This window comes from Ambystoma mexicanum, chromosome 4q (assembly GCF_040938575.1).
Source record: "Ambystoma mexicanum isolate Mex_15411 chromosome 4q, UKY_AmexF1_1, whole genome shotgun sequence".
In the NCBI taxonomy this organism is placed as follows: domain Eukaryota; kingdom Metazoa; phylum Chordata; class Amphibia; order Caudata; family Ambystomatidae; genus Ambystoma; species Ambystoma mexicanum.
In genome coordinates, this window is record NC_090928.1 from 935159608 (window position 1) to 935303786 (window position 144179).

Sequence of the window (144179 nt, forward strand, 5' to 3'; positions counted from 1 at the left end):
TGACACCATATACATCGCCCACTCGAGCCGTGCGCCTTGCTGCGGTTGGTTCACGTGTGAGCCCTGTGTATCTGGTGAGCGATACGCGCTTTAGAGTTAACATGTTTGTCTATCTGGTGAGTGTGTATGGCGCGCTCTGCTTCACTAGATATATGTTGGACTACACTGAACTGAAGCCTCTTGTCACTGGGAATTATAAACACAAGAATCTAGTTCTTACTAGGGTCATTCACATAGATGACTACATGAGGGCTTTATGCTGGAGGAGGTTATTTCATCTCTCCAGCGCTATGCATGCTTTTTGACTCTCTAAGGGTCCCCGACTATTCAATTTCATCACTCCTGCGCCATTTATGTTGGTATTTGGTTTATAATCCTGCTTGATTTAGGCTTGTAAGGGGCACCGGCGATACTTACTTTTGACATTCACTCTAATTAGATTATTTCACCTCTTTCAGGGTTTTACCCGACCGCAATCTTTTGAAGCCCAGTCTCTTGGGAGTATTGCCGCTAGACTGGGTGAGTAGGTTTGGCTACCCCTCTATTATTTTTATTGACAAATTTGCATATACCTCTGTTCAATCACCAGTACTATGTAGATGTACTCCGGTACTCATTATCTCTTATGATTATTACTAGGTCCTCGGTATGGCCCCCACTTCTTCTTGGTTGAGGTTTGTTCCTTTGATTACTAACTGAATATTTGAGAGTTATTCAAGTCTGCCCACATCTCTATAAAAATATTCATTCTTATTACCCTGTAGGGCCTCCACTAAGGAATCGTTTTGATTAGGAACACTGAAGCTCTAACCCTGAAGATGGATCAATGATCCGAAACGCGTTGGTTGTCTTAACATCCAGAAAAGCTTTTTTGGATATATGAATTATTATAAAAGACTGATTATGTGAATTTCTGTAAATACTCAAGTCTGTTGATACTATGTCTTGTAATTAAGTATTGCTTGTATGCTTTATATCCCACCATATATAACATGTAAAAATATTCTTGATGATATAAATTTCGAAGAATGACTTTGGGAATTCTTTACAATTGATAATTAAACACCAGTAGGTGTACACGTTTTATGGAATATGTATTGAAGTCTGTGAAGTTATCTGTTCTTTCTATTGATCAGTATAGTGATTTATTTGATGAAATTAAGATTTAATGGCCTCCACTCCGGTGAGGCTACATGTGCAAACCATAATTTGGGCACCGGTACCCTAAGAAGTGCATTTGGGCTCACTGTGTAGCAATACATAGTTCTGGTTTTATGCTGTTTTCTTGTCCCAAGTGGCCTTGTGACTTTAGCCCACCTGCACCTGAAGCAATCACCATAGAATACTGAGTTTTCTAGAGATGAATGTTTAATGAAATAATAAGCTCTGAACGAGTCATTAGGAAGATCTGTGCACCCCCATTTCCCATTTGTTTTTGCTTTCTTGGGCCCAACATGCCCAGTAATTTATTGTAAACTAAAAACAAAGTCTGCAAGTTAAGTGTTTGCAGACACATAACATTAATAATAGACATAGCAAAAATATGTCCTTTCACGGTGGAGCACTGATCTAATATTAGCATGGAATGAGATGAGGCTGAAATAAAGAGAAGAGATTGAAAGAGATGGAGAGCAGAGAGAGTAAGGCAGCGATAGAGAGGAGGGTCCCCATATGAGGGAGACACAGAATTGGAGGACCGGGCTAGAAAGACAAACCAGGAGAGAGTGAATGACAGGATCAAGAGAACAGAAAATAGAAAGTGCATGAAAGAGAGAGGAAGTGCAGTTTGCATAGGTAAGGTAAGAAGATGAGATGGCGAGTGGAAGAAGAAGTTAGAACAGTGACAGGGCACATGAGACAGGAAGAGTGAACCTAAAGAGTAGTAATGGAAGTGCAGAGAAGAGAAAAAGAATACAGGGGAATGGGAGTGGAGAAAGGTGGGGTGAGGGAGACAAAGCACAGGTGACAGAGAATCAAGGGGAACAGTAAGACAAGGATTCAATGACAATTAATCCAATTAAAAAAGATGATCATGTAGGTGTGTCTGCAGCTGGCTGAACTGTGGTGATTTATTTATTTATTTGTAATTCTTCAACAACCACATGCCCGTAAGCCTCAGAGCGCAAACCAAACAGATACATCAGAGGGAGCCGGTCAGGCATGAGAGAGAGAAAAGACACTAATCAGCAGAGTTAAAGAGAAGTGTTTTGATGGCCTTTTTGAAGGCCGGGAGTGAGGATGAAAGTTTACAAGCCTGAGGAAGAATATTCCATTCCTGGGGTGCACAGACCTCATAGCAAGTGCCTCCGAACTTTTTTAGGCGAAAGCGAGGTTGAAATAGAGAGCATGAATTATTAGAGCGCAAGGCTCTGATGGGTTGAGTATGAGAAATTCTTTGTTCCAAGTAGAGAGGAGCAGCAGCATTCTGCCCTTTGCAGGTCAGAGAGAGCAGCTTGTGTCTAGTTCTCTGACTGGGATCCAGTGTAGCTTTTTTCTAAAAGTAGATACATGGTCATTCTTGGCTAAACCATATATAGCCCCAAAAGCCCCATTTTGTGCTGTTTGCAGGCAGGCGAGATTAGATTGCGAGGTGCCGATAAGCAAGCTGTTACAATAATCAAGCCTCGAGTTGATTAGGGCATTAGCCAAGAGGGATGTATTTTTGATGCAGAGATTCCATACCTAGGAACCACACTTTTGAGGTTGTCAGTCTGTGGCTGTCTCCACCCTCTTGGCAATTAATCTGTGGCAGGAGGATCCCAGAGGCCCGTGTTCTGTACACTCCCTGGGCATAGGCATATCACTCATTCAGATTCTTCAAGGACACATTCTCACCCTTCAAACACACCAGATTCTTACTGAATTGAATGGAAACAGCATTACAAAAAATCTGATTTAGCCTCTTTGGAGACGCAACAGGTTTACGTTTATGCAAGATGGCCACTACAGAAGTTGAATGCTCGCTCCACCTCATGTGACCTGGGACAGAGGGTCTATGGGAATGCCATATGCTCTGCTCCTTGTCCCTCCCTCCTGACACGCAGCCCCATATCCAGGGGTCAGGGGGGACTGACATCTTTTGGCCTGGGAAGCAAGTACCATTTTCTGGCCAGAGCCTGCAATGCAGTGGCCCCAATGTCCAGAATAAATAGCCTCAATATCAACCTCTCTTCGGCCACACATTCTCAAGTATATATAGTAGAAATTGTTGGCATTCCTTTCTGTGTATGCAACATATCTTTCAGCAATGTTTATGGTCTCACAGAGACCCAGGCCCTTGGTAACCTCCATTACATACCAGAAATTGTAAAATGATTTGTTGAGGATAATACAATTCGGTGAAATTTGAGCCTAGCTTTCCTCGTGTCCCAGTTTGCAATTTGACAGCAGGCTACATCTGTGCTGAGCCACCCCACCCAATGTTTATTGTTAGAGCAATGTGAAGAGGTGGGGAAGATAGAGAATTCATTGGTAGAGCATACTGAGGGATTCTGGCTTCACTGTAAGAGCCAAACAGGAGCTGACATGGTAAAAAGACCCATACCTGGTTTACCGCCTACCCACAACCCAAAACATATACCTGCCACTCTGTATTTTCCTTACAGGTCAAAATCTGGTGTCCTTCCTTTGAACCACATACTCAATGCACCTTCACCCTCCACTTCCTTGCAATTAACTTTAAAACAACCTCTGTTCCCCTTTTGCGCAATCTGTTTGCTCAGTCACTTATGCCTTGCTACTCACCCCCTTCCATTGCCCTGGCTCACATGTAGATGGTAGATCATCTTGATTTGCCATTCAGCCTTTACCAAACATGACAAGATGCTGTGGTTTGGGTCTTTCTGGTAATTGTAGCTATGGGGTCTGCACTTAGAAAACACAGAGTGAAAGATGCTGAGTCGACATGGCTTTGAATGTGCTCCCAAGTTGCATTTTACTGTAAAGTTTTGCTGCACTGCATATTACAACTGCAACAGGTGTCATCCTGGGATCTGGTGATGGAGAGGGAGTAAAGGTGGCCTGTTATATGGATTTGTGTTTTCAACAAGTGCAGGTGCTTCCCTTCAAAACAATTAAAGGTTTTACAAAGGAACATGGTAAGAGGGGAAAAGGAGGGCATCTCTGAAGTCTACATTCTCACCACCTTTCCCATCGAATGCCGAAAAAGGAACACAATTTACACTTTCGTGCATACAAAATGTTCAGTAGTGGTGTCAAACACTACTGTAGATAAACCATTTCCATCTTCACAGTAGAGGTGGAAATGGCTGTAAAAATGCTGAAAAGGACACCTTTCATGTTACCACCGACGAAGATGGCATTTCTGAAATAACTTCAGAGGCATTCCAGAAATGCCACCCACGTAGTTGCAAACTCTGAATTGGCCGGATCCGAAATACCAATGGCGGAGTTAGCAAATTTTCCCAGCGGTATTTCATAAAACAATCTGCCCGACTCTGAATGCCCTGCTTAGTTTGTTCGGGGTGCTATTAAATTCTTTTTGTAATGAACTCACAAGTGATCAAGAAATTCACCAGAACAGAGGTACACCAGTCTTACAGTCTCTAATGATATGGGCGCTGACTTCGTTGGCAAGTAGGATTCAGGCTGAGGATTGCAACAGACCAAAGGTTTATGGGCCATAGCGGAAGCCAACATGGCTTTGAATGTGCTCCCAAGTTGCATTTTACTGTAAAGTTTTGCTGCACTGCATATTACAACTGCAACAGGTGTCATCCTGGGATCTGGTGATGGAGAGGGAGTAAAGGTGGCCTGTTATATGGATTTGTGTTTTCAACAAGTGCAGGTGCTTCCCTTCAAAACAATTAAAGGTTTTACAAAGGAACATGGTAAGAGGGGAAAAGGAGGGCATCTCTGAAGTCTACATTCTCACCACCTTTCCCATCGAATGCCGAAAAAGGAACACAATTTACACTTTCGTGCATACAAAATGTTCAGTAGTGGTGTCAAACACTACTGTAGATAAACCATTTCCATCTTCACAGTAGAGGTGGAAATGGCTGTAAAAATGCTGAAAAGGACACCTTTCATTTTACCACCGACGAAGATGGCATTTCTGAAATAACTTCAGAGGCATTCCAGAAATGCCACCCACGTAGTTGCAAACTCTGAATTGGCCGGATCCGAAATACCAATGGCGGAGTTAGCAAATTTTCCCAGCGGTATTTCATAAAACAATCTGCCCGACTCTGAATGCCCTGCTTAGTTTGTTCGGGGTGCTATTAAATTCTTTTTGTAATGAACTCACAAGTGATCAAGAAATTCACCAGAACAGAGGTACACCAGTCTTACAGTCTCTAATGATATGGGCGCTGACTTCGTTGGCAAGTAGGATTCAGGCTGAGGATTGCAACAGACCAAAGGTTTATGGGCCATAGCGGAAGCCAACATTACCACCTGGAGTCATCGAGTCTGTCATGTAAATATGGACTTTGCCACTGGGCAGCATGAAAATGCGCCTGTGGCATAGGCTCCATTCTCGCTCCATGTGGAGGCCCACATGTGAAGGCCACCCAGACGAACCTGCAACATTTCCGAAATCAAGACGACTGATTCACTCCATATACAGAGAAGCCAGACAGGCTTTTCACCACTCTGCCTATTTGAGGAAGGATGGAAATTGTCTTTATTTAATCCTTTTTTTGCATTTTACAGCTCTGGCCCAGAGAGCAATATCCCAGCCTGTCTGGGGGGCCAATTTCCCCCTTGTCCCCCTTCCCAGTCTGCCCCTGCCAGGGGTAAATAGTGCCCAAAATTTTAACTCTCTGGGGTGGGTTGGCATAACAAATGTGAAGGCTAGTGTTCTAGCGACAACTGCATAACAAATATGGCCGCGCATGTGATAGAAACAGCAAAGTTAGTTCACGCCTACTTGGATCAGATATATTGTTCAGACATCAAAGGCGCACTTAACAGAAAAGAGATGAAAGGCATTTGAAAAGAGGACCCAGGAACTAAATCAAAAGCTCTGACAACAATGCAGAAATGCACCCACGCCTGAGAGCATTCAAACACTATAAAGCACGCACTACAGCAGATTCCGGTGCACTCAGCTGTGACATCCCAGTCTGTTGGCACCAGTGGCCAGAAATCACATAGCCTGAGCTACGATAAGCAGCCAAAGCCTTCTGCCTCTTGGCCACAAAGGTCCCAACCATCTGTAAGCACAGGGACAAAGCACGGAACAATTAGCTTCGAGTTGTAAGAATGAGCCAGACACGAATTCATTTTAGCCACATTATTTATATTTTTTACAAAAATAATTTTACAAAAACAAAAGTAACAAAAGAAAATCTGAATGTACAAACGACTGTACAAAACATCATGACAATGGTCACATTTAGCATTATTGGTTAATTGCTTTCATTGAAAGCAAGCACTCTAGACACACCATGCCTATAAATAGTCACTCACTTCCATTTTGTCACTAGTGAAGGCCGCTGTTCCTCCGCCGTCAGTGATTGTTAAAGCAGCATTGAGGATCAACTATCTGATTGCAAACATGAACAATAAAAGCGCCAAATGTCTCGCCACTGCAAGGAAACTTGTAGACTGTCTTGTTTCGAGTTAGTAGAGATGAATATTTTTAGCAGACCAGAGGCGAAGACAAACGCATTCTCCCAGAAAATGATTAATAAATTAAATTCGGCTTTGCCTAGTTAGAACACGCAATGACATTTTAAATACGACTCAGTTATGCTACATTCATAAGCATAACCAACGGATATCCGTGTAGGATACATATACCTTTATAAATATAAATGACCGGGTGTATGTTGCTTTACATAACAGCGGATACACGCTTTGGTTGTCCTCCATTTTACATCTGATTTTTGGCGTACAATTTGCAAGATTTTCGGTTGCTCAAATAAATATGCTACATGAATGGGGAAATTTGCTTCATCGACATGTTTGTGTGTATGTGTGATGGTTTCACGCTACACAAAAGCCACACACACACAGCTTTCCAACCAAAAATCCGATCAAAACAGTGCATCATTTGTTTTCTTAAAACAAAATATCCCATTTTCAGATTGTGGCGGTATTGCACACTCCTCCTGGTAGTTTAGGTACTTGTTAAGAGAACAGTTAACACTCTAGAGCGCAAAACGAATAATAGTGCAATTATCTTTCAATCCACAACTGCACCGTGCAGTTGATCTCAGTTTTATGCACAGCCTTGTCCTGCTGTTGCCCGGTACAGCCCGTGCACCCGTCAGCTTGTAACCTTCACGTATGTTGTCGTCTCAGGATTGGGCACAAGATGGCCGGAACCCGTCTTGAAGTAAACAAGATGTCGACCTAGAAAAATAGCAGAGAAATATGATGAAACGGCAGCCTTCACCATTGTTCACCATCGAAAGAAAAGAAACATAAGGTGCTCAATCTTTTTCTGTTTGTTCCTTTGCAAAGGAGTACTGCACAATTGAATTGCTTACTGGAGTGTGATAAAAACATGTCTAATCGTGCCATCGTGAGCCGGTGGGTGAATGTGGTCAGAACCTCTTGTAGTGCAAAACAAAACGTACACTAATGTACATGAAATGGTATCACTTTCATTAAAAACAAGTTTACTGATCTCATTTTCAACTAAATGAGGTCATTTTGATATCGATCGCAAATTACATTTAATTTGGTCTAGTTTTCATGTGTTGGGTTTTGATTTTATAGTAATATGTTCGGTATGAAAAAATAATGCAATGTTATATACCACAGCGATGTATCAGTAGCCCACACAGATCTGGTAGCTTTCCTAAATCCTTTCTTGTGTGCCATAGTGGGTGTGTGTGTGTGGTTTTGTCTAGTCTTATTTGGTCATGGCACATGTGTGCCCTGTGTCACAGATCTTTTCCTAATGAAACACATGAGAATCTAGAACACCAATAGCAAGGCCTCGCCTTGTGGTCTGCGTGAGAAAGAACAAAAGATGGCCAATAGCAAGGCCTCGCCTTGCGGTCTGCGTGAGAAAGAACAAAAGATGGCCAATAGCTAGGCCTCGCCTTGTGGTCTGCGTGAGAAAGAACAAAAGATGGCCAATAGCAAGGCCTCACCTTGTGGTCTGCTTGAGAAAGAACAAAAGATGGCCAATAGCAAGGCCTCGCCTTGTGGTCTTTGTGAGAAAGAAAAAAAGATGGCCAATAGCAAGGCCTCGCCTTGTGGTCTTCGTGAAATAACAAAAGATGGCCAATAGCAAGGCCTCACCTTGTGGTCTGAGTGAGAAAGAACAAAAGATGGCCAATAGCAAGGCCTCGCCTTGTGGTCTGCGTGAGAAAGAACAAAAGACGGCCAATAGCAAGGCCTCGCCTTGTGGTCTGTGTGAGAAAGAAAAAAAGATGGCCAATAGCAAGGCCTCGCCTTGTGGTCTACGTGAAATAACAAAAGATGGCCAATAGCAAGGCCTCACCTTGTGGTCTGTGTGAGAAAGAACAAAAGATGGCCAATAGCAAGGCCTCACCTTGTGGTCTGCTTGAGAAAGAACAAAAGACGGCCAATAGCAAGGCCTCGCCTTGTGGTCTGTGTGAGAAAGAAAAAAAGATGGCCAATAGCAAGGCCTCACCTTGTGGTCTGTGTGAGAAAGAACAAAAGATGGCCAATAGCTAGGCCTCGCCTTGTGGTCTGCGTGAGAAAGAACAAAAGATGGCCAATAGCAAGGCCTCACCTTGTGGTCTGCTTGAGAAAGAGCAAAAGACGGCCAATAGCAAGGCCTCGCCTTGTGGTCTGTGTGAGAAAGAAAAAAAGATGGCCAATAGCAAGGCCTCGCCTTGTGGTCTACGTGAAATAACAAAAGATGGCCAATAGCAAGGCCTCACCTTGTGGTCTGTGTGAGAAAGAACAAAAGATGGCCAATAGCAAGGCCTCGCCTTGTGGTCTGCGTGAGAAAGAACAAAAGATGGCCAATAGCAAGGCCTCGCCTTGTGGTCTGTGTGAGAAAGAAAAAAAGATGGCCAATAGCAAGGCCTCGCCTTGTGGTCTGCGTGAGAAAGAACAAAAGACGGCCAATAGCAAGGCCTCGCCTTGTGGTCTGTGTGAGAAAGAAAAAAAGATGGCCAATAGCAAGGCCTCGCCTTGTGGTCTACGTGAAATAACAAAAGATGGCCAATAGCAAGGCCTCACCTTGTGGTCTGTGTGAGAAAGAACAAAAGATGGCCAATAGCAAGGCCTCACCTTGTGGTCTGCTTGAGAAAGAACAAAAGACGGCCAATAGCAAGGCCTCGCCTTGTGGTCTGTGTGAGAAAGAAAAAAAGATGGCCAATAGCAAGGCCTCACCTTGTGGTCTGCGTGAGAAAGAACAAAAGATGGCCAATAGCAAGGCCTCGCCTTGCGGTCTGCGTGAGAAAGAACAAAAGATGGCCAATAGCTAGGCCTCGCCTTGTGGTCTGCGTGAGAAAGAACAAAAGATGGCCAATAGCAAGGCCTCACCTTGTGGTCTGCTTGAGAAAGAACAAAAGATGGCCAATAGCAAGGCCTCGCCTTGTGGTCTTTGTGAGAAAGAAAAAAAGATGGCCAATAGCAAGGCCTCGCCTTGTGGTCTTCGTGAAATAACAAAAGATGGCCAATAGCAAGGCCTCACCTTGTGGTCTGAGTGAGAAAGAACAAAAGATGGCCAATAGCAAGGCCTCGCCTTGTGGTCTGCGTGAGAAAGAACAAAAGACGGCCAATAGCAAGGCCTCGCCTTGTGGTCTGTGTGAGAAAGAAAAAAAGATGGCCAATAGCAAGGCCTCGCCTTGTGGTCTACGTGAAATAACAAAAGATGGCCAATAGCAAGGCCTCACCTTGTGGTCTGTGTGAGAAAGAACAAAAGATGGCCAATAGCAAGGCCTCACCTTGTGGTCTGCTTGAGAAAGAACAAAAGACGGCCAATAGCAAGGCCTCGCCTTGTGGTCTGTGTGAGAAAGAAAAAAAGATGGCCAATAGCAAGGCCTCACCTTGTGGTCTGTGTGAGAAAGAACAAAAGATGGCCAATAGCTAGGCCTCGCCTTGTGGTCTGCGTGAGAAAGAACAAAAGATGGCCAATAGCAAGGCCTCACCTTGTGGTCTGCTTGAGAAAGAGCAAAAGACGGCCAATAGCAAGGCCTCGCCTTGTGGTCTGTGTGAGAAAGAAAAAAAGATGGCCAATAGCAAGGCCTCGCCTTGTGGTCTACGTGAAATAACAAAAGATGGCCAATAGCAAGGCCTCACCTTGTGGTCTGTGTGAGAAAGAACAAAAGATGGCCAATAGCAAGGCCTCGCCTTGTGGTCTGCGTGAGAAAGAACAAAAGATGGCCAATAGCAAGGCCTCGCCTTGTGGTCTGTGTGAGAAAGAAAAAAAGATGGCCAATAGCAAGGCCTCGCCTTGTGGTCTGCGTGAGAAAGAACAAAAGACGGCCAATAGCAAGGCCTCGCCTTGTGGTCTGTGTGAGAAAGAAAAAAAGATGGCCAATAGCAAGGCCTCGCCTTGTGGTCTACGTGAAATAACAAAAGATGGCCAATAGCAAGGCCTCACCTTGTGGTCTGTGTGAGAAAGAACAAAAGATGGCCAATAGCAAGGCCTCACCTTGTGGTCTGCTTGAGAAAGAACAAAAGACGGCCAATAGCAAGGCCTCGCCTTGTGGTCTGTGTGAGAAAGAAAAAAAGATGGCCAATAGCAAGGCCTCACCTTGTGGTCTGTGTGAGAAAGAACAAAAGATGGCCAATAGCTAGGCCTCGCCTTGTGGTCTGCGTGAGAAAGAACAAAAGATGGCCAATAGCAAGGCCTCACCTTGTGGTCTGCTTGAGAAAGAGCAAAAGACGGCCAATAGCAAGGCCTCGCCTTGTGGTCTGTGTGAGAAAGAAAAAGAGATGGCCAATAGCAAGGCCTCGCCTTGTGGTCTACGTGAAATAACAAAAGATGGCCAATAGCAAGGCCTCACCTTGTGGTCTGTGTGAGAAAGAACAAAAGATGGCCAATAGCAAGGCCTCACCTTGTGGTCTGCGTGAGAAAGAACAAAAGATGGCCAATAGCAAGGCCTAACCTTGTGGTCTGTGTGAGAAAGAAAAAAAGATGGCCAATAGCAAGGCCTCGCCTTGTGGTCTGCGTGAAAGAACAAAGGAGGGCCAATAGCAAGGCCTCGCCTTGTGGTCTGAGTGAAAGAACAAAAGATGGCCAATAGCAAGGCCTCGCCTTGTGGTCTGAGTGAAAGAACAAAAGATGGCCAATAGCAAGGCCTCGCCTTGTGGTCTGAGTGAAAGAACAAAAGGTGGCCAATAGCAAGGCCTCGCCTTGTGGTCTGCGTGAAAGAACAAAAGATGGCCAATAGCAAGGCCTCTCCTCATGGTCTGAGTGGAAGAACAAAAGATGGCCAATAGCAAGGCCTCACCTTGTGGTCTGAGTGAAAGAAGAAAAGGTGGCCAATAGCAAGGCCTCGCCTTGTGGTCTGCGTGAAAGAACAAAAGGTGGCCAATAGCAAGGCCTCACCTTGTGGTCTGCATGAGAAAGAACAAAAGATGGGCAATAGCAAAGCCTCGCCTTGGGGTTTGCATGATAGAACGAAAGATGGCCAATAGCAAGGCCTCACCTTTTGGTTTGCATGAGAAAAAACAAAAGATGGCGAATAGCAAGGCTTCGCCGTGTGGTCTGCGTGAAAGAACAAAAGGTAACCAATAGCAAGGCCTCACCTTGTGGTCTGCGTGAAAGAACAAAAGAGGGCCAATAGCAAGGCTTCGCCTTGTGCTCTGTGTGAAAGAACAAAAGGTGGCCAATAGCAAGGCCTCGCCGTGTGGTCTGCATGAAAGAACAAAAGGTGGCCAATAGCAAGGCCTCGCCGTGTGATCTGCGTGAAAGAAAAAAAGATGGCCAATAGCAAGGCCTCGCCTTGTGGTCTACGTGAAATAACAAAAGATGGCCAATAGCAAGGCCTCACCTTGTGGTCTGTGTGAGAAAGAACAAAAGATGGCCAATAGCAAGGCCTCGCCTTGTGGTCTGCGTGAGAAAGAACAAAAGATGGCCAATAGCAAGGCCTAACCTTGTGGTCTGCTTGAGAAAGAACAAAAGATGGCCAATAGCAAGGCCTTGCCTTGTGGTCTGTGTGAGAAAGAAAAAAAGATGGCCAATAGCAAGGCCTCGCCTTGTGGTCTGCGCGAAATAACAAAAGATGGCCAATAGCAAGGCCTCACCTTGTGGTCTGCGTGAAAGAACAAAAGATGGCCAATGCAAGGCCTCGCCTTGTGGTCTGAGTGAAAGAACAAAAGATGGCCAATAGCAAGGCCTCGCCTTGTGGTCTGAGTGAAAGAACAAAAGATGGCCAATAGCAAGGCCTCGCCTTGTGGTCTGAGTGAAAGAACAAAAGGTGGCCAATAGCAAGGCCTCGCCTTGTGGTCTGCGTGAAAGAACAAAAGATGGCCAATAGCAAGGCCTCACCTCGTGGTATGAGTGGAAGAACAAAAGATGGCCAATAGCAAGGCCTCGCATTGTGGTCTGAGTGAAAGAACAAAAGGTGGCCAATAGCAAGGCCTCGCCTTGTGGTCTGCGTGAAAGAACAAAAGGTGGCCAATAGCAAGGCCTCACCTTGTGGTCTGCATGAGAAAGAACAAAAGATGGGCAATAGCAAAGCCTCGCCTTGGGGTTTGCATGATAGAACGAAAGATGGCCAATAGCAAGGCCTCACCTTTTGGTTTGCATGAGAAAAAACAAAAGATGGCGAATAGCAAGGCTTCGCCGTGTGGTCTGCGTTAAAGAACAAAAGGTAACCAATAGCAAGGCCTCACCTTGTGGTCTGCGTGAAAGAACAAAAGAGGGCCAATAGCAAGGCTTCGCCTTGTGCTCTGTGTGAAAGAACAAAAGGTGGCCAATAGCAAGGCCTCGCCGTGTGGTCTGCATGAAAGAACAAAAGGTTGCCAATAGCAAGGCCTCGCCGTGTGATCTGCGTGAAAGAACAAAAGGTGGCCAATAGCAAGGCCCCAACTTGTGGTCTGCGTGAAAGACAAAAGATGGTTCTTTATGCAGCTCGCTGTTTAAGATGTCAGTGCAAATTTCCTACACGCGGTTTTCATGTCTGCACACTGCCCGAATAGTTGCAACATGCATGATTACTTAAGGAAGAGCCGGAAGTGCCCTCTGCCCTGCCTGCAGGTGAGCATCTAGGTGGTCTGTGCATGGGCCATAGAGGTGTTTGTGTACAGAATGGAGAACGTGTGTGCATATAGTGGCAGGATATTTGGCCGGGGCTGTAGTATATACGTGGTTGTAGAGGTGTAGTGTTTTGTTGCTTGAAGTCTGTTGGGGGTGGTGTAAAATGCCCTGTGTGAGTGGCTTACTTGCTCTGCATGTGGAGTGTTTGAGCGCAGAAGGTGAAAGGTTAGTGGGTAAGATTAGAGAGCGCCAAAACACATCAGAGAGTGGAAATAGGTTATAAATCCATTCGCAATAGCGTGCCATGACTGGCTACATAGCGGGATCTTCCTACACACCACCCTTTGTAGTGTGGGCTACCGATGAGATTTAAAGTGGCAGAATTTTCGTACTTTTGGAAGTTGTGAGTACCATTTTTTTATGGAGTAAACAGGTAATTCTTACTCCCAATAGGGGAATTTTCAGGCGAATAAAAAAATACATTTTAATTCTAAAACATATCTTTTTGTAATCTACATTTTTTAAAAGTTGCATTTTCCTTTTCTGGGGCACTGCTCTGTTGGTTCCACTGATCGGACATGTTTGTGGGGCTGTGTAGAGCATTTGTTCTCCTTATTCTTTTTTTGTTGGGAGTATTTTGTTTGTTGTCAGGGTGGACCAGTGCTAGTAGGCCTCGTGTCTCTAGGGTTGTTGTACTACTGCAGCTAATGTCATGCTTGCTCATTTCCCACAAGCTAGATAGACTACCATAGCAATACATGTGGAGGATTCCATAGCAGTTCACAGTTATTCTGCATATGAGCAAAGAGTCGGCATGCAATAAGTGAGCCACTGCTGCACCTGCAATCAAATAAGAGGATGTTGCGGGACTATGAGGTCTAGGCAGGAACAACACGTTTAGCTCCAATCAGAATTGATTCAAGTGCATGCCATCCTCCCATTTCTGGGCAACAACTAGCATTCAACATATGGTACACATGGGTCGGATGCATAGAATGTATAGCAGGCTGCGGTATAGTTAAAAGAGCTTGGTGAAGAATGCTTCCAGTTCCCCGATATGGACCATGGACCAGGACATGGACAGTGACCCACTTGATATGATACCAGAAATAGACCGGGGATAGCCACTAAGGACAGAGATAACTAACACGCAGAAAGGGCCTAGTGCCATAACTTGCGATCAATAGGCCTATTTACATTGCACATGGGCGTGTGCCAATTTCTGGACGGATAGGTTGGGGTCTCTTGGTGAGGGACACTGAGGGCTGATGGGTGGAGCTTAAGTCTGTTTTTGAAGAGTTCCACTAATGGATTGGCGTCAATGACCGGGGAAGGGCATTCCATTGTCCCGGGGTGAGTAAAGCGGCAGGAATGAAGCGGGAGGGTGTACATGAGCCACGGGGGGGGGATAGAAAGGTTGAGGAGAGAGGTGGAACGGAGAGTTCGAGATGGAGAGTACGGAAAAGGGAAGACAGCAAGTCAGTGGGGGTAAGAGCATAACATGATGTGCATATTAAGAATAGGAAATTTGCAGGTACAGCAATCCGATGTGGTGTCGGTGTGCAGATGGGGGGCTGGGGGGTCTTTTAGGAATGTATAAGTCACGATAGTATGTTTCAGCGTGCACCAATCTGTTTTTGCATGTCATAAATCTCTCAATGTTCAATGATAAACTGGAGCAGAACAAAAAGGTCACATCGGATGGCGTGTCGGGCACTGCGAAGTACCAGCTGGGCTGCACCATGCTAAAACCTCTGCTTTAATTAATAGCATAATGCATTCTGGCCCAACACTAAAGATATTCCAGATTTGCAATGAATCAGTGCAAGTTAAGGGGCTGCAAGGCACGTCCGGTGGGATTGCAATTAATCCATCAATCCATCCACACGGCAGGGTTCATTTGAAACAATCTTTCAATGCAGTGTCATGTGTTGCTGTTTGCGGAGTCTGAACACTGCCGTCTGATCCCGGCCACTGGAGTACATAGACCCGCTAACAGCTGAGTGGGATCTCTTAGTAGTCACCAGGGCACACGTCGTAACTGATAGCAGGAAAGCACTGAACACATGTCAGCCTTTCTGTAGCAATTTAACCTCACCACCCTTAATGCCCCAGTACTGAAAGATGTGTTCCCCACACCAGACACTTGTGTGCCGGCCGGCTGAACAACATGCTCCAAAAACACTGTCAGCTGAAAAGCATCATAATCAGCATTACATTATGTGTTAAACATATAGAAATTGTTTAAGTTCACAGACTAATTATGTAGTTAGATATTTTACAATGCTATTCCTTTCACCACAAAACAGATACACTGACGTGGTCTTCATACATTCAGATACGATGTGATGTGGCATTTATGATGCGCCTGTACACAAGTGTTTCTAGGTTACAGTTCCTAACATGTATACACATTCTTCAAGGCAGTATTCCTGTCATCAAGTGGATGCCCAGTGCACGACCAACCACCATGTATTTATCTCATGAATGTCTTCACTGCAGACATGTTGTGCTTACTTGGCTTGGATTTCCTCTTCCGCCTGAGCAGGGCCCACCCACGGTCGGTGGAGGTTAATCTAGACCTGTGGCTTCCTGTTAGTGTGGGGAGGATGTTGTTGCAGCTGGGCCAGTCTGGGAGAGGTGGACTGGTTAAGCATTGCGTAATGACAGTATTCTTCCATTTCAACCTCTGTTACGAGGCTTCCTCCTCGCCTTTCTCCCACTGAGATTAGCCTTGGGTCTGGGGCTCCCAGATTGGGGTTTGCTGGTCAGGCTCTGCCCTTATCTGACACCAGCTGGATGTGTTTTCGGTCATGTTCCCTGGTACCCAGTCTGCTGCACCCATTTACGTCTGTCCTCTGATTCCGTTGTTCTGGGATAGTCTTATCCTTTTTTCCCTCCCTGGTGGTTAACTTGGAGTGCGAGTATTTGTGTAGAGTGGTGAATCTGATCTAGTTATGTAGACTTCCTTGCACCTGGATTGTCCTCCTCACACCACACTTAACAAATGGCCTGGGGGTAGTTGGGTGTCCTTGTTCTCTCGCTCTGGTGGCGTGAGGGCATTTCACATGGACCAAATCTTGTCCTGTTAGGACTAGTTGTAGTTCCCGTGGCAGCAATCCATATGGTGCATGGGGGTTTGAGGCCTAATGGGCTTCCGTGGCTGGAGTACATCACATGGTTCCACTCATGGGATGCATTGGGAAATGGGCCTGCTTCCCATATGAGCACTTTGTCTGCCCTCAAAGGTCAGGAATTGCAGTCACAGGTTCGAAGCTTGGTGCAGGAATTTTTAGCGATTCCTATGGGTGGTGTCTTCATGAGCTTTGGGGTGCACTACAGCCATTCGAGACTTGGGGTGTGTGACAAGGCCAATAACATGTCCTTGGAGGGCGGGGCCTACCAGGGAGGATTACAGAGCCAGTCCTACCCCTGAGGTTGATGGTGGCACTGGAGAGGGCCCCAATCATCCACTTGTGTGCCAGTTTGGATCGTTACAGAACCATGTCTCCAGCCTTGCCTCTGAAAACATTTACTCGCCAGTTTTCTCTACCCCAAATATGAGGAGCGTCCTCAATTCTGGGGGGCGTTTCCGTGATTGTAGTTTGCCCGGTATCTATACCCTTTTAGCAACCTAGCGTGGGGGAGCAAACAGGTGGCTAGGAACGTGGGCTTTAACCGTCAGTAAAAGATGACAGCCGGCTCCCCCCACCACCATCTTTCCCCCACCCTCCGTCCCCGCCGCACCTTCCGCTCTGCTCCCAACAGCCGCCATGGAAAAGGAAGAGGAGCCCCACATGGAGCCCAGCCTTCCCTTTCCATGGCAGCCATCTTTGTAAAGTATTTTCCTTCCTTCAACGGGACACGCACGGCGTCCTGTTGAACGAAGGAAAATCCTTTTTTTTTGTATCCCGGGTTACTGCTTTGGCAACCCGGGTGCTAATAGCCTTAATCCCCCAAGGGCTGGAATGGGAGTTAATGCCCCAGAGCCCTCGTTATCATGCCAAGTGAATAACTTGGGCTGCCGTGCTCTTACCCCCTGTTCAAGCCCTTGGAATGGGAGATTAACGCCACAATATGTAGTGGGTTATGCAACCTGCAAATAAGCAGAACTATTAAGGGTTTTAGTTGCATCCCTGGCTTTTTGCGCACAGATAGTTATGCTGCATTGGGTGGGTAGGAAGCAGGAGGGAGTCAGGGGAAGAGTGACTTGTTTTGGGAAGATTAGGGATTCCTGCGCTCAGCCTGGTACTCACTTTTGGTAGTTATTCTTCAGGGATGAATTCAACACCTGGGTTGGATTGGAGGATGTGGGAATCACTGTATGTCATTAGATCTTGCTTTGGACAAAGCACAGAAGCTCGCTCCAAGCATTCAAATGATAGGACCAGGATACAAGAGGAAGAGGGATTCTTTTAGGTTCGGGGTGCATGACTCGGATACAGTCGTATATACTGCATGCAGAGGGATATGTTAGGGGCACAAGATTGAATGGGATTTCAACATACACTGAGTCATTTCCGGTTCCATCATTGGAAAGTGGAATGTTATGCCTGGATAACTGACTGTGGGGCAGAGTTTAGCAAGGTGCTGAGGGGCAGGGTTGTTCAATGGGTTGATGTGAGTCTCAAAAGCTGAGTTTGCAGGGTATGCCTAATTCCTGCTTCCACCTAGTGGTGCAAAAGGATCACAAAGTGGCACGTTGGCAGTCATAACCAAGACACAGATATTTGTCAATATGTTTTGTATGAACCTGTTAGGAGCCACATGGTTGACATACAGCCTTCCAAGTAAAGTCACAACCAAGAAGTAGATCACACTGTAGACTTGGTTTAGGATCTTACTGGCGCTGAACATATAAACAATAAACATGCATGTTTCATGGCAACACAACTGCTCTATTTTCTTATTTTATTTGCATTTTTAACTTGCAGGTATCCATGTTTTGCCAGGAACAGCAACTTTTTTGTTTGTGTGTCATATTGACTTTGCAGTGTTGATCTGCATTTATTGTAGGCCACAGGTGTGACTGAAATACTTTGGGTGGAGAGTTTGCTTCATATTTTGTGACCTGTATGGCTCTACTTTTTGAATGCAAGTACCGCTGCATGTGTCGCTTAACACAATGATCAGTAATCAGGACCCGCCTTGATAAGTCACAGACACACAGAATGATAAACAGAAGGATCATTCATGAGTGATGGATTGGTAGCAAAAGATAAATTGTGTGTCTTTGGTGAAAAGGTAGTTTGAGAAGCCTAAGGAAGAGATTATTTTAACAAGAGAATACGTGTAGAGTATGAAGACTAGTGGAGCAGGAACAGAGCCCTAGGCAACTCTTTCTGGGAATGATGTGCTAGTGAAAGTGGTGGAGGCAGTGTTCAAAGAGTTAGAAAAGTACCCGTCTTACAGGTAGGCAGAGATCCAGTCAAAGGGAGAGTCATGGATGCCAATGTTAGAGGCGAGTCGGACAGAGGTGTCAGTGGCCTGGAAGAGATTAAGGAGAATTGAGGTGGCTTGGAAGGATGAGCAGTAGTTAGAAAGCTGGAGTCGTGGGCAGAATGTCATTTCCCTGGCAAACCAATGGAGAAACCCAGATTGCAGAGGTTTGCAGAGTCCACTGGTATCTAGGTAAGTAGCAATCTGCTTAAACACTCCATGCTCTAGTATTTCGGAATAGTGTTGCCAACGAGACAAGCAAATAGATGGCACAGTTTTTGTGATCAGCAGAAGTTTGTATTTGGCATGTGTAGGACAGACACATACTGTCCTACACATACACATTGCAAGCAGCGAAAAGACCCAGAAGCAAGAGAATGGTTAAAGTGAGGGGAGAGGTAGAAGCAGGTTGGGGGTGCTAGTTCCTTGATTACCTCTGAGGCACCAGGTCCACTTGAGCACAAGATGGGTTGGCCACAAGGAGAAAGTGTGCGCGATTGGTTGGAGTAACAGGAGGCAAAGATAGTAGAGACGAAAGGGTAGAGGTAAACGGTGATGGGGAGAAGGTGCGAGAAGCGATAGTAGGGCAGTCCTAGTGTGTCCTATTTTGGAGAGCTAAGATTAGCAATAGGGGAAACGTGATTGGCTGAGAGAGAACAAGATGTTGCAGGGGCCGTAGGGCTGAGCATGGCCTGGAGGAAGAGGAGTGTTTGGTGGCATGTAGTGAGAGAGGATATAAAGGTGGAACCGCGTTGGGACTTTGCTGAGTGCCACAAAATCGAGAAGTAAGAATGGACTCCATGTCAGAGGCAGTGCGACTGGAGAGCTGAACTGGAAACAGCGCCTCCAGTGGATGCCCATGCTCATCCCCAGCTGGCGGTTGAGGGATGCAATTGTATTTTTAAAACTAAGTGCTATGTGTTAATGGCTGAAAGACATAATTATTGATGCAAAGGCTCTGCTTATTAAAATGTTTGTATGGTACGCTGTGGAAATTATGGACCTCATTGTGAGATCTGCAGTGGTGGTAAAATAAGACAGTACTACCATTACAACCGATTTTATCCCTCTGCCTGAAAACTCCTAGGCGCGAAAAACTTTCCTACTAATGAGTGGTGGTTCTACCTCTACTGCAAATAGTGAAATGGTGCTGGTGATATTACCATCTGCGATAATACTACCATTCCCTAAAGAAGTCTTCTGGAGAGTAACACACACCTATAACTAGGCAGAGATTCACCATTACCACATGCGGCAATGCTGATTGGATTCAGATTGCCGGTATTAGCCCTGCTAATAAAGCCAAACTCGTAATCAGGCGCTAGGACAGGCATCCTAAGAGTTTAGACCTGCCCTGCTCTTTTGATAATTGAGACTTAGAACTGGAGTAGATACGTTCATCTCTGCTTGAGTGCCACGCTAATTTTAACAGATGGCAATTTCGTTTACTGCATATGCCGCCCACCTTTAACAGCACGTGTGATGTAACCGGGATGCTTGCATTGAAGTGCAGATGGAACCCGGCGAAATCCCAGCACGGGATGATGTATTTTCAGATTTAGTAATCCAAAGTAGGATTAGTAGTACCCAGGAGGACTAAAATCAAACTTTCTATGTTCTTATCCCCAAGGTCGCAGTTGAGAGAATGAGCTTATGTGTTTAATATTGTAGCCGATCTGCAGAGAGACATGAACAAGCTGCCGGGCTTGAGCGGAAATGCCCAAGGAAGCAATGTTCAAAGTAAGGAAAGTGAGGACATGAAAATTAACACAAGACCTCAAAAGGAACATCAAAAAGGAGAAATGAGCAGCAAACACCTTGGCGAAATGATCTATATGCCGTAAACAAAACAGAGTGAATGCCTTTATTAGACCATTTTGGCGAATAATCCATCCCTTTTACCTGCCCGCCTTCAGCAAATTTGGCTTTTCAGCAATTTTGCCCCTAAATCCAATTTTCTGCCTCTGAGCCATTCTAAAATCCATTGAATCTCTTTGATGTAGAATGATTCATCAGAAAAGAACATCTCTTTTATTCTGTTCCACGTCCGTGCTGGCAGGCAGCTGCTTGCCAGTGCCTGCTGCTCATTAGGTTCAAAGCGGGCACTCAGAAATTTACACACACCAGCAGTTTCAATGTTTAAGGAGCATATTGCTGTTCTCGTAAAAAAAACTAAAAAAACTCTTGGTACAGCATCACTTCTGCAGTAATTACCTGTCCACGTTGTCTGGTTGGTCCACACAAAGGCGTTGCATTGGGAATGATTCTCGCAGACATCTATGGCTTCGGCGACATCAAACACTGAGAGCAGACAGCCTTTATGATGGTAAGATGGCCAGCACCTGTAATCCTCGTCAGGAATAGAAACTTCAGGCACCCGTCTGAACTCTGAAATAGATGACAGTGATACCTTAGAATCAATGACACTCATTGAAATAGATGACAGGCTTCTGAGATCCCATGGGCTCATGGAAATAGATGACAGGCTTCTAAGATCCTATGGCGCTCATTGAAATAGATGACAGGCTTCTGAGATCCCATGGCACTCATTGAAATAGATGGCAGACTTCCTGGATCTAGTGACATTCATTGAAATAGATAACAGACTTCTTAGATCATACACTACCCAATCAAATGAAGACAGAGACATCAACGATTCAATGGCAGTCAATGTGTTATTAGACCATAAACACATCACAGAAACCATCCTTTGCTAAATGTTGGAAATGTACTGGTAAGGGAACAGTGCACAATATTTGAGAAAAATAACTGTTTTGTTTAATTCCTGTTTTCCCATAATCCGTTTGTCGAAATGCATAGCTATGCAATTGTTGTACCGTGTGTTTCAATTAAATATCAATGTTTGGCAGACAAATTGCATTAAACTGTTTTTGTAAATGTGCCACTTATGGAGAGCTGCAGAGCTCATGAATTTGGGGGTGATGATGGTGGCATGTCGTGTACTGCAGTGGCAAGGGGACGGCACTATCTTGAAGGATGGCCCCTCAGAAGGAATGCCGGGTGCCAACAGGACTTCCCGCATCAGTGAAGGACAAACAGGTTATGAGGTGGTCAGGATGGCTGATGGAGGTGGGGAAACATATTTAAAGGTGTATTCATGATTTTTGAAGCCCAGGCCAGAGACCTTAAAGAACATCATCCATGTTCGGATATTCCTTGTGCTGGAAGAGCTTGTGTTGCCTAGCTGAATGATACCACTGTTGACTTTCCTTCATGGCAATGATGCAGTCCTCCAAAAGTGGAGGAGCAGAGAAGTGATGTTGGGCACTAATCCTGCATCATTTCCCACAGCTGCTTCATATTTTCTCAATGTATTGTTTTCAGTCATTTGGTTCTGCTGCCCTAACATGCGTGCATTAAATGTCGTAAAATCTATGTATTCACGGAATTGATTACCCTCCAACAGGCAAGGAAACGCTATTGTTTTAGGTCTTCGTGGAAGTTCAGAGCCTGCAATTTCACACCCCTGAGAAAGCACCAAGGGTAAAGAGCTTGGAACACTTTGGTGCATCTTGATGCAACACTGCCCTGGCACTCTCCACCCTCCCTGTTTCCAGGAGAAGGGTACTGGAGAGAGCCTGCACACAACAGGATCTGCTCATGACATCAAATGACCCCAGCTTTAAGAGCAACATCTCAAAGACAATCTATGACAAGGTTTGAGATCAATTGTTTGAACAACATAAATAAATAACAGAACCCACAATAGCCTCACACATTGTTTGATTTCAATTGTTTGAACAGCATAAATAAATAAGTAACAGAACCCACAATAGCCTCAGATATTCACATGGAACCAATGTCGGACTACGACAAAAATAGTTCCGGAACAAAAAATAGATATCCCATTTATTTCGTGAGTCTTCAGGAAAAAACTCGTTCAGTGGCATCTGGATGGACATTTTGGGGTCATATTTTGTGGAAATTGTGCCTGTTAAAGCACATTAGTTTAGTAACTTCTCTTAATTATTCTTCATTTTTTAACTTTCAGCTGCAGAGGGGACAAGACCATTAATGATCTCACATTGGCCCAGAAAACTGTCCGTCAACAGCCTGATGGGCCGTCCCGTGGGACATTGTCTCATTGCCCTGCGCGTCAGTCCGAGCCTGCAAGGAAGACATAAATGTTTTGATCTAAGTGTGGGTAAATCGCGAAAATATGTACGGTCTGCAGGAGAAGCAAGGATTTGGGCAGAGGTGATGGGCTTGCTGGCCCCCATCTAATATCCCTATTATCTAATCATAGATCTAATCGTGAAACTCGTCCGTGTGGTAGCAGCAACATAGAGGGCCTGCTTTACAAAAGCGTTTTCCAATCGCGCAATCCCATTGGGGAGATGCTTTGTAAATCAGGCCCGGAGAGTGTGTGCAATGCCAGAGAGCCATTGCTGGGTTGCACGAAGCACGTTACAGCTAAATATCCACACTATAGCATGCGTCCGCTACTGCAATCTGGTGGGCAGGCTTTGATGCGGGCTCTGTGCCTCCTCGCTGCCCGGGTGGAATGTGGCATTAAATCGGCGGCCGCTAATGAAGTAACATGGTGTCCCCGTTCTGAGGAGCGAGCAGGGCAGGGCTGTCAGTGGGCGACGTGATCAAGCGTTGCCGGCCCTCCCCCCTAATCTGCAGAGCAAGCCGCGCTGCTTCTGGCTCCTTCGGAACATGAATGAAAAACAGCTTTTTAATTAGGGAAGTCTCGTTTTTCCTCCAGTTGGATTAACACAAAAGGGGAGTTGCGTGCCGGGCCTCTGGGACATGAATACATGAAGCATGTCAGTTTCATTCTCTCACAGCTCGTCTGCGCGGCACTGCGGGATTGCTCGACCCCCGCACTCCCACCCCCCTCCCCCAAGCACCTTCACTTCTGTTCCGCCTCGATTTCTCATTCTCCGGTTTTCACTACGCTACTCTCTTGCTCTGTCTCCCCCTGCCACCCCCAGCCTCACTGCTTCGCCCTCGTCTTGCACTCTGACCCACTGTATCTGTGTCTGGCACTCTCTGACGTCTTTCTGTCTCTATTTCTGTCTCAGTCATTTCTCTTGATCTCACTGACTCCCTCTGAATCTCCCACGCTCACTTTCACTCTCAGTCTTGCTCCATCCCAGCATCTCTGTCTCTGTGTATGTGGCTCCGTTTTTCTTGGTCTCAACTCCATACCCTTGTCTGTCTTTCCTTCTCTCGCTGTTGGTCTTGCTTTTTGTTTCTCCCTCTTTCTCGTTGCATCTCTCATTGTATGTATAGTCTTTCACTCAGGCTTATACTCGCTCTCTTTCACTCTGCGTCTCTCCTTTTTTCTCGCTTTCTGTCTTCTGTCTGTCTCTAGCTCTCCGTCTTGTTGTCACTTTGGTTCACCCTGTCTCCTTTTATCTCTATCGCACTCTGTCTTGTCTCTCCCAGTTTCTCTGTTTCGGTCTCGCTCTTTCTTGTTTATCTTTCTCTCTCTGTGTCTTTGTCTCAATCTTTCTTGCTCTCCCTCTCTGTCTCCTCAGCCCCGTCTTTGGGCTCCTTCGGTTCTGTGTTCACACACCTCCATCAGCAAATGTAAGTGAACACTTCTGAATGGAATGTGTGAGCTGCCAGACAGAGACTGGGGTGACTGCCTGAACAAACGATGACTCCACTCAGTCATATTCTGGTCAACCACTCGACGTGAACCATTCAGTCGAAATCGCGCGTTAATCACGGTACCAAGATGGCGCCCATTTGGAAAGATGCCTGCAACCTGGCTGACAGGATATCCGGTAATAATGTCCCCATACATAATGTCGCCGGGAAAAGCCATTGGTGACATTATATATGGTGACATTAGGTATGGGGACCGGTTGCTGGGATATCCCTGCTCCCCTTGTTAAAAAAACCAAAAACAGGGGTTGCGGGCGGTTCCCCCGCATGTTCAATGTAGTAATGTCTCCGCAAAAAACAGCTGACAGGCCATTTAGTGTGGAAGTTGTAAATGAAAATGTTTCAAGCAAGTATATGTAAGTAAGGCATTGGTGTCATTGTGCATTGCTTAATTGTGCATACAGTGCACTATTTGTGTAATTTCCAGGTTTTCTTTCAGGTAGAAATGACCGTTGGCACCAGTGACTAACATGATGAACGTTTACTGCTGCTGCTTACTTGTGTATTTATTCATTTCGGACTTGCACGCTGCAAATCATGCCACTTTGCCACCGCATTCGTGAGTGAATATCTGCGGAAGGGTTTTTAAAAGATAGGGCGACCTTCGTGCTTCACACGGGGTTGCAGATGCTTTGGAGGTCAAACGAGACAACCCGTGAACTGTAAACTTTGAGGCAGGGGTGAGTGTGCAACTGAGTTTCAGCCCTTTCTGCATTAGATGTTGTGGGGGCGGTAAGAGGGCTGTTTGTAAAAGGAAGGGAAAGTTGAAATGTTGCTGTACGTCAATGGCACTTTAGGCCCAGTTTATTGAGGTCTGAGGAGATAAGTGACCTACACAAACTGGCGAAATTAGTCCGCTTCTAACTCCGCTGCCCACATGTGGAGAAGCCCCAATGTGTGGTATGGGGCAGAGCCACCATCATTGGGGAACCTGGACTGTTCTTCACTCAGGGCACCTTTGACACCACCAGAGCGTGGGGATTTTTGCCATGCCATGTCACCATTCCGAAACAGGCCTGTGGTCTCAATGTCACGGATGCAAGTGCTGTTCTATATTGTTGCCCTAGATTAGAGGCTAGGGGCCCGATTCATGGAAAAGTGTTCATATATCCCGCAAAGGCCGCGCGCCGAGAACAACACTGCAGGAGCCTGCACATAGCGTACACCAAGTATTCATGGAATTATGTGTGCAAATTAACCGTTTATGCAAGTCGCGGCCGGAAAACGCCCCCGGCACACCCCCAACTCAAAGCAAAAGCAGCCAGAACAGCTACATTTGCATGCCCCTCCGGACACGAATACACGCACCCTTCAAACAGTGCATGGGGTCCACACAAATAGAACAGCACTGACTCCTGAAATGTGGGCGTGAATACATACACCCTTCAAACAGTGGGTGAGGTCCACACAAATAGCACAGCACTGACTCCTGAAATAAAGTGTATTGACATCCTCCTGCAAAAGGGTGTCTTTTGTTAAACACTCTTAGTTCTAAAAGGTTTTTATAATTAGCCAGCAATGCCATAATAAAATCTGTTCTCTTGGCAAATGCATATTTGGTCAGTGCACTTTCTCCATTGTGAAAGACAATTTGAATTGAATTTGCACATTTCGTTTTGGGGTCGGTTCAGTTACTGTGACGTCACTTCCCTATGCGTGTGTCAGAGTCTCCCCCAACTATTTTTTTAAGACTTGAGCCCTGGCCCATTTGCTGGCCCACATAATCCCCCTGGCGTTGACTTCCTGTTGCAAGTTTGGGAGTAGAGAGGGTGGATCTGCAGTTTTGGCAACAAAGTCTTCTGATGGCCCTGGACTGTGCCCGCATAGTTGTGTGAGGGCTGGCAACGTTTTAGGGCGTCCTTCAATCACGTGGGTGAAGAATGCACATGGAAAGTGGTGGGCCTGCAAGGCATGTTTTCGATTGTCAGGGATGATAAACAGAGGTAACGCTCTTTGTGCGCATGTCTGTTTCATTGGCAGGTGTCTGGAGAGATATGTCTGCACTGCACTTGCACTTTTGCCTGGCCTCTTCTTGTACAGGCCAGACACAAGACACGTGTACGTGCGTCACAGGGGCACTCGTTGGTTATTAAGGGCCCAGCCCAGGTTGCACCCGTCTCTTCCCTGGAACACCCCGGAAATGCCTACATGTCATCTGGGCAGAAACTGCCGGTGCAAAGACATTTGCGCACGTCGCTTCCATTTTCACACTCTGGCGACACACACATTGCTTGTGTTTCACGCGTGTGTGTACCCATAGCACACGGAAGTCAGAAAATGCGCTCATGTATCAAGTCGTGTGCTGGGCTGTCTTTCTTTCCCTTGGCCCGTCTCTTTATCTGCCAGCCTCCCTCGCACGCACATCGTCAGCAACTCTCTCATTATTTCTCCTTTCCATATTAAGCCATTTCTCTTCATGTACAATCTTCCATAAATATTGTTCATCGTTTCCCCTTGTATACACAATGGCACTTAAAATAACCGGCCGCTTCAAAAGCAGCCGTGGAACGAGGTGCTCCGTCCTGCCAACAATGTCGACTTACTTAAAAATAGTTGGCGGTATGTGAAGGCTTCCAGTCCTAAATCACAACTTTAAAAGGTCACGGGTTGGCTCCATTTCCAGACTAATGGGGTCCAAAACCAATATATACTTGCCTATCACTATAAATGCGCTCATAAATCCGCACTTCCTGTCCGTCGATGTTGTAAGAAAGCTGCAGGAAAGGGCGGCCATGGAGCGGAGTCCACGAATTTTCTTTCGCACCCGTCAGTAACTTCTAATTGCCACCCCTCTATTCTTCATAGGTTGGACGTTCCTTGTTGCGAGGAAGGATAAGAGCACTTCAAAAGTCCAGGGCGACTTGCCATTAGTCAAGGCACGTGATCTATCTACACGCTACTGTGTATGCCTTTTGGAATCAGTTTCCGGTTTCCTATTTTTTGTTTTTTTTATTTTTTCATTATTGTGTTACGGTTAAACCCATCACAATATAATACTACAATAAGATACAAAATCAGCACAATCCATTAGACTGTTCAGCAGTTGGTCTGTCCTTATCAAACAGATGTTTGTCATGTTCATATCTGATCATTTGTAAGCTTGGGCAATGCCTTATAAAGGTGTTGCAGTGACTCTTATTTCCTCCAGGTTGCTGCCGAAGCGACAAGTGAGGCCATCAGATGACATCATAGAAATAACCCAGAGACCTCCCTTGTGGGTAATAGATTTAAACCAAATCTCAGGAATAAGGCTCTCCGCTTACTGCAAGGTAATGGTGTTAAGTAAGCTATTAAACAGCTGTAGAATCCCTCGTCAGCAGCTATTAAATATGAGAGACGTTAAAGGCCAATCCTATCTCTGGCGATACACAAGTCCAAGTCATATCATATCAATCAATGTTTTAGATGTCTAATTCAATGTACTCAGTAGTCGTTAATAATTGATCCAACTATTGAGTATCCAAATTGTATTCATTTATTGTTCTCTGATTTTTCAAACTGTGCAATTTTAATGTTATAAATATAGCCAATCTAATATCATGCCTAGACTTGACAAGAACATGTAAAGCACCTGGGTGGGGGGGTGCTTGGGTGGCTGGGAGAACGTGGGCATCACTGGCAGATTCCACCTGCTTTTGCAGCCACCCAATTGGTTGAGCACCATGGTAAGCCTAGAGACACTAAAACATCACCAGGGCCTTATTGCAGAAACATTGCACTGGTGCAAGTACAGTTTTTCACAGTATTCGCACTGGGGCAATAATTGGCCTAGTGCAAAAATCATGATTTCAATACATTTGTGCACCATGCAAACCTTGCTGTAATGCTATTAACGTTCCATATTAGCACCAGGGAAAACATTGCTCTGGAACAAACATGCATTGACAGAATATATTTTCTTTACTATAGCATTTGTACCCGAGTGGTACTACCGTGCAAAACAGCACTTTCATGATTTAAACTTATCTATCATATACCTCCGGGTCAATTTACCAGTGCCAATATGTTACTAAATGGAAGCTAAAGCTCGAAAAGGCGGCACAGTGTGTCCTATAAACGTCGTCCTTTTCCAGCAGTCCATATGAGTTCCTTTTTAGTGAGGGTGGATTAAGCATATTGTGAGTGCAGGACTCTAGAAAGAGAGGGCCTGATTCACAATGCGTTTTCCAATGGGATTGTTCCATTAGAAAACACGTCTGTGAATCAGGCCCAGAGTGGTGTTATTTAGTCAATATTTTTCATCTGTGTCCAATCCCGGAGCGCTCTACGTCCATGTCTATCATAACTGAAGTGCGTTAAGACCCAACATCCTGAAAACATAGCACACAATACTAGCTTATCTTAAAGAGACCAGCCTAGCCATGATTCATATGACTAAATCCAACTATAATGGGGCTACTCTTCAGCACGACCGGAATAAAATCCAGTCAAGTTTTCAGGATACCCACAATGAAATATGAAAGAATTTAAATGTAATGAGTCTCAACAGACAGTATTTGTATATATTTTTCGGCCATTTTGAAAACCCAACTGGAATTAACTCTTCAATGTGTCCATAAACCCAGGCCTAAAATATATCCTTATGAATAGCTATGAACTGGAACAATGAAAATGTGCAAACCTTAGGCTTTTTGCATACCCTGTGTCTTGTTATAAGTATTGTAATTATCAACACCTATTTATAAATATTCAGCAGAAGATTTATTTTAAAAACACTTCTGCTATTTAGAAACAGAATGCCGCCTTAGAGGCGGTTTTTGCATATGTAAACTGACAGTTTTCAGTAACACCAGCCTAGCACAATCGCTACATTCATTTTACTCATGGCAGCGAAAATAATATTTTTTTGAACATGATTACAGCAAAGTGAAATGAAATGATTTTGAAAAATCCAAACAAAACATTACATCAGTAGCAACGGCAACAAGTCAATTTCACTTGCAATTGGGGGCCAGGCAATGACGCTTGAAGAGCCTGTCCCCTGGACCACCCTGGTGCAGTTGGGGGCGAGCAGTGGTGCCCTTACGCTGGAGCAGCCTAGCTCTTGATTTTAATCATTCCTAATGACCAGTTATTTCAGTTGCAGCGGCTCAGACTGCGGCTTTCGCTCCCAATGGCAGCTCCCAGTTGGAAGGCTGCCCAGGCGTCTTTTGCAGTTATCACCTGCCAGGGAGCCACAGTTCAGCGACCCAGCCTCAACCGTGCCGTGCAAATGTAATCACATTATCCTCTTCTTGTCTGCACTCCAACGGTTACAATGGAGACCAAAAGTTGACTTCCCAACCGCCATTTCACTGCATCTGTTGTAACCGCTCATTAGCAAGCAAGGAACCCTCTTCCGGGCTCTCGGGATTCACATGAGTTTAAACTTGTAACTGGGAAGCCACATGGCGCTGAATGAGGACTTTGTTCGACTCTATGGTAGTCCACAGGGACAGACAGAGCAACAGTTTCATTGCTATCAATGGAAATCTTCAACAATTATTTACTTAAAATGTTCAATATGGAGAGGCACAAAAATGTGATTTGAGGGAGGAGGGAGCAAGTGGTCTCGGAATGTCAGTCATGGGTGTGACATAGTAATAGAGACTAAGGACAGACTATGATGTTCCATAAAATATGTAAATGTGCATATAAAATGAACTGTCAGTCCTTAAGTACCGTCAATTCACAGGTATGTATTTTTACAGCTAAAGCTCTTGTTTGATCATGTTTTGAGGTGAAATTAAATTACCCGTGCATTCTTGTGGCAAATTTGCAGATGCTATAGTGCTCAGAGTCCAACAAGCCGCATTTAACAAGGGTGCAGCTTGCATATTGAAGGTTCGAATTCCAAAAGGGGGGGACACAGCCATTCATTCTTCCCGAAGTCATTAAATTGAGGGCCGTTAGTTAAGGAAAAGGAAATAGCTATTATTACAGCACTCACAAGTGAGAGAAAGATAGCATGAAGCGCTACTTGAAAAAAAAAAACAGATGTCATTATTATACCTTTCTACAGGACCTTCCTTTTCAAGAAGTGCACAGTAGCCAGAAGTACACAAGGTGCCTTATTCTAAGTTTCAAAACTATTCAGACTGTAAGTAGCAGTGCAGAGACAACCAGCGGCCCACGCTTTCCTCAACCAGCCAACTCTCAACTGTTTTCATTAAAGACACATTAAAACACATCTGCACCCTTAAGGAAATAAAAGCAGAGCCAGAAAGTATCTCATAGCGTCAAAAGTAAAGTACACACCGTCTGAAGAGTTTAGCCCCTCCACATAATGCACACCTCCCTTACACCGTAGCACAGTAACAATAGCACGGGCTTCAAACACAGAGACGGACATAAGCACCGACCACCCATTCTACAGCCATCCAGCTCCCAGTTAGCGGGATGGTATGGGAATTTATAGAGCGCAGACTAAGGCCAAAAGGCATCTAGGCGCTATGAAACAGACAGTGGTGTGAGAAACCGGCCGAAGACGCCAAAAGAGTAGACGAGATATGTTTTCAAATTCTTGCGGAACAGCAGCGTCTCAGAGGTACACAGGAAGAGAGCTCCATAGAGAGAGGGCCAGAACCCAGAAAGAACATCCCCCAACCCAAGCCTTGTAATATCTTGGAACTCTCAACAAGACCTGTGAAGAAGATTCAAAGAGTTCTGGCAGGCCTATAAGGGATCAGCTTCGATCAAAGGTATTAATACCTCTGGAACACTTATCGACTTATCGATTTCAATCTATCAACAATCCATTCACCAGCACATCAGTGACATCACATTTGCATTGCTACAGAATCAGTTAATAATTCATGAAGACGAATTGCAACGCATAGCTTGTCCCGTGCCAGGGCCCAGCCTGGGAGGGATTGGAACCTCTGTCCACCAAACAATTGCAACATCAGCCATTAACCCGGAGCAGGGCCTGTGCTCTGCTACCTTCCCAAAACGTACTACTCCTACTTACAGTTATGATAGCAGTGGGGATGACCCCTTCATTATCAGAGACCCCAACATCCAGAACTGAATACCCCCACAAAAACTCTGCATCAGAAGACCAACATATTCTTCCATCTCTAAGCACCCTTCCTTCTGCGAACAACTGCACTGCTACAGTATGGTAGTGCTTGGCGATATATCGAGTTTTGGAGATATATCGATATATTTTAAAAATGGATATAGCATGAGACAATATCGTTTACATTGAGATAGGTACATATATATACATTATTACATATACTACCCTTTTATTTTTACATTTTGCTATTTATACAGCTGTGTGTATTCTGAAACAGGAAGTGGAACCCTGTATTTGCACTTTATTTTGATCAATGTCTTATGAATAAAAGGTGTTTGTGACATCTCACGTGTAGTTGGCGACTTACAACTGAGTATTGGACACACATATACCATAGAGAGAAATATATTGTATGTCGCCATTCATCCCACAAATATTGAGATATGACTTTTGCTCCATATTGCCCAGCCCTACAGTATGGCATGTTTCAGGTAGCATTAAAATAAAAACAATTAAACAGTGGCATCTAGCCTTGCATATCTTTGAATTTAATGGCAGGCCAGACATTTTGTTGATATTCCTGTCCCCTTGTAGCCGTAAGTTTTAACTTCCAGGAAAGGCTAACAGACATCGCGTAGAGGATCAACTGCATTTTAGTTGGTGTTTGTACAGATGTAGCGCGTTGTCTGGTTGCAAGCCATCATCCCTTTTTACCACACAGCCCATGCAGTAGAGGAATGGACCTTATCCTGCATCTAAATTCCTCAATGTATTGCTGAAATTATTAAACTGGAAATTCACAGACGACTGAAAGAATCTTCCGGCAAGTTCTACTGAAACCCACATTGATACCACATACTAGCTAATGCCCTTTGAAGCGGAGTGAAAAACTGGTGTCAAACAAAAACTTTAAGCACCAGAATAGGCCATGTGGGCTGCCTTCGCCACACGCATATGTGGTGGATTTCTATTTTATTCTTTCAGTGGGTCACCTGATCCTCTGATAAGCCCTTGGTGGCTGCAAACCTACATGTGTGCATGAAAGGATGTTAAGGGCATATTTTATTTTTCAAACTTTGGCTGAGCCGTCACCATGGGACGCACAGCGCGTCAACGGTGTACACTGCTTGAGAACAGCTACCTTATACGCTGAGATTTCCTGTTAATAATACCCTCTATGGCACTTTCTTTCAGAGTGCTGCTTTGTTTGATTCTCAGCTAATTACATCCTTTGCTCCACGGAGACGCAGTCCTTGGGAACGGTAATGGGTTGGCATCAATTATTTTATGGTAATGTGCCTGAAAAAGCTTGTTCATGATTAACTGGCAAGGTTATGAAAAGATTTTGTTTCTAACCTCTGAAAGAACTTGCTTGCTAAAGCCTTGTAATATCTCAGTATCTCAAAAGCCACAGAGGTTCTGCAATTCTTTTAGCAGCTATCCTATTCACATTGATGCAAACTTTATTCTTAAAAAAGGGAATGCACTAGGAAAGGCTTCCGCGAGAGCATTAAGAGGGTCCATTTGTCATGGCCTTGATGCCTCTTTCAATACTACAGGTTTTCTTATTTTCCGGCGCAGTCTTTTTCAAATCTCTCATCTGCGCTCTTTCTATGAAGTGTGGTTCAGCTGCAGAACTCTTCTGCAATCGTGGTCAAAGACACTATGTGGGTACCCAGGCACTCCACTGGCACCCACCATAATTTAGGTCCAGCGTCTACAGCATTGGCGTGCTGGGTAATGTTATGTTATTCAATATTTATACTGCGCCACCACCATCATAGTGGTCTTACAGTGCCGGGCCTTATCTGAAATGTGACCTACTGTGACCCTTCCAGGGTGTCGCCAGACCTTAATCTGCAGAAAGGAAGGGGAGGTGTGCGGAGGAGGTGATAGGAAAGAGAAACTAGAAGACAGAATGACCAAAAACAGAGAGGATAAACAATTGCAATAAGTGGGAGGGGATATGGTTGTCGAGGTAGGGATGCATGTTTCTCAAATGTGATAACCTCTTGATGAGCACAAGTGCAGGACTCTGGAGAGTACAGGCTCGGATCAGAGCAGAGTTTCTTTGTGCTGACAATATGTAGAACCGACGAAGCATGATACTAGATGTAGTTAGCTGGTAAGCGGTTGCGTGATGGACTTGAGAGGTGCTCTAGCGGACAAAAGAAAAGCTATAACCAGTACTTTCATTAAAGAAGTCCTTCACCCGACCGTAGGAACATCTTCATTTTTATAAACATGGTAACTGAGCTACAATCACGGTCCTTACTTTCATTGGAAAGATTAGGGGGATTCTCAAAATGAAGGCACTTATGTGGAGGTGTAGTTGCCATTAAAATGTGATAGAGCAAAAAGGACTAAATGGATACATGACCAATGTAACCCTCACCTGTGCTTTCCTTTGTGGGGTCATATGCACGGCTATAAGCACTTTCTTTGTGGAACACACTGGTGGGGACCCTCTAGCTTTGCAGCCCAATACAGACTATTTTTATAGACTTTGAAAAGCAGGACAGGAATATGTTTTATGTGAGGGGATATTTAGGAAGCGCTATGGTGGTCATAAGCCTCCTGGCTCTGACGGCGGGCTGATGGACCGAGATTGCGATCTACTACTTGTGCACTTCCCATGGAAGCAGGTCACAGGTGGCAGATATTGTCTAGCAAAGTAATCCTCAGGGAAGGGCTGCATGCTTTGAAACATTCACTCACCTGCGTGGCAGTACTTGCCTTATGCAGTAGAAGAGAAACCTGGTGCCAGTGATGGTTGGGAACGGGAAACACTGCCGATCGGTGGAAATGAACACAATGAAATCGTCCTGCCCATTTTCAGTATGTTCTCTTTGTGGGCACGGGTTTACTAGCTAAACTAATGGGGGTCATACTGAATTACATATAGAGATGTATTCCACTGAGGGGTTCCAAGAGAAATCCTACTCAATGAATGCAAAGCTTGACATACCCATCATGTGGCTGAAGAAACATTGAGAAGACAGCCCATTGTTAATAGCTACTCAATTATAATGTTAAGGCATGCATCCCGTTCACATGGACCAGCAGTACTGTTGGTGTAGGGGGAAGGCATGAGGGAATCATACATATCAAGTGCCAAAAGAAAAATACCTGGTGGCCTGCTACCCTTTACGACCTCTCCCATGTACTTTCTCTGCATCCCCAGCTTGGACGCCACGCTTCGACACCTCCCACAAGTTCCCTTCCCCCTCCTTCCTGGCATGGTGTCCCCACTTTTGTTATCCAAGGAGTCTGTAGCCTCTAAGTGCCCCAGGGCTCTTACACTAACTGGTGGCCATGTTGTGCTCAACTGTTGACAGTTTGCATAACAGGACTATTGCCCAACCCGGCATTGCTCCCAAACCCTGAGGGAGCCATGGATGGGTTACAGTGATCTGATAGGCTGGAACAGTGCTTCAATTGCAAACAAATAAGTGCTAGGGCCCGAATATTTCTCAGCATGCGTGTGACACATTGGGGCAGGCTTCTCTACACTACTGTTGCCACCCCCCACAGCTGCCTCTCACATTATCATCATAGATGGGGTTAAAGCTGCAAGTCACACTGGCACATTGTTGATGAACTGACTATGGCAGATATGTGATTTATCAATAAAAACAGCAAAACATATTGCATGCTAGTTGTACACATTCAGACAAAATGGCAAATAAACTCTTCTGTCAAGAACTGCAGCAAGATCTCCTTGTGTAGGTTGGCATTCAGGACAGGCCCTGCTCCTCGGCAATGGCCTTTTCCCTGTTATTGCCCTGAAGTTGACTTTGCTGGCTTTCCTGCTGTCAACCCACTCTGCTGTGGCATTGCTGCTGGTTATTACAGTAGTGGAGCTGCCTCAATGTTATGCAGGCTGACTGCAGCGCTGCACAGGCATTGCCAGCATGTGTGCATGCTATTTTCACTGTCCACCTCATTGTTATTTATGAAAATGCATAACTAGCACTGCCTCTCCAGCGTGGGTCGTCATGTTAATGAGTTACAATGAGCCAGCTCAGGATGCAGAGACATGTGAACAGAGACAAACTGTTGTTGCTTGTTTTGTGACTACTACTGATTGACAGTTAAAGTCATAAAGTTGTTAAAACAGCACATCATTATTAAACTGACTCTGGGAAAATAAGTGCAGGGGCTTAGCCCAGGCAAACACCCCCACAAATTAAGCACTGAGCTGGCACCTCCCGCTTTCTCAAGGAGCAGATGTGACAGTCTTGTTGCCAAACAATGGGCACGTCCTAGAGCAGGAAATACGGGGTCTGATTCACAGAACATTTTCCAATGGGATTGCACCATTGCCCAGGTCTCCTATGCTTTCCCTCTGAGGAGACGCAGGGGCAGCAGAGGAAATGCTTGCTCCCCTGCAATATAGTTACTCCAGTGGAATATTATTCATTTTCCACTGACACAATGACAAAGAAAGGGAACAAGGCATTTAGAAAGAATTGAGGTCGCTAATGGCTTCCAATTAAAGCTTTGCACATACAGCAAAGATATTTTTGGTGGGTTGAAAGAATGGTAGGGAGCTCCGAGTGTGTACCAAAAGAGAATGAGAGACTTGATTTGCGTCTGCAGTGGAAGTGCTTTGCTAAGTGCACATATGGTTTGTGGGAGGAGAATAACCAATGGTGTTTGACAGGTAGTAATATATCACAAAAAGGTTAGCAATGCAAGATATTACCAAACCATTGCACAAAAATTCTTTATCAGATAGACTGTGCGAGAGTGAGTCACATTTGTATGCGCTACACTCATGAGTTGAGGGGCGAGTAGGCAAGAGAGCCCCAAAGGTAGCCACATCTGTCCTCAATGGAGAAATACTGCACCATCCAAAGAGCTATATGCGTGTGGTGGAAACTACTGGCAGCGTGCAGCAGAAAATACTGGCAGCATGTGGCTGAAACAACTGGCAGCGTGCGGCGGAAACTATTCGGCTGCGTGGACACTTTCTTTACCATAAATATACAGAGCTGTTTACAGTATGCATTTCTGAACCATGCCCACTACCTCAGCCAGAAACATTATGGGCCCGATTCATGGAATTACACGCAGAAAAAAGGCAATGGCTGCGTGCAAAAAACGCCAGTGCGCGAGCCTGCGCGACTATGAAAATGTGCGCGCAATATGTATTCATGGAATTGTTTGCGCAAAGTAACCGTATTCGCAAGTCCCGGCTTCAACACCCCCAACATGCCCACACAGAAAGCAGGAAACTGCCAGATCAGCTAACTTTCGCGCAGTCCCCCAGGCACGAATACATGCACCCTTCAAACAGTGCCTGGGGTCCACCGTAAGCAGGCCTGTGACTCAGGGAGTATGAGCAGGGTCCCCCGTAACTGTATCCGGCACCCCAACAACATGCGTATGAAAAATTGTAACTCAGCAAAAACTCTGAAAAAGTGCATGCAAACCCACGTGAAACATTCCTGAATCCTGCGACACAGCGTATGTGCACACCTGCGTTACATCGGAACCCCGATGTGTACACCGTGTACACGCACTCTGAAATACGACGTGCAAACCCACCTGCGCGCTGAAAATCCTATGCACAAGTGTACATATGCCAGCATCCGGGTGGCGGATCCTATGAAGGACTTGCTGGGGCATTTCCCAGCCGAGAAGTTGAACGATCGATTCCATGAATACGTCTCTTGCCGTGCAATAGTGGGTGTGCGAGGGACGGCCTGCAGGCCATCCCTTGGAATGCCCACGTCTTTGCAAGTTATTCTGGTGTTTATCCCCCTTGCCAGCCCTCTGCACAGACCACGCCCACCCACTGCTCCGAGTCTCAAGCAAGGCCATTGACAGCTCACACAGGCGTGCCAGCCAGTGCAAAATCCACGCAAGTCCAGGAAAAGTCCTGCGCATTCGATTCCATGAATCAATAGAATTGCACGCGCAGATTGGCCGCAAGTAGCCTATTTTCTGTGTGAAAAATTCCATGAATCGGCCACTATGTCTGCAGCTACTTCTCCTCAGTGTGATGAACTGGTAAAAGTTCATGGGCCTGCACAGCTGTTACCCAGAATTCAAATAGCGTGATTCGATTCTCCAGAACTATTTTGAAAGCGGTGGTGCAGGTTAACATCGGTCACTATTTCAAAGGTTTTGGTCATTCACTTGCATGGTGTTGTGAATTCTTCACGAGAAAACACTGCGGCACACAGGTACCAGTGTCAGGATTAATAGGGAATGCACAGCCCTGAATATATGCCTTCACTCTGCATAGCAGAACAATAACGGCCCACAGAAGCTACCAAAGCGAAACTTTAAAAAGTAAAACGAGAAGAAATACGAACTGAAATAAAACGTGAATGTTTCCAACACGAGTTGCAGCTCCACTGCACTGTGTACTGGAGTTACTAAAGCAGAGTGTCGCCTGGTTTACAGCACTATAAAACGTTTTACAGCTGGAACGTTAAGGGAGCTTAAGGCTCAGCTCCTTTTGTAACCTGATCGCAGCTCACCTTGTTAAACGTCCTTTATGTGAAAGTCCAGATTGACAAGAGGTTTCACAGCACTTTGCTACAGGTCGTTAATGACACTTGCCTCGCGCGCAGTTGTGCAAGTGAGGGGTCGCCTCCATTGCACAGTACACCAGATAATAAGTCCGACAGCTTCGTGACAAAGTTGACAATGTCAGTAAGGTGGAAAGATAGCATTTCTTTCTCTAAACCGGAAACTGCTATGCAAGGGCAGTTTCAATACAGAACAATGCCAGAGGGAGCATATAAGTAGCGGGGTGGCGGAACATGGCGGAGCAGGAAAGGTCCTGAAGGACAGGCTTTCCACAGAAAGGTCCACAACATGGAAGACCATGCTTTACACATATTCTGGACACTCTGACATGAAACGACGCAATTGTTTTCATATGTCTTATATGTTTTGTGTTTCTGATAGAGAGACAGATGCAGCCAACAATTCTGAAATGTTGCTCACATGTTTCAATTTTGGCCTGAAAATTGAGGTGTTCAGCAGAATTCTTGCACCGAACATATTTGTTGCAAAAGAAGGTGCTTTAGTGGGATTGGGGGCTGCTGTAAAGTGTTCAGAATCAGTCATATATTCTCAGTCACATGGTCTGTGCTGATGCGCTTTAAGGCTGAAAGCTTCCAGAACATACCTCGGCCTTACTGCGAGCTGAATGCAAATGTTGGAGGCCTCTTGGTAGTTGCATCGAGATGTACAGACCTGGGGTACCCATGTGCAGGGCAGCGTGACGTATTTCTTACTTTTAAAGTTAGTGTTGATTGCTGCAGTGCTTAATTATGCAGAATGCCCCAGTTTTGTTTCCACTGTGAGTTTCATGGGTTTAACCAGCTCCTTGCATGCATTTATCAGGGTGATATATAATGAGGCGACAGGCTGTCCCTGGTAATGGCCTGCAGCCCAGGTTAAAGGCCCAAGCGAGCTTAACGCGGATGGGGGTGCCATTACCGACAGGGTTGTCCTGCCGCCCAGGTGTATATGACCATTAGCATTAGTTACCTACATGGTTGCTAATGGTGTTCATTTTTATTTCTTCAAAGAAAACGTACCTTGTGGTGTGGCGTGGTGACGCTACGTAGTGCCGGAGGTCCGTTTTATATGTTGATGACCATGACGTTATTAACAAGGAAACAGACTTCAGAGACTATGGCGCTGAGTGGCACCACACAACAAGGTCCGTTTTCTTTTTTTTTACAGAAACACTCTTAGCACCCGCGTAGGAACTACACAGGTGCTAAGAGGCGAGGGGGTGAGGGATGGAGGACAGGGGAGGTACGCTGGCTAGCATCACCCAGGCTGCTCAGACCTCAGGGTTTGTAGCAGACAATACAACCTGCGTTCCGAGCATCCTGATTGGCCAGTACCCACTTTCAGGGTGCTTATGTGGATTTCAGTAGATAACAGTAATTGGCAATTTCATTTTCCTGTGCCTATGTGTTACACATTGACATACCATCTGATTACTCATCGCTAGAATTGTTAATACAAATAAATTGTCCATAGCAAGTACAGTATAAGCTCTTTTTAGTCATCATCCTGTGAATCCGAAGACTCTCTTTACCGACACCTGCCATCGCCAGCATTAGTACTGTTCTGGTTAAGGAAATGCCAGTTCGGAAGCTTGATTGGCAAGGTTATGGATGGCAGCGTGCTGGTAAACAGAAGAAGTGTCAAAGAAGCTTTGCTATTCTTTCTTTTTGGCCAAAATACCAGCTATCTGACATCCGGTTAGCAGGTGTATTTGACTATCTGGCACCATTGGGCTTCCCATTGGAGCTTGATAATCAGACATCTATTGTAGTCTCACTCCAATTAGGATTATTTGAAGGCTCACTGGGTCCACTCTGCCGTTTTTCAGATAAAACTGTCTTGAAGATAAGTAGCCTACGGCAGAGATACAAACACCATATTTAATACCAGCACTATAGATCGGTTTATTCTAATGGCTGATAGATACTGGCAAGACTAGCTAGTCTTCACATTCCCAGTTTCAACATTATAGACTCCAATTTCAGGTAGACCCAATGGGTCCAAGAACACACCTCAAAAGGAAAGGGTACCTTTACTAAAGCGGCCCAGTCTGGCAGATGGATTATGCAATGTACTCTGCTTATTTCCTTTGCAGTGACCTCGTAGAAAGGTTCAAGGATGGTCACTATGCCGGATGCCAAATTTAAGGTAGGTTTTTAGCAAAAACTGGGCCGGTAGAATAGAGGAAATCAGCTGTGCTTAAGCAATTGCCTGCCTCTTTTAAGCAGCGGCACATCGTGTATGGGTGGTAAACTCCAAAATGTCTCCCTTGTTTCCTTTGGCATCCTAGACGTTCCAGTGGGGTGGAATAGGACCCTCTTCAACACTGTAATGTTTAGGGAAAGGAGTCGAGCTAAAGACAAACCCCAAAAAAATAAAAAGAAATCTCACCTGCCATACTACTGTGGCATGATTATGGGTTATTAAACACAATTGACGACCACTCATTGCACTCCACAATCAGAGGGTTGTCCAGATGGCTAGCCTACACCTATCAACACCGAAGTTTTCTGCATCTGCCTTCCTGCTATCCGACTAACACACCTTGCCCTTTTTATCCTACAGAGCCATGCGCAGCGAGGCCAACATTATTTCCAGGATTGCTCTATGGATATAGCTATTCCATATTGTTCATTACTTTTGTCTCTATGTGTGATTGTGTTTATTATTTGTGCAATTGTAATGTTTTGCGTTTCATGCTCCATTGATTAATTTCGAGTATGAAGAACGTTTTGATTAACTATTTGTTAAGTGGTGTGTCTTTGGCCACCATGACAGTGCACAGATGAACCATCTATTTTACAGATTGAATTGATCATTGGATACTTTTTTAATACGACTTTTTTTGATACTGTATTGAATGAATGAACATTCACCTAATTATATTTTTAAATATTCCATTTTTTAATATCAATATTGAGTGACTATTGCCGCTCGCCTGAGCTTGCATTATGTGTTTGCTCTGCCTTGGGATAAAGTATAGCGACTGGTCTCTTTGTATTGTTTGTTGAGCTCTATTTATTTATTTATAAATTTGCATTTTTAAAGCGCTCACACAGCCCGCGGGCATCGAGGCGCTGTTACAGGAATTCTTTGTTTTTAGTTGTTTGAATTAGTTGCGTATTTATAACGCGCTTAAATACCCAGAGGTTTCTAAGCGCGGACCAGGGGATCGAGCCTGCGTTGCTTCGTGACGTCTTGCTTCCAAGGCGAGCACGTTGCCGCTGAGCTATCCTCCCGGGACGCTATCTAAGACCACTTTACGGTACATCACATTACTAATCTTCCTATTTTTCAAAGAAATCTATCACTAGTAAAAATGCACTGGTGGTAAATTCAACAACCCCCAAATTGCATCAATGTGTTAAGTTGAAATGTGCGCTTAACACATTCTTTAGCGAAATGTGAGTTGCAGGAAATATATAATTCAGTACTAATGAAAAGGTATACAATGCAATAATAAAAGAGAAGAGTGCAACTTCTTTTCTGTCTCACCGCAGATTAAAGATTGTATAAATGCATGAAAGAATGGTGAATGTTCTTCGATGGGTGTGCACACTGTTGCTGGCTCAGCCCAAGTCTCAAAGAGACTTACAGGATAGCCGTGCGTGCATGTGGGTGCGTAAACTGACCCCTTCCTCAAGCAACTTGTACCAATTAAATCCAAATTATCAGCACACATGTGCAATGTGGAACAGATATTCTGAAATGTGACCTTTATGTGGCCTTTTCGCTCTTGTGGCGGGTGCCGGCAGAACGGGAGGAAAGCTGATGCCGCATGGCGCAGCCAAGTGCAAGTGCACAGAATATCGCTATTGCGGAACACTGGCCATTGGAGGAAAGCTGATCCCGCGTGGCGCAGCCATGTGCAAGTGCACAGAATATCGCTATTGCGGAACACTGGCCATTGGAGAAAAGCTGATCCCGCGTGGCGCAGCCAAGAGCAAGTGCACAGAATATCGCTATTGCGGAACACTGGCATTGTCCCCCAATCCCCCTTATCTATTTTCTCAAAAATGTCAAATCAACAAGTTTATCTTCCAACGGATTCTACAATATCATTTATGTTGAATGGATAAAGTAGATACACACACGCACACGCGCACACCACTGCCGATGTCTATGGCTACAAAATGTTTTAAAGTCACACAATATACTAATTCTACAATTAGTTTAATATGTAATAACTCTGGAATTGTGCAAAACCTGCAGTTGTCGCAGGAGTCCTCCGTCATCGAAGGAAGCCTCAACCTCTCTGGCACTTTTTCAACAAAGGGCTGTTGTATTATTGATTGGATGCCTGAGAAGAATTCCCCTGTGCTGACAGGCATCAGTCAGGTCAGAAGTGATGACAATCTAGGAAATCAGAAAAGGAGGCAGAACACCTGCACCGGCTTCCCCAACAGACTCACAGCTTCCGTCGCTCCTGGCCGGAAATGTGGAAGATGAACTTCACATTTTGACAAATAACCCAAAATGAACTATCCATTGTCTCCTATCTCCAATGGCTCCCCATTTGTGGCGAATCAAAAATCTCTGCCAAGATTTCATACATTGCTCTGGAGCTGGACAAGCGATCACCTGTGTCGAGTGATTTGGCATTGACCTTTCCACCAAGTGACTGGTGGAAAATGTATTTTTTGTGCTGGTCCATCAGTGTAAGTGTAATGTTGGCACTGGTTTGTTGGTGCAAATGTTGTGCAAACACATTTTGCAAGCCGTACAAAATTGCCAAGAACTAGGACACGTCATGCAATCTGATCCCTGGTCATTACTGAGCCAATCAAGCAACTGTGCGAGTCATTTCCTAATTAGAGCACCGTGATTTCCACTTTAAGTATGCTAAAGCGTGTACAGCGTGACATGCGGGGAAACACTGGACCCAATTCACGAAGGCCCTTGAACGCAGGTAGAGTAGACCATGGAGAAGATGAACATGTACACATAGCACGTGATCACCCTCATTTCCAAAGAAATCATACTTACCACATGCAAGGCATGGTGCATGGACATTTCTTTTTGGAATTCACAAAGGAGGCATACGTCAGAATGTGGGCTGGGAGGGTGGGGTGATTGGCCTTCCATTTCTACCAATGTCAGACAGCATTACCCCCTAAGTGCCAACAACACATGTGCTTACTTGAAAGTAACAGTTATTCGAAACATGCCACTTCCTTCCCTACATTTCGATTGCATAACAGAGGCATGAATGTTCATTCAAACATGCCAGCACCTCTGCTTGTGGTGCCAAACCTTTGAGCGTTTTTTCTCTTCCCAAAACGGGTTCCTTTGTGCAATTTTGAAAAGGTAATATTTTCCACATTTAAACCACAACCCCACCTCCAAAATAATTTCCTGGGGAGGAGTGGTGGGGTTGGTTTTGTTAAACAATATGTCTATTTAATTAAACATTTATTTTATTACGGATGATCGTCAATAATTGATAGTCAAAACCACCCTCTTGCTGACCATTAGTAATAAAAATCGTCATTATGATTCTCCCCTTTATATGATTAAGACACCTATAATTCACACACAGCATTGAATAATGCATATAGTTTATTCGCAATTATGTACGTTCCTCAAAGGGGATTCACCTTGGTCTCAGGCATCATACAATTCCTCGCCCAGCTCCTAACCTTCGGGTGCTGCTGCTCATGGGGTGTTGCTTGGTCTGGAAAAGATCCGGGGCTACACTAATGTCGGGACTGGCGGGACCCGGGGCTAGCTAGCCTTTTTGGTTGCAGCTCCTGAGCTTTTATCTGGGGCTACAACCAAAATACCCGGGGCTATAGCCCCCTGGGCCCCCCCCCCAGCAACACCTTTGCTGCTGCTCTTCCGAGGGCACCACTTGGAGGCTCATCCAGTCAATGTTAAATACCAAAAATGGGCATCTTCCCATTTAATTGTCAAGATGGCAGCCAGAGCACAGGCTTTGCGGGCGCAGGGAGCCTGGATGTTGGTTTGCTACTTTGCTGAACTATGGTAACGCAAATAATGCAAACAAGGCCGGACAGGGCCAGGCCCCCATGAAGTGGTCTTATAGGTGCCTCATCTGTGGAGGGAAGGCGTGGTGCCAAAAGGACATTGCACCCTATACACCTTGATGGATGCATGTGGGAGCCTTTATGGGACACTCTCAATGAAATGGCGCTTAAATCAGAAGGCAATCATCCTAAAGCACATTATATATGTCATACCTGATTTTTGAGTCCGCGTAGTGTTTCCGAGATATAGACCACTCTTGTATAAATGCAACACGTGTTCCAGCTGAGCAGCAGTTTCATCAATCCCCCAACGAAGCTCTCCTGAAATAGTTTGAAAGCAGAAATGTAAATATTATTTTGAAAGACTAGCAGACTTTGGTGGTGACTGGCGCAGTACAAAAACTCTTAACATAGCACAATATGGCTGCCATAAGACTGCAGTTCCAATGTGATTGGTCGAACGTGGTTTCTCTTTGATGGTATTGTATAGAACTGGGCTCAGAGATCGACATGCGCCTCTTGATTGGTTGGCTTGGATCGCGAACATGCACTTGGAAAGACAGAGAGGAAAGCATCCAAGGGGCATTCATCTCCAAAGCTGGGCATTTCTCTGAGCCCCCACACCTCACCCCCTTTGGTTTTCCCTGACTCTTCTCTCCTTGACAGCATTCGACATCTAGCCCTGCATTCCACATAAAACTATCACTACCTACGGAACCAACCATCCCCACCTTCTGTCTCTCCAACTATACTACTACGACATTGCTCATCTCATCACCTTTTCACCCTTACCCGAGCAAATGCCTTACCTTTAGCTGCCATTGCTTACAAATGGAAGAGCGAGTCACACCCAATAGGTTTTGTGTGTACTGCGGGAGGGAGGATCTCCCCAATGTTCTACTAGTATGCCCTGCTCATGACTCTTCCAGGGCCCAACGCATCTCACCCCTCTTAAGAAGGGAAAGACTTCTGGATAATCAAGACAATGCCTTGATTTCTCTGTTGGGGGACCTATACATCAACATCACCAAAGCTACATCAAGTTTATTTTTTGGGAGCCTGGTGGCATAGGTCGAAGGAGGCCAACAGTAAAGGTGTTTAGATGAAACCTGTGGGTCTGCAGCAACGGACATGAACTGTGATGGACTTGTACCAGCTCTCCCCTATGATGTTGGCCATGCTCTTTGAGTCCTGTGCCCACAAAAGCATTAGCATTTAAACCCTTTTAATATTAATTACATTATGTTTTAAAGTGTTTACTAAATAAATTGTACTAATTTAACTGTTTTTCTACTGTCTGTACGATCTCGTTACAAAAGATTCAATAACGTAATCATCTCATCACTCCCAGCTTACTCGTGGTGTGAACCTCTCCTCTAGCCCTACATGTTTAGTTTTGTACTGGAGTACGGCCGATTGCACATTCCAAAGAGCTACACTGGCACAGAACAGCAAAGGGCATCAGTTAAAGGGCATTTATTTATTTAATTGCTTTGTTATAACGCGCCTAATACCATACCCGAGTTCGGTTTCTGAGCAGGAGCCGGGATTTGAACCTCTGTTGCTCTCTGTGGTCTTGGCTCCAAGACCAGAGCGTTGCCCTTGTGCTATATCCTCCGTTCATCTGTGCATCTGTGTTCATATTACGGAAACTATGCCCCAAGTGTAGTGCCCTTATGAATGGTGTTTACTCTCATGCAAAACTGTTGTCTGGGTGAAAAAATGCATTGAAACAATGGGCCTGGTTCACATGGGGTGGATCCCACTGGAAAATGCTTTGTGAATGAGGCCCATTTTGTATTTGCACGAGGGCCATGTTTGCACTTGTAGCAGAGCAAAGTTTCTGCGATCTGGCCCTAAAATGTGCAAGTGGGGTAACATCTTAGGTTATCCCAGCAACCACAGTGCTTACTTGGTTGAGCATTGTGACTCTCAGCTATCAGATGAATTGGTAGAATGCAACCATTTCTTGAAAGTAATAACTCGGAAAAATAACAATGTGAACAATAACTGTTTAACAAAATGGTCTCAAAAATGACAATTAAATATTTACCGTTTTAATGTTGATAAACGTATTGAAAAAGTAAACTCCAGTATAAACAAACTCCTGTGTAAGGCTCGGTTAAAAATGAACGTGTGTTAAATCTTTTGTTGGAGTAACTCGGTTAAAAAAAAGTAAGAATAGTATTGAAAGGGACACTGGAGCATCATAATGTGAAATTATGAAAAGTGAGCTGTGAATTGGTGGTAACCCGAACCCCCATCTGGGAAAATACTGGAGTGAAAAAAAACAGCTACGTCTGATAATCGGTGCAGTTATTTTAAAGGTCATTTTTAAAACCACCTCCCGAGTGCCTCGCTCCCATACCAGAGCAGCAAAAAAGGCATTGTTTTGTGCACAGCCGCCTGCGTGGAAACCAGCAAACAAGTGAGGTGTGGACATGAGCCGAATACTGAAAAGTTCTAAGGGGTTTACAGGGGCTGCAAGCCGGGCTCCCTGTTGCACCCTGTATGCCAGAATAACTACATATGCTCCTGTGAGATTGTAATCTTATTTGATCAATGTGTACTTTCCTCCACTTTTCAGATTTCTCAGAGATTAGAATATGTATGGTAATGCAGCCTGAGATCTTGGGGTGCTACTACCTGCGATACCCTCAGGGAAAGGCGCCGGCCGGGCAACGTTATGATCATCAGACCTCTGATCTGGAGTGATTACGCATGTGAGATCAGTGTGGACTATAGAGGATGGAGAGTAAGCCAGTTTCTAGTAGCTGCATGAGGTCGGTTGCCCGCGATCGATCAAGGGCAAAAAAAAGACATCATTATGGATGTCCGCAAGACAGCCCACTGGCCTGTCAAGCCATGCCATCCACGGCACACGAGTGTGTGCAGGTGCCGACAGGTGTGGCAATGCCGGATGAAGGAAATCACGGCCGTTGGGACCAGGAAAGTGTAATTGTGTGTAAGTGTGTGTGTGTATAAACGTCAATAGGTGTGGGGGACGCAGGAGATTTCTTCAGATGTACCAAGTGTGGAGCACCGCATGAGGCGAATACTTCACCAGGATGGGCAATAAGCGTGGGGTCTGTGGAAGTCAGCATGACAACTAGAGTGTTGTCAGTGTCGAATAAGAGTGATGCAGTGAAGGGGTGTGTCTACTGTCTAAAGGAGAATTAGGGAATGTGTGTGTTGGCATTCAGAAGCACAGATGGATATTTAATAATGAGGCGATAAAACCCGACAGGGAGGGGCACCCTGCCGGTGATGGCTCACTGACCAAGTTAAAGGTCTGAGCCAAATGATTGATAGAGCGAAGACTTTTAAAAGTGCTACAACCACAAGGCAACTAGGTGTTGACCATACGTGGATTGCAAAAAAGACCGGACAGTTTGGCTTAAATGGCATAGATTTCTTTTTTTGCAGAAGGTTGAGTAATCCTCAATCATGTGCACCTCTTCAGGAAGAGCTTTCCACACCTGTGGTGCTGAGAGCTGAGCAGACCTTCCCACAGCGCTCGACCCCCTGGCCATAGGAAACACAACTAAATACATGTTAGCTCATCCAAGAGAACGACTAGGACAATTCTGTTTACATTTAGGTCTACGGTAAAGAAAGGCTGGTCTACAAAGGGCCCGATTGTCTTGGCAGGCACTGGAAGCCACTAAGTCCCCTTAAAACCGGCGTGATTTGTGCATGGCGGGGACTGCTCGTAACAGTATGTGCAGCGGAATTCAAATGACCTGAAGCCATTTATGCACATAGGAAGGAGACCCTAAAAGCCAGGCATTACAACAATCCAGCTTGCTTTCAATAATAGCCCTAGCAGGAGTAATAGAATTAGCCTGAGAAAGAGGTCCACTGTGCCTGGCGAAATAGCAGATGAAGAGGCAATGCCATTAGCCTGGGCCCTCATAGAAAGTGAGGAGTCGAAGAGAAAGCCTAGAGATATTTTAAGGTTCCTTAACGTAGGCGGCGGTGCCATTACTGGCAGGGTGTGCCCACCCTGGAGGGTGTTATCACCCTTAGCACCCATGATGAGCATACGTGGGTGCTAAGGCTCATTAAAAAAGAAAACAGAAATCGGCGTGATCCACGGTGCAACGGGGTTGGGGAGGTGGGGTAGTTGATGAAGTCTGTTGTCAGTGTTGATGACCACGATGTCATCAATGACCATGATGCAAGTAAGGTGGATTAGTGAGGTATTTTTTCTTTTTGTTTCTGGGGTTGGAAAATGAGCATTATCATCCAAAAGGCACAGAGGGGCAGGGATGCTTAGGGCTCAGGCTGCTTAGAATGCGAGCGTGTACATGTATACACCCATGTACTCTTCTCGTGTACCAAGCATCTTGACTGGCCAACCCCCCCTGCCAGGATGCTAATGAGTCATGCAAAGCTCCTCAGTGCAGTATGCATGATGAGCGTACTGGGTATCCATCTTTAGTGTGGGCACATGTTTTTACATTGGGAGCACACTAACATGTGAAGTACTGCTGTGGTAAGCCCCCAGTCATTGACAGCACCCCATTTCTTTTGATGGTAGCACACTTTTACTCAGGAAAGAATTGAGCTCTTCATGTATGATAACACAAGCGAGAAATTACAGCACAGTTGCCAGACTGCACACTATTTCAAGACAAACAAATCCCTGACGATAGCTCAGCGGCAACGTGTTCACCTTGTAAGCAAGACGACACAAAGCAACACAGGTTCAATCCCCGGGTCTGCGCTTAGAAACCTCTGGGTATTTAAGCACGTTATAAATACGCAACTAAAACAAAAAACAATTACGCAACTAAAAAACAAAACAATTCCTGTAACAGCGCCTCGATGCCCGCGGGCTGTGTGAGCGTTTTAAAAATCCAAATTAATGTAGCCTCATCACTGTAAATGTGTTAAATGTAATACAATACCTGTAGCGTTTACTGCTGCATCCAACAAGGGCCGCAGGAGCGACGGCGCGCTGTGTGGCAAAAGGTACGTGAAGAAAAACCTGCAGCGGAAAAAAAAAACAACTGTTACAAATATACGAGGTTTTGGTTTATCTAGAAGCCAAATGACAGTTTTGAGAATGCAATTCCACTGGTTAAAAAAAAATGTGCAGTGTTTCCTTCAACATCTATCATCGTAGTCTCTGATCAAATAAATATATAGCTGAGACTATTCAGACAGCTGTCTGGCATAGCTCGACTGTGCGGGCATAGACAAGGCAGCCTTGTGGTCACCAGTAAAGTTCCATGAACACAGCAGTTTGCTGGCAAGCACGCTGGACAGCGGGTGTTTGCGAGACGGTCTGCTGCCTGGATAGACTTTATTAAATATATATTTCCGGAGCTTCGACCCCTGCTGCAATGTGCACATGTGGGCTCCTGCTCCAGAAAGGAGTACAGATGGAGAGGGGCTCAGCGGATCAGGTAGCAGAAGCAGAGATTATAGAAGAAATTAATAAAGTACCCTAGCAGTTAACTCGACTGGAGCTGCGCGCAACTGGGCCATGGCCGCAACATGTTCATGCGCCACCCAGCTTTAAGAACATACGGAAACAGTAATATTAATGGGAGTTTAGGCGTTTCTAGGCTGCTCTCCAAGCTTTGCATGTTGAGCATGCGCCACCCAGCTTTAAGAACATACGGAAACAGTAATATTAATGGGAGTTTAGGCGTTTCTAGGCTGCTCACCAAGCTTTGCATGTTGGGCTCAGACTCTGGCAGGGACTGCGAAGAAGTCTTCGGGCTCGAAATCATCAGCATCAGCCCTTTGTGAAAACCACCAGGATTTAGTACCAATTAAGATTGTGCTTTTACAGGGCTCTGGTGACTGGTAGATGGCTTCAAAAATACGTCTTGGTAAATGAGCTCTAAAACATTATCTTGTTTGCTGTGTGTACCGATCGTATAGTACCAAATGTTATCCTAGTGTCGCCCCCTAAAGTCTCAGTGAGCAGCAGCCTTAGGAGCAGCTGGAGTATAGTCGCTGTTGGGAGACATTCAATTACAAGATGGCTGCCATGAAGCAAGGCTGGAAAAGGCCCTCCAGATTTCCACTGACTGACATCGCCAGACAGGAACATACTGGAAGACCAAACAGAACCCAGAACTCTCTGTGCTAATGTAGGTTTAAGAAGGGTCCTTTGAGGCCAACTGAGTACAAACAGCAGGGCTGGGTCGGACTGGGCCATAAAATTGTCTCGGGTACCAAAGAAAAAGTGGCCCCAAGTTGCAAATGGCTATTAATTCCTTTTGTGACACTGTTTGAATAGTAACTAAGGGGGAGTTTTTTGATAAAGTGTGATGCAAATTGTGCATTTCAACGACTATTTATTCAGCAACACTGGTCAAAACTACTAGCCGCAGAGTAAATTAACTCATCAAACTGGCCCAAATTGGCCAAAAATGTGGCCCAAACCAGCATTTTGTGTTTTTGGTTGGGCCATGGGCCTATTGCCCAATAGGCCAGTCTGAGCCTGCACCAAGGTGGCCAGGAACGATACACAGATTTATGATTGCCAGCAGTCTTGCGGGTGACTGAGACCCAGGACCAGTATAAATCATGCAGAGGTGAGGGGAAAGTGATGGAGGCATAGGGCATCCGGTCAAGAACCGAATAGACTCTACATGCAAAGTGTTTGGGAGCAAGAACAGAGGTTGAGGACAGTCCAACACTCTTGCGATAAACCTTTCATAAATCACAGCTATTGGTCTGCAATTCCCCACTAGGCCTGAGAAACCTGGAAGTGGAATCACCAATGTCAACAAAGGGAGAGGAGAGTCTATCTATGTGAGTGCCTTGAATAACAACTCCAGGTCAGCAGAGCAATCAAGTCGCCATGCAGACTCCACCTGACACCAGAGTGGTTTAAGGGAAAGACCTGGAATTGAACTAGATCACCCATTGCAAGAAGGAGCTTGGGGGATCTAGGCAAAGGATGCGAAAAACATGAAATGTGCAGTACAGAACATAACCTACAAAGGGGCGGGCACATTGTCGCTGCTGTCGATGTCAACATTGACTTTTTGAATCACTATGAAAACAGGAAAGCAAACAGATCCATAAAAAGAGTCCGAGTATAAAAATGGAGCCTTTTGAAATAAAAGAATATTCTCCATATTGAGGGGAGCTAGGTGCTATATAGCTCCTGCTTGTAGCCTACAAGAGCCTGGTTAACTTGATACCAACAGCTACCAGGAGCAACCTTTGGCTCCTCGGAAAACTGATGCTGAACAAACACATCTATGAAAATTTAACTGTGAGTTTGGGACAATTCATGAATATGAATTAGTACACATCTATACAACATGTAAAGCATATAGGGCCATAAACAATATTGAAAATGCTATGTGTAAGCTAGATTTTAAGAACTAGCTCCCGGTTCCCCAGTGGTAGGGAGCTCCAGTCACTAGCTAATGCTGGATACCCAATCCAAAGCTGGACCGACCACTAACGTGTTTCCCACTACACCTGCAACTGAACCAAAAGCACACGGTTTCATTCTTGTCTCCAAGCTACGCCGAGAACTACAAGCGACAATTATAGTAAACATGTGTTCATTTCCAGCTGCAACTCCTCAGAAGGATCGTATAAACATGTGGGTGCCAGTGCCAGGCCTTTGCATATCGGTGCACGTTTTCATTCTCTTTAGAAGGGGCTATGGAAACACTCTGCTTGCTGGCTTACCGAAGATTCTGTGCATGGCACCGAGGTGCCCTGCCGGGACATCCCATTTCCTGTGCAAGTTGCTCAGCAATGGGTTCTCTTGAAATATTGAAATACCCAATTCGTTCATTTAAATCTGATGTAAGTGTGCGTCAATATTTTGGTTGGCTTGCACCATTGACTTGGTAATTTGGCATTGCCCTTCTTAAGATAAACCTCCTGGGCTAGAATAGGGTGGCCCACAGTGGCATGAAGGGGAGATATTGACAGTCATCTAGTAAACCACTGCTAAATGCAATGGTCAATACCTAGTCACCCTTGGCGGACCATGGAAAGCTGCGCGTCTCTGTGGCTTATAATAGATCATGGAAGGAGACAGTGCAATAACGCGTTATCTGCTATGAACCTGTCCTGTACCTAAAAAGAATTTTCAGTAAATAACTGCACTGGGGCTGGAGGGTATTAAAATGGATATTGACAGTATTCAATGTCTGTCATTTCGTTCCAGCAATGCTAGTTTACAAAGGGCAACATTGCACATAGTGGTGGTAAAATGCACTGGGCGATATTTTCCACGTGTCATACATGTTTAATTTTTTGGTGTAAAAGATAGTCACTCATATGTATTTCCGGTTTCTAGCTTTGTAGTCAATTTTAAGACACATTTCATATTATTAGTATATGCTTCACCCACGAGATTCTAGGCACTTGCAAGGGAATCGAACCCATGTTGCCTGGAATCAGCACTGGAGAAAAATAATAGAGAAAGGTAATTTAGAGGAACATTCGTAATTTGCATTTACAGGGCCACAATAGCACACTGTTACTTGAGATATTCTTCTCCCTGCATGCCCACACCATTCGCATGTGAACAGCTTCCGCCCCACCACCCAGGGAAATAGTTGCCCACACTATATACTTCCGTGCCCACATAGACGAGGCAGCATACAGAGATGAGGCAGAAGATGCGGAAAGATGATCAAACCAAATGGAGAAGGCCACTAGCACTGCAGGAAGACAACCCAAGTGTTCTACATCAAAGAAAATCATCTTTATAAAAGACAGATACCACATGAATGAGAAAATATTTACTGGGGAAACCAAAAGCTCTCATAGCCCACACACTGTGCCAAGCCTCGATTTCGGGTTCTGTTTAAGCTCCTCTCCCATCGTGGAATCATATTTGACAACGGAAAGAATAACAGCATTGCTATGGCAAGCCTCTGCCTTCTGAAAAAGAGAATGGCAACACATACAGTAGCGTGTAGCATCCAGGGGTCCAGGCTTTGCTTCAGAATCTTCACATCGAAAGGAACTGAAGCTTCACTGGAAGAGCGGTAGAGAGGGCTGGGCGGTGATGCTTAAAAGGCACACTGCAGACAGCACCACAGGGCACCACAGGGCCTCTGTGCACGCAGGGCCATTAACTTCCAGCAAGAACGAGCAGCAATGAATGGACTCAGTGCCTGACTTCACGATGGAGCCCAATCTGGGACCAGACTTTGCTTCAGAATCTTTACATCTTATGAACTGAAGCTTCACTGGAAGATCTGCATCAGCGGTAGAGAGGGAGGCCGGGCAGTGATGCTTAAAAGGCACACTGCAGACAGCACCACAGGGCCTCTGTGCAGGCAGGGCCATTAACCTCCAGCAAGACCGAGCAGCAAAGAAGAGACTCAATGCCTGACTTCAAGATGGAGCCCAATGTGCATTTCTGCTGTTAGATGTTGGCAATGCTGCTTTTACTGGTCAACGGGAACGGGCCTAAGCAGCCGCTTGCAGTTTAAATAGCCAGTTCTCATCAGCTCTTCTGGGTGTCATTAGGTGTATTCAGTACGCAGCTGCGGAGAGCGGGAAAGACGAAGCTTGGGCTTTGAGGACATTCCTGGGGCGTAAAGCAACACAAGCTCCCAGAGCCATCGATACATTTTATACTGTTGGGATGGCACACAATCTCTTGCATTTGGTAAACATTCACCGGACGATAGGATCTTTGGTTTTCCAGGGATCAGTTTGGACTGGTTGGTCACATGCATAACTGAATTGTAGAAAGACAAACGTTTAAGCATGCCTCTATTGAGGACTGACCCCCAGGCCCCACAATTAATTCGTTTTATAAGAACATTTTCAAACTTGCTAACTTGAACTTAAACACCTAAGACAACCAAAGAATGAACCGATGGTATTTTATTTTGTAATTTTTTTTATCCGTTTGCATTAACAGTCTGTAGTTATGGGGGATTTGGTTAGGATTGCAGCAGAAAGGTTTGGAGTAAGCACTTCCCCAATAGATCAAAGGGCGTTGAAACACCTATCAGGAATGATTTGGCCTGCTAATAAATCAAAATGTGTAGGCATGGAGACTTCATTCAGTTCCACCGAGCTGTGTTATGGTGATACTTGTAAGTCACATTGACATTGTACGACTGGGGTAGAAATGTGTAACATCAGTTGACAGCTGCCAACCGGTGCCACGTCTTGAGGAACACTGTCAGCCTAATTACAGGCCATGCTGATAAAGGGAAAGGTGACACTGCAGGTGTAGGAACACAAGGTGATGCTGTCTGGAATGTCAGGAACCTTCATGACACACAGTCAGTAGGCAAGTATTAAGGCTGGGAGAATTTCCTCTAAAGTGACCGACCGATGGATATTCGCAGGTGAACGTTTGGCGACCAGCAAATAATCGTGGCTCACTTCTGACTGTGCAATCCTACTACCTGCACGCCCCCCAAAGCATCCATATGCCCGCCTCTGCCCCACACTTCTCGCCAATGGCCTCACTGCCACCCAAGGTCCTATGAAGACTTTTAACAGGTTTTTTTAATGCCCGGTGCAGGAAATAGAAACGCTTTAGCACACCCCATTCCCTCTGGGAGCCTGCCAGGCCCCAGTGTGGCATTCTATAGGGCCAAGTGAGGGATGGAAGCAGCCTTCTCGCCTGGTCAGCGTCCTATTTCTTTACCACTGGCAGATTCCAACATTTTGTGCATGAACCTCTGGAAAAGTCTAAAACATTAGAATTATTAAGATAGGTTTGGTTTATCCCAGAACTCATTTGCATGGCCCTAGGTGGTACACACCTGTGAAACAGCAACACATTTGGAATCAAGAGCCCTATCCAAAAAAAATTGTTATTAACAAATGGCTAGTAACAGGTGCTGTATGCTAGCTGGAAAACAGGCCCCTTCATTCTTGGCTTGCTCGATATTCTCTTTACATAGCATAGTATCACTTTTGCAAAGCCCATTTGCTCAGGCCTAAGGCATGTAGCTCATAGCAGAGCATGGCTTAAAGGGCTCATCAACTCCAGCTGCAAGTCGTATGTAACCCCCCAGCCAAGGTCTCTAGGCAACGTCTATTCATCGCGTTCTACATTATTGCATAGCGGTCTGGCGCTCCTTGCTATTCCAATGTGTTATGTACATTGAGCACATTTAATGCATCACACATATTTTGTGTTAAGAATCACTGGAACAACTTAACTTGTTGACTTATTTATTATTTTAAATCTTAATTTGTTCAGAAACAGGATAGCTCGGAAAAGACCCCAGCACAGTAATCTTCCTGCCAGCATCAGTGCTGACAAGTGGGTTACATACGTATTACATTAGGAAATGACACATGTGAATCTTTCCCAAATCTGGGGAGTTCTTCTATTTTTTTTTTATTGTTAGTGTGTGATAAGCTGAAGCTCATTTCGAAAATGAATTTGGTGTCTTCAAATATTAATGTGGTTTCTTCAAATGTTATAGGGCGGTTGTGAAGTTTCATTTTACCCTGTCTTTGCTGATTACATCAAAATGCTTTGTGAACGGTGATCCATTTGCTATGGTTGAAAAATTCAAATCGATCATTGTCGGATGAAATTACCTAATGCCTTGAAAAAGCCCACATGGCTGAAACATGCGCCAGTGCCGATAGTGACATGGAAATTACTGTGTTGGTGTCTTTTTTGGGCTAAACAGATTAAAATAAGTTTTAAAATAAATAAGCCATTTGTGCCGGTGAGTCTTAACAAGAAGAATATGTCATGGATTAAATAGTTCTAATGTGCATAACACATTGGTAAAGCGTGGCGTGCCTATCCAGTACACAATAGTGTATACCAATTGAACAGACACAGAGCAAAAGTGTCGTAACCTGGGCCGAGAGGCGCTGCTGCTCCTCATAATTGATAGATGCAAGAGAATAAAGTTATCTTCGCAAAGGAACATGCGTTTGAGTTTTACCCTTCCAAATTCAGAGCACTGCTTGCTGTTTAAAGGTACATAGATTACTTCAAAAATAAACTAGCAGTGAGGAGTAAATCACTCCCATTGAATGCGTTAAGGGATACTGACTTCCCTTTGTGAAGGATAAGACGCACAATGGTTAATACAAATGAGTGTTGTGTCTTCCAAGAAGGCCGGGAAGGGCTTCAGGGGAGCTTCTGGATTGGCTCACACAGGCAGAGGCATATGAATAGTACAAGAAGGCACTTAGAGCATCTGTGGCCACTTGCTTGCGGGACCTTGTGTTGGGAATCACAGATTCTGTTGTTACAAGGTCTAAGAATTAGCCAAGTTCGAGGTCAGAAAGATCCAGGGGGTCATTACGAGTTTAGAGGTAGCCATGGTGCTATTAGCGCCATGGCTGCCTCGAAACCCGGTTCCGGTGTCACTGACTGAATGGGGACTTACCGGGACATTGTTGCAAATTGCGGGCCCGTTAATAGCTCCAAGGTCCCTTAACGGGTCCCGTAAAGAACGGCTGGTCAGACCAGCCATTCCTGCTGGGACCCGCTAAGGGACCTTGGAATAGGGCGGTAAGGGTTTACCGGCACCGGCATCCTTACCGGTGCCGGTAAATCCTTACCGCCCAACTCGTAATGACCCCCTCAGTATTTTCATGATCATATTCATATTTTGCTTGCACAACATTCCGCACAACATTATTTTGTTTCCCATCATTTCATCCATGAAACTTTTAAAATTCTATAAAAGGTTATCTGGCACACTGGCTGTGGGCACCATTCTATGTGGAACTTGAAGACACAGCGTCATCTGCACAAGGAGCAACAAAGATGGAGGTAAAGGCACGAGACGTGTCTTTTGACCATCTTCATTAGGAAATGCGAATTTGCAGACATTAATGCGCACGCAACAAGGCGACCACGTTTTGGAATGATATCATTCTTCAATGCGTGCAAGAGGGACAGGCAAAACAAATGTCTTCCTGGTTTTGCTCATGTAGTATTTCTGGGCAAACATCCCACGATCAATTTAATAATTGTAATGCTCCAGAAGAGCTCGGTAATATTAATAAATCAGAAAAAATGGAACAGCATGTTTATAATAAAGAATTATTCCCACAGCCGATAAAAGAAGCAGGATGTCCTTGGCTGTGCCCGAGGCAGCTTTAGGAGAAGGACACAACAACCAACGCATTTTGGCAAATGGACACAATTTACTTTTCTGAGCTGGAAATAACCCAGCTGTATCTAAATAAGATAATAGCCCATATCGCATCAGATGATTTCTGGCAGATTTTGATGATATATGTTTTCTGCTGTATCTTCAAACGAACCTACTGGACTGTACCTCACAAATGTAGGTCTGATACCAGAGGTACGAATTTCAAGTTGCAACCTACTAGCCAGCCATAAAAAGTCACAGGCCACCTCAATTCTACACCTACACACAGCTCTCCATTTCTTACTCACCAAGAGTCAATTATCACTAGCCAATGGCGTTTGGCGAGTGCAAATGCTGAGCCCTGCTGATACTTAACATAGCCATATGTGAATCCATGACAACACTGAACCGTGTTCTTTCGAGCAATACCTCAATATCACCGAAAATAGCAAGGAATTAATAACTGTGGCACAGCAAATAATATTAGCACATGGAAACCGTTGTTGAACTCTGCTCAGTCAATCGGAATGTTCACAGTGAAGTCAATAACAACTGGTATTGACTGCATTCTGAACATTCTGCCTTCAGAAGAAGACAGAGAATCAACAATGCAATTTTCAGCCAAGATTTTATTTCAAAAATACACTTCCTCTCCGGCAGTTTTATTTTTGGTTGCAATATTCTATTTAACACAAGAAAGAGAAAGTTAAAACATTGGAAAATGCTTCCATTTTCTTTATAGTGAAATAATTAACTTTTACATAACACCTAATGCATGCTCATGTTAAACATGTTCCTGTTCAACCAAATTGCAATTAAAATGCTTAACTTATGAAGACAACAATGTTGTTTAAATACTACAAAATAAAACCACATTTAATTTACTGTCTGTTTACTTTACTCACTGTTAAAGCACAATTATTTACTTCACCATGAAAACTCCCAAACATGTACTGCTACTACCACCATTTGTGAATAGCCGTATAGACCTCAGGAGTAACAGGTTCTTCAAGGCGCAACAAGAATCACTTGGGATATTGTCCCTTTCCCAACTTATGACGCTTGGCTTGGTGGTGGGTCATTACCCCATGATAACGACCCCTCCCTCAGCCTATATGGCTATAATACAAGTAATTATAACATAAAGGAGTGGGCAATAAGGTCTAACATTGGGGTGTTTAAACCAATGTTCCTGTCTTCCTGTGGGGTGTTAGTTGAAAAGCTGTTTTTGTAGCTGCTTTCTGAAGGTTAGGTGGTCTTCCTCTGTGCACAGGGGGTATAGTATGGAGTTCCAGTTCGGTTGCTAGGATGCAGAATATGCAGCCATCATGACCTTTCCTAATAAAGGAAGGCATGGTTACTAGTCTGATGCTACTGGATCTAAGTGTTCTTGATGGTATGCAGTGCATGAATGTATTTCTGATTAAATAGTTGGAGTGGTGAGCGATGCATAGGGTGTTGAAGTGAACCACTTTTTTACTAGGATCCCGTGTGCGGAGTGTTCGGGAATATGTTTGTGTTTTTGAGATTAACTATTGATCTGGCTGTCACGTGCTGGACTCCTTGTTGTCTCTTAAGTAGATGATAGGATAATTCAGGAAAGGAAAGGAAGAGGCTGTTGGCATGATCAAAACCGATAGTACTGGAGAGAAAACAGTCATTGTCCTGAGAGTGAGGTTCAGGTAGGGCATGTTATTACGTAGGCTGTTGTTTTCACAAGTGGTTCTAGTCTGTGGTTACTGTCTATTGTGACTCCCAGATTTCTCATGGTAGGTGCAGGAATTGGTATGGCCCCAATGCTCATGGCTAGGAGATTGGTGCGGAGTACGATGGAGTGGTGCCACTGATCATATGTCCTATTTCTGATGGATTGAGCTTATGTCTGTGGTCATACAGGCGTCCATCCATGTGAGGCAGGTTTTGGTCAGTTGTGCCTGTTGTTGCGTCAATCATATTTTTGTAGACAATTTGAGTGTTGTCTGCATAGTTGAAGCAAGTGACACCTGTGCTGATGATACGTTAAATCGCAGGGACATTTATATGTTGAGCAGAAGAGACAGGTGGCTGCAGCCTTAGGGTCCCCGCATGTCAGATTGCAAAAAGACGACCTGAAGGTAGCCATGAGCGTTGTTTCTGATTTTTGTTTTGTAGAAGGTTGGGAGATGAGTGTGAGACTTCCAGCACGCCTGACAGTTTACTGTAGTTGATTATGAAAAGGAATTCTTGAATGGAGAGAAGCTGTAATACAGGTAATGAAGGTGTGGAAGGTTCATACTAAAGTGGTCAAGGATATGTTGAATTTTATTGCTGACGTGATGCACTCACTGGGTGCTTGTGTGGGTATAGTAATTCTGTTGCAGTCTCTGGGGTTGTTATAATTAAGGGTGATTTTACAGACGTCCTTCTGACAATGTTCTGCCACGTTGCTTTTGGTTAGGTGTTTTTTTTTTCTTCATTGTTTTAGCTCTGCAGAGATGCAGTTGGATGTGGTAGGCTAGTTTGTCTGTGGGTAGGTTGTTTCTTCTTGACAGTTTGTTGAGATTCTGTTTTCAGATTGGGATAAACCATTTGGAGGCTTGTTGCTTTTGCAATGATTTTAATGATTTTGTTTTGTTTTTAGTTTCGAGCTATGGTGTCCAGTGTGGTGTTTATCCAGTTGTGAATGATGTGGAGCAGGTTGTCCAGTGTTCTGGCCAGAGGAGCTATAGCAATATCATTTCTATTGGCTTTTGGGTGCCTTTGGAGGGTTTTGCCAGTGCAGGACCTTCTGTGAAATTGCTGAATGGCTGAATGGGATGGAGAGGCGGTCTCCCTAGTGTAGTCAGGCTAGTGCAATAACGATGACAGTATTCTCATTGCAGAAGACGCCATTCAAGGTGTGTCCAGTCTTGTTAGATGGTCCTTCAACCAGATGTTCGAAGTGAGGAGCACTGAGGCTTGCAAAGAATGACTGTGATGCAATGCCGTCTTTGTGCTCAAGCCAGATGTTAAAGTCTCCCACTATGGTAAGGTGTTGTAGGTCTACGGAGAGGTTAGCGGGCATTTCTGCCAGGTATTCGGCTTAGAAAAAGTTGTAAAAAGGAGGTCTCTATATGAGTAAGAAAATGAGTGTTGAGTAGAGAGCGTGAGCAAGCTAAGAGAAGGGATTCCCATTTTGGGATGTTATCGTCATTTTGGGTTGTAACTTTGATGCCGTCTCTGTGAACGAGTACAGTATGATAATCACAGTGATCATTTAGTGGTCACAGGAGTTGCTTTGCATCTCCTTCTGTATAATTCTAGAAATTGTGTCTGTAATAGATTTTGTTTATTTTCTGTCCACTTCCAATGCTTTTCTCTGGGTGAATGCACTTTGCTACCAGCTCGTGCAAAGTAATCAGGATAAAGGGCAATGCACTCCGGAAGAGAGGGCTCAAAGAGGTGCGATGTCACTTCTGTGGCCACCACAGTGAGCATGAAGAAATGACAGCTATGGTTATTAGCATGCATTGCTGTCAGAATGACCCTAAAAAGCATAGGGAGCTTCCTTTGTATGATGGGATTGGATGTGGGCTTTTTTGTTTTCAATACTGAGCAGTACTGCCTGGACAGAGGGGGACTAATACACTCTTCGCATTTTGTCCACATATGACATAGGAAACATATTTATTATGGGTACATTCTACAAGAAATCCCTCAAAGTATATCAGTGATGTAAAAAATGGATCTAGAAAATTGTGCCACCCAACCTGCAAGATGAGCTCAAAGTTAAATGTGAGAAATTAAGTGACTTCAACGTTGGCTTCCTGCTGCGGTGTGAAGTTAGGGATCAGTAGAGACATTTACCACTTGATAACTACGAACCAAAGAAACCAGCTACACATAACAGGGATTGAAATTAAGATTGGATAAGCAGGAGCTAGACGCTGCTGCTGGTTACTTGGCATTAACCAGTGGGTCTGAGCTAACGCTGGGGAACGAGGAGTGAGCACATAGCGTTCTGGAAATCTAACTTCCACATGAGATGCAAACTTAACATCTTATCCATAATATACAGCCCTTCTACTTTAAATGTTGTATAGGTATGTCCTAATGCTTATGTATTCATTGTTCCAAACACAGAGAGTTAATGTCACATAGGTGTGTTTGTTCGACATCAGTTGGTCTGAGGAGCCAAAAGCAACTCCTGGTAGCTGTTGGGTGTCAAGCTAACCAAGCGCTTCTAGGCAATAAGCAGGAGCTAAATAGCTCCCAACTCCCCTCAATTTCGAGCCCCGCATAACATGTTCCCAGACATGAACGCACAGGGAGGCGCTGCTGTCTAAACACTTGAATTAAAACATGAGCAAGTGCAATTTGTAATGACACATTTTAGTATGTCTTTGCCTACTGAGAGGTGAATGTCATTATGAGGACACATACAGGAAACCTTTCAATGATATTGATCGTTGTTGTGATTTAAAAATATTCGAAACTTGAATTTGGAGTGTAGATGATAGCTGACCCTCCAAGAAATCAGCTGATGTTACTGTAATGGAAGACCTAGTACAGCTCCTTCTGATTGTCACTGCGAACATGCATTGGATTGAAATGATGCAAAGCCCTCTGGCTATCAACATACAAGTCTGTTTCAGGCACAGATGACTGCGACAGAGAAGCTCTCCCTCTCTCCCCCTCTCTCTCACTCTCTCTTCCTCTCTCTCTGACAGTTCAATTTCACTGCTACCTCTGATCTTCGATGTGTGGCATAAGCTATGCTGTGCAGAGCCAAATCAGATTATTTCACAAGTTTACAAGTGACCCTGAAGGTGATAATACTCAAAGCATGTCTGTCATAGTATTCCAAATAGGTCTTGGCATTTAAGGCGTGCTGACCCTTGCCTTGCGCTGAGTGCACTTACACTATGTGTTGGATCCACAGTTTTCCCATTCTAAAGAACCAGGGACCTTTCCAGGATATACCTCTTGTTGCATTTACTCACTTGTGATTTTGATAAGCATGTTAAACATTATCATCGCACATTTTCATTGACCTTCATAATTGATTATGCTATTTGAAAATGTCTGAAGGCATTAGTCCGCCAATGAAAAGCTAATGCAGTAAATATTCTCATTCTTTCATTTCAACACATCTGTAACAAGCAGTAGTGCCAAGAGTGTAGCAACATTGGGTAACATGAGATATGTGGCACTGCTCAACCCCAAGCACCTCCAATGGCGCCTTAGTCTTCTCCTGTGAGGAACTAAATCCACTTTCTAAGTCCACTTTCCAGCGTCCTCAAAAGTAACTTTACACAGCGATACAAATCCACATCCTGCCCACAAGCAACTTTCAAACGCCTGCCCTAGAGTCACCTATTACAGTGCATGGAAAGCTCACATCGCACAAAGGCAAAACACACCCCCCACAGTCCCCTAACAAGGTACTAAATATACCCTCCTACCCATGTCATCCTTTCATCATGCTCCCAAGAGGCCCACTGTGCTCCTAGACCAACTCACACCATGCTCATAAGCAAACTCACTGACATTCCAAAATCAACGAATCGGAGATCCAAAAAAGCCATCTAGAATGCCCTATAAGGACTTCAGCAGTAAACGATACGTCACCACTTAGTAATAACATCACCGAGCTGAACATTATTCAGCTTTCTAATGTAAGGAAACCTTTCAGAAACCTTTCGGTTTTGCCAGGAAAATTGGCAATAACAAGCTGGAAATTGTAAATGATTTGATCAAGTTGTGCCTGCATATTTTTGTAAGGCCTAATACAGATATTAAAAGCTTGCAGAGAAAAGCACTATTATTGTGCTCTCAGGTGAAAAGAACCAGCACACATTTGGTAGGTTCTTTTTGCTTGCCTTGATCACATTTTATAAAGCGAAGGTGGTACCCTTGTTAATTTACAGCCTGGAGATCTTGCATCATAAAGACAATGTTGAACTGAGTGCTATCGAGAGTTTGATATGGCAGAAAGTGCTTCTTCTTTCTAATTGTGTCCCTTCTGCCGTTATCCGCCATGAGCTGGGCGTATTATCACTAATTACATGGGTTTTGTGGAAACGACTATTACTATGCAGGAGATTTCTGGAATCCGCTCCTAAAGTCATTATTTATAGACCTGCAAAGTGGGACGTTACAGGTCCTAGAAGTGATCTGTAAACATCATATGAATAACTGCTATAAAATATGAGATACCGTAGGAACTAGCCCTGTAACCTTTGTGTAAAACCCATGCCACGTGAACAATTCACCCTGGAAGTGGGCTGGTTTTGAAACGTGCACACTTCTCAAGCGATCTAAACGTTTCCAGCACGTGGATAGTGAACACAAAAAGCTAAGGTTCGTTATATGAAATAATTTTCTAATGTTATACAGAGATCCCATTTAATGAGATTCGAGGCAATCTACTCTCAACTGGGGAGATTGCAAGGAATTGAGAGGGAAAACACCCCGTTTTTAGTAATATTTTAGGATTGTATAATGTAGTCTTTGTACAAAGAAAGGTTAATCATTGGAATAAACGATGAATTGCACAATTGTTATTAAATGTTATTTATATGGCATGCTGTATGTTTCTGTTATGTTTACTGTCAAACCGTGAACACAACAAATACATAAATAGTGAAATATCAGAAACAGGCATGCAGGACTTTTTGGCGCTGCACAACGCAGTGATTAATTTGCGTTTTTAAAGTCAGGAGGGGTTCGCAGAGGTGGTTTAAAAAAAAAAGCCTACTCATTCACAGATGCCGCAAGAATGCTGTTAAAATCTGAGAAAATATGCACAAGTTAATATTTGGATAAGCTGGTGATTAAGTAGTGGAGTGCATTTTTTAGTGGCCTTGCTTCTGGCTTTGCTATGCCATTAGCGCCCATCGTCAAACGACTGGCACGCGGTTTAAAGTATGTGACGATTAACAAATAACACAGTGTCACGTTTACTGATGACTTCCTTGACTAATCACGCGCATGCCTTAGAAAGGGAAAGGGCATGTATCGCAGCCAGAGCAGCCAAGTCGTACCTGTAAGCATTGTAAAGGTTCCGCTTCTCGTTCATGTTTTGACATATGCCTTCTGCGGAGCATGGAAGTGTGAAATTCCTGGCTGGAAACTCCATGAAGCAGTCACTGTTGCTAGAACAAGAAGTCTCTTCAATGCTGGCATCATCCAAATCGGTGACTTTTAGCTCCCCGTCTACAATCACAAACTGCCGGGGGCGAAAGTCCAGCAGTGTTACCGATCCAAGCGGAGAGTGCGCCAGGTAGTGCAAGAGACGGACCAAGCTCAAGCAGATCTGAAATAAAAAGGATCATTCATTAGTTTGCTTTCATTTGTACAGAGGAGACTTTTATTTTGCACAGTTGGTCTCATGTCTCCGGCCCCTAAGGCACCCAGGTGCATCTGCAAGACATGCAACCACCAGTGCGGTGCAACACAGTAGCAAGTACTTGTTCTCTAGTCAATGGAAGCACAATCCCTTGAAGTGGATAAATCAATCGCCTTCCGGTGCGCATGCAGACCAGAGAACAATGAAGAACAGGCGATCAATAAATAAAAGTAGTACCGCCCACGTGACGTGTAGGTAAAAAGCGCGGTGGCATTGGGAACAGGAAATGCCACAATCCAGTGGGATTTATTTATTTATTTGCACTAGTAGAGCGCGCAACAGCCCGAAGGCATTGTGGCGCTTGTTACAGACATCATTCTTAGTTACAGGGTGAGATGACATTTGCAATTCTCAGTACAGTCATGAAAAGGAGCAGTGCATACAATGAGTGGGCTGAATAGAGAGGTTTTGAGGGTTTTTTTCAGAAGGCCAGGAGGGAGTTTTCTGCTCTGATGTCTGTGGGGAGTGCGTTCCATAGCTTTGCGGCTATGTAAGGGAAACCTAGCCCGCCTGCTTTGGCCCTGTTGATATGAGGAGAGGGATCGACTAGCAAGTGTTCCAACCATAAGGCCATCCCATCAGACTTGACATATTCTAGTCTGATCCATGTGCATAGGGCCACACCTGATGTTTCCGAAAGTCCTATGGTGTGGTTACTGGCATTTGCACGACATGTGCCAAGGTATGTGTCTCCACCAAGCAGAAGGTGGACACGATGCACATAATGTGGAGGAGACTTGACCTACTGAATACGTTGTTGGAAGTGAATCCAGAACATGGGAGCTATAATAATGGCTTCCACACTCGATCACTTCTGTGTTTCTGAGCCAGTCCCTTAATCTCCCAGTGCCTTAGAGCTCCTGTCTGCCAAAAACACTGAGCACTTAAAAACACGTTTGCCGATCCTGCTACTTTGTCATCCCTCGCCATAATAAAAAGGTATTAAAATGTAGACATACATTGTACTGGACAAGAAAGCAGCCTCGGGGGTGATTAACTGTAGCCGTGCTTGTGTCAAATCTAGTCAGAAACACACCAAACCTCTTCAGTCTAGTGTTGTTCTAATAAAATACAATACATGTTTAGGTGCATTTGCTCTCCTGTAAATGAGCACAGCCACGTGAATCACTCGTTTTACGCCACTGCAATGATGCACTGTATGGTCTGTGTATAATGTCTTATGATGTAATACATGAACAGAAGCAATTGGCTGCTGTGGCAAATTTCCGCTGTGTGTGCACGTATTCCGAAGAGTGCGTCACAAATCATCCACTGTGCACAAAGAGAAATTTCACACATCATATAACGCGCCTAAAACAACATTATGATTCATAGAAAAAAGTGCACATTGTCCAAGAACAAGTCCAACGCGAGCTTAAAAATACTGTACTTGCACATGCACTGTTCAAGTAGTGTCAAACCATTGGGCAGTGTAACACTGTCCGAATATATACCAAACAATTAAAGCTAGTTTGAAAGAAAAACATTTCCATGCACAACTTCCATCTCAATTCAATATTTTTGCATAATGCCTTCCTTAAATGTGTGTTTGCACTAAGCCATGTGCATTTTCCCACTTACGGCCTGATTCACATAAAGGTTTTATAATGGTGCAATCCCATTGGAAAACGCTCTGTGAATTAGACCCTTTCATCCGATTTATGGATCTTTTGCACGGTTCAAAGGGACTTTGCACTGCTGAAAAGTGACTTTGCACTGCTGACACAAACCCTAATTCATGGAACCCTGCAAAGTGTATTCTTGCAGTGCAAAGTCAGTGAAACGTAATTGTGTACTGCAAAAATGCCTTTGCACTGATTTTACACTGCAAAAATACACTTTGCACAGTTCCATGAATCAGGGTTTGTGTCGGCAGTGCAAAGTCACTTTTCAGCACTGCAAAGTCACTTTGAACCGTGTAAACAATTCCATGAATCAGGCCCTTAGTTTCCACCATAACATTACACTTTCAGGCCTCTACCTAAGGGAATTTGCATCCATTCTAAACAGGCAAGCAAACATACATTTTATTTCGATTTAATGCTCTATAGATTTGAAAAATATCTAGGCAAATTGCAGTGTTTACATTGTAATCCATTTCTTTAGCAAAATACTTCACACACAATGGAACACATTTTCCAGTTCCTCATAAATTCCACTAAGGGGTTGTGTTACACTTGCACTCAGGTGAAAAACAGGACCTGCAGCCCCAATGCGTAATTTTCATCATTTGCACTTCTTAGTGTAAATTAGAGGTGTAAAGTGGAGGCGAAATCACCTTTAAAGATCCCTTTTGCACTCTGTTCAAATCAGGGGAGAGGGGGTTAGTTGTTTGTATGCTCAGAATCAAGCCTAGCTAGACCCGCTGGGAAATACAGAGCTGGGGTTTAGAGCTTGTGGAAGGATGGAAGCCTGAGGTCCCACACATGACGGCATGTTTCTCCCGCTGCGCATCAGTACCTCCACGAGCTGCACAGGTGGTTATGCGGTTAGCTTGGAGTCCATGCTTATTCATCAGCAATGCTGAGGCAGTTTCATGGGACATTTGATTGGAGATAATATATGTAACACATTTAAAGATAGAGCAACAGAGTGCTGTTATATGTGTAATCATTGGTAGAGATGCATGTATGACAGTGCGGTGGCTTAAAGTCGAACATAGGTCCCTTCATATGTATGTGTAACACCCAAAGCGTCAAGTAAACCCAACAGAGAGCTTGTGATCCGAAAGAGAGAGTTCCATGCCTGCAGATAAAATGTTGCCCTTTAAAACCTAGGACCTGATTCACAGAACGGTTATCAATGGGATTGCACCATTACAAAAGACTTAGGTGAATCAGGCCCTGAGTCTCCACGGGTCTAGGCTTTGATCCCCAGAGAAGAGATTTGAAAGCAAACACAAATGTGAGTTCTGGAAAAGTCATTGCCATGTGTGAAGATGCTACACCATCACAAAGGCAGGTGAAAAGATTTACTGCTAAGCAGTGTGAGTTCAGATGAGGTGTAAATGGAGGGTTTGATCAAGCCAGCCTCCTTATTTGAAGGGCATCTTGGCACGCCACACGCACAACCCTCTGGTATGCACGCACCATGGATTTTGGAACTGTGAGGGGGCCACGGCAGGTGAGCAGGAATGCACTGAGTACCGAGAAAGGTTCCTGTGAGACACAGAACACCCAGGTTCCTTTCTAGGGAGAGACAGGTTTAAATCCAGGCTGTTTCCTTGCTAAAGACCTGCACCAAATCCCTGATGAAGATAGCCCTCAAAAGCACTGCAACGACGCATGTGTTTTTGTGTTGTTCCCACATATGGTCTGGAGAAAACAAGTTATAAAAAAGCAGTTCAAAAGGCAAGGCCACAGTGGTCAATGTAGAAACATCATCATAGAGTGCATGCCATAATAAAAGTCCTTCATCCCCGCTAGCAAATCCAATCAATGTAAACACACATGACAAATTATCAACCAAGGTTGAAGAATATCATAGGCCCCTAGTTGGATCCCCCTGAGGACCTACTTCCCGAGCAGAGATCCGAGGTAACAGGGAAAGGTTCAGTATCCTAGCAATTCCTGCTCACGTTTGGGGAATAGAATAGTAAAATCATTCTAAATAATGTCAGATTGAAATAATGATCCTGCAGATACCAACAATGTGACCAAAAAATATCTATGCTATAGGAAAGCAGTGAGGAATAGGACATAATTCCAGAAAATAGGAGTTTGGACATCCTTTCTGGAGTCAGTCACTCTGCAAGGGATCGGGATTCCAATTAATGGGCCTGAGTCACCCCTTTTAGAACTAATAGTGAAGTTTCAACTCAAGGATGGAGCCTGCCTAACCTCCAGCAAATTGGTGTTTTTTTAAAAACAAATAGTCAGCACACAACACATTACCACATCTCATGATCACATATACATTTAGTTAAGATTTCAGTAACACAATTAATGGCCATAACGCATACAATTTTGCTTGAGTTTCATATATATGTGCACACAAAACATATCTGGACTACACATGCCTTCAACCGCATCCGAGTCAACTGAATTTTGTGACACTAAATTGCAACACCTTTCGGCAACTGAATCGTGTGACTTGTATGCATGACTTCTTGTTGTCCCAACGTAGTCACCAATTGTCCTTTTAAATCAATTTAGTAAATGACTGAATTGCCACATCATTTCCGTGGATGACGAAAGGTTGGGCCATCAACGACCGATGTTACGTTAATGTTTAGTTAATGACACATCTTCATCAGGGCAGTTACTATCTGACAAAAAGCACCAATTCAAGACCATGTATTGTTGACACATAGAACCAAACCAAAACTTAACATGATAGGATATTCAAATTACAACCTCATCACTGCTCTATTTGATTACAAATGAACAAAATACGACCATCTATTTTGCATAACTTTGTGCATTCAACGTTTAAAAAGGGGGGTAATGACACATAAGCAAATTTAGAGAATACTATCGACAAGTTGACTTAAATAGTGAGTGATAGCTATACTAGACTTCAGTGATAGCAATGCAACCCTCTAATCATACATAAAGAAGAGAGGGAACACTGGCACAAGGCAGCAGCAATTTGCGGTGGTTACAATATTTAACAGTAGAAAATCTCATAGGCAGAAAAATGTCTGGAGTTGCTTGTTGTCACCTGCAGAAGATATGTGAACAAGCAATTTGGGCTGGAGTGCCTCTTTTGGGGTCGGACCAGGCCTGATTTGCATAGGGTCCTTTCCTCTTTATGTAATGGCTTGCAAGGCTGAAGAATGATGGTCGGGAGGGGTGCCCAGAAAGTTGCTGGTGGATCAGATTAATTCTAAACCTTCCAGCCATCACCTTTTGTTTTAATAAACTACAAAATAAATTGCTGCTAGTCACTGAGATTTGCACGGCGGTGTGATGACACAGGGTATAGGGTGATAAGCAGTAAGTACAGTCAAGACGAGTTTCATGAATTAAAACAGGGAGGTTGCCGGACAGATTTGTAGTAGTAAGGTGATCCACAGTGCTGGATCTACCAAAGAGCATCTACTGTCACATCTCATGTCGCCCCTCTATAATCATACAGGGGAAACAGGATGGGAAATATCTGGATCGGAAGTAGGGTGTCTGGAGAAGATATCAAAACACATATCAAAAGCGGGATGGAGATAAAAAAATCTAAATTGTGAATGCTCCAGAATCAAGATCCCCTGCCCTGCCCTCCTGAAGAATATGCCACGCTTAATTCAACCCAAATGTCCTCAAACATGGAAGAATGGTTTTCCATCCTGGCAGAAGGCTTCTCCCAGTGTTCACGCAGTGATAGGTCACATAACAAGACATAACACTGCAGAGCTTCCTGAGGGACTTTGTCAATGTGCAATTTTGACCACCTGTAACACGATCCCTAGATTGTGATTGAGAGCACCCGTCCACTGGTGCACCTGGGTGAATATGCTATGTTACAAACTATGAATACTGCACCAAATCACCACTGCAGCAGTCACAGAGCATGTGGCCTGGCTCGAACAGAGGTCCACTGTGCCCCACGCCAGAAGTTTCCAAACCACAGTCTGAAAAGAAGGGGAAATGGGCGAGGGGTAGAGGGAAAGAAAAAGCGAGGACCACATAAAGGACAAAAAGGGTTAGACAAACTAAGAAGGCAAAGACGCGAGGGTCGTGAGTGTGGGAGCTTCTGTGTTTGAAATTCCGATAAGCATGGAACGCGAAGAAACAGTGTGAAAAGTGAGAAGGTCCCCAGGTGTCTGTGCATGTAGGAGGATTTACTTAATATAAGCTATTACACACTCTAATGGAAGGCTACATGGCGGGGTCGAGAAGTGCTCAAAGGAGCCTTTTAAACATGGAAGCTGATTTTATCTGAACTTTCTGTTTTTCAGTTAAATACATATTTGTACTCCCTTCTAAAATACTCATATTGGGAATTGGACTTACATTTTTACTCCCTAAAAAATCATTTTACTCCCAACTTTTAAAAAATAGGGAGTACAATACTCCCACTTAATATTATCTGGAGCACTGGGTTTGGTCAATAATGGAGTGTGCAGTATGTAAATGGAAACACGGGGGATGGCAGATGAAACAAGGTCCAGTTTACAGGAAACAGTGCAGGCCTGACACTCTAGTAGTATAAAATGCTTCATGCCATCAAATAGGGTGGATCTTGTGGTGGGTGCCCATGCGATATATTAAATTGACTAGGGAATACCTGAAAGAGGTGTATGGTAGTAGGGTTATAGGTCAAAGGTTCAAATCAAAAGGTTCAAATTACAATAGGTTCGAATAAAAAGGACCGAAAACAAAAGGTTCGAAAAAAATATTATTTTTTTTTGGGGGGGAGGGGCCCCCAATCCCTGTTTTTGTGGTAAAAAACACTTTTTTACCTACACGGAAACCCAAAAAATATATAGTATAAAAAAAAATTCGAACCTTTGGTTTTACATCCTATTGACTCTCATCTTTTGCATTCGAACCTTTTGTAATCGATCCTTTAACTGGACACCTGGTAGTAGTAGTCTAACGGCAACAAGGCTTGTCTGGAGAGTGGTGTATTGTGCCCTCTCCAGGGGTATCTAGACCTTGGTCTGTGAAAGAACAGAGGAGGATAAAGGGTAAAGGGGGAGAAAGGTTCAAAAGCACATGAAAGATTTGCATAGGTCAGAAAGAGAATAAGGGGTAGGGATGGAATTTGTGGTCATTTCTATGTCTGTAGTCAATGTGGAACGATCAAAGCAGATCACTCATAAGAAAATGCAAATGTACCTGTATCCATGTGATAGTACTTCATAGTACTTACAAAGAAGTACTGAAATTAGCCAGGAAGTGTTTGCATTATGGGCTGGCAGCTTATTGTCTGTTAGCATGAAAGACACCAAAGAGACCAACGTGGGATTGCCCAGCCGACTGCCAGGACAGACGTGGCCCAGAGTGGACTGTGTGCAAGGGGAAAGAGGTAGACACACTGGGGAGAGAAATCATGTGTGAGGGCCTTTCAGCAGAGTTCCATACTAGCCTGGCCACGTACTAAGTGTCGGGTGTCGCAATAGGGAAAAGTACAATATCCTAATAGTGTATTGTAATATTGTCTGACTGTGCAGTCGTTCAGGGTTCCGGTACATAGGGCAGTGCGCCTTGTATCACTGTCACGACACAAGGTCCTGACATACTTTTATAGTGCTGGATGCCACATTAAGGCCACCTCACAACTGTGGTGAGGCCATATGGAGGAACACTTTAAGGCTTCAGGACAGTGCACCCAAAGATCTGCAGTGGAAGGCGACCCTGAACACACTTCCATGTCAGGCTAAATATGTTGGCTCCGGACTGAGGAGAAAATAGTCCTGAGGCCACTGCATAAGTGGCCATTGAGCTCTGCTAGCAAACCTGTGGGAACTCCTGGGGCACTGTGGAGACTGGCCCACTCTTAGACAGTTGCTGAGCACTTCGGGGAATAATCTGCATATGTTTCATCACGCCTCCCCCAAAACCTTCCCTGAGCTACAATTACCTAGTTTCAATAACCAGTTGCAGTAAGCTGAAGTCAGATGCCTTTGGGAAAACAGATCAGTTGCGTGGTGAATTTCCCAGATCACACAATTGTTTGGGTGTTTATGTTCCTGGGACCCGTTAGATCTTTTTTGGGCAATTCGTCTGGGGAAGTTTCGTGTCACTTAAAGGTAAAAAGTAGCATCCTGCAAGGGAGGGCAGGGTCTCACCAACCCCCACAACTCCCAACGACACACCACAGAGCCCTACTGGGGCCTAACAAGACCCTGCAAGGGAGGGGGAAATGCTAGACTTGTTTTCCTACTTCCAGTGATCATGTTTTGGAAATGGAATTTTGAAAAACATAGCATTTTTAATGCAGAGCTGAGGGGTGGGGCGAGACCGTGGATTGCAGTGGGGCAGTACAAGACTGGCACCACGTTCATAGCCTGGCACCTCCATTGTAAAAGGGCAGATCGTTGCAGCTGCAACACTGCCTATGTGTGTGTGATGCATGAATTCTATGTAGGGGGTGAAACCTTCCTTGGGACCACCCACAAGTTGGGCAATATACGGGCTTGCCTGGAGTCTGCTCCCCTTCCTTACAATGAAATAGATGCACTGGCCTGTGGGTTATAATCTGAAAACAATGGTCACTTCCCAGAGAGAGGCTATTTGAAGGGATCCAGTGGGTGCGAGTATGACGCGAGCATGAACATGTTCGTTTTGCATTATAGTGGTAAATCGTGATCTCTGTGTTGCCAACGTTGGCGTTCCGAATATCTTGTGAAAACTACACCAGCGTTTCTTAGCTTGGCATTTTCTAGGCATTAAATCTATGTAGCAATTTACCATGAATGAATATTGGGAAACCATGCAACACAAGGGGTCTATTTACTGGAAGAGATGTCAGGCTGAGAGAAGGGGGTGGGGTGGGGCAGCTACTTACTCGGAAGCGATCCTCCCACGAAGTCTGCAACAGCTGGATCATCTCCAGGGGGGACCCCAGCTCTGTGATCGCCGTCAGCGTATCCGGGATCTCCTTGCTGTCCTGGTAGCAGTACCCATACAACTAAAAATGAATAAATGAACAAAAGGCCATGTTAGAAATCCTCCATTATTTTGTATTCCCAGCAATGCCTGAAACATCACGTTCAATTAGAATGCTATCTTGTGTCTGACGGCGACAATAATAATAGCACGTTTTACTAAGATTCTTGCCAGATTCCTCACGCTTCAAAGCGCTATATTAATAGGTGTTAACATGTGGCTGAGCTCAGTTGTCGACCGCTGCTTGGAGGATCTCGAAAGTCTCACGTCTGTTTTTTCCTTCACTTGGCATTGGGATCGCAATGCCCTTTCTTTGGCTGTTTCTTTTTCAGACTTGATGGTGTATGACCTTGTTTAGGCTAACATCACTTTGCATGCAGGTAATTGTAGGCTTCGGTTCAGTGTGTGGAAAATAGAGCTATCATACTATTTTTGCTCAGCAGGCCACTATATCGATGTATTTATTAACAGATAGGTTTTAATAGGATCTGGTCACGATTAAGACACAGCTATATTAGGTAACACAGTGTTATTGTATCTCTGTTTTCACACAACTGCCTTGACTCCAAACACCACGCCGCCCCATCGCTCTCAAACCCTCCCCACCAGGTGGAATCTCAGGGTCCTTTTCTTCATTTCCATATTGCGTAAAGCCTTTAATGTAGCATTGAACGGGTACACGTGCCAGAAAGCAAGGGTGGCTCCCGTGTGGGTGCAATCCTCACATGTGCCACGTGACCTCTGCAGAAGCTGTGCCAAGTGGCAGAGGCCTGCAACGGGCAGGGGCTCCAGGGAAGGGTGTGCAGGTTTCTGACCCCAAAGGCTTGTGTGTGACCAGGCACTGGCTGGAAATAGGCGTGTAGAGGCCTCTAGCATGTTCACACGAAGTATACAACAAGTAGTGCATGTGCACACCTTTCTTATGGACAAATGTAATCAAATAATCATAACTGTGAAGACAACGTGGGTGCAGAGGAGGTGACTCTTGACACAAGGTTGGAGAAACAAGCAACAGAGAAAAAAGTACCAAAAGTATTGGATACTCATGTCATCCCCTGCACACTGTGTTGCTGAATAGATCAGCCAAATTCTAAATACAGACTTTATAGTTTCTTAAACCACATATCATATAATCATTTCATTAATATAATTCAAATGATTCAATTCAATGACAGTCCAGTTGGTTAAAAAGATTCTATTCTGTGGATTTTTTTTATAGCAACAACACGCCTGAAGGACTCAGGGCACTCACAAGACATACGACACAAACTCATGTAACCCTACGGTGGAAATAGCCTCAGGTGTATTTAGTCAGTTCCTTTATCAAAGAGGAGGGTTTTGAAGCCTTTTTCAAATTGTGAGATCGATGGAATGGATCTAAGTGCACATGGTAATGCATTCCAAATAATGGGGGCCCATGAATCAAAACTGGATCCTCCAAGCCCCTTCAGTGACAAACGAGGTTCAGCCAGAAGATTATCCTTATTTGAATGCAACATGCGCCCAAAAGGGGGACTCTTGGTCCGAGGACATAGGTAGAGCGGGGCATCATTTATAGACCAAACTAGAGGTCTTAAGTTGTATTCTCTGTAAAACGGGGAGCCAATGCAATTTCTGACGGGCTATACAAATATAAGCCCTTCGGTCAAGTCCACAAACTGCTCCGTTCTCGATCACTTGCAGCTTCTTTAAATTTGCTCGAGCAGTGCCTGCTAAGAGACTATTGCAATATTGCAATATTTCTTTATGTTCGTTAATTTAAGCGCAACGCGTTTCGGGATTTCAATCCCATCATCAGGTGCAAATTCACAATTCTACAAAGTAATTAACAGTCCATCAATACCATTTGTGGACATATTTCTACATTTTACCAAGTCAAAATATATAATGCAATAAATGTCATTTCTTCCACAGCTGAGTACACAACTCAATTCATTAAACAAATAAGACCATCGAGCATGTATTATATTGTATGCTGTTGTCTCTAGATAGTCAATATTGTACAGACAGAGATAGAGAGTGAAAGCCGCTCCCAGGTCCAGAAAAATAAGGGATAGAGGCCCAACCAAAAAAGGGTGAAAATGCAATGTTTGCGTAAGTCGCCTATATCTTGTAGTGTGCCTTAATATGGTACACGGAGTGGCGAATGGTATGTGGCGGTAGCCTCAGATTCAACAAGTGTTGGTAAAAAAGTACTGATGTATCCAAAGAAATGCCTGAGATTACTAGAAGCACTATTTTCTAACAGCTAAATCTCACCTGGTTCAAAAACCTTTGTAGGGTGACTAAAAGATAAAGGTAAGTATGCACAATGAGTCCTGCACACTATTTGGACATTGGATATTAAATATTAACTCATGATAGATCTCAAGAAAACCACCTGGGGGTGCCAGTAAAATGCGTACAAACCTTCAGGGAAACATTCTTATCAAAAAATGGAAGTAAGAAAATTGGTTCTTTCCAGGACGATCACAACAAAATGCACGTTTTTAATTTAAAGCGGGAAGCACATTCAGTACTAGCACTAGGATTGTGGACTCCCCCGCTTCTGAATGAACGACGTTTGGTGCAGCGGGTCATTGTGGCAAGGCAGCGAGCCTAACGCGCGCTTTGAGTTTATGTTGTTGCCGTGGTGATCGTAATGGTAATAGAAAATGGACACCTATGAAAGTGTACCCCCTCGGATTGTATTTATATGGTTGCCATGGGAACCATAGTGCGCTGACTATCATGTATGACGTACAAGTGTGCGTGGAAAATAATTCCATGGAGCTGAACTGCTAGCTCAGAGGCATGCAAAATAAGTAGCATGGCAATTGGAATACATGCAAATTCAGTAGTATGGCAATATTTATTTAATGAAATGGAGCGGACAGTTAAGATGACTGCCAATTCTGTATTATTTGTAGACCCATGCAGGAGCATGGGAAATGTAGTGAGAGCTGGAATTCTCAGTAAGTGGATGATAGAAGCAAGAAGTGTAAAGGAGAAAGGAAGATCAAATAAGACGAAGACAGGCATAACGCTAAATAGCAGTAGTGATGTCCAGAGTATGGTGAGCCTATTTAACAATGTTTGAAAATAAACAAGGAATGACCCCACAATGTCAGAAGTTAGTTTATCACTTTCAAACAAAATGGCACTATGAAGACATATCCCGTTCTACAGCTGACAATTGTCTTTCTATTCATTGCATGTTTCTGGGGATTGTCGACTGCCAGTATTGGAGTGCAGCCATATTATGGTCAGGATGAGGTATCAAAAATGAACTAATTAACAAGTGGTATACATGAGTACATTATTATCAAGATCTTTTCAGAACAGAAAGTTCATTGTATGTAATGTGTGCAATGTACATTATGAAGTAACAGCTCACAGTGCTTCAAAACTCCACTCACGTGGGATACTTTAGTACATTCAAAATTACTGAGTATATTTGGTCCCTACCAAAATAAATATAGTGTTAAAAATGTAATGGGGGTTTGAGTGGAGAACATATCTCCATCTTTATCAAATTAACATTATTCTACAGTCACCTAATTGGTGAGATATACTCCACGTGCAACGTGTAGTATAATATATGGCATTAAATCATATCCCGTGAATTATGAGAGATCTCTCTCATGTGCTGGGTTGTTTTGTATCGAGTACACTGAAACTTAATCTACTACACAATGTGGATTTGAGGAGTATTATCATCATCATAAGCCGGTAAGATAGCTCAGTGGGTTGAGCGTTTGCTGCTGCGATCGGAGCGTGATATGTAGGTCGCAGGTTCGAATCCTATCAAGGCCAACTCAGCCTTTCATCCTTCTGAGGTCGATAAATGAGTACCAATTTCGGTTGGGTTATATTGTATGTAAATATGTGCTCTGTAAAGCGCTTTGGATTAAGGTTCTATATAAATAACACATCATTATCATTTATCCAAAACAATGGAGATTAAATTCCTCATTTATTCCGTTTGGACAAAGCGTGTCTAGAAGATGAATCCAATGCATTTCTCTTTGTGGATGTTTTTTGGTTTTATCGTCTCCTCTGCCTGATGTTCTTACCACCTCAAGGATCACAAACCTGATCTGGGCTAGATTGTGTCTGTGTTCCTTTAAGTGTCTGGACGCAGGTGATTTTGGGTTCCGAGTACGGATAGTGGATTTGTGTCCTATCCATCTTTCTAGTGCATATATGTTTGGCCCACATACAACAGGCCAAATGGGCATTTAATGGCATACATGACTCAAGTGCTGTTGCAGGTCGCATAACCCCTTCAGTGCAATGTTCTGCCCCGTATGGGGATGTGGAATGTTATTGCCCTTGATTGCCCTTGATGATGTTGTTGCAATTGCTGCAACTAAGACATGGGAAGGTGCCTCCCTTTCTTGTCGTGAGGGTTTTCAGTGTCTCTGGGCCACACTGGCAAGGGAAGGGCGGCATGCCTGGGTGGCCTGTCAGAAAGGACCCTAGACATGTAGGACTGGGCGAGCTGCCCCCCGTGTGGAGGCCGGCCTTCAAGGAGGCTTCTTGCAGCAGCCGCCCAACGGACTGAAGAAATGGGGACACGGATCATGTGATGTCACCCCACGAGGGGAGGTGCTGTCTGTGCAACAGTGCCATGGGTCGTGATGGAAAGGCGCTAAAGCTGAATGCCAGTCTTTAATTCATATAAAACCGTGGATGGCCTTGTGTGGGAGGGCGTAAGATCCACGAGGGCAAGCTCTACACACAGTCCACATGAAATCCTTCAGCTGCAACACCAGCGAGGAAGGAGTCCATCAAAGGCTGACATATCAGTGGCGCGGCACTGCCCAGTGACTACACTTACACCCTGGTATATGCCAGCCACTTTCGGACAGCATTCACAGGCTTTACGGCTGGGTGTGATTGGGTCCAATCACATGAGACTTCTTTTTAGCACCATCTCCTTATTGCCCTCAAAATAATATAATCGTGTTCAACGTGGCGTAGCTCAGTAGGTTCATGCACCTTTTGACCATCTGTGGGTGTCCACCACAAGTTGGAATTCTGACGTAGCCACTCAGTCTCCCTCGCTCTGCCCCTCACCCTTCCCCACTCTGCGCCTCATCCTTCCCCACTCTGCCCCTCATCCAGCTGTCAACATAAACTCGGGGGTACTGAGCGCGGTAAAATCAGGCATTTTTACATAGAGTCAAACGATTTAGAAATGTGCTTTGCTATAAAATTGCGTGTATTTTTAGATTAAGATGCTATCTGTTCTATTTCTGTGCCCGTGAATAAAAACGTTTGTATTCAAATAATCTGTGCAGAATTCAATATTGTAATTCGTTAAATCGGGAAAACAAAAGGCCGTATTTATTAGGAGGCGTTTACAAGTTACAGTTCATTTGCATTGTATGTCGAATACTCGAATACGAGATACATTTTAAATATCGGGTATTTATAGAATAAGAAAAAGATATCGGCCACCGTATCCATCAGATGTATCGCCCTCCTCGTAAACTGAACATAGCGGATGGATACATTTCGCCTAAAATATGGGGGGGGCCTGTAAACGGAACCATTAATTTTACAGAAACAACCATTTAAAAAACTAATCCCGCGAAGTCGGTTGTGTGCTGGGGTATATAGTTCATGAAATGCAATTTAGCAAACGGCAAGCCCCTCTCCCCCCAAGCAGTGACCTCGTGTGCTTTGCGCGCTGCTCTTGGGCCGGAGGGAGGGGAGGAGGGGGGGCTGCGTCGCGATGTTGTCCCTGCTGTTGCCATGCCAGGGGGCGAGCAGCGGCAGAATGTGCCCGTTAATCTATTTATGGGCACGAGCTCCGCTTTCATTTTCTCGGGGGTTGCATCAGGGCGCAGCGACTTAACTTTTCGCGCAAGCCTTTTCAACGCCCAGGCCCCGCGCCCCCCCGTCCCCACGGAATCCCCGATTACTACAAATTACGGCGACACAGCTGCCCCCTTTCAGGCAGAGAAAAGGAGCAAAGCCCGAGGTCAGGCCGCACACAAAAGCCGACAAGCCCCCTGAATAAAAACACAAAATAATGGAGCTTATTAAGCTGTCATCAGGAGGCGAGTATTTGCAAACAACAGATCCGCCTGCATTAGCGCCGTCAGTAAAAGGGTTATCACTCACTGGCCAGAAAAAGAAACCAAAAAAACAAGCCCGCCTAAAATACACGTCTGGGTCAAAATAGGAAAAACGTACAGGAGCTATTTCTTATTGGATTCATCAAAAGTATGTTTATACATCAAAATCGAGGAAATTATGCTGTGAAAACAAAAAGCATGTTTTTTTTTTTTTTTTCACAGCGCGTTTTCCCTCCCAATATACATATATTAGGTTCTGGCTTCTGATTCCCGCTGGAGGGGACTGGGCAGGGCCCCGCGCCCCGCCTGGCTCAGGCCCACATTACTTAAGTAACCTGCATTTCCCATGTTAATTAGACGCGCACATGGCGGGGAAAAGTAGATCATTTGCTTTAATAGTTTAAAGGCGAGGTTGCATATCAGGTGACGTCACACGGCTGCTTGACAGGGTCAGGCCGACCGCGGGCTGCCGCTCCGGGCTCGCCGGGGCAGGGGGGCGGCAGAGGCACCAGCTTGCGGAGAGGTGGGACTCGGCGTGGGGCCCACACTTGATGCTGTAGGGCCCCTGCACGGGCTGTGGGCTGCGGTGAAGCACGGCCTATGCTGTTGGGACACGGTGCTTCTGGGGCCCTAAAGGACCAGTGCTTGTGCCCCTGCCTACATTCTCACCCCAGGCGTATATAGGCGTTTCGGTTCTGCAGGGAACTGGCCTGCTGGTCTCCTGTGTGACTGAGTGCTACTGACCCTCGGCTAGTGTGACTCGGGCGCTTCTGGCTCCCTGCTAGTGTGACTCGGGTGCTTCCGGGGCCCTGCTAGTGTGACTCGATGCTTCTGAGGCCCTGCTAGTGTGACCCATGTGTGTCCCAGGTGCTTCCGGGGCCCTGCTAGTGTGACTCGGGTGCTTCCGGGGCCCTGCCAGTGTGACTCGGGTGCTTCTGGTGCCCTGCAAGTGTGACTCGGGTGCTTCTGGGGCCCTGCTAGTGTGACTCGGGTGCTTCTGGGGCCCTACAAGTGTGACTCGGGTGCTTCTGGGGCCCTGCTAGTGTGACTCTGTTGCTTCTGAGGCCCTGCCAGTGGGACTCTGGTGCTTCTGAGGCCCTGCCAATGTGACTCGGGTGCTTCTGAGGCCCTGCCAGTGTGACTCGATGCTTCTGAGGCCCTGCTAGTGTGACCCATGTGTGACCCAGGTGCTTCGGGGCCCTGCTAGTGTGACTCGGGTGCTTCCGGGGCCCTGCTAGTGTGACCCGGGTGCTTCTGGGGCCCTGCCAGTGTGACTCGGGTGCTTCTGGTGCCCTGCAAGTGTGACTCGGGTGCTTCTGGGACCCTGCTAGTGTGACTCGGGTGCTTCTGGGGCCCTGCTAGTGTGACTCTGGTGCTTCTGAGGCCCTGCCAGTGTGACTGGTGCTTCTGAGGCCCTGCCAATGTGACTCGGGTGCTTCTGAGGCCCTGCCAGTGTGACTCGGGTGTGTCTGGGTCCCTGCTAGTGTGACTCGGGTGCTTCTGGGGCCCTGCTAGTGTGACTCGGGTGCTTCTGGGGCCCTGCTAGTGTGACCCAGGTACTTCTGACCCCATGCTAGTGTGACTCTGGGGCTTCCGGGGCCCTGCTAGTGTGACTCTGGTGCTTCTGAGGCCCTGCCAGTGGGACTCTGGTGCTTCTGAGGCCCTGCCAATGTGACTCGGGTGCTTCTGAGGCCCTGCCAGTGTGACTCGATGCTTCTGAGGCCCTGCTAGTGTGACCCATGTGTGACCCAGGTGCTTCGGGGCCCTGCTAGTGTGACTCGGGTGCTTCCGGGGCCCTGCTAGTGTGACCCGGGTGCTTCTGGGGCCCTGCCAGTGTGACTCGGGTGCTTCTGGTGCCCTGCAAGTGTGACTCGGGTGCTTCTGGGACCCTGCTAGTGTGACTCGGGTGCTTCTTGGGCCCTGCTAGTTTGACTCTGGTGCTTCTGAGGTCCTGCCAATGTGACTCTGGTGCTTCTGAGGCCCTGCCAATGTGACTCGGATGCTTCTGAGGCCCTGCCAGTGTGACTCGGGTGTGTCTGGGTCCCTGCTAGTGTGACTCGGGTGCTTCTGGGGCCCTGCTAGTGTGACTCGGGTGCTTCTGGGGCCCTGCTAGTGTGACCCAGGTACTTCTGACCCCATGCTAGTGTGACTCTGGGGCTTCCGGGGCCCTGCTAGTGTGACTCGGGTGCTTATGGGGCCCTGGTGGTGTGCACCGGGTGCTTCTGTGGCCCTGTAGTGTGCACCGGGTGCTTCTGGGGCCCTGCAGTCCTGATCTCGGGCTCGTTTCTACAGGGCCCCCGCACGGGCAACAGGGCCCGGGGAGAGACGCTCACTGGTTACCATTATTACGCGGGGGTGTTTATGGGCCTCTGGTGGGCACAGGGGCTGCTGTGCAGGTAAATGACTGAGGGGCCGCCGCCGCAGCACCAGGCAGGCGCCCCCCTCGTCTTCTTCACAAGTTAGTTATTAGGTCAGGGGTGAGGGGTGCTGCCACGGCTCACCGGCCACAGCCAGCCGTGAAATGTGCTGGCCTTAATGGGGGCACGTTGCCGGCTGGCCGGGACATTTGGTTGGGGTGTGAGGGTTGAGGGTCAGGCGTCAGAGGCTGCTAAATGCTGCAGCCGGGAGCACGGGGATTCGGGCCCTATTGACTATGAACCAACGGTGGGCGATTGCAAAGGGTGAGGAGCAGCTTAAAACACTGTCCGAAGCGGGGGCGCTCCGAAGAGGAGGCAGCCGCCCCTCCCCCTAAGGCCCGCAGTGCACGGAGAGTTGAAGGCCTCAGTTGCAGATTTCCCGCCCCGTGGGGTGCCCTGCCCCAGGGCCGGCTAATGAGGCCACTGTATTTATCTGCCTTCGGGGGAGCCGGGACCGCATACCGAGCCGCCGAAAGCCCCTTTCACAAGAAAGTAATTTCTAGAAAGGCCATTCCTTCGGCGTTTTCCAGCTTTGTCCCTTACACAAACCCATTGTGCCGCGCGCATCTCAATGGCGGCCCAGCGCCTGTCACTCACCTCTGGCCCACATGTCACTCAAGTGAAGCGTCACGCCGGGAGCTGGGAGGGGCACGGGGCTGTCTCGCTGCTGGGGTGCGGGCTCGGCCAACTGGTGACAGCAGAGCCCGTTCCATCAGAACTGCCAGCTTGACGTGGCCACCGTTTCCCCCTTGTGGCCCTCATCCTTCTTTTATATCGGCATGCCGTCGACGCTTCCCGCGGCGCCATTGCGTTGCAGGTTTAGCCAGCAATGTCAATGGATCTACACTCACCCGCTTTGAGTCGCTAACAGCTGCTGCACCCTCAAAGTTCATTAAGAGGGTCACATCCCTTCGAACAAACGGGTGACGTGCCTGGACTTTCTCTACATTAAACCATTTTAGCATCCAAACATCGGGTGGCATGGGGATGCTGCACACGATCACACGGTGTCTTAAAGCCCATTTAGAAATCGCGAGCACACATTCTGCGTGTTTTAAGTTAGGACACAAAAAACGCACTGTAGTGAAATGCATGTGGTTAGGTCAATCGGTAATGAGATGTCGCGTGTTGGTGAATAGGCTTGCCACGATCGTGCATGCGCGTAATGTGTTTCATTGAATGTATGTATTCGCGAACTACGTCCATTGGACGAGGTGCGAGAGTCCTTAAAAAATCGCCTGGCTTCCTGCATCTTATACGGCAGTGCCGCAGATACTCTGCCCGGCGCAAGAACCACCGCAGAGGGGCACTACCTCCAAGCTGAGGGGTGCGCAATAATACCGAGTTTCTTGGGGAGGGGGCGGTGTTGGTCAGGGGTGGGGCACGGTCCCATGTGGGCGATTCACCGCGGATTCGTATTCAAAGCTGCTCGCCGTGGAAAGTTCGGCGCTAGCCACTTTTTGTGGCAAAGTGGACGTAGTGTTGTGGAAAACAGGGCGCCATCTAACAATGCGGATTAAAATAACGCCCCCTCCCCCATCATTTTAAATTCCAAAATGTGTAGGCAGCATTGAGGCAGGCAGCAAGCAAAATGCCCCTGAATAGTCGCGGGCATTTACGGGCGGTGGCCACTGGTTCTTTGCTGTCTGAGGTGTATGTTTTACAGTTACATTCTTAGAGGCTCTCGTGCGCCCATTCCGTTTTGTTGATGTTTTGCGAATGAGAATTTACCACAACGAGCAAAGAAATTCGAAAGTGTACATTAATGGGGCAAAAAAACTAGGGGGTGGCATAGCTTTTCAAAGCACAATAGCCCAGCCCTGGCGTTACGTTTCTGGGTAAACGCGCAGTTCACGGTGTAAACACGTACACAGAAATAATAACGAGGGAGCAGGGGTCGCACCAGCTCAAATACATGAAACATTTACAATGTCAAAGGGGGGGGGGTCACCGGTGGAGAGCTTGTGGTGCCAATCATTCGTGAGTCATTGGCACAAAATGGCGGCTTCGTTACCTGACGTGGCCATCTCCAATCCCCCCACTTGACGTCCCTTTGCGGCACCAGGAATTGGTCAGTGCAGAAAGGCTGGGGTGGCAACGCGGGGCAGTGCTCGCGAGCGGGCGTGTGCCTTAGGCACGCCCTCCGGCCTGACTTTCCAGTGACTAGGCCCGTTTACTTATATCTCCCACTACATATGTGAGAGGCTCATACGCCGACACGTTAAAGAGCGCCGGGCCCTCAAGAATACGACAGCGCCTGGCCAACCAATGGGCAGCGTCGGAATGGGGCATACAATTATCTCACGCACCGATGAAAACGTGACCCAAGCGTATCAAACTGGCCCACATGGGCCCAAAAAGTGGTCCACCTCGGCCAAAAAAATACTGGCCTACACTAGCATTTTGGTGTTTTGTGTGGGCATTGCCCTATTGCCTCATAGGCCGCTCCGAGCCTGCCAATGGGCCACACTCGTTGGCCAATGCTTTGACTTTAAAGTGCCAAGGGCAAAACATGATGTATGTAGATGAGCTGGGAGCCGAATCGTCGTTGCTCGGCCAACGGGAGCAAGTGCTGCGCAATTTGGCATCTGGTGAACGGCGGAACGCTTGGCGGCTGAGTTACAAAATTATTTTTCAATGGAAACATCGCATTCAAAAACGCGTGTTAAATCAGGCCCATTGCCCTTTTAAGTGCAAGACACACGGGTAAGGAGAGTAGGAAACCATTGGTAATTAATCATCGGAACTGGAACATTGTCCCGTTGCATCCCACACAGTGGGCGAACAATTGCAACCTAGAAACTGGCGTGCAGATCCACACTGGAGGCGACACACTGCGAGTGTGTTTGTGCGTGCCCGGGCCGGGCACGGCTACGAGGTGTGCTCTTGAGCACAGTGCCTGCGACGTGTGGTGTGTTTGTGTGTAACGTGTTCTAAGTAGGTCGCGTGCGTGCGTTACACGGGTTTGTGTTTCTCTGGGGTGAACGGTGCGCATAGCGTGCAGCGTATGCAGCGGGTGCAGTGTGCGTTGCATAGTGCGCTGAGTTTGCGTGTAGTGTGCAACATGTATCCAGAGAGCGGCTGGAGGCGGGGGTGCCCGTTACTCCCTTCTTCTACTTAGTAAATGGGGCTATTAAGGAAGGGGGGAGGGGAAGGGGGCAGGAAGGAATGCAGCTCGTGAGCACTTCAACGCGAGCAGAGGCTACGGGGGGAGGCAAGGCAATTAGCGTGGCCGCGAAGTCCTGCCATACAATACAGCCGTGACCCAAGCCCCCCTCTCAAAAAAGTGACCCTCATTATTAAATCGGCTTTAATGAACCTGCCAGCCCCCCCTCCAAAGCACATTTCCATGTTAATGGCGACGCACCTGCCGGCCACAATGGCTTTTTGGAAAGGCATGCCTGAAACCGGAGCGGTGTGGAGTGAGGGGTGGCCCCGGCCCCCGAGGAGCCTTGCCTCAGAGGGCCCCCGCATTAGCAGTGTCCACACAGCTGCCTTCCCGTGGGGGCGCAGGGCGCGGCGTGAAGTTGGAGACAGCAGCGCTATCGCAAAGGCTGCCTTCTGGATCTTCACACTCTCCTCCCCGCGGCTGCAGAGCAGAGCCGGTGCTGACACAGGGCGGGCGGCTGGGACAGGGAACAGCGGGCCGTTATCTCCCTCCAGGGCCCGGCAAGCTGGGAACTGCGGGGGAGACCCGCCAGATCCCCCGTCCAATGCCACGACTCGAACTAACACACGCAGCCCCCTCCCCCCGGACCCTCTGCGCCCAGCCCAGTGCCGCGGGACAGATTTCACCCCAACATCGGGGGAGGGGCGTTTTATAAAAATGTTCTTGGACATTATCAGTAATACCCAGCCCTTTACCGTGGACCCAACACTAGAAAGAAAGCTCGGGTAGACACGCAATGAGACGCCATGGCACTGCTCACACACGCAATGCATCGAAATGCAAAGACGGGCGCTCGGCATATTGAAAAACGCGCACATTTGGCGAAGCAGTCACTACAACAGTAGCAATGAATCACGCGATCGAGAGTGTGTGACTCTGAATTAAGAAGACAAGCCGCTCTCCCTGCTCCACTCTGTTGGCGTGTGTGTCGTGTGCGGGGGTGGTGTGGGTGGGACTGATGAGCGTGGGGTTAGTGCCTGCACATATGTGCGTTTGGTGTGTGCATGGGTGAAGGACGTGGGGGTGGGGATGTGTGTGGGGGGGGCGTGACTGGTGTGTGTGTTTGTGTACGTGTGTTTTGTGTGATAGTGGGACTAGAGGAATCACACACCTACCCCGTGGGTTCTGCCCAATAGAGCAGGGCGGCCACTCAACAAAGGGCCCTAATTGAGAATGCCACTCTCGACTCCCCATTTTGGACTGGCCATGCCACCGAGGCGCTTACTGTTATCTCAACGGACCGGGGGCACTGCCTAACCTCCAGGCTACAGCCCGATGGCGGCCTCCCACGCACTGTGCCCACTGGCTCGACAAGACAACACCAAAGTGGGGATCCAGCAGAGGGTAGGGGGTTCCCCTGTTAAATGTGTGGACTTCTACGCCATATTGCCACGTCCTGGTAAAACTGTTCAGCCCTAGACCCACAGTAATGGTTTAGGATTGACACTATACAACAGCAACCTTGTGCACGGGTGTTCTAAGCGCTACACTAAGCTGCCCGAGTGCTGAGTCGGTTTTGGTTCCACACGATGTCTTTAAACACCAGTCTACTCTAATGAATGAAAATCACCCGTGTTAACCAAAATATTTAACCGTTTCAACTACTTTTTACATTTGTAACAACTCCATACATGATCCCTGGCTCCGAGAATAGAGGTCCGCGGACTACTGGTGTAGCGTTCTCGTTTTAGCGTTGCCTGATGTTATAACGCGCGCAGACCGACAGGAGGAAGCGGCAGGGCCTGCCCCAGTGTGCGCTGCTGTGCGCGGCGCTGCAAATAACGCGTTGTGTAAACTGCGGCCGTTGGAGCAGGCGCTGGGATTTTCGAAACCACTAGAAATCCTATAAAAGGCCGCTTAACTCCGAAACCTAATGCAAATGGCTCCCGCGGGGCCCCCCGGCTTTGGGCCGCGAGCTCAAGCTGAGCCTGTGTTTGGCACCCGGGGGAGGGGGGAGGACCGCAAAGGCCAGCTCAGGGCTGGAGGGGCACCGGGGAGAGATTGGGGGCGCAGGGGACTCCAAGAAGGTTTAGAAATATATTTCAAAAAGCGGGCGAAGCATCACGGCGGGATCTGCCAGAGGACACGTTTGCATGAGACAGGCCGGCTCCTTTATGGGGGCAGGCCAGACAAGAAAGAGGCTGTGAAAAAACGGGGAGTCCTCTACTTGCCGAGGGACCCGGTGTGGGAGAGAATCGGCTCGGCCGCTTTTCGTGTGTATTTAATACCCGCGAGAGTAGCAGCCGCCGCCGGGATCCCTGCTGCTTCCTGAACCCAGATGTCTATATTCCGAGGGCTCGGGGTGGCAGCAGGGTACCCCGCCGCACACGCCTCTGCCGAGGCAGGTGGGTGCGGGGGGCACCGGTATACGCTGCCAGGCTGCTGCTGATCCTAACAGTGGACGTGCCAGACACACCCGGGTGAGCAGAGTCCCTGGGGGCGCCCTCGGGTGACGGCTGATCCAATCTGCCGTGTGGGACAGCCTTTGCTGCCTGTCTGGGGCCCACGCCGGACCCCCGCACACAGAGAACCAGAAACACCAGCTTAGAAAGCGCACTGGGCCCTGTGCTCATGTGCGCCCCGAGGGACCCTGCTGGCTGAATACAGGGCCACATGTGGGGTGACCAGACGGCCAGATTTTGCCGGCACTGTCCCGAATTCGGGTGCTCTGCCTCCCTGTCTCTAGATTATTTTTCCATGAGGAAAATGCAGCGGGCCCGGTTTTTGGCAGTAGGTCTTCATAGCTGACCGACAGGAATGCACAATCTCGCACAGACTAAATGCTGCATTTTAACAATTAAGCTAGTGATAGTTTGTGATAAATGAACCATAATATGTGTTTATTCCACCAGTAACACGTAAACCTCCTTCTCCTCCAACCGCTACTGAAGTGTAGTGCCTTGACGGCCACTTTCAAGCGTTAGTCCTACTTTTATGCTAGTTGCCCTGTCCCGGTATTTTACTGTCTAAATCGGGCCACCAGAGCCACATTGCAGCATACGCCCCCCGCGCGGCCAGTGAGTACCGGCCCGAGAGTAGGCCGCCTGAACCCACGAGGCGCGCCGCCACCTCCCCGAGTGACACTTCACACCCCGGCCTGTGCAACGTGTGCGGGGCGCCCGCTCTGGAAGTGTGGCAGTGGTGGTCGTAAAACACTCACCTCCCGCGAGGCCTGTTTATCTAGCGGCCCAATAAAGCACTTAGCGCCCGGCAGCCCGCGACACCCTTTTATTGCTACTATATACTGTAACACTACACCCCGAAACACACTTTACCGCACAGCCCCTCTGAGGCCGCACAGCCAGACAGTAGGCGTCTCGCTGTGAAGGCGAGGGGACACACACACACGCGCCTGACTCACAACGTGTTTTTTCAATGGGGTATACCAATTGAAAACTATATATAGAAGGGAGGCAGGCGACAATCTTGTTTTGCGGATGCCAATCTGGAGGCCGGCAGCCTGGGATAAGAATGCTGTGTTTGGATTGGGGTGTGCCAGGGGTCGGCTATTAATGCCCAGCTCGCTGGACACAAGAGGAAGCTGTTCGCGGGCTCCGCTCGGTGCAGGAGGCACAGACCCCGCCTTGTTTCGCTCAGAGAAGCTCCAAGTGTTCCCCCGTTGCGGTCCCCTCCCCTGCCATGAGGTGCCTGCCTCGTCTCTGCTTTATTAGCGCGGCGACTCTGGCTTCATGGCGCCCGCCGGTGGACTCGGCGGTGCCCTGCATCGCTGCACGCCTGGGGCCTTGCAGCGAGCAGCGGCGAACTGACCACGGGCCAGGCGTGAAAGGCAGAACGTGTGCCCATGTTGCACACTGTGACCCATACCCCCCATTCTAGGGGGGCGCGGGTCGAGTGCTCCCCGAATCATTCGAGCATTGCAATGCCTTTCACGCCCGAGTGGAAGAGTTGGGATGAGGATGAGATCAGCGCAAAATGGAAGCTCCAGCCGCTTCCCTGCCCGGGCTGGTGTAATAGTTACTCGGCCAGTGCGCCCAGAGGTGCCAACCCAAGGCGCAGATGGCAAATGTTGCCGCAGGGTGGCCGGTGTAGCTACAGCACGTCCAATCAAAAGAGGACCCCACGAGATTCTGTCATTCCTGGATCCCATTCGCCACTGTGCAGGGATGTAAAAAGACACGGGCACCGACTCACATCAGCCGCCACTGCACCGAGGACCGTGTACATGGGCACATGTTTAGACCTGACCCTCAAGCAGCCACCCCTGCCACTACACTGAGGAGCGTGTAGAGGGGCGCAGGTCCTGACCCCCAGACAGCCACCCCTGCCACTACACCGAGGAGCGTGTAGAGGGGCGCAGGTCCCCACCTGACCCTCAAGCAGCCACCCCTGCCACTACACTGAGGATGATGTAGATGGGCGCAGGTCCCCACCTGACCCTCAAGCAGCCACCAATGCCACTACACTGAGGAGCGTGTAGAGGGGCGCAGGTCCTGACCCCCAGGCAGCCACCACTGCCACTACACTGAGGAGCGTTTAGAGGGGCGCAGGTCCTGACCCCCAGGCAGCCACCGCTGCCACTACACTGAGGAGCGTGTAGAGGGGCGCAGGTCCTGACCCCCAGGCAGCCACCGCTGCCACTACACCGAGGAGCGTGTAGAGGGGCGCAGGTCCCCACCTGACCCCCAGGCAGCCACCACTGCCACTACACTGAGGAGCGTGTAGAGGGGCGCAGGTCCTGACCCCCAGGCAGCCACCACTGCCACTACACTGAGGATGATGTAGATGGGCGCAGGTCCCCACCTGACCCTCAAGCAGCCACCAATGCCACTACACTGAGGAGCGTGTAGAGGGGCGCAGGTCCTGACCCCCAGACAGCCACCACTGCCACTACACCGAGGACCGTGTACATGTGCACATGTCTGGACCCGGCCCTCAGACAGCCACCACTACCAGGAACTAGTAGGGGAGCATGTATGGCGGTGTGAATTTAAACCCGCCACCCTGCATATGAGCGCTGCCCATCCCTCTATATGTGTACAGGTGCACTCATCAATTCCATCTTTTCATTTCTGCGGCCGAATCTGACACCTAGCGGGGACCAATTCAACCCACCCAACCATCAATAAACACTTGGTCCATGAATCCATGAATACACCCATAATCAATCAATCAATCCATCCATGAAGGTTTGGATACACACCCGTGCATCTATCCACCAGTACACCAGGGACACATCCGTCCCCCCGCCCCCCACCACCAATGCCTCATGATTCATTGATCCACTCCTCAGTGCACCCTGGACCCATTCACCCTCCCCCCCCATCAATGCCTCATGATTCATTGATCCACTCCTCAGTACACCCAGGACCCATCCACCCCCCCCCGCCCATCAATGCCTCATGATTCATTGATCCACTCCTCAGTACACCCAGGACCCATCCACCCCCACGCCCATCAATGCGTCATGATTCATTGATCCACTCCTCAGCACACCCAGGACACATCCACCCCCCCGCCCATTAATGCCTCATGATTCATTGATCCACTCCTCAGTACACCCAGGAACCATCCACCCCCCCCGCCCATTAATGCCTCATGATTCATTGATCCACTCCTCAGTACACCCAGGACCCATCCACCCCCGCCCATTAATGCCTCATGATTCATTGATCCACTCCTCAGTACACCCAGGACCCATCCACCCCCCCGCCCATTAATGCCTCATGATTCATTGATCCACTCCTCAGCACACCCAGGACCCATCCACCCCCCCGCCCATTAATGCCTCATGATTCATTGATCCACTCCTCAGCACACCCAGGACCCATCCACCCTTCCCCCACCCATCAATGCCTCATGATTCATTGATCCACTCCTCAGTACACCCAGGACACATCCACCCCTCCCCCCGTCCATCAATGCCTCATGATTCATTCATCCACTCCTCAGTACACCCAGGACCCATCCACCCCCACGCCCATTAATGCCTCATGATTCATTGATCCACTCCTCAGTACACCCTGGACCCATCCACCCCCCCGTCCATCAATGCCTCATGATTCATTGATCCACTCCTCAGTACACCCCGGTCCCTCCCAGGCATGAATGCAACCATCCATCCATCAATGCACAAATCATCCATGGCTGATCCCTCCCCAGGCCCCCCGCTCACCGAGCCCTTCCCCATTTACCTGCAGGACATTGGGGTGCCTGAGCCGCTGCAGCAGCACCATCTCCTTGAGGATCTTGTAGGAGGCCAGCCGGTAGCAATCCTGGGGGTCCCCGTACTGCCGCACGCAGTTCTCCATGTCGTGCCCCCCGAGGTCCACTGACTTGAGCGCCACGGAGAGGCTGCGGTTCAGCGCCAGCCTGTGCACCGCCTTGGTGTAGCCCGAGCCCAAGTACTGCGCGCCCGGGGCGCCGCCAATGTCCGAGCAGCCGAGCCCCGGGGGCTCCAGCGAGAGGCGCTGCCCGTCCGTGCGCTGCTGCGGCGGCTCCAGGTCCAAGGCTTTCACCTGCCGGCGGCCCCCGGGGGTCGCTCGGTAGCGCAGCACCTCCCGGTGACGCTCCCGCAGCTGCCAGGACAGCTCCTGCGGGTCCGGGTCCTCCTCGGGCGGGGTGACCCCGCTGGGCTGCTCCCCCCTCCGGCGCCGCTCCGAGCCGGGCACCAGGAGCACGTTCAGCACGGTGGCGATGAAGAAGGAGCCGCAGAGCCCGGCCGCCACGGCTGCCCGCCTCCGCTGCCGCATCGCCGCGTATCTGCAGGAACCCCGCGCCCTCAACACATGGCCCGCACCGCAGAGGGCCAGCGCCGGCCAGCCGCCTCCCTGCGCCCGCACTGCATTTATCAGCGCAAGAGCTGAGCCCACCCCAGGAGCCCTGGGGCTGACACCCCTCCTGACGTGTGGTGAGTGACAGGCCAGCCTCCCGGGCGCCGCCGCGAGGGCGGCTGGGAAACCGGGTCCACAGCAGCTGGATCCCCCTCTGGTCACTTATTGGTGGGCGGGGGCGGAGACTACAACCCCCAGAGGCATGGAGGCCAGCCCCCAGCCAGAGCAACAGCAGCAGCCTGCTGCGGGCACCTAGAGCGAGCGACGCTGCCACCGTGATAGAGGGGAGGGCTGGACAGAGTCTATGGGGGGGGGGGGGGGTGTATTTGCACCGAAGCCAGACGGCGAAAGTGAGTGACCAGGAAGCTGGCTGCAGATCACGCATCACTATCAGACGTGCACAGCCTGCATGATATACGGAAACCTCCACACAACCTGCTGCATGTGATGGCCTCAGGCGATACCTGCACAGTACACCACCACATCTGCCTACAAGACACACCACAACACCCCTTCATCATGCCTACAACCAAGGCCTACCGCAGGCTACACTTGCACATATCGCCTGAAAGCAACATGTGCACGTGAAAGTTGAATAGCATCTGAACATGACACATTACCCGGATGAAAGCACGTTAGAGATGCAGTTGACAGCTGTATGTGCCTGCACATACCGTCTGCACACGTTACCAGCATTGATTCCTGGATATGAACCATCCATATGGCCTGCACGTGGTGCTGTGAAGCACCAGCAGCACACGTCTTCTCGGCACATGCACACTATAGCTTAATTTTCATTTCACATAATAAATGCAAAGGGTGGATGAACACAATGACGCATATTACACACCTATGCATCATTGGACAGGATCCCTGCAAATTACGCGCGGTCACGATACCTGCTGTTGCACGCATGCATGTATGTTCACATGAAATGTGCATAGTATTATGTAGAGGAACAATGCCCATATTTACTTGTATGTTGCCTGCACTTAATACGTAATATGAACGTAATATCTGTACACGAGACGTCCAAGTGCTGCATCCGCGGAGTGATTACAAAGTATACGAGCACTCGACTTCTCCAAATGGCACCTGTGTATGAGGCCTGCTTCTAATACTGGCAAATGGCCCCTGCACATGCAATTGACGCCTGCACACGATGTTTGCATACGCTATCTGCACACAGTGCGTGCGCACCTGCTCTTGATACTGGTACATAACCCCATACCCCACTTGGCATGCACTCGATGCAGGGACACTTGGACTGACAGCAGAACACGGTGCCTTTTTATGAATCCTGCCTTTCACCGCCACACGATACCCACAGCATCCGCGTACATGCAAATGGTACCTGCGCCGGGTACACGGGCCCGATACATGCCATCCTATCTGCAAATCAAAGCTGAAGAGGGCCACTGTCTTTTACGCCTGCATCTGATGCATGCACCTGAGACCGTCACACGCTACGTGCACACGAATACTGTACACGCGCCAGACCTGATGCGCATGCATTGCACCTGCGCCCGACTCTCGCACATGCTTGGACGCTGTATATAAAGAGGATACCTGTACACGAAGCCTGCAAACTAACCCTATATGCCTCGCATGATTCATACACAGGAAACCCGCACTTTAGAGCTGTGCACGATACTTGCACGCCAGACACACATGACACAAACACACGATACCCGCAAATGACACCTGAGAGGAGAAGAAACACTTTATAATGGCGCAATACTCATCTATGTGTATTGCGCACTTGTGTACAGGCGCGTTATAAATGCGATTTCATGTCATATGTGATACGTGCACATGATAGCAGCTCTTGGCATATGCAGAGGACTACTGCAACCTCCCCTTAACACGACACATACAAATAGTACATGGACAGCACACGCACACGATGTCTGCGAATGGTAGAGCACAACTAGAAGAAAAAAAATGTGCAATGCGAGGCATGCCCGCAACGCTGGAACATTCACACCCTGCATTGTGCGATTACTTTCACTTTCTAAATGATGTCCACAATATGCTTTAAAGACCGGGTGCTCTAAAAGCACGTCCCGTGGTGCAGGGTGCCAGGCGCTAGAAGGGCGCAGCGCTGCCCATCTATCTGTCCGAGAGACAGGCGCTCGGCCGCGGCCTAAACCTACACACCGTGCCCCCGTCACGGGTCCCCCGGACGCGCCCACTAATGACATGGCCATCCATCAGGCCCGCATTATGGCGCTGTTAGCAACTAATTAACAAACACAATCAGCTTCGGGACACCACAAAGCAAAGGCGATCAGCGAGAGAGCGCCATAAAGCCGCCCCCGGGGCCTCCCGGGCTAAAGTTCATCACAGAGCGGGAGGGGCGAACAGCATCCAGTGGTAATTACCCAAGGGGAGCCCCCAGCAATACACATCACGGTGGATTCTGTGGACGGGGGAGGGGCAGCGCTATCACCCCCAGAACGCGCAAGCACCGCAGAAGACGAGCACAGATACATTAGACTAGGAAATACCCGTCCCAGGAAAGGAAATATGCGGCCAGGGAAAGGAAGATACACTCCTCAGAAGAGGACACACAGACAATACAAACCTCAGGAAAGCAAATACACATCCCCGAAAAGGAAATATGCGGCCGGGGAAAGGAAGAAACACTCCCCAGAAGAGGACCACAGGAAAGCAAATACACATCCCAGGAAAGGAAATATGCGGCCAGGGAAAGGAAGAGACACTCCTCAGAAGAGGACACAGGAACATACATACATCAGCAAAGCAAATACACACCCCAGGAAAGGAAATAGGAGGCCAGGGAAAGGAAGAGACACTCCTCAGGACACAAGGAAAATACACACCTCAGGAAAGCAAACACACATCCCAGAAAAGGAAACATGCGGCCGGGGAAAGGAAGAGACTCTCCTCAGAAGAGGACACAGGAAAATACATACAACAGCAAAGCAAATACACATCCCAGGAAAGGAAATACGAGGCCAGGCAAAGCAAAAAATACGCCCAGAAGAGGACAGAAGGAAAATACACACCACAAGAAAGCAAATACACATCCCAGAAAAGGAGATATGCGGCCAGGGAAAGGAAGACACACTCCCCAGAAGAGGACACACAGAAAATACACACCACAGGAAAGCAAATACACATCCCAGAAAAGGAAATATGAGCCCAGGGAAAGAAAGAGACACTCATCAGAAGAGGACCCAAGGAAATACACACATCAGGAGCAAACACACATCCCAGAAAAGGAAATAGGCTGCCAGGTAAAGGAAGAGACACTCCTCAGAAGAGGACACAAGGAAAATACACACCCCAGGAAAGCAAACATACAGTCCAGAAAAGGAAATATGCCACCAGGGGAAGGAAGAGACACTCCTCAGAAAAGGACACAAGGAAAACACACACCTCAGGAAAGCAAATACACATCCCGGAAAAGGAAATATGCGGCCAGGAAAAGGAAGAGACACTCCTCAGAAGAGGTAACACGGAAAATACACACCCCAGGAAAGCAAACACACATCCCAGAAAAGGAAATATGCGGCCAGCGGAAGGAAGAGACACTCCTCAGAGTAGGACACAAGGAAATACACACACCAGGAAAGCAAATACACATCCAAGGAAAGGAAATATGCAGCCAGTGAAAGGAAGAGACACTCCTAGAAGAGGACCCAGGGAAATACATACATCAGGAAAGCAAATACACATCCCAGAAAAGGAAATATGCGACCAGGGAAAGGAAGAGACCCCCCTCAGAAGAGGACACAAGGGAAATACACACCCCAGGAAAGCAAATACACATCCCAGAAAAGAAAATATGAGGCGAGGGAAGGGAAGAAAAACTCCCCAGAAGAGGACAGAAGGAAAATACACACCACCGAAAAGCAAATACACATCCCAGAAAAGAAAATATGCAGCCATGGAAAGGAAGAGACATCCTCACAAGAGGACACAAGGAAAATACACACCTCAGGAAAGCAAACACATCACAGAAAAGGAAATATTAGGCCAGGGAAAGGAAGAGACACTCCCCAGAAGAGGACACAAAGAAAATACAAACCTCAGGAAAGCAACCACACATCCCAGAAAAGGAAATATGAGGCCAGGGAAAGGAAGAGACACTCCCCAGAAGAGGACACAAGGAAAATACACACCCCAAGAAAGCAAACACACATCCCAGAAAAGGAAATAGGAGGCCAAGGAAAGGAAGAGACACTCCTCAGAATATAACACACTGAAAATACACACCTGAGGAAAGCAAACACATATCCCAGAAAAGGAAATATGAGGCCAGGGAAAGGAAGAGACACTTCCCAGAAGAGGACAGAAGGACAATACACACCATAAGAAAGCAAATACACATCACAGAAAAGAAAATATGTGGCCATGGAAAGGAAGAGACACTCCTCAGAAGAGGACACATGGAAATACACACACCAGGAAAGAAAATACACATCCCAGAAAAGGTAATATGCGGCCAGGGAAAGGAAGAGACACTCCTCAGAAGAGGACACAAGGAAAACACACACCTCAGGAAAGCAAATACACATCCCAGGAAAGGAAATATGCGGCCAGGGAAAGGAAGAGACACTCCTCAGAAGAGGACACACGGAAAATACACACCTCAGGAAAGCAAATACACATCCTAGAAAAGGAAACGTGAGGCCAGGGAAAGTGTTAAGGATTTCATTCAGGCGATACAGCCTGGTCTCAGCCTAGTATGCAGCGCACAACCAAAATGCTTATTTTGTTATATATGTAGGTTCAATATTTGAGAGATACTCCACTCATATCACACCCCTTTTCAAATACCTCGGGTCACGATGGACCAGGAATCAGGCTGGTTGGTAAAGCTAATATTTATTTATTTAAAATTCAAATCAAACATACACTTTTAATAGGGAGCAGCAATCACCAATGTAGTGACAGCACCAGATAGGAATGTGAACAATGCCCTTAAATTAACTCTTTAGGATCACAGATGCAAAACACCAGAGAATAGAACACTTTTGGCATGTTTGGAAAGATAGCACTTAAGTTAGAATTTCCCCCTGCAATATTTCTCAAACCACAAATAAGCAATTCTAAGTAGATACAAGGAAGCAGCAGGTAATCAGGAATGAGGAATAAGAAACAGAATTTGAATCCAGCCTTTCCTTCCCAAACAAGAGAGAAAAAAATTGCTGAATAAAACAATGAATGTGCGCAAAAATCCTTAAATAAGTACAAATCTTTACAGGAGCAAAACTGGAAAGTTACAAGCAATCATAAGCAAAAGTTTGAGCAACAACATACACTTCGAAATTGAATGGAAGGTTTAAAACAATTGATAGCAAAAATAACACGTGTAAAACTTTGCAAAATGCTAATTCCCGCCTGAAATTAACCAAGCGGTTTTTGGGGTGTAGCCAGTGCTTTAAGTGGGGTAAGAAATTGAGGGGGGGCCCTCGTTTGGGGGCGTGGCTTTCATTGTGGGCGTGGCCTAAAAGTGCACAAATCATAGTAAGGTGCGCAAACAAATATATAAATGTATGTGAGCATTTATATGTTTGTATGCGTACTACTATGGTGTGTGTACTTTTCAAGCCATATTTTATAAACATAGCAATGTTACATATTTCTATGTTTATAAAAGGTGGTTTGAAAAGTGCACAAACCATAGTAAGTTATGCACACTTGTGTGCTTACCTTACTATGGTTTGTGTACGTTTCAAGCCACCTTTTATAAACATAGATATTTGTAACATGTTTCTATGTTTCTAAAAGATGGCTTGACACGTAAACAATTCAAGGCATGACGGACAAAACAAACCGCAAGGTGGCTTTGTCCGTCGACAAAGCTTTATAAAAGATGCCTTGAATTGTGCACGTTTCAAGCCGTCTTTTATAAGCATAGAAATATTTCTACCTTTATAAAAGATGGCTTGAAACGTACACAGTTCAAGGCATCTTTTATAAAGCTTTGTCGACGGAGAAAGGCACCTCGGGCTCTGTGATCTATCTGCTATCACTGAGCCCGAGGTGTCTTTCACCCTCTGCGAACCCGCGGGCTCCCTGATTTAATCTGCATATTAGATCACGGAGCCCGCGGGGGTCAGTGACCTGGGGAGGGAAAACAAAGGGACAGTAACTTCCTCTGATGACCCTGATGAGGGGTCATCAGAGGGAGTTACACTAACTGACAGAAGTGCCGCCAGCCTCAGCATCGCTGTGGCTGGCTGGCACTTCTGTCAGCTTGGCCAACATAATGACGGGCGCATCTCCCGTCGCGGCTGCGGCCGCGGCGGGATAATGCATCCCGCAATATTGTGTGGGACGGGGGGCCCCGGCTGGGCCCCGGCTCAGCCCCACTTTCTGGAGACTGCCGGGGCCCGGCCCCGGCAGGCCCCGGCCCACTTAAAGCACTGGGTGTAGCTATGGTCTTAGGTATAATCAAGAATTGAAATGATGTCTCTAGCTATTAAACTGAGGGAGATATGCAATGTAGAATAAGAGGCGTTTTTAGAAAAATCGGGTTGCGAAAACAGAAAAGAAACTCAGTGTGGACAAGAATAGTTTTACTCTAAGTTTTACTCTATACTAGAGCATTCAGGCTAGAATACCAAAGAGGGACACAGTAAGTTCTAGAGTTGATTCATGACTTCGACCCCAGGTCCCCAGCAACTGCACTGGTGGAACCAGTCCGATCACTCGAAATAGGATTGATAGTTTAGGATTTACACAAGATAAAATGACTAAAGAAATGGCGCTTAGCAAGATAAATCAAGGACAGGTTTACTACCCACGCCCCTAATACTAGGATTGGGCAAGAGCATAGTTTCCGCCTTGTCCACAGCTGATTGGATCACAGAAAAAGGATGTCATGTTTATGGGGTGATTTTAACAGTGTTGAGAAACCTCCCCTAGCTACTGGAACCAAAATCTAATTTTGCCACAAACACATATTTATGCAGTTGCCACCTCTGAGAAAATCAGATACACAGGTTACATATTTTGTGCGTCATATTTCAATCCAAACCCCAAGTCTGTGGGACCTGGTTTTGCCTTTCTGACACATTTTGGTAATTTTAAACATGAAAGATTTTGCCTAAAATTCCCCAACTTTGTACACATATGCAAATTATCCACAGGGATGCATGTACAAAATTTGACATTTGCAACATGGATGCTTTTCTGGTAATACAACATATATCACCATTTTTGTCCAGAGTGTGTCACAACATTGTGCCAAGTTTTAAAATACAGGACACAATTCCACTTTTACGCTGTGAAAATTCCACATTTTTGCCAATTTTGGTAGCTGAGATATAAGTATTTTTAAAGTTCTTTTTAAAATAGTCTTAAGACAAATAAGAGTCATTGTCTGTCATTTTCCTTTCTCCCAGTTGATATCAACTGTCAATTTCTTTGAAGCAGGATGAGGGGCCTCTCTCTTGATTGAAGGTTTTATTGCCTCTCACACTTGACAGGTGAGAGTCTTAGCTTGCCTGGAGGAAAGACGAATGTCCGATGAGCCTGTGAAGTTTCTTTTGTCCTGGTGCATTCAAAGTCTTTTAAGCTGGCACTTATTGCTTTCCTGTGCCAGAAGATTATGATGTGCCTCTCTTCCTGAAGGAAGTTACAAGGCTGTAACTTGAAGAGAAGTTTTTTTTTTATAGCTTGCCAACTTAGCCTATGAGTTTTAGCTTTTATTTTCTCATTTTACATCTTGAATTAAACCTGAGGAATCAAAACAATTCATATGTGTACTTTTACCAGCAACAAATCCTTTTACATTGCTAAGTAAGCAGGCCTTCACACAATTTAGTTTTAAATAGGTGATTTTCTCTCTTCAGTCAGAAAAGCACATTTTACTATTTCTTTAAATTCGGTTTTCATCTCCAGCAAATACACACTTTATGCAGCTATAGTTCTTTTCTTAAGTGCTGGAGTTGTTTTGCAGCATGGATACATTTAAACAGGCATCTATTTAGAGTCTTTCTCTGAACAGCTCATTATTAGATACTTTGGCAAAGCAAATAGACGTGTTTCCCGTGTAAAATCAAAACAAAGCCCCTGGTTGATTTTTCAAAGATACTTTTGACAGGAGCTGTCATTTAAGAATTAGGCCTGGTTCTGCTGAGACACAATGGATGATCCTGGACATTGCAGGGCCTTTTTAATCACAGTGGTTCATAAGAATTGGATGAGTTTAGCGCCAAGCAGCACTTTTAAAGGTTGAAAAGGGTGTCATTTTAAAGAGGAATTTTGGGTTTTCAGCAAAGTAATGCTGCCTCTTTCACTTCACTCCATCTTAAATGTTGCAGAGCACACTGGCACATTCCTGCAGTGAGTCCTCTGTTCCACACCACATGAAATGCGTGCGGCAGGGTGCTGCAACCATTTTCTGGTTGTTACAAAAACACAGATTTGAGATCCTGATGCGCACAGGAGCCAGCACGGCCATTTTGCTGTTTCTTGCACCACTGCAGCAAAGTGATGTAGTATAGCACAGCTGAGTGGGTCAATATATCTAACAGATCCCCCCTCACTTCTTCAGAACTTCCAGTCGTGGGGGAGTCGGGCAAGTGAGATTTCTTCCATGGGAAAAACAGGTTCAGTTGGGTATAAGTCCTTCTTCCACCAGTGAACGATGCAACATGTTCCCCTCACTGCCTCTGGTTGGAACGTGGACTGATATCCCCGCCCTTGTGTTGGGTTTTCCTTTCTGGTGTGGAGCGACACTCCAGGTTTCCTTGTGTTTCTCCTTCCAGGTCCCTGAGGAGGTCCTCCTTGGTAATGACGGTGCAACTAGTGCAAATCTAGGAATGAAGCACAAACAGGTTAATACAATTTTCCCACTAACTGCCCACCAATTGGGTTGACAGAAGTGGGATACACAGGCATTTATTTATAATTACACTATTTGTATGTTTCAGATGTATTCCCCTCTGGTTTTTCTGTAGGCTCCTCTATTTGCTGCAAAGTGTGCTTGGCTGGCAACTCTTTAGCTGATTGATGTGGACCCACTTCTCATCTGTCAAGTTACCTTTGGGGAAACAGATTTTGTAGGCGACTGGTGAGATTGTGTCCACAATTTCAAAAGGTCCCTTCCAGGTAGGCAAACATTTGCGCTCTTTGGTCTCATTCCTTTGGAAATTGTACAAGTAGACCCTGTCTCCTACTTGGTATTCCTTTTTGGTTGTCATTAGATCATAGCGGGTCTTCATGCTGTCTGCAGATCTTTCTAAATTCTGCTGAGCATATGCAAAAGCATGTTGAAGGTGTTTTCTCAGATTCTCAACATACTCATGAGTCATGGAGGCATTTATTAGTGTCTGCTCTTGTGTTCTATAGAGCAGATGCTGGGATAGCACCATCCTTCATCCAGTCATCAGCTCAAATGGATACATCTTAGTTGCAGAAGAAGGGGGAGATCTGATGGCCATCAGGACAAGCAGTAATCGGATGTCCCAACTTGGCCCAGAATCGGCCACAAACATTTTTAGTATGCTCACAATGGTTTTATTGTACCTCTCAACTTCCCCACTAGAGGACTAGTGGTATGCAATGTGTAGTTTCCTTTTTACCCCAAGTATCTCCCACATCTTTGTCATCACTTCGCTGGTGAAGTAACTACCTCAGTCTGAATCAATCCTTTGGGGTAGTCCAAAACGCGAGAAGATGTGATTGATCATCAGGGCAGCTGCTGTTTCTGCCTTGCAATTTGGGGCTGGGAAACATTCCACCCATTTAGTAAACAAGCATGTTACGGAGGAGCCAATCACGGGTCCAATGAAATCTACTTGTAAATCTGACCAAGGCAGTGTCATCCCACTCTTTTGGAGGGGAGCTCAGTGTGTGAGTGATGTTGGCTGAAATTGTGCACACACAAGACACCCCTTCAAGAATTGGTCGAGGTCCTGCCCCATGTGTGGCCAGTATGCAACCTCTCGCAAGATTTCTAATGTATGAAACCCCCGATGACTGGCTGTAGCCGTATCATGGTGTGGCTTACCACCAGGCTTCGGAATGAGGTAGGGACCACCCACTGGTCACAGCCAGATATGGATTGCACCGGAGCAAGTACTGTGAAAGTACCGCTTGGCCGCGTTTTTCTGGACCAGTCTACTCTTCCTTGATGTTTCGTCTGCTTTCACATTTATTTTGTGGACTACCTTGCCCATAAGGTGAATAATAACTCTACTTGACTATAACTTCACCAACGTTAAAAAGGAGAATGTATTTACCTTTCTTTATTTATTTTCAGGCTCTTCTGCCTAAACCCTGTAGGTGGGGCTATAAAGGTCAGGAAGCGCATGCAACCGCGCGTGCGCACTGGAGCAAGTACCGTGAAAGTACCGCTTGGCCACTTTGCCGCGCTTGTTGCGCATTTGCGGTCTTGAGTGGTGCTTTCCGGTGCCTGCCCGCTGCAATTACTGAATGTGTGTGTGTGTTAAAGGCCAACGCGTAAATGAAACAAAGTATTGCCTCTCTGAAATCAGGCATGCCGTCACGGATGGCGATTCAAAAGAACACTACTGCTGGCGTTTCATTTTCCACCCCGGAGCGCCCATTAAAACGTGTTCGCTCCTCCTCTACCCCTTTGTTAACAGTTGCTCAAACTAAGGCTGCTCTCTGGAAAAAGGAACCAAGAAATACAGATATTCGTTCCTTTTGTCAGGAAAACAATATCCATGGCAAAATACAAATGGAAAAAGACTCCTGCATTGCGGACTGCTGGAGCACAATTTCCAGACAACAACACGGCTAACACATTGGATTTAAAAGGCAATCAGAATACAGTAGAGCTTGCCAACAATTCTGTTAAGGTAAATACGAAACCCAATGTTAATGACTCTGTATCTGTTATATTCGCTAAAGAAAATGTATTGCTTACCGATAGTGCACTATTTTGTAGTGTCCTAACCAGTGCCGGTGTCGAAACTGTAAATACTTCCGGATTGAGTTCTCCTAATGATCCGGTCATAATCGATTTAGACCCTGATGCTTCATGCTTTTCATCCCATATTTTACCCGAAAATGTGTCTAAGTCACCAGACATGTTCTCAAACTCTAGTGTTTCTCAATCTGTTAAGGAATTATCTTTTGCTGTCCCAACCCCTCGGAGAATGAAGCCTCTTGTCCCATCCCCTAAGCTTCCCCTTCCATTACCGAAGTCTTTCCCCATTCCCCCAATTGAGGCGGAACAAATAAATCCATCAAACGGTCTAACCGAAATAGCTCTTACCTCAATGAACTTTGCGATCCAATCTTTGGTAAAACTGTTTGAAACCCTAAATGCAAGGATAGCTCTCCAAGCTATACAATTAGAGAAAATGTTGACCTGGCAGCAAACATGCTTAGTAAGCATTAGACCTCACGAAGGAACAGCAATGTTCACACAGGCAAAACATTTGAAAAATACTCAATCACCTATACAAGAAGTCACACTGAAAAACAACAAAACAAAACCAAATGCCCCAACAGTACCTTTTGTACCAACCCCAATTGTTGATCAACAGTGTGAAAATGTTCAATCCATCACACAAGTCCCTAAAGAAATCACCATGGAGAACCAAGCTCTACCAAATACAAAATCAAAAACAAATTATGCCTTGTTCTCAGGGCCTAGTGACCAGTCTTTATGTCCGAAAGACAAAACAAACAAAAAAAAGCAGTTTGGTAAAAAAGTCAAAGAATGTCAAAAATATCAAAGGAATTTCCTCCTCCCAATTGAAACAATGTATTAAAAATTTGTCACAACCAAAATCTGCCGCTGCTACAGCCTCCAAAGCAATTACAGGAAAAAATACATGCTGCAAGCCTCCTTAAAGAGGCAACCTGTTCCTCCAAATAATGAGACTAGGGTTCAATGATATCGACCATTGGATGAATTGGTGGCTGCCGTAACAGCTGCACCTGTTAACAGCATATCCTCATCCATTGAACCATTGAGACCAAGCAATGATACTGACACTCTGGCATCCCGTCGGAGTGAAATAAGACAAGCAGTGGATGCCTATATGGCTGCCCGTCCAACACAAAAAGTTCTTAGATTTTGTCCATATGATAAAGATATTTTGAAACCGAACATCAATGTAAATGATCAAGGATCCCGAAGTTCAAATAAATCAAGAACCAAGTCTATTCTACAAACTTCCACCTTGATTAGGAAGTAATCCACTCAAGGTCTAGGCAAAGAAGTGGTTGAGTCTAACTCTAAAGCTTCAATAGGCCATTCTATAACAGACCTTGATCTTAAACATCTAATTAAAACAACTTTATCTCAAATTTTAGAAGAGAAAAGTTCCCCTAATGAACAGGCCCAACAGGTTTTGGATACAGTGCCGAAAAACGCTAAACCTATGAACCAATCAACTAAAAGGCCAGCAATCCATTCACTCACATTGATGTGTCGCCCATTGCCATGTACCCAGTACACTTTGAACCGTTCTTCGGTACTTTCAATCTTTAGTGAAATTCCAGCCCTTGATGGCACAATTGACATTGAATTGGTTCAATTTTCCGGATTTACCGAAAAGAACATCAGTTACGGTTAAACTCTAGAGTGGTACTTAACACCATTTGGGCTGTCAGATCCCAACTCTTCGAATTGGGCTTTGTTATATTAACGGGTCCTACATACTCGGAGAGTCGAGTATCTGTCCAGCCCTCTCAAGAGACCTCTCTGATGAAAGATGCTGGGAAATATCAAATATCATTGAATAATCATTGCAACTGTAGTTCAACACAAATTCAGAATTAGCTAGTTTCTGCAAATTCTAACTCCATGTCTCTAGTTAGCTGGAACTCAAGAGGTTTCAAGCATTTGATCAACAATAAGGAATCTACATTGGTAAAATATTACATCATTTTATTACAAGAAACCTGGCTTTTGATTTCACCTCTCTGGAACAACTATGATATCTTTTTAGTTCCAGCTAAAAAGGCCAAATATGGTAGACCTACCTCTGGCCTTCTTATTGCCATCAAACAGAGCATACAACTAATTTCTGAAAAGCGTTTCTCTCCAAATCCATTCCTTCAAATGATCAAAATGCGGAAGAAACAAATTATTGTCATATAATATTAGTAGGAGACCTCAATTTAAATTGCCTTAATTCAGACCGATTTCTAGAATGTACGAGATTACAAAAATTGAATAAATTAATCAAATCCAGAAATCTGCTCATGCTTAATGGATCCCTGTCGTCAGACATCCCTCCTAAAGCAACCTGGCATAGATGGTCCTGCTCAGCTATTATTGATTTCATATATGTAGATGTGGTTTTGTTCTCTCAAATATCGTCTTTTCAAGTGTTACATTCTAATCTAGGTGATCACAATATGTTAAATCTTTCTTGGGTATTCAAAAGTTTGATGGAGATAGCTCCACAAAAAGCTCATCTAGGTAACCTAACTGTAAATACTGCACGAAATAGACTAATCTGGTCAGAGCCAACACTGAAAGCTTTTAGGACACATTATGCTTCTGAGGTCCTGCATGTTAAAAATGTTGAACAAAACTCCAGTGTGGTGTATCTGGAGCTAATGCAGTTATTTCAATCCAACTCTGTACAGAGAGTGTCAAAACAAACACCCCATTTGCATGTTTTCAATCACAAGGTCAAAAAAATGAAAACTAATGTGGGACAAGAAAAGCGTGAAGCTCTAAGGTTACCATCTGATAGCAGAGCTAAGGCCCTAATACAAATTAAAACAAAATATAAGAACTGGATTAAAGGTATGAAGACTAGGTTGTATCAAGAAGATGGCAGTAATATGCTGAGGAAATTGTCTAATAAAAACTCTTCCCAAATATGGACCCTAATAAATCAAGCCACAGCTGGAAGTCAGGTGGCAGTACAAACAAATCCAGTAAAAGAACAAGATTGGCTTGATTATTACCAAAAACTATACAGTCTACCAGACCCTGCTATAACACATGAAATTCACATAGGGCAAACCTTTTTTAGCTTAAATTATGATCGTGATGACATACTTTATTACATACATAAAATCAGGCACTTGAGAGCTCCGGCTCCGGATGGCTTATCCAACTCAACTATGAAACAGTTTCCAGAAATTTGGGCTGACATCTTAATGATTATGTTTGATAACATACTAGTCTCCCAAAGAATTCCTAAATCCTGGAAATGCTCGATTACTATTCCTGTTTACAAAAAGGGTGATCAAGCAAATCTGGCCAATTATCATCCAATATCATTGATAGATGCCCCTGGAAAAATATTTGGTTGTATCATCTTAAAAGAGTTAAACAATTGGTCAGCAAATAACTTTAAGAGAGATCATTTCCAATCGGGCTTTGTCAGTGGGATGGGAACAGCTCCTAACATGATTGCTCTTAATATGGTACAATCACAAAGTGCCACTCGGAATCAACCCTTATACGTGGCATTCATCGACTTTCGTGTGGCCTTTGATTCAGTGGACAGGAATCTATTATATGCCAAATTAGAGGCTTATGGCTGTCCCTCATCATTACTGGTCCTAATTAAACAACTTTACACTGGCACCACCATGCAAGTAAGATTGTCCTATGAAGGCCTACTATCGTCAGCATTTAACACCTTACGTGGCCTCAAACAAGGGTGCATAATGGCCTCAATATTATTTAATCTGTTTATACTCGATATGGGGGACTCTTTTCTTAATGTTATATCAGATGCTCCTAAATTGGGAAATCAGCGTATAGCTTGGATGCTCTACGCGGATGATTTGATACTCATATCGCAAACTCCGAAAGGCCTTCAGAATCTGTTGAACGCATTGGCTGATTTTGTTCAATTAAATAATCTTTTCGTCAATCTTGAAAAATCACAGGTTCTAGTTTGTAAAAACTCAAGAAAATGGAAGCGAAGCAATCATATATGGACTTTACAAAATGTAGTCCTTAAAATTGTTTCTGAATATAAATATCTTGTTTTAACTGTGCACAACAAAATAGCGAATACGACATATCTATCAAACCTCGAAAACAAAATGAATGTTTTGATTTCACAGGCAAAGATTCTAATCTTTAAATATGGCAAGTTTACTTACAAACATGTGTTACTGTTCTATGAACAAAAAGTAATCCCTGTTCTGTTGTACAGAGCAGAAAGCATGTTAAATGTACAAACAAAAATGTGGAATACCTTAGAGGCACAATTCTGGAAAACAATCTTAAAATTACCAAACTGCACTCCAATGCTGATTCTTCGTTACGAGTTGGGTTTGGTTTCATTAGCAGCAGGCTCACTTTGGCGAATGTGCTGTTTATTTCAACCTTTTGAGTGTGATAGCTCAACAGTTTATAGCATCTTCTAATAGTTTTCCAATGGAATGGCGCAAGTGTGTAATAGATGCCATGGCTGAAGCTGATGTCACCATAACTTTATTGCTTGAAAATCCATCACGTGCTAAGGTGAAACTATACCAATGGGACTGGATAAAAAAATAGATTGAACTGCATGAAATATAAGGACGTTGAAACTGATCAATTTGGTTACAAAAGGTTGCGGTTCATGTCACACTATTTAGTAAAGTGTCCTTCTACATCTATAAGGTACACATTTATAAGATTCTGGTTAAATTTCTGGCCCACAAGGGACATTTTTGCCCGACAGAAGGCTATATCACTCTCTCTGAGCTACTGTCGTTATTGTAATGTGATTACTGAAAAGGAGACACTACAGCATGTATTGGTATCATGTCCCAAACTGAATGTTCAAAGAACGTTATACTTTAAAAACCTTTTATGCTTATACAATGACGCAGGTGATGCTAATATTTGGCGTCTGTTGTTCTCTACTGAGAGAATGGTAGTCATGGAAGCTATAGTACAATTTCTGGACTTTGTTTTACCACCAGAACACACGTCTTGAAGAAATATTTATTAGGTACTTGGTTAAATTCCAGAGTAAGATGGAAACTATGAGACTTATTTAGCTTGTGCTAGTAGGATGTATTAGATCTCGTTTTTTAACCAATGTCTAATGGATTTAATGAATTTTAGATTTGAATAATTGTTAAAATGTAATTTCCTTCTTTTTATTGTTATTTTTACAATTTTATTATGTTTTAATCTGTTCAATCTGGTGATGAAATACAAATAATCTGTATTTGAAAAGTTGGTTTTTCAAATAAATCAAATAAAAAAAAAATATTTAAAAAAAGATATGGATCTCCTTACCAACAAACCGTCTTGGATTCAGAACATTTTTGGACATTTCATCAACACCCTGAGGTCCTCTTTCCCAATGCAATCGGTATCCGTCAAGGGAAAGTTCTCAATATCCTCAATGTGTTGATAAAATTTACCAATGATTGGATCCCCTTTTTGTGCCATGATTAAATCAGCATCTGTGCTCTCCTTACTCCAATGGGCAGTTGAGAGTTCATTGTGAGCATTTGTATGGGACCTAGTGATTGCAGTAACCTGGATTTCCCCCAACAGGGACTCGATTGCAAGGTGATCCCCCTGGATGGTTCCGGTGGATGGCTTCGGTTTTGGCCAGCTGATGTGGGATATTTCAACCCATGTCAGTGCGCACTACTACATCCCTTTGCTAATGGGGAAAGAAAACAGCCAAAAATGGAGGCACTAAACCCTGTGCACGCCAAATCTGCAAAACTGTGCTTGGTTCATAAATCACAAAAAGGCTGCACACCCCTGCCACACACAGGCAAAGTTGACGTCAAACAGAACTCCCTGCAGGAGAATGCCAGTGGGTGCTGTTACCTGTAGCATGAAGCAAGGCCACAGAAGTGGGCTAAAATCCGAAAATGCCTTTAAAATACAGTTTTCCCAATCAATTGCAACCGTCAAAGTGCTGTTTTGGTGCTAATTTCAGTCATTTTCCAGGTGAACTATTGAAAGGAAAAGTGAGCTTAAATCACAGATCATCCAATGCAGTCAGAGAAAACCAGGCCTCACTGCCCGACAACTGCATAAGAAAATTAGATGTCAAACTCAGTTTACAAGTGTTTTTTTTTCCTGAAGAAATTGCAAAATTCACCTATTTAAAGCATGTTTGTGAAGGGCTTAATTCTTTTAAATGCCCAAATCCCTAATAAAGTGTGCTTATTTTTATATGTTTTAAAGAAAATACTTTATTTTGAATTTTAAAGCAAACCAGTATTGCAGTTAAGTAACTGCTTAATTCTGATTGGACAGTGACCAGCCTGGGAAGTTTGACACTTCAGTTTGACACTCCCTTGTACAGGAAGGCTAATGGCTGCTGGAGGTTCTCGCATATGGAGCACAATATACTTCATTAGAGATTCGTCTTTTGGCTAAGCCAAGAACAAAGGACAGGCTGAGCATTGACCTCTGCTGGGGAGGGGCAGGATGCTTCCCTCTACACCCCACCCTGATCAAAGGGATCTGACAGCTGTTTTTTATTGAAAGGAGAGAAAAAACCTCTGTTCAAAGGCACTTTTTGGTGTTTAAATCTGTATTTGTGGTTAAGTTTGAAACTCTTTAACTGTGCAACCTAAAGAAGGATAAATCAGAAAATTGGTAGATGTTAACCTAAGTTCAGGATTTTGCTTTGAAGACATTGATGAACCCTGTACCACTTAAAGAACCAAAGTTACGGAAAACCCCTCATTGTAGCAGAACTATTAATGTTGCAAACCTAAGATTGTATATACATGATCCAGTGATAATCGCCCAGATCTGAACTGAATCAGAAGTTATTAGTCCAGACTGTTATGATTAAAATTGAGAAAATTCTATAGAATGAGAAAGACCGCTCTCACAGAGATGGGGATTGAATGTGAATATAGCCCATCACATATGAAATGTATATGTCTGATTTTATTAGGGAACATAATTTTAGAAATGTACATTTGTGCAAAAGTTAAGTTTTGGTCAAAATCAATGTGGGAGTTCCTAAATTCCATCCTAAAGATGACAGCTCTGTTCTGACTGCCAACCAACACAAGGAAAGTAACTGTGGCCCTCACAGCTGTGGGGTGTGTTTTCAAATTCTGCCCACACCATAATATTGGCGATGTCACTTGGTAAGATAAATATAGGAGCTTCACCACACATAGAAACACACTGCTTCCAGAACACATCCAGATTTCCGCGCACCGTCTTGTTCCTGACTTCTTCATCTTGTCCAGTACTCTTCATCTTGCAGCTGACTACAGATTTCTTTGCAGAATCCAGGCCTAAGCATTGCTGAACTCTTTCTAGCTAGACCCAAATCCAACCATCCCAAACTAAAAGAATAATTCTGATTCAGTCTGGCTTGGTTCCAATAAGGATTGCCCGCTGAACTTGCATCCTATCTACCATGTCCAGTGACCAGAAGGGCCCATCCAAATCCAGTCCGAGGTGCAGTCCAAAATTGACCAGAACCGTCAATCCCTCCAGAAGTGCCCTGCTGCCGGTAGACCTGACCCGATCCAATGAACAGAACCGTGACAGTCCCATTTTATTACAAGGGACTGTAAGAATTAATAGAAAGAACAGTGACCCATAGTATATTTGCATTGTCTTATCCCAATCTCAAACCATCCCATCTTTAATTTCAGAACATTCATTTTGTCAGAACCATTTTTGCGCTGATTTTTTCTCATTTGTGTTACAAAACCATAAGTCATTAGTGATTTTGAGTAACTAAATTAAAAACCAGAAAGAAATAAGTATCCACCACGTGAAGGGTTACGCAGGCCATGTAACTGTGGATATTCCCGGGTGGCATTCTCTTTTTCATGGTCATTAATATAGTGTAATAAAACCAATCTGTCATTTTAAAACCGAAATTCTGTTTTCATTTTCACACCTATTTTGCAAAAATGCCTCTCACTAAAACCTCTATAACTTCTTCAATTTTATAGATAGAAACGAAATTCACTCTCACTGATACCTAAGACCCTTAGCTACATCCACAACCAAAAACCGTATCACCGAACAGGGTATTTGACCCATTTTTATCAAAAATCGCATAGTGAAATTTTGCCACGAATTTGCAGTTTTCAAAAGTTTACCCATGTCTTTTTCCCATCCAAAGTGTTTCTCAATTCCCATCCTGATCTAAAGTGTGTACTGTTGTTTATCTGTTAGCTCATGTTTGTTAGGACTTGTTTAGTGTTGCTTTTCTAAGAATTTCTTTATCAATTTAAGCATTTTTGCACCCTTTTGCATTGATACACAAAGCCATTTTCACCTGTCATTTTAAAAGTGTAATTTTCAAAAACGGTTTTCTCTCTTGTTTGGGAGGGAAGATTGTATTCTAACTGTAGACATTGGTCCTCATTATGAGTCCGCCGACCCGGACTTAACGCCACCGGTATAACCATACCGGCACCGTTTTCTTGACCGTCAAATCACAACCCACGATGCCGGAAAAACCACCACCACAAACCGCCGCAGCGGAGTTAGGAGACCCATAAAATGCGTTGGCGGGGAAACCCCCTAGTTACCAGCAACATCAAACACCATGGGCATTACGAGTACCACGGACATGGAAACACCACCATAAAAAATGCGGAAAAACCATGGCCACTGAGGCGGTATCGGCACCACCGCAAACATGACATTAAACGGTGCCTGGTGAGCTGAATTAGGCCACAGGTGCAGCAAATGAGCCCAGCTGGACCCAGCAGGCCACTGGGAGCCTACAAAAGGGTGACACCCACACCCAGGCCAACTCCAAACATAACTATGCAGGCAGCAGCTGCATCAGCATTGGGACTGGGGCTATTGAACCTACAGGCAGCAGTGCATATGGTGGCAGTAATGGTCCAGAGGAGGATGAGGCAGAGGTGGAGGAGGCGCAGGCAGCAGTTAGCAAACCCTGCACCCATGCCAACCCAATTGTGCAGCTGGCACGACCCCACAGGCAGCCTGCAATACCCCGCATCAGGGCCTCACCCTGGAACCTGACCCCAGGACAGATCCACACATTATACCGGCTGGACCATCCAACAATCATGTACATCACCACCATGATTGAGGACAACATTAGTAGCCACATTGCCATTTCAACTGCATCCCCCCCCTCCTGAAGGTGGTGTCAGTACTGCATTTTCTAGGCACTGGAACTTATCAGCACACAGTTGGTGACCTGCACAGGCTCTCACAACCCTGTTTCTCTAAAATATTGGGACAGGTACTGGATGCCCTGCTGCGCCATGTGTCGGAACACATCGCCCTACCCCGTAACCTTGCACAGGTCATTGCCACCAAGTTGGCCTTCCATTCCATTGCGGCCATGCCAAATTGCATAGGTGCAGTAGACTGCACCCACATAGAGCTGACAGTACCACGTGCAATGGAGTTGGTATACCGCAATAGGAAACTGTACCACTCACTGAATGTACAGATGGTATGTGACGCCGGACAAGTGATTACACATTGCTGTGCACGTTTCCCGGGGTCAACACATGACTCATTGGTCCCCCGGAATTCGACATTGCCACGCTACATGAAACGCTACGCTGGACAAAGCACATGGCTATTGGGTGAGTACAACTGTAAAATGCACAGGCCCTGTGGAAGTGGGGTGTGTGTCCAGGGCAATGACCTGTGTGAGTGGGCTGCTACAACTGCACATGCATTACCCCTGGCCCATGTAATGGACGGTCAGCATAACCCACACATCACAAAGCTACACATGACAGGTTGGCACAGTGTGCCCATACACACCCTGCCAAATGAGACATACAACCAATACTACCACAAGGCCATGCAACCTGAGCCACTCAATACAGCCACCCACACTATGCACCACTGCCCCCCCAATGGACATGATAACTGCACATGAGACATCCTGCAACAACCACATCATCACAGTCGATTGATTGACTCCTCCATGTGTGTACGTCATTGCACAATGCCATACTTACCAACCACTATTGTCCGCAAGGGCAACTATATATGCACAGCAAGTCGTTGGGCAATGTCCAAATGCCACCGTCTACAACAATTACCCATGAATGGTAATCACCCACCCGTCCAACCACTGCTTGGCCCATATGGATGAATGAATGATGACACAAGATTGCACTGCATCTGATCAAAAGATGATACTACAAACACTGACATGTCCAACACATTTCCAACCCGTGTAGGTGATGCTGGATATGCACTCACGCCATGGCTGATGATGCCTGTACTGAGGCCAAGGAACAGGCATGAGGAGGCGTACAACAGGGCACATGTCCGCACACGTGGCATGATTGAGAGGACATTTGGCCTACTGATGGCCAGGTTCCACTGCTTGAGCAGATCTGGAGGATCACTGCTCTACAACCCAGTGAAGACGGGTAAAATTGTGCTTGTGTGTGCCATGCTGCACAATCTGTGCATGCGCAGAAACATTCCTCTGCCCCCAAACACAGAGGATGATGATGGAGGTGAGGATGGGGATGGGGTTTGGGTGGCTCCACACCCTCCCGGGGGTGCACAAGATGGCCAACAAGCACAGGATACACTCATTCGCATTTACTTTTGAGTGACTGCACATTGACAGCATTGCATAGATATGACGATGCCAGTGAATAAATGGATTGTTTGCAAATGAAATGAAGGATGTCCATTTATTATGGTTTTTTTCAAAGGTGTTGTATTATTAACAAACCAGGAAAGAAGGTGCATTGGGTAGGGAAGCTGTACACCCGTGCCCGCCCACCCACCAGCCAAACGTACCCACCCCCAAACAGCCCCAAACAACTAACCCCCTAATGGACCTCCCCCACCACCCAAACGTACCCACCCCCAACCAGGCCCCATACAACTAACCCCCTAATGGACCTCCCCCACCACCCAAACGTACCCACGGCCAACCAGGCCCCAAACAACTAACCCCCTATTGGACCTCCCCCACCACCCAAACGTACCCACCCCCCTACACCCATCGTGACCCCGAATGTCATGTCTATTGCCATCCCCACATGGCACTATTTGCGGGGGCGCTTATGCGCAGGACTGTCCTTGCCTGCGGGTCCAGTCAGCCGACTAGAGCGCCTCCGTGGGCTGCCAGTGGCAGAGCTGGATGGGGTGGTGCTGGCTGATGGTGTGACTATGGGCACACATCCTTGAAATGCCTGCTGGGCAACCAACATTGACTTAGCTATGCTGGATTGCACACTGTTCCCTTCCCTGACATGGCGTGCCAGGGTGACAATGGTGGTCGCAAATCGTCCAATGGACCTGGAGAGCCGACGCACCGACGTTGCATTGTTCTCACGCTTCAGCCTGGCCTCCTCCCACTGATGCACGGCCTCCCCCCGCTGAGCCTGGCCTCTTCACGCTGCAGCCTGGCCTCCTTCAGCTGTCTTTCCATGAGCTGCGTCAGGGTGGCCTGTTGTTGCACAATGTGCTGCAAGCGAGTACTGAGCTCAGCCATGGAGGGCGTTGGGGAGGGCATGGGGCTGTGCAGTTCTTGGGGGCTGAACTGTAGGCCATGGATGGGTGACAGCTCATCCATGTTGTCGCCCTCAACCTGTTGTACGACTTCGGCCTGCATGGCCGGGGCACTGTCATCACTCGGTGCAGCCTCCTCAGCAGTGCAGATGGGCTGCAAGATGGCATTCAGGGCCATGGTGGGTGCCTGCATGGGGATGGTGGCGTGCGCTGGTGTGCCCGATGCAGCTTGTGTGCCCGATGCAGCTGGTGTACCCAATGCAGCTGGTGTGCCCGATGCAGCTGGTGTGCCCGATGCTGCTGGTGCTTGTGTGCCGGAGCAGCTAGCATCGTCCTTCTGGGCAGTGCTGCATTGGACGCGTGCAGGTGACCGCTCTTAGCCATCATCGCTGTCACTTGACACGGCTGTGGGGATACAGAGGGCATGCTGTTAGTTGTGTGATGTTACTTAATGTGTCCATCGCATGCATCAAACTGAACGATCCATGACCACTTGCATGTACACACTTGTGACTATTGTTGCACTCAGGTGTGTGTGTCTCTGCTTCCACTCAGGCACGCACTGTGTGCATTTCCAGGGGTCATGCATTGGGGATGTGTTACTTGTCATCTGGGTGGTCAATGGGTCCATTGGGTCACTCCTGCCCTGGCTGGGGGGGTGTGAGCGGGTCCATTGGGTAACTCCTGCCCTGGCTGGGGGTGTGTGAGTGGGTCCATTGGGTCACTCCTGCCCTGGATGGGGGGTGTATGTGTGTGTAAGTGGGTCCATTGGGTCACTCCGGCCCTGGCTGGCGGGGGTGAGTGGGTCCATTGGGTCACTCCTGGGGTGCATTCACAGTTATGGCTTTGTACTTTGTGCACTTACCAGCATCTGCATGTGGGCTCACTCCTGCCTCTGCGTCTCCGATGCCGTGGATACCCTCGAGGTGCCGGACACTGCTGCAGCACTCCTCCCACGATTGCAACTTGAGAGGGGTTGCAGGGCCTCCACCGGTGCCGGTGCTGTGTTGGCGGTGTGCAGCGATGAGGTTGCGCACCCGGAGCCTGAGGTCATCCCACCTCTTATGGCAGTCCTTCACAGTGCATGTGGTCACACTGACCGCTGTGCACTTGCATGCTGCCTCCGCCGCACCTCCTTGCGGCATTGCTGGGTAGCAAGCCGCTGGTGTGCGTTAAAGAGCATTTCCGCATGCTCGACAATGTGCTCCACCAGTACTGTGAGCTCAGCCTCACTGAAGCGCTGCTTTCGCTGTCTGCATGCTGGGATCCTGGATGCCATGATGGTGTTAGATGTGTTGTCAGTCTCAGGGAGGTGTTCTGACCTGTGGTGTCTGAGGATGGCAGTGGATTGTGCTTTGTATAATGGCCGCCTCACTGTTTCCTTTTTTTTTTCACGATCATGGTATTTCCGCTTCCAGTGATTCTGTGTCCATGACGGCGGGGGCGGACACAGGGTTTGCACTGTTTTTTGTGGTGTTATGTCCGTGTGCGTTTACGTGACGGCGGTGACACAGTTTCCGCCTCGATGTGTTGCACGTGACCCACGTGCCGTAATCGGCTGTTCATTCTGCAACCTTGCCGTCCTGGACACTGAGTCACTGCCGTCACGGAATCACCGGATTCCGGCACAGCGGACTCGTAATGAGGCCCATTGTCTTTAATTCCTGAATACCTGCTGATTATTTACATCTGCGTAGGATTGCTCATTTGTACCTTAAGAACTTGGCAGGGGGAAATATTCACCGAAACGCTATCTGTTCACAAACCAAAACTGTTCTTTTTCCTGTGTTTTCTATTCTGCATCAATATAAGTGAATTCAATTGCTTTATTTATATTTTGAATTGTATTGTCACCCCTTGGTGATTGCTGCCCCATACATATCTATATTAAAACTTCTGTGTGATTTGAATATTAAATAAATAAATAAATAAATCTTTACCTTTACAAACTAGCCTGATTCCTGATCCACTGTGACCTATGGGGGTATTTTGAGACAGGTGTGATATGAGTGGTATATCATTCATAATATTGAATTTATAGACACAAATAAATATTTCATTGCGCACTACATGCTAGGTGAGACCTGGGTGTGTGCCTGATTGAAATCCTTAACAGATTTTTGGGGCTCATCCGGGATTCTGAATTCGAGATACCACCCATGACAGTCTAGCACAGCAGACTAGCCTGCAGGGTACAGACACCTTGCTGGGTTGGGGTACTGTGCTACACTGTACAAGCACCACTCAAAATAAATACTCCAAAAATCAGGCCTGTTTGTAAAAGTAAAGTAACCCTAAATTAAGTCATAAGGAAATTGATAATTCCAAAATGGCGATCCCAGTAGAGATTAATATTGCTAGGGAACATCCCCTGCACAAACTGTTTGTCCCGGGTGAGTGGCCAGAACAGAATGAGCAGATATGGTTGCAGGAAATTAAAGAACAGGTCACTGCTATAGACTTAGATACATGGCAGGACAAGGGCCCATTACACCAAGCGCTGAGTGAACTGTACATGGCCCCGAAAGCAAAAGAGGAGCACTGTAAAATTGCCAAAATAGCGGCATACCTGTACCTCCACATAGGTGTAATATAGGAAAAGCATGCAAAAAACATAGTTCTGGCAAAGAAGCAAGGGGAAACCCTACAGAAAATCCAAACTAATCTGGACTCTGCAGAGCAAAGCCTCCAGAAGAACCAATAACCATCAGAGACAGAAGCTAGCCAGTACTTGACAAAACTAAAGGAAGATCTGGCTCTCTTACAGCAATAGAGAGCAGAGCAAGATACCAAATTACAGATACTGCAAGATGAGTGTCAGGAAAGGGTTGACTCTTTACAACAGGGTCAGCAGAGGGCTGGCACAATAGTTAAATTACAACAGAGCATGCGCAGAACAGATAGTCATATTACAGAACCACATAGAATCCTTGAAAGAGGAAAATAATATATTAATTATTAAAGACCTAGAATCTCAAGCAGAATTTGATGAGGAGAGCCAAAAGTCCAGCACATTTAAAAAACAGAGGGACGACCTGGCTGCACAGAGGGGCACTCTAAGTCAGAAGAGGGACGGCTTAGGCCAGGAAGCCAGCCAATTAAAAACTAAGTTAGAAGAAAGAAAGCTGGCCCTCTAGGAGCTTAGTGAAGTTAAAACCGAATATGAGAAGCTACTAGAGCACACAAGGCGGGTGGAGGATGCTCTGGAAAAGAACACTAAGACCAATAATGACAAAACGCAGGAGGTGAGTCTCCTGAAGCAAAGATTGGCCCAGTATTTCCAATCCAGGCAGGAAGCACAGAGAGACAATGAGGCTCTCTGTAAAAAGAATGATAGGCTCCACAAAAAGATAGCCATGCAAGAGGAAATCATTGAGACCAGTAAGGCTTTATTAGAGGAGCAAAAGAGTCAGGTTTTGGCATGTCACCAGGGAATAGGAGCTGAGAGAGAAGAGGTAGGAAGGGACAGAGAAACCCCTGAACATAACATGAGGGCCCCTGTCATCAGAGACTCTAACCCCTTCAGTAGCATGGACTCTGCCGGCTTCATGTCCACTGGCTCATATGAACCAAGGGCCACAAGGATGGTAAACTTCAGCAGAATTGGCAACATGGGACTGACAGATCAGTGCCTCCCAGAAATGGATAGGTGGCATCTCTGTACAGATTCCCAAATATTAGGGCTAGCCTTTCTGATCAGGAAGACTCTGGTGAGGGGAGAATCAGGGAATTGTATCCTCAAAAATATCGCCTACCAAAGGATCAGTCTGTCAAATTTGGTGGGGAACTCCAGGAAAGCAGACCCGCAAACAGCATCTTAAGAATCTCTTCCCGGCTAGGGCAGTGTGGGGGGGTACTCAGTCAATCCTGGGTGCAGGGGAGAGTCAGAAGACTCTTCTGTGCACCACAGGCATCAAGAAACTAGGCCCCCACATTCTTCCAGCCATGGAGATCCTAGAGGATCAGAAAGCCACCTCCTGTAGCAGTGCCTCTGAGTCAGAGGATGAGTGCACTCGGGTGACTAAACCTAAAAAGTCCATTAAAATTAAGAGGGCTCTGCTAAAAGATCCCTGAAACAGATCAAGGCCATTAGGAGCATCATAACTCCCTATCACAAAAATGCCAAGTATTCAGTTTGGGAGCACCTTGAGTTATACAAGCAAATGATGGATACTTTCCATCTGAAAGATACCCAGAATTGCATCCAATATGTCAAGTGGACATTTTCCCCTGAATACTCCAGCTTCCTTGCAGGGCTGTAGGATCAGAACCACTCAAGATGGTCCACCTATAGGGCGGCCATCTTAAAACATTTTTCTGTACATGGGAACCCCCAAGAGGCCCGCAAGGCGGCTTATAATCTGCAGTGTGGGGAAAACCAGGCCCCACAAGAATTTGTGCAAGAACTAAAACGTGCCTTTGCGCAGACCACCAGGAGGGTGTGCACAGACAGTAGGGAGTTAATTAATACCTTCTTTCATGCATTCACTAAATTCATCATGACCCAGCTGGTGAGGGACTTTCACTTGAAGAGATCACTAGATTGGGTCATTGAACAGGCGACTCGTATTTATGAAGTGCAGAAACCAGTAGAGAATAAAAATACAAATAAAAACCCCAAACCAGCCAACACCCCTGCTGCTAAACTGGCAGAGGTGAATGTGGCCCACATTTTAGATCTGGAGATGGGGGGCCTAAAAACATTTCTGTACAGGATACATCTTCTAACCAAAGAACCAGAAGGCCCTCGGGCCAATCCCAAATAGGTAGTCAGGGAGGTAACCGCACCAATGGGACCTCTAACTCCCCTGATTATATAAGCCCCCGTTACAAGGGCAACAGACCCATCCTGGGGTATGTGTGGACTCCCGCAGTCCAAGGGGGGGGACTTTCCCCAGGAGGGCAGTAATCCCCCAAATGCCTGGTTGAGCTTCTTTCCCCAGTACCCGCCAAACCTCAACCCACAAAACAACCCTCCTTTCTTTCCCCACTTTCCTGAGCCCAGACAGCCCAATCCGGAAAAGAGGAGGCCAAGGGTGGAGGGCTACCAGAACTATCCCAACCAATGGTATTATGGGAGAAGGGACAGCTATCCTTCGCGTGATCCACCTAGGATGGACCAGAGAACCCCGTACCAGCCAGAGCGGGTGTCCCAACTGGAGCGCCAGGTCCAAAACTTGTCACAGGATCTGGGTTGCATGTTGAGGGCTCAGCAGAACTGTCATGATCTCTGCTTCCAAAAAGGTCAGGGTTTTCCCAACTCCCTTGGAAGCAGATCCATAACCCAGGTTCCGAGTGCCAACCAGTCCCAATTGGGACCTTTTGGACCCAGTCCTGGCGCCAGTGGCACCAGGCTCATAAATATGCCCAGTCCCAGCGCTGGAAGCGCCAGGCTCATAATGCTTGGGTGGACTTACCTGCAGCAGACCATGCTGCTTACTTGCCTGCCAGTTGAGCCTCTGATCCTCTTCTGTTTGGAACTACTTTTCCTGTTGGGTGGGGCAGGAGCCACTCCCTAGGTTCAGAACACTGGAACTCTTCTGGAAAGCAGGAACTCTTTTCTTACCTAGGCGTGGCTGTGGAAGGAGACACCTAAGCACTACAGGAGGCTATTTAAACCACACCCGATGGATGAATCTTGCTTTGCGTTATTCTGCATCCTCTGCAGCAGAACACTCATCGTGTCTTCTGCATCTGATCCTGGGCCTAAGGAAAAAGGCTTACCATCCTGAATCCAGTCTTCAGCAACACCTATAAAGACAAGAAAGAACAGGTTAGCATTACGGTCTTCAGTGACAGCGCTTCACTTACCTGGTCCATCGGCTGTCACCAACGCCTCGCACTGCATTCCGGCATCTGAAAGACAAAAGCTTACCAACTCTTCGCACGCTCCGGAGGCCTTCGGCGCTGCATCCCGCATCTGAAAGACAAAACAAGGTGCGTTTAAAGACATTGGGGAACTTTAATACTCACGTGCCATTACTCCTTTCCACATCTAACCCAGTGGGTATTCCGGCACCCTGCAGCCGCTCCGAACTTGTACCTGCAAAATAAAAAGACAGTTAGAGCGCATCGTGAAGCAGGCAACAAGCGCTTACTTACGTGCTTCCAGGCGCTTCTATTCATCACACGGGCTCCATCTTCAACTCACTTCAGCCCGTCATCCGCCATCGCCGGAACCCTGCAAAACAAGAGACATCATTACTAAAGACTTTTAAAGACATTAGAATTACTCGAAACTTACCGTTCGTGCAGTAAACGACGGACAGCAGTCCTCTGAAGTCAAGAGGCCTGCTCCCCTTATCCAGTGAAGAAACTGGTTACAGCACCCTGCCCCGAGGCAGATGGAGAGCACGGCGTTCACTTACCTAAGGTGAGAGCGTTAACCTTTGGGGTTCTACAGGAGAAGAGAAAGGGAAGAAGAGAGAGACATTCAATAACCCAGTTCATTAATCCCATATTTTCTATCTGCAGACATCTTACCCTTCGAGTCAGACATACAGTGCACAGAGGTCCAGCCCAAAGAGCCAGCCGTGTGTTACACATCACCTTTGAAGATACGGTATACGCCCAGTCAAGACCGGCGCCTCTACGGGAATCAGGTGAGCGTCACAGAACGCAAAGCCTACCGCAAAACTCCCGTCCAGGCGCTATGGAGACCTCGGATACCGACCAGCTAGCCCAGTTGCTTGGGGAACTAAGGGCAGAAGTGCATGCAGCCCGTCAGGAAACCAACGCTCTAAGAAGGGAACTGATTATTTCCAAGGAGCGAACAGATGATCTCGCTAGACAATTGCTACAGTCACAAGCCGGACAGACCCCGTTACCCGCATCTGGGGGAAATCTTCCTTCTACATCCTCTATGAATCCAGTGCAGATCAACCTACCTGGGAATGTACCTCTGGCTCCGCCCGAACGATTTTCTGGTGACCCAAAGAGGTTTGCAGTATTTATCAATCAGTGCCGGTTGCATTTCTTATGCCGGCCAGCAGCCTTTCCAACTGATCAAGCTAAAGTAGCTTTCGTGCTTTCGTACCTTAGTGGCAATGCGGCAGACTGGTCGATCCCTCTAGTAAATCAAGATGATCCGGTCCTCCATGATTTTCAAGCTTTTCAGCTCAGTATGGAAAAACTGTTCGCAAGACATTCACAGGGGCAGGCCTTGGACAATGAGCTTCTTTCGTTGTGACAAGGTAATCAAGACCTTTTGGCTTATATTGCGTCTTTCAACAGACTGATAGTGGAAACTCAATGGCCTGAGGACAAAAGGATTACGCTTTTTTATAGAGGTCTACGTGGAGAGCTCAAAGATGTGTTAGCCCAAATAGTGAATCCCCCACAAGATTGTTCGGACTATATAGACTTAGTCGTTCAAATAGATCACAGACTGCAGAACAGGAAGGCCGATCGTTCCAAGTTTGATGCTCGAGTATTTTCCAAACCGCCAACTCCTTCCAAAGGAATAGACTCCGGGGAACCCATGCAAATAGGGGGCCTGAAAGGTCCTCTAACACAAAAGGAGCGGGAAAGGAGAAAACAGTTGCAATTATGCCTATATTGCGGAAACTCAGGGCACTTTCTTCGAGACTGTCCGGTGAAACCTGCCAAGAAGGCAGTAGGAGCTGCAGTTACCAAAGTTACAAACTCTGAGCAGGGAAACGACCTCGCCCGACAAGAATAGAGGTCCTCTTGCCGAGCGTGAAAACCAGTTCCGTGACCTCGCATTTCGTGATACCTATGGTCCTCATTAGCCCTGATAATCCTGATCGATTACATGCAATTGAAGCTTACGTCGACAGCGGTGCCATCGGCAATCATGTGGATCATGAAATGGTTTTGAGGATGAATCTAACTCTTTGTCCCAAGGCTGTAAAGGACGTCATTACTACGGTGGATGGAACGGAGATAGCCTCCGGACCAGTAACGCATACCACTCAAGAAGTGACACTAGTAAGTCAAGATGGACACCATGAGAAGATTGTGTTCGATGTGATCAAGGCTCCTCAGTTTCAGATTATTCTAGGAATACCTTGGTTAGAGAAACACAATCCTCTGATCGATTGGCGAGCAAGAACGGTCCAGTTTCCAGAATGTGTCTCTACTTGTCACCCTCCACCTGGTGTTGCACTGGCAGCAATTTCTTCAGAGACTCCCCAGTTACCTCCCGAATACCTAGAATACCAAGATGTTTTCCGGAAGGATCAGGCTAACTCTCTACCTCCTCATAGGTCTTATGACTGCCAGATAGACCTGATACCTGGATCTACTCCTCCTTGTAGTAGAATTTATGCCCTCACCGAGCCTGAGAACCTTCACCTGCGACAATACCTGGATCAATACCTGGCAAATGGGTTTATTTGTCCTTCCAAGTCCCCTGCTTCTTCAGCTTTGTTCTTCGTCCCAAAAAAGGAAGGAGACCTTAGAACTTGTATAGATTATCGCTCCCTGAACCAGATCACCGTCAAGAATAGATATCCAGTACCTTTGATCCCTGAACTCCTGGACCAAGTCAGAAAAGCATGCATATATACAAAGCTGGATCTTAGAGGAGCCTACCACTTGGTACGAGTAAAAGAGGGCGATGAATGGAAGACGGCCTTCCGCACCAAATATGGGCTATTTGAATATCAGGTCATGCCCTTCGGACTTTGCAATGCCCCGGCCGCCTTTCAATATTTTATGAACGATGTCCTCAGAGAGCTCATAGATGTGTGTGTTGTTGTTTACATTGACGACATCCTTGTTTATTCTTCATCGGAATCTGAACATCGGAAACACGTGAAAATGGTCCTCGAAAGATTGCGTCAACACAAACTTTTCGCTAAGTTGGGAAAATGTGTTTTCAACGTGACTGAAGTTGAATTCTTGGGATTCATATTATCACCTAGCGGAGTGCGTATGGATTCAAAGAAGGTCGATGCAGTTCTCAAATGGCCATCACCATCCTCCGTAAAAGGTGTGCAAAGCATGTTAGGCTTCGCTAACTTTTACCGCAGGTTTATCCCCGAATTTTCTCGAATAGTCCAGCCCATCACTGCCTTGTTAAAGAAAAACAAACCTTTTGAATGGTCTACCGAGGCGGAACAAGCTTTCCAGGATTTGAAGACTAAATTTATCTCTGCACCAATCTTAAAACACCCTCGCCCCGAACTCCCCTACATCGTGGAAACTGATGCTTCAAGCCTTGCCATGGGGGCAGTGTAACGCTCACCTGATTCCCGTAGAGGCGCCGGTCTTGACTGGGCGTATACCGTATCTTCAAAGGTGATGTGTAACACACGGCTGGCTCTTTGGGCTGGACCTCTGTGCACTGTATGTCTGACTCGAAGGGTAAGATGTCTGCAGATAGAAAATATGGGATTAATGAACTGGGTTATTGAATGTCTCTCTCTTCTTCCCTTTCTCTTCTCCTGTAGAACCCCAAAGGTTAACGCTCTCACCTTAGGTAAGTGAACGCCGTGCTCTCCATCTGCCTCGGGGCAGGGTGCTGTAACCAGTTTCTTCACTGGATAAGGGGAGCAGGCCTCTTGACTTCAGAGGACTGCTGTCCGTCGTTTACTGCACGAACGGTAAGTTTCGAGTAATCCTAATGTCTTTAAAGTCTTTAGTAATGATGTCTCTTGTTTTGCAGGGTTCCGGCGATGGCGGATGACGGGCTGAAGTGAGTTGAAGATGGAGCCCGTGTGATGAATAGAAGCGCCTGGAAGCACGTAAGTAAGCGCTTGTTGCCTGCTTCACGATGCGCTCTAACTGTCTTTTTATTTTGCAGGTACAAGTTCGGAGCGGCTGCAGGGTGCCGGAATACCCACTGGGTTAGATGTGGAAAGGAGTAATGGCACGTGAGTTTTAAAGTTCCCCAATGTCTTTAAACGCACCTTGTTTTGTCTTTCAGATGCGGGATGCAGCGCCGAAGGCCTCCGGAGCGTGCGAAGAGTTGGTAAGCTTTTGTCTTTCAGATGCCGGAATGCAGTGTGAAGACCTCCGGAGCGCACGAAGAGTAGGTAAGCCTTTGTCTTTCAGATGCCGGAATGCAGCGCGAGGCGTTGGTGACAGCCGATGGACCAGGTAAGTGAAGAGCTGTCACTGAAGACCGTAATGCTAACCTGTTCTTTCTTGTCTTTATAGGTGTTGCTGAAGACTGGATTCAGGATGGTAAGCCTTTTTCGTTAAGCCCAGGATCAGATGCAGAAGACACGATGAGCGTTCTGCTGCAGAGGATGCAGAATAACGCAAAGCAAGATTCATCCATCGGGTGTGGTTTAAATAGCCTCCTGTAGTGCTTAGGTGTCTCCTTCCACAGCCACGCCTAGGTAAGAAAAGAGTTCCTGCTTTCCAGAAGAGTTCCAGTGTTCTGAATCTAGGGAGTGGCTCCTGCCCCACCCAACAGGAAAAGTAGTTCCAAACAGAAGAGGATCAGAGGCTCAACTGGCAGGCAAGTAAGCAGCATGGTCTGCTGCAGGCAAGTCCACCCAAGCATTATGAGCCCGGCGCTTCCAGCGCTGGGACTGGGCATATTTATGAGCCTGGTGCCACTGGCGCCAGAACTAGGTCCAAAAGGTCCCAATTGGGACTGGTTGGCACTCAGAACCTGGGTTATGGATCTGCTTCCAAGGGAGTTGGGAAAACCCTGACCTTTTGGAAGCAGAGATCATGACAGGCAGTTCTATCACAAAAGGACCCGGTAACCAATCAGTTGCATCCCATGGCATTTTGGTCCCGCAAATTCTCGCCTCCTGAAATCAATTACACGATTACTGACAAGGAACTTCTGGCTATCAAGTCTGCCTTTAAGGCTTGGCGGCATTATCTGCTGGGGGCCCTACACACCGTTACTGTGATTACGGATCACCGAAACCTGCAATATTTGAAAACCGCAAAAGCCCAATCCTCTAGACAACTCCGTTGGGCATTATTCTTTGCCGAGTTTGACTTCATAATTACCTATCGACCTGGTACAAAAAACGGTAAAGCTGATGCCCTTTCTCGGATGGGAGTGGAAGAACACTTGATCAACCCTAAACCTGTACCAATCATTCCCGAACAAAGAATTCTGGGTGTAATCGCCACACAATCCATAGAGGAAGTTAAGGATCAAGCCAGGCAACTTGTAACTCCAGCAGACATACAGAATTGGCATCTGCAGGGAAAGGACTTTGCAGTAAAGGACAACTTATTGTATTTCCAAGAACGATTATACCTGCCCAGCACAGATTTACAGAAAAAAGTAATCTCTTGTTATCACGATTCTTTAATGGAAGGACATCCCGGTATGGCCAAGACCTCAGAAAAGATCAAGCGCTACTTCTGGTGGCCGTCTTGGAAAAAAGATATCAGAGACTTTATAATGTCCTGTGGAGTATGCGCCCAAAACAAGAGTCAAAAGGAAAGACCAGCAGGCCTCTTACGCCCTATTGACATCCCACCTCGCCCTTGGCATACGCTTTCTATGGACTTCATCACCGATCTACCTCCATGCTCCGGATACAATACGATTCTAGTAATCGTGGACTTATTCTCCAAGATGGCGCATTTCATTCCGCTCAAAGGCTTGCCAACAGCAGCAACTCTGGCCCGAGAATTTCTCGAAAACATCGTCCGACTGCACGGTTTTCCTTCGGTTCTAATTTCGGATCGAGGTAGTCAATTTATTTCTCATTTTTGGCGAAGTTGCTGTCGGTCGGCTCAAATTGATGTGAGACTATCGACCAGTCACCACCCTCAGACCGACGGACAAACCGAGAGGACCAATCAAACTCTGGAACAGTATTTACGCTGCATGCTGCAACAAACTGAAAAAACTTGGAAAGACATCCTTTGGATAGCCGAATATGCCTACAATAACTCTGTCCATTCGGGAACTGGGAAAACCCCGTTTTTTCTTTTATACGGCAGTCACCATCGAACCTCGGAGTTGGATCCCCTCCAAGATCTTGAAACACCAGCAGTAGACTACCTGCATTCTACAATCACCCAAGCCTTTAAGGAAGCTGTTTCTCACCTTCAAAGGGCTAAAGAACAATACAAGAAAGGAGCAGATCAACATCGGAAGGAAGCCCCTCAATATCAAGTAGGGGATCAAGTCTGGTTATCCACCAAATATCTACCTCTAAAAGGGCCACGCACATTCAACCCAAGATACCTTGGTCCCTATTCCATCACTACCATAGTAAACCCAGTAGCGGTCAAGTTGGACTTGCCCCCGCACATGAAGATACATCCGGTCTTCCACGTCTCTCTATTAAAACCCGTGCAACCTCAAACCCGACTAACTAAATCTCCAAAACCCATCCTAGTTGATGGAGAACTCGAGTTTGAAGTCAAAAGCATTCTGGACTCCAAGATCTCCAAATCTAAACTATTTTACCTAATTGACTGGAAAGGCTACGGCCCCCAAGAGAGATCCTGGGAACCTGCTGAATATGTCCACGCTCCTCGCCTAATCAAAAGATTTCACCGAACATTTCCTGACAAGCCAAAACCCCCGGAGAAGCCCGGTTTGGGAGGGGCCTTGAGGGGGGGTACTGTCATGATCTCTGCTTCCAAAAAGGTCAGGGTTTTCCCAACTCCCTTGGAAGCAGATCCATAACCCAGGTTCCGAGTGCCAACCAGTCCCAATTGGGACCTTTTGGACCCAGTCCTGGCGCCAGTGGCACCAGGCTCATAAATATGCCCAGTCCCAGCGCTGGAAGCGCCAGGCTCATAATGCTTGGGTGGACTTACCTGCAGCAGACCATGCTGCTTACTTGCCTGCCAGTTGAGCCTCTGATCCTCTTCTGTTTGGAACTACTTTTCCTGTTGGGTGGGGCAGGAGCCACTCCCTAGGTTTAGAACACTGGAACTCTTCTGGAAAGCAGGAACTCTTTTCTTACCTAGGCGTGGCTGTGGAAGGAGACACCTAAGCACTACAGGAGGCTATTTAAACCACACCCGATGGATGAATCTTGCTTTGCGTTATTCTGCATCCTCTGCAGCAGAACGCTCATCGTGTCTTCTGCATCTGATCCTGGGCCTAAGGAAAAAGGCTTACCATCCTGAATCCAGTCTTCAGCAACACCTATAAAGACAAGAAAGAACAGGTTAGCATTACGGTCTTCAGTGACAGCGCTTCACTTACCTGGTCCATCGGCTGTCACCAACGCCTCGCACTGCATTCCGGCATCTGAAAGACAAAAGCTTACCAACTCTTCGCACGCTCCGGAGGCCTTCGGCGCTGCATCCCGCATCTGAAAGACAAAACAAGGTGCGTTTAAAGACATTGGGGAACTTTAATACTCACGTGCCATTACTCCTTTCCACATCTAACCCAGTGGGTATTCCGGCACCCTGCAGCCGCTCCGAACTTGTACCTGCAAAATAAAAAGACAGTTAGAGCGCATCGTGAAGTAGGCAACAAGCGCTTACTTACGTGCTTCCAGGCGCTTCTATTCATCACACGGGCTCCATCTTCAACTCACTTCAGCCCGTCATCCGCCATCGCCGGGACCCTGCAAAACAAGAGACATCATTACTAAAGACTTTTAAAGACATTAGAATTACTCGAAACTTACCGTTCGTGCAGTAAACGACGGACAGCAGTCCTCTGAAGTCAAGAGGCCTGCTCCCCTTATCCAGTGAAGAAACTGGTTACAGCACCCTGCCCCGAGGCAGATGGAGAGCACAGCATTCACTTACCTAAGGTGAGAGGGTTAACCTTTGGGGTTCTACAGGAGAAGAGAAAGGGAAGAAGAGAGAGACATTCAATAACCCAGTTCATTAATCCCATATTTTCTATCTGCAGACATCTTACCCTTCGAGTCAGACATACAGTGCACAGAGGTCCAGCCCAAAGAGCCAGCCGTGTGTTACACATCACCTTTGAAGATACGGTATACGCCCAGTCAAGACCGGCGCCTCTACGGGAATCAGGTGAGCGTTACAAGAACCCTCAGATGAACATGGCGGCCCAGAACTTCACAAACCAAGGGTCTGGTACTCCAGAGCAATGACTGGGAGAGAACCCTGATAACCCACCAGTTCCAAAGGAGGAGGCACAGGGGGAAAGGGGGTGTAAAGCCTTAGAGGAAACTTCCTTCCACACTTGTGAAAAGCCCCTGGAAACCCAGGAACCGGAACCAGAATATCCTGCCCCCGAAGGTCTGCAACCTAAGGAACAGCTTGCGGGTTGGAGAAATAAAAGACCTAAAAATACCTATTTTGTGGAGGAGGTTAGTGTCTTCCAATTTGAAGGAGAGGTGTCCTCAGAGGACTCTGGGAAAAAGATCTTCTCCTTCAGGGATGGGGGAACTCCTCCCAAAGAAAAATGGGTCCCGAGAGATCCTAATCAAGACTGGGTAAATGTGGGGACTGAGTTAGAACCGCCCATCATTGAACCCCAGAATGACAATCCCGAAAATCACCTTGCCCAAACTTATTCTGGGGACTTCCTCCAAAAAGTGGGGTGGGGGGTGCACAGAATCAGAACCAGGGGAGCCAAAAACACCCCCAATATCCAACTGTCCTATTTTTCTTACAGATTCCCAAGCTCCCACACAAAGTCATGCCCAAACCTATTCGGGGGACTGCCTCCAAAAAGGGGGGGTGGCCCAGAACCAGAGAAAGAAGATTCCCTAGCTCCCCAAAGCCATTCTGGGGACTGTCTCCAAAAAGGGGGGGCAGCCCCGAATCAGAAAAGGAGGAGGCCGGGACTCCTCAAATTACTGAGTGTGAAACTGCTGGTTCCGATTACCAAACCACCCAACTTCATTCTGTGGACCGCCTCCAAAAGGGGGGGGGAGACCAGAACCAGCACAAGAGGAACCCCAAACCTCACCAACCACTTCTGTTGACTGCCTCCAGAAAGGGGGGGCAGCCCAGAACCAGAACGAGGGGAGCCCGAAACTCCCCAAATAGCGGTGTGTCAAAATTCTGTGCCAGATTCCCCAACTCCAACACTGTCTCGTGACCCAACTACCCCGGTGTCAGAGTTAGAAATAAGTAAATTGACCATGCAGCTTACCAAGAATGCCCTTTACCTTTGCCCATTGGAGGAGAAGGAAGGTATATTCAATGCCTCCATCCAAGTGCAAGGGCAATGTGCAATTCCAGTACTGGTGGACACTGGATCCGAAGCAACTTTGCTGTCAAAGAGGATCTGTGAGAAGCTAAATTCAGGAAAGGGGAAGAGATACCAGATCCCTCTCACTCCTCTTCCTGGACAGCTCCAGAACTTTGGTGAAACAAAATGAAACATCCGGTCCTAGTCGTGGTGCCAGAGGGAACCCCCTGTCTATTAGGGAATTATATCCTCCGTAGGCTGTCTCCCCTAATAGATTGTGTGAATAAGGTACTCTGGACCCAGACTCACAGGCCAATCAAATTTAAACAAAGTGTCAACCATGTTAGTCTAAATGGCACATGTCACATGGTTGAACAAAAACTGGACCAAATTAAGTTCTATTTTCAAAACAATGACATACCCGGCGTTACCATCATAGCTGTGGGAAAACAAACTGCTGATGGGGACTCCTCTCCATTTCTGCAAATCAATCTCCCTTCCAGTCTCAAGTGGCATTCCGCACTGGAAGGAGATACCATAAAAATCTGTACGAATTCACAATCAGAAAATCCCGATTCTATAGCCAAAATTGATATCAAACAGCACAAGACTGCCATTTTGAAGAAGGGCAAACAGCTCTTCCTCCCGATTCAATTAAATGACGGGAAGGAGTCTGTCCTCACCCGAGTTGACTTGAATAGAGAAGAAAGCTTCATCAGCGAAGTATTATTCAAGAAACTCCCAGAAGTCCAGACCCTGCCCACTGTTGAGCCCGTTGGTCCATGGGTATGGGGCCTGGAAACTCCCTGTTACAAACATCTTCTGATTAGCAGTGGCATAATCAAAATCTCTGAAGATGAGAAAAGCATAGCACATAGTTGTTGGGTCGTGCAAGGTGTTCCTTCCGCATTTTATATGGGCAGCCACCTCCTCAACCAATTCGAAATTAATTTGGATCGCAGTTATTGCCAAGCCCAGTCCCAACTGGAGAGTAAATCTCAGGGTCGCAGCAATCCTAAGGGAAGCTTTCTGGTCAGCCTAGCGCTACTGTAGGAAAAGGAATTTCAGAAATGGAGGAGAGGTCACCATCCCAGGCCTAGCCAACTGAATCTGCATCCCCAAGGGAAATTTGACAAAAGGGGAAGACAAGTGGGTCCACATAAACCAGCTAAAGAGTAGACATCCTGGCATACTTTGCGGAAAATAGAAGAGCCTACCGGAAACCAAAGGGGGAAAATCTGGAGATTTGAGAAAAAAAATGTATTAAATGTTCATTGATTACGTACGAGGAAAGTGTTAAGATTATAATTGAATATATTCAGGGAATATTGTCAATTGTTATTAAAGGCATGCATCCGCCCCGCTACACCCCTCGGGGAACAGTAGTGGGGAAATTTCCATAACCGTGCTATGTTCTGTTTTCTAGTACTGGAACTAAAACCACCTAATCACCAAGGAGGACCTCCTCTGGGACCGGGAAGAAAAAAACACAAGAGATCCGGACCTCTGTGTGCGCTAAATCTACGAAACTGCGCATGGTTCATGAATCACAAAAAGGCTGCACACCCCTGCCACACACAGGCAAAGTTGACGTCAAAACAGAACTCCCTGCAGGAGAATGCCAGTGGGTGCTGTTACCTGTCACATGAAGCTAGGCCACAGAAGTGGGCTAAAATCTGAAAATGCCTTTAAAATACAGTTTTCCCAATCAATTGTAACCGTCAAAGTGCTGTTTTGGCACTAATTTCAGTCATTTTCCAGGTGAACTATTGAAATGAAAAGTGAGCTGAAATCACATATCATGCAGTGTAGCCAGAGAAAACTGGGCCTCACTGCATCACAGCTGCAAAAGAAAATTAGATGTCAAACCCAATTAAAAGTGTTTCTTTTTAACTGAAGAAACTGCAAAATTCCGCTATTTAAAGCATGTTTGTGAAGGGCTTAATTCTTTTAAATGCCCAAATCCCTTATAAACTGTGCTTATTTTTATATGTGTTAAAGAAAATCATTTATTGTGAATTTTAAAGCAACCCAGTATTGGAGTTAAGTAACTGCTTAATTCTGATTGGACAGTGACCAGCCTGGGAAAGTTTGACACTTCAGTTTGATACTCCCTTGCTACAGGAAGGCTAATGGCTGCTGGAGGTTCTCGCATATCGAGCACAATAGACTTCATTAGACATTCACCTTTTGGCTGAGCAAAGAATAAAGGACAGGCTGAGCACTGACCTCTGCTGGGGAGGGGCAGGATGCTTCCCTCGACACCCCAGCCTGATCAAAGGGATCTGACAGCTGTTGTTTGTTGAAAGGAGAGAAGAAAAACTCTGTTCAAAGGAACGTTTTGGTGTTTAAATCTTTATTTGTGGTTAAGTTTGAAACTCTTTAACTGTACAACCTAAAGAAGGATAAATCTGAAAATTGGTAGATGTTAACCTAAGTTCAGGCTCTTGCTTTGAAGACATTGAGGAACCCTGTACCACAAAGAACCAAAGTTACGGAAAAACCCTCATTGTAGCAGAACTATTAATGTTGCAAACCTAAGATTGTATATACATGATCCAGTGATAATCGCCCAGATCTGTACTGAATTAGAAGTTATTATTCCAGACTGTTATGATTAAAATTGAGAACATTCTATAGAATGAGAATGACCGCTCTCACATAGATGGGGATTGAATGTGGATATAGCCCATCAAATATGAAATGTATGTGTGCGATTTTATTCGGGAACATGATTTAGAAATGTAAATTTGTGCAAAAGTTATGTTTTGGTCAAAATCAATTTGGGAGTTCCTAAATTCCATCATAAAGATGACAACTCTGTTCTGACTGCCAACCAAAACAAGGCAAATGCCTGCGGCCACTCACAGCCATCGGGGTGTGTTTTGAAATTCTGCCCACACCATAAACCTGGTGATGTCACTTGGTAGGATAAGTATAGGAGCTTCACCACACATAGAAACACACTGCTTCCAGAACACATCCAGATTTCCACGCAGCGTCTTGTTCCTGACTTCATCTTGTCCAGAACTCTTCACCTTGCAGCTGACTACAGATTTCTTTGCAGAATTCAGGCCTTAGCATTGCTGAAGTCTTTCTAGCTAGACCCAAATCCAACCATCCCAAACTTAAAAGAATAATTCTGATTCAGTCTGGCTTGCAACCATTAAGGCTTGCCCTCTGAAACTCGCATCCTGCTATCTACCATGTCCGGTGACCAGAAGGGCCCATCCAAATCCATTCCGAGGTGCAGTCCAAAATTGACCAGAACCGTGCCGCTGATCCAATCCCTCCAGAAGTGCCCTGCTGCCGGTAGACCTGACCATTTCCAATGACCAGAACCGTGATGGTCCAATTTAATTACAGGGGACTGTAACTATTAATAGGAAGAACAGTGACCCTTAGTATATTTGCATTGTCTTATCCCAATCTCAAACCATCCCATCTTTAATTTCAGAACATTAACTTTGTCAGAACCATTCTTGCGCAGATTTTTTCTCATTTGTGTTACAGAACCATAAGTCATTAGTGATTTTGAGTAACTAAAGTAAATCCCAGAAAGAAATAGAGCATCCACCACGTGAAGGGTTACGCTGGGCACGTAACTGTGGAGATTCCCGGGTGGCATTCTCTTTTTCATAGTCATTAATTTAGTGTAATAAAACCAATCTGTCATTTTAAAACCGAAATTCTGTTTTCATTTTCACGCCTATTTTGCAAAAACGCCTCTCACTAAAACATCTATAACTTCTTCAATTTTATAGATAGAAACAAAATTCACTCTCACTGATACCTAAGACCCTTAGCTACATTCACAACCAAAAACCGCATCACGGAACAGTGTATTTGATCCATTTTTATCAAAAATCACATAGTGAAACTTTGCCGCAAATTTGCAGTTTTCAAAAGTTTACCCGTGTCTTTTTCCCATCCAAAGTGTTTCTCAACTCCCATCCTGATCTAAAGTGTGTACTATTGTTTATCTGGTAGCTCATGTTTGTTAGGACTTGTGTAGTGTTGATTTCCTAAGAATTTTTATCAATGTAAGCATTTTTGCACCCTTTTGCATTGTTACATAAAGCCATTTTCACCTGTCATTTTAAAAGTGTAATTTTCAAAAACGGTTTTCTCTCTTGTTTGGGGAGGAAAGATTGCATTCTAACTGTAGATATTGTCTTTCATTCCTGAATACTTGCTGATTATTTACATCTGCGTAGGATTGCTCATTTGTACCTTAAGAACTTGGCAGGGGGAAATATTAACCGAAACACAAACCAAAACTGTTCTTTTTCCTGTGGTTTCTATTCTGCATTAATATAAGTGAATTCAATTGCTTTATTTATATTTTGAATTGTATTATCACCCTTGGTGATTGCTGCCCCATATATATCTATATTAAAACTTATGTGTGATTTGAATATTAAATAAATAAATAACTCTTTGCCTGTACAAACTAGCCTGATTCCTGATCAACTGTGACCTAGGAGGGTATTTTGAGACAGGTGTGATATGAGTGGTATATCATTCAGAATATTGAACTTATAGAAACAAATAAATAAATATTTCATTGCGCACTACATGCTAGGCGAGACCTGGGTGTGTGCCTGATTGAAATCCTTAACACTGATCAGCTGGGTCATTTCCAGTTTTGTCTGGTCTCTCTATTATGGAATGACCCTTGATCTTTTTCTAGTAGATGGTCATCCCACCAGAGGTGACCTGATCATCAATATTTTGTATTAGCTTGCTGTGCTTGAGTGGGTTGTTGTTAGTACATAGCATGCCTCTCGTTTTCCCATAAACCAGGTGCACCACAAACCTGTTCCAGACATAACCTGAATCAGTGATTATGACCAGTTTGTGAAGTTGGTGTTAGATGGCAGTGAGGATGGCTTGATGAACTGCCATCAGCTTCTCCACCTGACTACTACGGGGACCAATTTTGTACCAAGCTGAGGCTTCCGGGGCATCATTCACCCAGGCATTCCTAACGCCAGCCGCTGGTTACTTTTCACTGTTGTTGTCAACATGGTAGGAGCTCCCATCAACATAAACAGTGCACATTCCATCACACTTGTCTTCTTCATAGGCTTTGTGCAGGGAATTCAGGTGCGCCTCCATGTTGTCCTGGGTTTTAAGACTTTCGTCCTCAAGACAGTTTTCTCTGGGACAATCATGCAAGTCAGCCAGACCTTGCACGAGGGGACTCTTCTTGTTTTGCCCATATCTGACCTCCACAGGAAAACCTTGCATTGACAGAATCCAGGAAGTAATTGCATTTCCGGCCAGGGTTCTGTCACTTTGGAGATATTGCAAAGGCTCGTGTGGAGTCTCCACTAATGTGTTCCCCCTGGATGAACGGGCGGTAATATTTCAATGCCCACACCATTGCCAGGAGTGCCTTCTCACAATCGTTGCATTTTTCCTCCACAGAGGATAAAGTCTTGCTTGCATAGGAGATGACTTTATTGACCTTGTCATGCTTTTGATATATTACTGCGGTCAAGCATGTATTCGATAACCTTGTCTCCAAGAAGAACAAATTGTTTTTTACAGGGTAAGCTAGACAAGGCGCTTGTGAGAGGCTTCTTTTGAGTTGCTTTAATGCCTCGGCTTGCTCTGGACCCCGCTCCCACTTGACCCCCCCTTCAACAGATGGATCAGAGGTCTTGTGATCTCTGCGTAATCCTCAATTAACTTTCTACTGTAATTAGTCAGTCCAAGGAGTGCTACCACTTTCTTTTCCTGAGGACAGAGACCCTCAGGAGTTATCTCATTCCCCAAGAAATTTACATGGATCCTGCATTACTGTGCCTTTTGGAAGGATATTTTTGCTCCGGCAACCCTCAACTATGTCAGAACATAATGGATTTCTGCTATATGTTCCTCCACAGTTGAGCTTTTGATCAGGACATCATCTACACAGGCTAGGTTACTCCTTTCACCCAAGTTTGGCATGGCCATGTGCAAGAAGATGTTAAATTCGTTGCCGGAGTTGATGTATCGAAATGGAGTCCAGGTCCATGTGTACTGCTGCCCCCGAAGGTAAAGGCCAGCTTGTTTTGGTCCTCCCTACTGACAGGTACGATCCAGTACCCATTGGTCAGGACAATGGCAGTGTATACCTTTGACCCCTGGATCAGGGCCAACCCCTGGTCAATGTAGGGGAGAGTCCATTGGGACATATGGACCCGTTTGTTCAGCTCCCTTAGGTCAGCGCAGTCTCCACTGGCCGTTGGGTTTTAAAATCCCCAGCACTGGATTATTAAAGGTGCTGTGGACTGGACGAATTATCCCACAGGACTCAAGGTTTTTGATAATTTCCGTGAGGGACACCCTGGATGCGAGAGGCAAGCGGTATTGCTTCACAAACACTGGAGTCATGCCACGGTCTGTGGAAATTGCTGTTGAATGGATTTCAGTGCAACCACAGTCATATGAGTCCACTGCAAAGAGATCTTGAAAATCTGAGAACACCTGCTTTAACTTTTGCTTTTGCTCCAGAGTCTCACAGGCATCAGCTAGGTTGACTCTCTCTTCAAACATTTGCCTGAAGCCCGGAAAGACTACTGGTTTTTCTATCTCAGCGTCCTCCTCCAGCTGGGTGGGGACGTCCCGGGTTAAAGTATTGACCTGGACAGAGGGTTTCAGGCAGGGGCGGCAGTCCTTGTGGACCTGGAAGATCACCTCATCCCTCCTGATGTCACAGGTCACCTCTTCCTCACCATATCGGCAGGAAGAGTATACCAGGAAATTCCCCCTTTGCCGGGTGAAGATCCTGTTTGGTGTTAAGTCATTGTCGCTATCATTGTCAAAACAGTAATTGGGGATTGATCCTAACAGTTCATTACCTAGATCTATGGAAAAATGTCGGTCATCAACCGCTATTCCAATAATGGTGCCTGATCTCAGAGTGATACTCCTAAGGTCACTGTTATCCATCAATATTGGAATGGTGTTGCGTTCTACATTGACTAATGGGGTTGGGTTTAACCCCAAACCTTGCTGTTGGAGATGGCCGTTGAGGTGAACATATGCGTCAGGATTTTGCAGTTTCTGTCCTCTTTTAATTTTTAATTAAAGAGGGAATAGTCATGTCCATCCTGGGATGGTGATTTCCTCTCCAATTTGAACTCCAACTGCATGCGGCAGCAATTGGGCTGACTGAAATGCTTTTTCTGAATCATCAAAGTCCATGGGATTACCCCCTAATCGGGACCAGGCTTTGTAGTTCATCAGATCCAAATTAATGGCAAAGTGATTGAGAATGTCACTGCCTAAATAGAACGCAGCAGGGACATCTTGCACGACCCAACAATTATGTACTATGCTTTTGTTACATATAGACATTTTGAGCATAGACCTGCAAGGCAGGAGATGTTTGGAATTTGGAGTTTCCAGTTCCATTTCCCATTTATCAATCAGTTTAAATATGTTAATGGCTGGATCTTTTGGGAGTGTTCAGAACATGGCTTGGCTGATGAAGCTCTTACCGTTGTTCACACACACGTGAGCGAGAACAGATTCCTTCCCCTCATTTAACTGAATAGGGATGAATAACTGTTCTCTAATCTTCTGAATGTCAGCCAAACTTTGAGCTGGTTTCTCATCACTCTTGACTATGGAATTTGTATTTTCTGATTGTGAATTAGTATAGAATTTCAAAGTATTTCCTTCCAGTGTGGAATGCCACTTGAAACTGGAAGGAACGCTAATTTCAGATATGGAGAGGAGTCCCCATCACCAGTTTGTTGTCCTACAGCAATTACTGTCATGTCAGGTATTTGGTTGCTCTGGAAATGCAATTCAATATTATCATGTTTTTGTGTAACCATGTGGTATGTGCCATTTAAACTAACATGGTTCACACTATGTTTTAATTTTATTGGCCGGTTAGTCTGGGTCCAGCGGACCTTGTGCACACAGTCCTGCAGTCCGCTCGGAGGTAGCCCCTCCTTTTCCAGCACGCTGAGCCTGCATGCACTCTCGACGTCACATAGGCAGAGTCACTGTACACTGTTACTTCCTGGTGTTCATGTCCTTCAATTGAGAGTATCAATGCCACTAATTCTGCAGCCTGTGCTGATTAATGAGGGGGTAAACGTGCACTAATAAGTACTCGAAATTCCCCATTTGCTGTGTGCTTCACCACAGAAGCACCTGTATATCTTTGTCCATCATTTTGATCGATCCTAGAAGATCGTCAATGAAGACGATTTCTCCTTCTGCCAATGCATTTTCTTTTACTCTGGGGATCTCATCATAGAATTCTTCATAGTTCGTGCAATCATGTCTTGGCTCTCCTTCAGTAACTGGCTCTGCTAAAAACATAGCTGGGTTCACTATTCTGCATCAAACAATTTGAATCACTGGATTTGATATGACTAATTCATAAGCAGATGCTCTTTGTGATGTTAATGTACCTTTTGGTTTTTCTAAAATGGCAAATAATGCGTGCTCAACGAAAAACATCATTGGGCATCCCATTACAATGGTTGTAGCTTTCTCTATGGCGAACGTGGCAGCAGCCAAACTTTGTTCGCACGGGAAATTACCTCTCGATACTGGGTCTAAAATCCCAGTAACGATCCACCCAGCGTGGATTTCTGTGTAAGGACTGTTGTCATAATAGTACCATCCGTGTGTGAAAACAGGTAGAATTCAAAATTGGGAATCCCTAAAATCGGTGCCGTGCAAATAGCCTTTATTACTTCATCAAACCCTTCCTCCATGGCCTCAGTCTACACAATTTTTCTTTCGTTGCCTGTGCTTTCTTTAAAGCTTGCAATAAGGGCCTGGTATAAGAACTGTAGCCAAATAACCATGCCCTGACATAATTGCATAATCCTATAAAACACTGCATCTGTTTTATCGTATGTGGCTTAGCTGTTTTCAAAATAGCTTCAGCTCTTTCGGGGGTATCCTTCTTTCCTTCATTTGAAATCAGTTGGCCTATGTACAACACCTCTTGTTGACAATACTGTAACTTCTCTTTCTCAACTTTATATCCTTTCTCAGCAAGTATAGTCAATAACGCAATGGAATCGCATCTGTACTCTTCTTCTGTTGTGCTGCAAACTAAAATGTCATCCACATATTGCAAAACAACACTCTAAATGTTGCTCAAGTCCATCTACAGGACTATGTTGAAAATCGAAGGGCACTCACAATACCCTTGAGGCAGCCTTGTGCTTTTCAGACGAACTTGTCTGAACGTAAAAGATGTCAAATCCTGCAAATCTTTGTGCAATGGGATTGAGAAAAATGCATTTTTAAAATCAATCCCTGTAAAATAACATGCCTCAACAGGTATGTTACACACAATTGTAGACTGGTTAGGGACTAGAGGGAACTCAGCCTCTACTATCTGGTTTATCGGGCAAAGATCTTGTATTAGCCTCCAAGACCCTCCCTTTGATTTCTTAATTGGATAAACCGAAGTATTGCATGACGACTCTGACATCACTAAGATGCCCTGATCCATCATGGCAGAAATTGTCTTAAAAATCCCTTCATCCGCCTCCCTAGACATGGGATACTGTTGTGCTTATTTGTAAAATTGCTCCTGGTTTCAATTTAATCTTCACTTCTTCGACTCCTTTCAGTAAGCCTATGTCATAAGGGCCTTTAGTCCATACTGAGACAGGCACCTTTGCCATGTCGTCATCAAAACATTCAGAATGTTTTTGTGCCAGCATCATTCTCTGGGGCACCTCTCTTTTAATCATTTTCACCCAATAAATGAGGTTTACCTCAAATGTCATGTCATCCTCACCTAGTTGTTCTTCAAACAGATCGTCATCAGTGACGTCAGTCAATCTGTAACCTTACCCAATGGCGATTATTGCACACCATTGTCTCCCTTCATCATCACGCCCATCAAGCAAAGCCATCTCTCCTCACACTATGGCTGCTTGTATTGCTAAGGGAAACACTTGTCCCTTTTCCTCATGCATTGGTATTCTTGGTCTGAACAGAAACTCATCTGGGGTTCTCATTGCTCTTTCTGCAAGGCCTAGTAGCCCTGACATTAGTATGCGCACTCCATATGCAAATATCTCAGGTTCTAATGGAATAGATCTAATAGCCATTCGTCCTGCGTATGCTCTGGTCATTTCGCACCCGTTTAAATAGTGCATTCCTGGACTTGAACACACTATTCCTTCCTCAGTGAATGAGATTGTCATATTTTACCTTGTGATCAAATCTAGTCCCACTATATTGACAGGTGTCTGTCTCAATACAACAGTGGCACCTTCATGTCACATTCTCCTATAGAATCTGGAAATTCATTTGTGAAAGGAACACAGATTGTAGCTCCTGTAAAACCTTGAGTATTCATGGCGTTGCTGGAGAAAGGAAACCTGCCTTCACATATACACCAATGCGTCACACCCGTGTCAACTAAAAGTGAATATTCCTTACCCCCTATAGTAACATCTAACCTTGGTTCCTCATGAGGGTTTGGTGTCACTGATATAATGGAACACATCAGGTCTCACAGTGAGCTGTCCTAGTCCATACATAATATTGTCCCACAGTTAGTGAATGGATTCCCTTCATCACTAGTAGCATTTCCTGCTCTAGAGTTCAATACCTGTCCTGTGCTTGTAGTCTGTTGAAGTTGCATCGGGGACTGTTGAGACTGCCCTTGCAGGAAATTAGTCACAGTCTGCTGTGGCTGTAAACTTTGCTGCACTCTCGGCGCTTGCTGCTGTACAGTTTGATTCTGCACAAATCCATCTCCACCCTGCTGCGAAATTGCAGGTGCAGCCATCATCCCCCATCTTGTAAATTGGTTATTTTGCACCATCCTTTAACTTCTGCACATACGTGCTAGATGCCCTGTCATTCCACACGTCCAACACGTTGGCGGCTGTCTAATCATTTGCCCATTTTGCATATTCTGAAAGCCTCCCTGATTATTTTGCCATCCCCATCCTCGGGAGCCTCTTCCTCTTGCACTAAACCCATTATTGCTTTGATCGAACTGCCTTTAGTTATTGACCTTCTGCGCATTGGATCTATCTGTACTAGTTAACATTGCCCCTTCAATGGCATATATTTCTGCACTTATTTGGCCTCTTCGCCTTTCCTTGCATCATTCTTCTTGCGATTTTTCTCTTGCAGCAGCCTGGAATAATGCGAAATTGTCAGTTGTATTTCTGACCAGGGCTTAGCTTTGATTCCTACCAACTTCTTGAGCTGCTTCTGCACCTGTTCTGGCAGCCCTTGACATAATATATGGTAAAACACGGGTATAGATTTCCCCCAAGATTCACGAGTTTCCAGTACCCATGCGTCTTGAAACATCTGAATGTAAAGCAACTGATCATCTCCCTCTTTCATCTGACGTGTCATTATAGCTGCCATGTCAGAAGTGTCCGGGAATAGCACTCAAATCGCTTTCCATACCGCAGTTCTGCAATGGTTAAACGGCGCTCCATCATGCGTCGTATTGACTGTAGTCACACCAGGGTAACCTGCACGTGTCCAAACATCGTCAGCTCTATCACCAAGTATGACGATCAAAAGACCCTTGATATGCCCTATAGCCAACATATTACCTCCGGTCATCTTTTCTAACTCATGTATTCATTTCCCAGCTCCAAGTGTCAACAATGGGAGCTTGTTTTTTAGATTCTCTCTATCCATCTGCGCCATCTTATATACTCTGGATTTGTCCCTCCCTTCTCTAATAATGATGCACTGACTGTAACCTGCTTACAAATGGCGGGGGAGACACCCCCTCTGACCATGTGGCAGTCCTTCATGCCGATCTGACTGTGTCACTGAATCTGGTACTTTAGATGCGGACACGGTTGAATCCAACCATCTTATTCCCTTACCCTTAGAGAGACGTCTCTCTCGACCTCGCTCTGTGTCTCTTTCTTCTCTTTCTTTCACAGGCTTCCCTTTCTTCGTCTGATAATGCCTGTGCCCAACTCATGCAGCTTCTCTCATCTTCCTGATTCTTATTTAGAGTTAGTCGATTTAACAACAGCTCTCTCTGTCTGCTGCTCTGTGAAGCGTCCTCAGTATCGTACAACTGAGTGCTTTCAAGGCGCTCATCCTTTTCATTTTCTTGGGGTACTTTTTCGGGTCCCATCTCATCATATATTCTATTGATTGTCTCTCCGATACTTCTGGTGTCGAAATCATCTTCTAGATTTATTTTATATGTGCTTGGCACTGAATCGTACTCAGGAAATAATTCTTCTATATCTTCCCATTCTACCACTGGATCAGGTTTTCTAACTTTCCTTTCCAGATTCTCGAGATCACGCGCTCCCTGTCTTCGCTTGCGTTCTACGTTGTCATCAAATTCTCTACGCTTCCTCACTTCCTCTCTAACCCTGTCTTCCTCCTTTTTCCTAGTATCTCTTCATTCATTTGCCCTTTGTATTTCCTCATCTCTCCGCCGTTTTATTCTCTTCTCTCGTATCATTAGCTCTTCTTCTATTCTCCTTTGTTCTATTCTTTCCTTATCATCAGCTGTTCTCAGCTTATTGTCGTGTTTTCTTTGTTCTTCCGCCTTTTCCTGTTTTCTGTATGTTCATCATGATATAACTGCCCTCGTTTCTGCCTATCCTTTTTCCTTGTCCCTTCTTTCTGATTCGTCTTATTCTCCCCTTTGTCTCATGTCCTCAATGCCTTTACCATAAAGTTGCAATAAAATCGGACCTCCCATCCATTCGTTCTGTGTGAGTGCAATCTCATCAGTTCTATCCTCATCGCCTTTCCATCTCTTTACCTCTCTTCCTGTACCTGGAGATGTATTTGCTTGCGCTTGATCACCTTTTTCCTTTTCGAGTCTCTCCTTGTCCTTTGGGACTTTGGAGGTCATATTTATTTCCTGTCCTTCTCTGGTCTTTCGTCACCACTTTGCGAAGGTGACTCATATGACGGGTTGCTATATCCAGTTGCTGCTTTAAGTTACCTCTGTGGGTACAATCCTTCATCTTTACTAGCTTCGTTGTTTTATTTCAGACGGGCTGGGTGGCGCAGAAGGTTCTTCACCCCCCTCTTTGCATATATTCAGTATCCAATCTAACGGTGGCTTCTCATCCCTTTCTTCCTGGTACATCTTCCAAAGTTCTAAACTAGCCAGGCGCTTGTCTAACTTTTTGCCAGTGTATGTGGCATGTAAATATGTCGTCATCTGCTGTAGGACTGTTTTGGGTAGCGATCCGCCTTGGGGCCACGGCATAAACCTTTTGTCCACGGTCCTTTTAACCCATTCCGCACTGTACTGTTTAATCTTAGGTGCGTGTTTCGGCAACTGTTTGCACAGGTGTATTAACGGAGTGATGTCTTCCATGCTTGACTCGTTTACCCCTTATTCATATAACACTTGATTATTTTTTCACTTCACACTTTATTAAAATTGCGTCTCAAAAATCAACAATATGAGCAAGCACCAATCGCTGCAAGCTCCAATACCGTTCTTTCAACAATATATATATATATATATATATATATTTACTTTACTCTTGCTAAAAAACAACCATCAATCCATGTCTTGCAATCATTTCCTTCTACAATCGTGCAATTTGCATAACTTTTTTCACATAAAAACTGTTTTCGAGTATGACTTCACAATTTTACTCAAACATATAAAACAAACAGACAAACTCTGGCCGGCCACATGAATCTTATGCCGTCTGCTCTCTCAGACGCATCTTACCCTTAAAGTCTGTTCCGACATGGAACTTAAGCCTATCTCTTTCGGATTGTCTTTAATCAATCCGGTCTCCTAAGTCATCCTATTTACAGGACTTTAGATAAGGGTTTCTGCTAGCATTCTTTAAAGTCTAGGAACTGTGCGTCTACTCTTATCACGGCCACACTCACGATAACTCTTTATATTGCTCGGCCACACTCGAGTCAACATATTTCCCCATATATATACATTACATTCTTATTCTGAAGTTATATTTTATCCCGCCTCCCTCCATTACCTTCCCTTACTTCTTTTTTAAGCATACATGCTTTGCCAAAACATTCACAGGCCGATTCATGGAATTAATGTGCACTGAAAATCATAGCACAAGCGTGCGAATCACAGCGCAAGTGCGAAAATCGCAGCGAAAGCCGCGCACATCGATTCATGGAAGTCCGTGCGTGTGTAAATCCATGGATGTGCGCTAAAATCCTGCATGGCGCACGTGGGCGCACACGTCATCAAACAGCGTGCGCTATGTGCACAGTGAAAGTGCACATAGCGCAGCGCACACAACAACAGTAGGCGGAACACGGGGCGGAACATGCGGAATGGGGAACAACACGTGAAAATGTGGGCATTATGGGGGAAGTACAGGAGGCAAATGCGCGGAACACCCACACGCGCGCCTACAACACGTATTCATGGAATCGAACAGGGCTAACGCGTGCGCCAAAAAAAGACGCGCTTATCCGGAAACACGTACGCCAGCAGGAAGCAGGCATATGCAAACAACAAACAAGCTCAGACGCTAAGATGAATATACCGTTCCTCGCAGCAGTGGTCGTGGGATACTGCAGGAGGAGGAGGAGGATAGTCGGGGCCAGAATTTTTACACCCTGGACCAGCCTTTTTGGGATACCTGATGACCAGGTGTATGGGAGGTACGGGTTTCCACCTCACATAATACTCGACCTGGTGAGTGAGTGGGAGGATGACCTCATATCACCCACCCTGTGCTCCCAAGCACTGAGCCCCTTGGAAAAGGTGCTCAATGTACTGCACTTCTTGTCCACTGGTTCATTTCAGCGGACAAGTGCCATAGTGGGGGGGTGTCACAGGCCACGCAGTCACGCTGCCTACACCAGGTGTTGGCCATCATGACTGTACGCCCATTAGTCCGCAGGCACATATACCTGCCCAGAACACCTGCAGAAAGGCAGGCTGCCGTCCAGGATTTTTACGGGGTGGCACACTTCCCCAAAGTGCTAGGTGCCATTGATTGCACCCATGTGGCTCTACATCCTCCCAGGGCATCTGAGCACATCTATGGAAAGCGCAAGCACTTTCATTCCATCAACGTGCAGGTAGTATGTGATGCCAAGGGAATCATCACCTCAGTATATGCCAACTATCCAGGGTCCACCCATGACAGTTTCATTTTCAGAGGTAAGATACAACACAGCCCATATTGCAACCCGGGGCATAGTGGAGCGCACATTCGGAGTGCTCAAGTCATGCTTTCGCTCCCTTGACCGCTCTGGTGGGCAGCTGCTATACGCGCCACCAGTAGTGTGCAGGATCATAGTGGCAGCATGTGTCCTGCACAACGTTGCAACCCGCTGGGGCCTGCCGGTGGACATGGAGCCCCCACATCCCCAACCACATGCACGGCTGCTGCGCATGGGAGGGGAAAGTGCACGTGGTGAGGCAGCCAGTATGCAGCTGGTGGCTAATTACTTCACCTAAAATCACACCCCTGTGGAGTGCACACAGCCCTGGCACATACCAGCTGACAATCAATGATGATGACATGAGGGACAGTCAACTGTCACAACCATACCAGCCTGAGATTGGTCACCTGGAAGTGTTACATTGTGTGCACCCCTACCTACCGAAAGACAACCAATGCTGTGTCACAAAAAGACACACCTTTATGCTGCATGAATGACTACCCCCTTGCAAAATACAACATGAAAATAGC

At 46.0% G+C, this 144179-nt stretch overlaps 1 protein-coding gene across 1 annotated transcript; it reads right to left on the reverse strand.

Moving 5' to 3' along the window:
* Nucleotides 1-6244: 6244 nt before the first annotated feature.
* PKDCC (protein kinase domain containing, cytoplasmic) lies at nucleotides 6245-91226 on the reverse strand. The gene is made up of 7 exons (XM_069608485.1): nucleotides 90497-91226; nucleotides 72590-72712; nucleotides 63777-64048; nucleotides 48637-48716; nucleotides 43937-44044; nucleotides 20762-20935; nucleotides 6245-7323 (listed from the first exon to the last, which is right to left on the reverse strand). The coding sequence occupies exons 1-7, from the start codon at nucleotides 91052-91054 to the stop codon at nucleotides 7238-7240; spliced, it is 1401 nt and encodes a 466-aa protein (XP_069464586.1). The 5' UTR covers nucleotides 91055-91226; the 3' UTR covers nucleotides 6245-7237.
* Between the last annotated feature and the right edge of the window lie 52953 nt (nucleotides 91227-144179).

Excerpts from the sequence above, each read along its gene's own strand:
- PKDCC (XM_069608485.1), bottom strand. The coding sequence starts at position 91,054 with ATGCGGCAGCGGAGGCGGGCAGCCGTGGCGGCCGGGCTCTGCGGCTCC. Across the intron at positions 48,717-63,776 it reads AACCTTTACAATGCTTACAG|GTTTTTCTTCACGTACCTTT; the intron begins GTACGACTTGGC and ends TTTCCGCTGCAG. Across the intron at positions 7,324-20,761 it reads CAACCAGACAACGTGGACAG|GTCGACATCTTGTTTACTTC; the intron begins GTAATTACTGCA and ends CTATTTTTCTAG.